Source organism: Epinephelus lanceolatus, chromosome 6, assembly GCF_041903045.1.
Source record: "Epinephelus lanceolatus isolate andai-2023 chromosome 6, ASM4190304v1, whole genome shotgun sequence".
In the NCBI taxonomy this organism is placed as follows: domain Eukaryota; kingdom Metazoa; phylum Chordata; class Actinopteri; order Perciformes; family Serranidae; genus Epinephelus; species Epinephelus lanceolatus.
The window spans coordinates 119666-225000 of record NC_135739.1 but is presented as its reverse complement, the minus strand read 5'-3'; the positions used below and the strand labels follow the sequence as shown (position 1 = coordinate 225000).

The window sequence follows — 105335 nt, the reverse complement described above, 5'->3', positions numbered from 1 at the left end:
AAAATTCTGCAGTTTGTGGATGATGCTCTTCCCTAAAAAGATTGATATTAAAATCACCTATGAGATAACAAACTTTGCCCTCTTTTGATATAAGTTCTAGAACATCTGAAAGCTGTTGATTAAAAAGATCAACATCTGTATTGGGTGGTCGATAGATACATGCAATGATTATGTTTTTTCCCCCAACTGAAGGGCATGAAGTAATTTCAATAAAAATAGATTCTGCAACATTAGTTTCAAAAGTCATAACATCATCTCTGCTGACAAACTGATAACTATTGTGGATGAAGAGAGATACACCTCCACCAGTTCTCATTCCTCTCATCCAATGAATGGCTTCGTACTCAGGCAGTTCATATAGTGAAACCACAGATTCATAAAGCCATGTTTCAGTTAAAGCTAAAATTGCAAATTTATGATCCAAAGATGAGAGATAATGAGTCAAATTGTCATAATTTTTAGATAAACTCCTAACATTGAGATGAAAAATAGAAAATGGATTGGATGTAGCAGAGTGTGTTAAGCTTTGGCATAACAGTTTGAACTCTTCTTCTTCATAGTATTTACATGTATCTGGTCTCTGCAAAAAGGTTAGAAAATTTGAATCAGGATCATGGTCATTATATCTACAACTTGTGCTATTTATTTTTAATGGACAAAAGATAGAAGCTTGTCATCAGCATTCAGTGATTTACCATTGATTACCGAAATTAAATCATTATTGTCGAGACCATGAAAAGGAAACTCTGATGTACATTTTTGGCAGGTCCAATTTACCCAGTCTAATACCTTTGAATAATTCAAGCGTGTACATTTGAAATGATAACCTCTTTTGCAGATACCACATTCATATACTGAGCTTTTTATACTCTTTTTGCATGTACTGCAGATCTCTTGGAAATATGTTATATTTGATGTGTCGTTTTGATTCATAATAATACAGAATGAATTCTGAGACAGTTACCAAGATGAGAATATGAGCAAGTTATCGAATCAAATCATTGAAGAAGAACGTGGTTGGTGAACAATCAGTTGGTCATACCGTAGACATGCAATCTGCCCCTTGTCATGTGCCTCTTTAAGTTTAGGCCGCAGTTCCATTCGTTTCAGTCTCACATTGTCTGTAATATCCTCATTGATGAAGATCTTGGTGCCTTTGAGTTTTTTTCCTCTTCTTAGAAGTTCCTCTTTATCCTTGAGTCTGAGCAGTTCCATCACAACAGGCCTCGGCCTGATTGCTTGCTCTTCAAATTTTCCCTTGCGATGTGCATACTCAACTTCAACTGTTTTGGGATCAAGTTCCAGTTTGTCAGCCAATAATTGTTTGACTTTAAATTCTGTGATTTGCCATGATTCACTCCTTTCTTCTGGGATTCCATCAATGATGATATTGTTCTTCTTCGATTGACTCTCCAGATATTCTGATTTTCCAGAATGTTTATCAAAAGAAGCTTGGACAGATGCAAACTCACTTGAAATGTTCTTGAGACCGATGGCATGGTCAGAAAGTCTTTTGTTAAGATCGTCTACATCCTTTTGTGAATACTGGAAACTGATCTTGATGTCCTGTACATCTTTCATGATCGTATCCATCCTTTGGTTGGTAGAATCCATAAATAATTGAACAAAGGTCTTAAAGTTTCTTTCCTGTTGCTCAATTAAGTCTTTAAAGAATGATTTTTGCTGATCAAGTAGCTCATGAATCACAGTCAATGAATAGGATTCCTCCTCCTGGTTGACTTTTTTGGGCCCCATGATGGACAAAAAAGAAGCAAAAAATAAAACAACAATAAGCAATATACAGTACTTGTTGCTGGATACTGGATGCTGGATGGATGGGTGGATGATGAGCCTGGGCCTGGAAGCCTGGCTGCTGGTGGAGGCTTGGGCCTGGGCTTAGGAGCCTGACTGCTGCTGGGAGCCCGGACCCGGGCCTTAGGCCTTTCCCTCAGGTTGTTGCTGCAGACTCGTCTTCAGCTGATGGCTAGCTGCTCCCTCAGCCAATGCTGGATCCAATGCAGCAGAGAGACTAGGCCGGGGTAGAGGGAATCTACCAAATATCCAGAATTGCGAACACCATCCACAGCTTTTTGTTGTTTAATGTACTACCTGACTTGTATTGCAAGAAAAACTGATAAATATATGGAACTTTCAAAACTTAAAAAGGATAAAATAACGTTAAAAAAGGTAATAGAGTCAGGAGCTCTGAGACCTTGCTACCTTCAGGAGGAAGTGACATCATGACAGGAGTCAACTTTCATTCAGTTAACATTATTTGACTCGTGAGTGGTGGCACTGGAGCGTACCTCCTGTTGGGAAGACATTTTCATTCTTTTGCCCAACCTATAACTTAAAATTGTTGGTTGGGCTTACTTTTTCCCTTGGACCTTCTTCATACCACCATGGATGCTTCATACTGCAACAAACTGGGCCACGTTACTGTTATTTGTGTTATAAATAAGAGAGATTTAGCCTAGATTCTGTACTGTTAAGTTGAAGTACTGATTTGTCCAAGTGTTAGTGAAATGTTAAGTGCTGGTTTTCCTGAGTGTCTGCGAACGCGTCTCGTGAGTGAGACGCTGCAGCAAGCAGGTAGGTGTGTGTTTCTCTCGGAAAAACAAGACGGCGGCACTCGTGTGGATAACGAACTTTTCTGTTGGCCTTTTTTTGTTTTTGGCGTGGCTACGGCCCACAGTAGCCTGTGTGACAACCAGAAATAAATCGCCAGCTAAACCGGCTGACGTCTCGGCGTGTGGTTATTGAGGGACTGCTAAACTGAGAAAATCTACCACATTGTCGTGTTTATAATACTTAAAGCTGCCCTGTGGAGTTTTGCCCATTTGCGCCATCTGCCGTGTTTTTCTGCCCTCTCTCTCTCTCTCTCTCTCTCTCTCTCTCTCTCTCTCTCTGTAACGGTAGTTTTCCTGACCAGGTAACTGGTGAAGTAGGGAGAAAAAAGGAAAAAAAAGATGGATTCATCAGATGAGGTAACTAATGGCAATGTTTTTTGTTTTTTTCGTTTATATAATGCTGCATGAATGTGTATTTTGACACTAGTTGATAAGCTGTTAGTGGATGTCCACAGACGTATAACCTTGCAGCCTCAGTCTTGTCCATCCCTCTTCAAAATGCTAACGTTAGCTTTTTGCTTTATATATCCAGAGGTCAGAGTTAAAGCTAAATGACACACCTATTTACCACCCAAAAATTTTCGTTGTTTTATTTTATATGAACAAATATACAGACAGCTCTTGCGCCATGATAGCACATACACAATGAATGGGTTCGTCGGCGGAGGGCTGCGCTTTGCACATTCTGTGTGAAACAGGCTTTACTCTGGTTTGATTTCTGCGTTTGTCACTCTCTCGTTTTGCCTTTTCTCCTTCTTCTGAACGTCGGGGAGGTTGGGGAGGATCAGCGGGACCAGCTCCAGAGGCTTCGGAAGCTTTCCTGGGCCGTTTGTTTGGGTTTTCAGACATCTTTCAGTAGCTCCTCTGCTAGCCTCGTCGTCTCCGACATTTCCAACTGCGCATGCGCTCTTTGAACTCTATGTCAAATGTGTCATTTCCTGTGCGACACCGCGGGAATGTCGCTCCTGAGAGGCAATAGCGCTTCTAAGCAAACCAGAGACTGTTGTTTAATGATCATCCTAATAACTCGTTTGGCAGTAGCTGTAATGTAACGGACATTGGTTTATATGTAAAAACTCCACAAGGCAGCTTTAACATTCATTATCAATAATTATGATATGATATTGGGGGGTTGTGGTGGGTGGTTTGGATTATTGGGTGGACTACAACCCACCCATCCACCCCATAAATTACGCCTATGTGGCTCCCCAAATTCTGGTTCTGTCAAGAGTACACGGTTTTATGCTTATTGTTTATCTGACTACTGTACTTTTATTATCTTAACATGAACCTGCCCCCAGGGACTAAAGATGGAAATTAGCCACTGGCTATAATCTTGCAGCTTTACATGTAAATGTTATCATCAATATGCACTGTCCCTGTTTTGTTTCTGTTTTGTCTTGTTTCTTCAATAAATAAATCTACCTGCAGGTCAGTATCAGTCAGAGAACAACACGAAGAAGAAAATGGAACTACAGTTTCAGGAAGAAAACAGGATTCATCTAAAATCCAGTTGGTGCACACTGTGTGACTCTGGTCTGTCCCAGACTGAAGACGACCAGCGGTAAAGAAACGTGTTGATATCTTTGGCGTGGCTCTAACACGGTGGTCCTATGTCACACAGTCAGAGAGGGTCAAGGATGGTCGTTGTCACGGTCTGTGATCAAAGACAGCCTGGGATCAAACTCTGACAGTGTGATGCTGTCACCACCTACGTCTACTAACCAACCAATAGAAATGCAGCATGAAATGAGCCAATCAAGCAGCTCGCCATGGAGGCAAAACTAAAGCACTAAAAGAAATGTGAGGAAAACCTTGTGAAGCCTTGTGATGTGTCCTCCAGCTCTGATCATGATCACGTAAATAGAGGCGGAGCTACAGCTGCCAGGTGAGACACCTGCAGCTCAGGAACTACACACACATTATTAACATGACAGGACTGCGAGGACGCAAGACATCAGTTGCTGTTGTTGAGCAGGTGTCTCATCCTGATGATCTGAAGATCAAACTAAACTCATTATTACAAGATAATAAATGCTAATTCTTCACAGATTAATTTTTAAACCAACATTTTTGTTTTTCATTTTAAATGTCACATTTACATCAATTTATCATATTTTTGATGTCATCAGCAGCATATTATCTCCACTGTCTGTCCACTTGAACCGTTGTCTCTGTGAGGACACGTCGGTCTTCAGATGACAGTCTAAAGGTTCAGGACCGCAGAACGTGTGTGTGACGGCAAGCTCCGACTCACAGGTTGTTTTTTAAGGTTTATCCACAGACACAGACACAGACACACATACACACAGACGCACCCTCACACTTCCTCCTACAACACAGTGACAGTATTTGACAGGATTTGGCCCTGCTCTCTGTCTGACAGGCTCATCTCCGTACGTAGACAGCAGGTTGTTGTTTTTCGTTGTTGTTGGTGTGTTAAATAAAGTTGTGGGATTGGGGTGGGTGGGTGGGGTAATCTGTGACTTTAATCCAGGTTGTAATATCTGTAATGTGTCTTTCCACTCAGATTATAATCTTAATCTCACAGCTGTGCTCTTTTCATGAACACCTGTCAGCGAGCGACTCCCTCAGCTCGACATGCTTCATTTCTTCAAGGTTAAAAATAACCGCTGCAGGAGATCAGTCCGTCACAGATGTAACAGGGGCGGGTCTACCATCTGATGGGTCTTTATGATGAATCACAGCCGAGCGTCACCGCAGCGTTTATATGTTGACAATGTCAGACTGATCAAGCCTCGCCAAAATGATGGTGACCGCCAGCGAATCTCTGCCCATGAGATATTGTCTGAAGACGCCAGTTTGATACGTGAACACAATTATTTAAATTGTGTTGTGGCAATTCTTCGCTGTTGTCACAGCCAGGGGCCTCATTTATAAAACTGTGTGCAGGAAAGTTGACAAAAGGTGAAGTATGAACAATGCACAGAATTATCCTGATTTACAACACAATGCGCACACATGTCCCACACATGTTTCCCTTTATAAATCACAATCAACTCAAAATGTGGTGCAGGTGAGCCCCGCCCACAGGTGCCTTTAAATGGGCAGTGAAACACACTGAATTAATATTCATGAACAAGAAACAGCAGGAAGCAGAGCACGGCTAATGTAGCAAGAAAGGGTAAAAAAACAAACTTCACACAATGTGAAGATGACACATTCTTGTTGGGGAGGTTGATAACAGAAAGACAATGTCTGGTGGACTCAGTGTGGACGTTACTGAGGCAGACTGTGTCACAAATCAAGAGGAAGAAGTGGTCTGATGTGAAGGTGTTAAGACTGTTTGATTTATTTAAACAGAAAACCAAGAGCTGTCAGACAGTTGGACTGTCAAGACAGTTTTAGTGACTATCTGAACTAAACACTCTAAATGAGGGACACAGTTGCCACAGCTGATTGACAAACAATATGATTTTCTTAAACCATACCCTCGATCTAGTTTTGATGTATGGAATTGAAATTGATAACCTAACAGTCTTTCCACACAATCCCTCGCTATCGGATCATTATCTGATTACTTTTGATTTCTTTTTACTCGATTACACGCCACTCAGCAACAGTTACTATACTAAATGTTTATCAGATAGTGCTGTCGCAAAATTTAAGGAAATGATTCCTGCGTCGTTAAATTCAATACCAAGTCCTTCAGTAACAGAAGTTTCCTGTACCGACTTTAACCTCTCCCGAATTGATCATTTTGTTGATAGCGCCGTAGGCTCGCTGTGAACAACACTTGACTCTGTAGCTCCTCTTAAAAAGAAGTTAACAAAACAAAGAAAGTTCGCTCCTTGGTATAAATCTCAAACCTGTAAGTTAAAACAAATATCGTGAAAATTTGAAAGGAATTGGCGATTAACCAAACTGGAAGAATCTCGTTTAATCTGGACAGACAGTCTCAAAACTTATAAGAGGGGCCTCCGCAATGCCAGAGCAAACTATTACTCAGCATTAATAGAAGAAAACAAAAATAACCCCAGGTTTCTTTTCAGCACTGTAGCCAGGCTGACTGAGAGCCAAAGCTCTATTGAGCCTTGTATTCCTTTAGCCCTTAGCAGTAATGATTTTATGAGCTTTTTTAATGACAAAATTCTAACTATTAGAGGCAAAATTCATGACCTGTCCTCAGATAGTAGCTATCTAACCTCAAACACAGCTGTAATAATGAATAATTCCTCATTGAAATTTGAATTAGTAAAAGTAAATATAAAACAAGTGGAAAAGCATTTACAAACTTTAAGCTCTGACAAACCGAGAGGATAACTTCGATGGTAAACTTCTGGCTGGACCTGTCTGCCACATTTTTAACTCCAGCATAGTAAATGGTGTCTTTCCCTTAGCATGGAAACAGGCAAAGGTGATTCCTCTACAGAAAGACGCAAAAGTGGGATTTAGTGGTAAAAACAATCAACCGTTCAGTCTGCTACCAATTCTAAGCAAGCTGCTAGAGAAGATAGGCTGTGAACAAGTACAACGTTTCTTTAAAGAAAACAATTTAATCACAGACTTTCAACATGCATATCATGAAGGGCATTGGACTGGAACTGCATTAACGCAGATGTCAGATGACTGTTTTAAATATACTGATAATAACAATGTAGTAGGAGCAGTACTGTTAGATTTTAGCTCAGCCTTTGACATACTGGACCATAAACTTGGATGTCACTAACTCGGCTTCTTCTCCGAGACTATGTATGACTATTGTCACACATGTATACTGCCAGATATTAATACATACTTTCAACATATTGTACCACAGTAGCCAGAACTATAACTATAATATTATTACTTTCAATAATGTTGTTGTAAGCTACTGTCATTACCTGCATCTCTCTCTGTCTCTCTCTCTCTGTCTCTCTCTGTCTCATTGTCTCATAAAGATTACTGTTAATTTATTATGCTGATCTGTTCTGTACGACATCTATTGCACGTCTGTCCGTCCTGGAAGAGGGATCCCTCCTCAGTTGCTCTTCCTGAGGTTTCTACCGTTTTTTTCCCTGTTAAAGGGTTTTTTGGGGAGTTTTTCCTGATCAGCTGTGAGGGTCCAAAGGACAGAGGGATGTCGTATGCTGTAAAGCCCTGTGAGGCAAATTGTGATTTGTGATATTGGGCTTTATAAATAAAATTGATTGATTGATTGAAACTGCTGTTGGATAAATTGAAATGTTACAAATTTGCATCTCATACAATAAGCTGGTTTGACAGTTATCAAACAGGAAACAATATGTATTTTATAATGGGAGTTTTTCAGATGTAAAAGAGCTACCATGTGGTGTACCACAGGGCAGCTGCTTGGGTCCATCATTATACTCTATCTTCACTAACGACCTTCCTTTTGTTCTACATCAAGCAAGAGCAGTTATGTATGCAGATGACATAACAATATACTTACCGGCAGCATCAATTGGAGAATTGTCAAGTTCTCTGAGTAGGGAACTACAATTAGTTGTGAGATGGGCACTGAGCAATAAGTTGGCTCTTAATCTAGCAAAAACAAAAAGTATAGTATTTGGATTAATTTCAGACTCAAAGATAAACCAAAGCTAAATTTGTCTATACAGGGAGTGCCCGTAGAACAGGTTGAGGAAACCAAACTTCTCGGAGTGACATTAGACTGTAGATTGAAGTGGTCAAAGCACATTGAAAGAACTGTTGCAGTTATGGAGAGAGGTCTTTCAGTCATCAAAAGGTGTGCTAAATTGATAACTAAGCAACATATTACTCACATTGTTCAGACACTATTGATAATAACAATATTGATAATAATAATAATAATAATTACGATGCTTTGATGCAGAGGGAGGAGTCATGGGTGGATCTGATGCCGATGATGGTGGCGATGATGATGAGTCACAGCTCAGGATGTGATTTCAGTGATGCAGTCGATGGGGGCGAAGCGATGGTGGAGACGTGGAGCTGAATGGAACTGAAGACGGACTGGAAGAGGCGGAGTCTGTGACAGAGCCGCGATGTCTCCAGGTCACTGTGCGTGTCCGACAGCAGTCGTGTCACTGCAGCGATTTCACAAACAAACAGTTCAATGGCGGTGCAACATGGCAACATCCGCAAGCAAGGACCTGCTTCCTGTAAACGTCTAATTCTGAGGTGCCGAGGACACGCCCACTCTGACTTTCACTAAATCCTCTGCCATCGTCTGCTCGCTTAACCGTATCATAAGTGATCATGACTCTGCCCACTGCTCCGTGGTTGTATGACTCCCTCCACCAGCCTGTCCCATGGTTGTGACTCTGCCAACCGTGGTTGTATGACTCCGTCCACCAGCCCACCGTGGTTGTATGACTCCTCCCACCAGCCCACCGTGGTTGTATGACTCCGTCCACCAGCCCACCCCGTGGTTGTATGACTCCGTCCACCAGTCCACCCTGTGGTTGTATGACTCCGTCCACCAGTCCACCCTGTGGTTGTATGACTCCACCCACCAGTCCACCCTGTGGTTGTATGACTCCACCCACCAGTCCACCCTGTGGTTGTATGACTCCGCCCACCAGTCCACCCTGTGGTTGTATGACTCCGCCCACCAGTCCACCCTGTGGTTGTATGACTCCACCCACCAGTCCACCCTGTGGCTGTATGACTCCGCCCACCAGTCCACCCTGTGGTTGTATGACTCCGCCCACCAGTCCAGTGTCTCTGACAGTCTCCATCCATGTCAGTGAAAACATGGATGCTTCACACACAGAAGATCTATACAATCAGCACAGTTTCAAGATTAGAGTCACCAATTCAGTATCTGACCAAATGTCTCCCCTTCTGTTCCTGAGATATGATGTTAAAACATGATGATGTCACAGTCAAGCTGACCTTTGACCTTTTGACCTTCATTATTTTATCCTGTTAGACATTTGTGTCAAGTTTAGTCAGAATTAGTGAATGAATTCTTCAGTTAAGGACAAAAACATGTTCTGTGAGGTCACACTGACCTTTGACCTCCAAAAATCTGATCAGTTTATTCTTCAGTGGACGTTTGTGTGAAATTTAAAAGAAACTCGCTCAAAGTGTTCGGACAGGCAGACAGAGGGACGGACGGACGGAAAGAGGGACAGGCAGACAACCAGAACACGTTATGCCTCCGGTGGCGGCGTCATAAACATGAGAGCGTGTGGAGCAGCAGGAAGGAAACGTGTGCGACACCTGAAACCACAGTGAGCTGAGGCAACACACACCAGACAGGAAGTACTACCAAAACAAAAGTCCTTTATTTTCTGACAACGTAAACCATCACAGAGTGTTCAAATATATGTGTACATCTGTGTGTGTGTGTGTGTGTGTGTTTATGTGGGTTTGGTGAGCAGCTGACTGGAGAAGTCATACAGATCTTTGTTGACCTTCTTCAGAGTCTGAACTTCCTCTTCAAGCTCAGCAACTCGAACCTTCGTGTTCTCGCCGTCACCAAACACGGACTGAAACACAACAAGCATAACATGTTACACTGGTTTCACTGGTCCCAGTCCGCCATGTTTCCGCACACTGAGTCATCAGGTGACCAAACACACGCACATGCACACACACATCTGACCTGAGTCACCTGACCTCATCTGACCTGAGTCACCTGACCTCATCTGACCTGAGTCACCTGACCAAGTCTGACCTGAGTCACCTGAGTCACACGTCCATCAGGTGACACCCGATGGACGTGTGAAGCCCCGTCCCCTCTCACCTTGTCGGTCACAGCATTCATCAGAGAGTTCAGCCTATCAGCTTTCTGCAGGTAAGTCTCCTCCTCCTCCTGAAAACACAGGAAGAACCTTTCAAAATAAGAATTCAGCCTTATTGGAGTTAGCATGTTAGCAGTTAGCCCAGTGCTTCCTGTCTGTTCAGGATGTCCTGCCCCCTCACACATATCCTGTGGCCTCCCAGGGGGCTCGACCCCAAGTTGAAAACCACTGAGCTAACTGATCGTTAACCAATCAGCTCCACAGTGGATGTATTGATTATTGATTTATTGATGGTTCTCTGAAGACAAGCGGTCTCTTCTACAGCTCAGCTTCCAGTTTACAAAATAAAGTGCCGATTGAACGTCATCATCACGCCTCCCGACGTCACCTCCTGATGACTCACCTGTGTGTAGCGTCCAAGTCGGACACACACCTCTCCGGATTCTCCGCCCTCAGAGGCATGCAGGTGTCGGCTGAAGCGTGGCAGAGGGACGGCGGGCCGACTGTCGGGCAGGAACATGTTAGCGGGAGCTGCCATGATGACGGCGTTCGTCACTGGACCTGAATACACAGAACGGAAGTGATGTCATTCAGGTAATAATTCAGTCTAGCACAGGAGTGCAGGTCAGACAAGAACATCAGCGTCGATCAATGAGCTGACCAAACTGTTTATTGATTGATTATTGAGACGTCGGAGATGAGTCATTTCCTGTTGGAGCAACTTGGTGACCTGATCAATCCAACAAAACCTTCGACAGACTAATCGGCTGTCAGCTGACCTGTGACATCAGCTGAGTGAGGATGAGGGCAGAGTCTGAAGGCAGCGAGGATCAACCAGACAACACCCCCCACAGGACAGCCCGCTGTCTAAGTTCGGTCCTCTGTCCTACAGCCCGCTGTCTAAGTTCGGTCCTCTGTCCTACAGCCCAGTGTCTCAGTACGGTCCTCTGTCCTACAGCCCAGTGTCTCAGTACAGTCCTCTGTCCTACAGCCCAGTGTCTCAGTACGGTCCTCTGTCCTACAGCCCAGTGTCTCAGTACGGTCCTCTGTCCTACAGCCCAGTGTCTCAGTACAGTCCTGTCCTACAGCCCAGTGTCTCAGTACGGTCCTCTGTCCTACAGCCCAGTGTCTCAGTACAGTCCTCTGTCCTACAGCCCAGTGTCTTAGTACGGTCCTGTCCTACAGCCCAGTGTCTCAGTACGGTCCTCTGTCCTACAGCCCAGTGTCTCAGTACGGTCCTCTGTCCTACAGCCCAGTGTCTCAGTACAGTCCTGTCCTACACACAGAAACAGAATTGTTATTGATAAGCGATCAGCTCTGATTAGTTTTAACGTTTGATCAGGTCTCTGTCAGGGTCTGAGACAAAGAGGTGGTGGGCGGGGCCTCGTCTCTGGATGGGTTAGGGTTCTGTATTGGACGGAGGGAAACAATCATCAGAGCTAGTTAAAATGAGCAAAGTGTCCCTTTAAAGACTCTGCATCTTCAGATTTGATTGAAAGGTTCTTCGTGCTGCAGCGAGATGTCGTTGGTATTCAGCCGACCGGTCCAACCCGACTGAATGGTCCGACCGACCGCAGAGTAAACAAATAAACAATAATAAGATCTTCACTCAGCGTCATCACAGCTGATCTTACCCAGGTCACCTGACGAGTCACGACGACACTCGACAGAGTTCAGACTAAAGCTGTGCAATTAATCGTCTGGTGATCGCGATTACGATTTTGAGGTCAAACAATTTCCAAATTCATGAAGTCAAGGGTAACGATGTTTGGTCGCTGACACCTGGAGATGTTATTTTGTCTTGTACGGAGGCCGAGCATGTGCAATACTATGTGACTACTTATACTCCTTATCTAATGGTTTTTAGGGTTTTTTTCCACTGGGACTCATAGTAAAATTTTAAATGATATAATTTATTAGATGACTCGTGATGTTAGCAGTGGAGCAGATGCTGCTAACAGGAACACGTTCAGCATGTTGATAACCTGACGTGTGTCATGGTTGGATGAGATGGTGGTGTCTGTCCTGCAGGAACTTTTCACGGTGTCAATCCGCTGTGACCAGTCTTTTAGCCACAGGTTGTTCTGGAAGAATTCGTGCTTTAAATGTCCACAGCTTGCCAACACAGGTTTTACAATTGAACGTATGTTGGAACATGAATGACCTGTGTGACATAAAGAAATGAACCTGCAGCTTCAGCAGCTCATCAGAAAGTCGCCAAAGACACAGACAGCTCGGAGCTCCGCCTTCAATTAGTAAGTCAGCAGCCAGCTGACGCGGTGACGAGCTCACACGGTGATACGGTGACGCTCTGCCAGACTCATTTCATGCCAACAATCACAGCAAGGGAACAACATGTGGGAGTCAATTTCTTGCCGCTCACACAGACACAACCTCCACAACACAGCTGATTTTAGTCTGTGGACTCTCCCGGCACCAGCCTCCGCCTGCTGCTGCGCCAGCCCCTGCCTGCTGCTGCGCCAGCCCCTGCCTGCTGCTGCGCCAGCCTCCGCCTGCTGCTGCGCCAGCCTCCGCCTGCTGCTGCGCCAGCCCCTGCCTGCTGCTGCGCCAGCCTCCGCCTGCAACGCCAGCCTCCACCGCCTGCTGCGCCAGCCTCCGCCTGCTGCTGCGCCAGCCCCTGCCTGCTGCTGCGCCAGCCTCCACCGCCTGCTGCGCCAGCCTCCGCCTGCTGCTGCGCCAGCCCCTGCCTGCTGCTGCGCCAGCCTCCACCGCCTGCTGCGCCAGCCTCCACCGCCTGCTGCTGCGCCAGCCTCCACCGCCTGCTGCGCCAGCCTCCGCCTGCTGCGCCAGCCCCTGCCTGCTGCTGCGCCAGCCTCCACCTGCAACGCCAGCCTCCACCGCCTGCTGCGCCAGCCTCCGCCTGCTGCTGCGCCAGCCCCCGCCTGCTGCGCCAGCCTCCACCTGCAACGCCAGCCTCCACCGCCTGCTGCGCCAGCCTCCGCCTGCTGCTGCGCCAGCCCCCGCCTGCTGCGCCAGCCTCCACCTGCAACGCCAGTCTCCGCCTGCTGTCACTCCAACTTCCTGTCTGGGGACTTTTCAAAGAAATTCCCTCACGGGACGTCGGTGGCTTAGTGGTAGAGCAGGCGCCCCATATACAAGATATACAAGGCTGCTGCTGCAGCGGCCCGGGTTCAGCTCCGACCTGTGGCCCTTTGCTGCATGTCTTTCCCTCTCTCTCTCTCCCCCCTTCACGCTCATCTGTTCTATCGATTAAAGGCTTAAAAATGCCCCAAAAAATATCTTTAGAAAAAAAAAAAAAAAAGAAAAAAAAATTCCCTCAGATTTCCTCCAGCGTGATGGTGAGCCGCAGAGGAACATGAAGATTGCAGTAATGACTGAAGGAACCCCCAAAAAAACTTCAACTTTATTTATTTGTAAAGATCAATATCACAGATCAATTTGTCTCAGAGGTGTAGGGTTTACAGAACACCACATCCCTCTGTCTCCTGTCTTCTGTCCCTCTGTGGTCTGATAAAATCTGTCAGCGCTGAGACAGAATCAAACACTGAGGTGTGACACGAGTGGTGACATCACAGATGGAACAAACAGTGAAACATCAGTAAAAACGCAGTGAATAAAAATTCGGACCAATCGGATGATAAATGGCTGGATGAATATTCAAAGTTCCTGAACACACCGCGGGCTGCTGACGTGTTTTATGATGGGGTTGTTTTCACATGTTTAAACATGAAAATGTAGCGTTCCACAGGGAGGCTGTTTGGGGCCGTCACTCTTCTCCACCTTCATCAGTGGTCTTCCTGTTCTTCGTCATCTGACTTATTTAATTTACTGTAGTGCTTTCGATTGTGTCAGATAAAAACAAAACTATAATTTCTAATTTATGGTTTGAAACGCCAAACTGTGAGGTGAAGCAGGAAGTTCACCTGCAGCTGTGACACAGTGAACACACCACGCCATGAGACGAGGACACAAACAGGCTGAGGACACACCCCCTCCATTAACATCAGAGCGGGTCATTGAAACCACGCTCGCCACGACTGCACACCATGATTAATTCACAGGGAGACAGAGACGAGCTGCTGAAGACTAAACTTCTCCATTCTTCTTTAAATATGAATTTATATGTTTCAGACTGCAGGCTGGACACTGAGGCATGTCCTCTGTCCTCTGATGTGTCCTCTCTCCTAAATGTTGTGTCAGGTCATTTCAGGTCGGGTTGATCACGTGGTTAAAAGGTTCTGTCTCGGACATGTCCAACATGTTGTAAATCAGGGAAATAAAACAGGTTCTGAGACAGATGGCGAAGGATTGGACCGCAGAGTCCGAGTCCACTTCCTGCTTGTTGTGGTTTTAGATACGGGCCAATTATCTCCCACTAAATTACAAATATTGATTGTCTGCTTGGCTGCAGCTGCTGGAATCACACTAATGGTCCCAACGTGGTCCAACATGGAGACATAACTCAGCCTGAGAGTGTCTGAGGCTCAAGAGCTGCCAGCACACTGCAGATACTCTGAGATCTGCAGTACTGTTTACACTGACGCACCTGAACGCACCGCCTGGATATATCTTCACACATCTGAACGCACCGCCTGGATATATCTTAACACACCTGAACACATCACCTGGCTATATCTCAACACACCTCAACACATTTTAAGACACCTGAACACATCACCTGGATATATCTTAAGACACCTGAACACATCACCTGGACATATCATAACACAGCTGAACACATCACCTGGACATATCATAACACACCTGAACACATCACCTGGACATATCTTAACACACCTGAACACATCACCTGGACATACCTGAACACATCACCTGGATATATCTTAACACACCTGAACACATCACCTGGATATATCTTAAAACACCTGAAAACATCACATGGATATATCTTAACACACTTGAACACATCACCTGGACATATCTTAACACACCTGAACACATCACCTGGATATATCTTAACACACCTGAACACATCACCTGGATATATCGTGAAACACCTGAACACATCACCTGGATATATCTTAACACATTGCCTGGATATATCTTAAAACACCTGAACACATCACCTGGACATATCTTAAAACACCTGAACACATCACCTGGATATATCTTAACACACATCACCTGGACATATTTTAACACACCTGAACACATCAGCTAGATATATCTGAACACATCAATCAGACCGAGAGTGTTTGAGGCTGAAGAGCTGCCAGCAAACTGCAGATACTTCGACAGAAAACACCCGTGTTGCCTTCAGGCGTCCTCAGTCAGGTTGTTTAAGGCAGTGTGTAGTGTTCAAGTGTTTTCAGTGCGATTCAGCTGTTGTCACAGCTGGTCGTAGAGTGAGGGGGCGGAGCTGTTATGCTGTTGACGGACGTTTCTAAGTAACAGCAGGAGGGATTTTGACACCTGAGTAGACAAAGACACCGCAGACATCAGAGCGCTGAACTGAACCACAGTCTGTTTCCACACACACGATTTTCACTTAGTTTAAATTCTAACTTTCAGACGAACACATTTTGTTCTGTAACATGTTAATTATTAATGTTTTAAAGAGACTTTAATGAACCTGAAACATTTTATTTTACTGATTGTCTCTGTGACATCACTGTGACGTTCTGTCTGTCTGAGGGTCGTTTACAGTCCTGAAGCTTTCAGTCATGTCACATGATCTTCATCAGCAGTGGTTCATCTGATGAGACGCGGTTGAGATGTCCAGAACAGAAGTCGGTAATGTTCCACTGTTTCAGTGATGTCACAGCTCTGTCTCTGTGGTGGTGTTCCATCCCCACACACTCAGAATGTGATTTAAAGGAACCGGTCGTGGTTCCTCTGGCGGTTTCCTGATGTGCAGACGAATGTGGAGCAGCTGAATCTGCTCAGCTGAGACGAATCGGTTTGAAGAGCTGCCGTCACGGAGGATGAAGTTTTTTCTTTTAACACTCAGTCTGGTTCTTTGTCCGGAAACGTGATGGAGGCGGGGGACAACCACGAGTCCATCCGTCCAGCCAGAGGAGGGATTATCATCTCGTGACAGTCCGTTTGAAGTGAGGATGCCGTCAGCTCAGAGAGGATTTGGTTAATTACAAAGTGCCAGTCATGATCACGGCAAGGCGTTTCTTCTTCATGTTCCTGTCGGCCGCAGCAGCATCAGTTATTATGAATGAGAAGGAAGTAAAAGCTCCTCAGAGACGGAGCTTCATTAATAAACCAGCTGCAGCAGAGACGAAAGATGACATCTTCACAGAGGTGACATCACCTGCTGATTGACATCAAGTCTGATTCAGCCTGATCTACACCTGATCAATACATCAATAATCATTCACTCATAGCTGAATGAATCAGTGATGATTTTGTTTTTGGAATCAGACTGGTTACTGTTGTACAAGGGTGAAAAATGAATCAGTGAATCACCATGGTAACTGAAGCTGATCAGCTGACCTGATAACAACCATTTTACATGGTATACATTAGCCTAGCGACGAGCAGAGATTTCCTCTGCTCATATGAAGCCAGGATAAATCTCTGTAGGATAAATCACACACGACTTAAAATGCTATTTTAGTGGAGGCTTTACTGTCTTCACAATTTATTGTTTCTTATCTGTGAAATACAAGTAAATACAAGCTTCGTTTCCACTGAGGGAAATGGTGTCAGCTTACAGAGACAGACAGGAGGTCTGCGTCACTGTGACACTGAGCGTGACGGTGGGCACGTCCAACTTTCTGTAAGCAACGGAGGTGTTTTGAAAACACTCCCATTTTCACAGGTAACTTAGCCTGTCCCCCCGCCGCAGGAAATAATTGATTAATCCTGGAAAGCTGTTGATGTAGCACTTTTCTCCTTATGAAAGTAACACGGCGATTATTCGACTAATGAGAATTTGGTCGGATGAGAGCGTAGCGACCAAATAATCGACTAGTCGACCAGGAGACTACAGCCCTACTGATCACATGATTCACACGCTGAACAAATGATTCCCATACTGAACACATGATTGCCACACTGAACACGATTCATATGATGATCACATGATTTACACACTGAACACATGATTCACACGCTGAACATGATTGGCATACTGAACACGATTCACAAGCTGAACACGATTTGCACACTTATCACGATTCATATGATGATCACATGATTCACACACTGAACACGATTCACACACTGAACACATGATTCACACGCTGATCACATGATTCACACGCTGATCACATGATTCAAAAGCTGAACATGATTCACAACAGTGAACACAATTCATATGATGATCACATGATTTACACACGATTCCCACACTGAACACATGATTCATACGCTGAACACGATTCACACGCTGATCACATGATTCACAAGCTGAACACATGATTCATATACTGAACACGATTCATGTGATGATCACATGATTTAAACAGTGAACACATGATTCACACGCTGAACATGATTGGCATACTGATCACGATTCACAAGCTGAACACATGATTCACACGCTTAACACGATTCATATGATGATCACATGATTTACACACTGAACACATGATTCCCACACTGAACACGATTCACAAGCTGAACCCATGATTCATATACTGAACACGATTCATGTGATGATCACATGATTTACACAGTGAACACATGATTCACACGCTGAACATGATTGGCATACTGATCACATGATTCACAAGCTGAACACATGATTCACACACTGAACATGATTCATATGAGGATCACATGATTTACACACTGAACACGATTCACACGCTGAACACATGATTAACACACTGAACACGATTCACACACTGAACACGAGATTCACACGCTGAACACATGATTCACACACTGAACACGATTCATATGATGAACACATGATTCACACGCTGAACACATGATTTACACACTGAACACGATTCACACACTGAACATGATTGGCATACTGAACACATGATTCACACACTGAACACGATTCATTTGATGAACACATGATTTAAACACTGAACACATGATTCACACGCTGAACATGATTGGCATACTGATCACATGATTCACAAGCTGAACACATGATTCACACACTGAACACGATTCATATGAGGATCACATGATTTACACACTGAACACATGATTCACACGCTGATCACGATTCACAAGCTGAACACATGATTCACACGCTGAACATTATTGGCATACTGATCACATGATTCACAAGCTGAACACATAATTCACACACTGATCACGATTCATATGATGATCACATGATTTATACACTGAACACATGATTCACACGCTGAACATGATTGGCATACTGAACACGATTCACACACTGAACACGATTCACACGCTGATCACGATTCACAAGCTGAACACATGATTAACACACTGAACATGATTGGCATACTGAATACATGATTCACAAACTAATCACATGATTTACACACTGAACACATGATTCACATGCTGATCACGAGTCACACACTGAACACGATTCATATGATGATCACATGATTTACACACTGAACACACGAGTCACACACTGAACACGATTCATATGATCACATGATTTACACACCGAACACATGATTCATACGCTGAACGCGATTCACACACTGAACACAATGATTTACACACGGATCACGATTCATATGATGATCACATGATTTACACACTGAACACATGATTCACATGCTGATCACATGATTCAGACACTGAACACGAGTCACACACTGATCACGATTCATGTGATGATCACATGATTTACACACTGAACACATGATTCACACGCTGATCACGAGTCACACACTGAACACGATTCATATGATGATCACATGATTTACACACTGAACACATGATTCACAAGCTGAACATATGATTCACACGCTGAACATGATTGGCATACTGAACATGATTCACACACTGAACACATGATTCACACGCTGATCACATGATTCACAAGCTGAACACATGATTCATACACTGAACACGATTCATATGATGATCACATGATTTACACACTGAACACATGATTCACATGCTGAACATGATTGGCATACTGAACATGATTCACACACTGAACACATGATTCACATGCTGAACACATGATTCACACACTGAACACGGTTCATATGATGATCACATGATTTACACACTGAACACATGATTCACAAACCGATCACATGATTCACATGCTGATCACATGATTCATACCCTCAACACGATTCGCACACTAATCTCATGATTCACACACTGAACACATGATTCAAACACTGAACACATGATTTACACGCTGAACACATGATTCACACGCTGTACACGATTCGCATGCTGATCACGAGTCACACACTATTCACATGATTCGCACGCTGATCACATGAGTCACACACTATTCACGAGTCACACACTGAAAACACAATTCACACACTGAACACAAGTCACACACTGCACACGTGATTCACACACTATTCACGAGTCACACGCTGAACACATGATTCACACACTATTCACGAGTCACACGCTGAACACATGATTCACGTTATTAAACACATGATTTAAACATGATGTAATAGTCTGTTTCAGTCAATCACCTGTGACCAGGAAACAGACATGAAACATTTCAGACAGACGTCGTCAGTTTTTAAGATAAGATACACCTTTATTGATCCCACAATTGAGAAATTCCAGTGGTACAGCAGTCAAGGGGAAAGAGTCAGATTAAAGATTTCAATATTTAAAAAACGTAAAAACAAACTAGGCATGCAAATAGAGTACAAAAATACAAGAAACAGCACTAAATAATAATAATAGTAATAATGAGCAGTGAATAAAAAGTGAGCAGTGGGTTAAAGTGAACATATTTAGTGCAAAGTGAATATTGAATGTGCAAATACACAACAACATGGGGGACAGTTATGCTTATTATGGTGTCCATAAAGTGTCCATGGTGCAGTTTACTGTAAGCAGTGCTGGTTATAGTAACATCACGTTACTATAAAGTCTTTATGTGACATATTCAGAGGAGCTTCATCATCATCATCATCATCATGTGTAATAATTGTCATCAGACCGACAGAGTGATGGGTCAGTGAGGACAGATGAGCTGACCTTTGATCAGTTCATTTAAATTCAGTCAAATTATTATTATTGATAATTACTGATCGATCTTTGATCCTCTGAGACACAAGTTAACAATTAGTGACCCGTTTACCTCTTCGTATGTCACTTACCTATATGCTGTTGTTTACCTGTTTATATTTTGTTCACCTGTATGTTTTTGTGTACCTGTTTATATTTCGTTCACCTGTATGTTGTTGTGTACCTGTTTATATTTCGTTCACCTGTATGTTGTTGTGTACCTGTTTATATTTCGTTCACCTGTATGTTGTTGTGTACCTGTTTATGTTGTTGTGTACCTGTTTGTTATCTATCATGTGTGCAGCTGTGGAACGACGTCTGTCATGATGAATAAAGTTTTATTTTATCTTGACGGTCTGAACACCGTCTGATTGGTTGTTTTGATTTTGTTATTGTTGATGTCATGACAAGGGGGCGTGGCTTACCTTTGTGGGCGAGGCACCGGATGCTCTGTTTGCTCTGAATGTCCCACAGTCGGACAGTTTCATCATGTGACCCGGAGAGGAGGAGCATCCCGTCTATCGACACCGAGAGACACGTCACCAAGTTCCTGAGACACATTCAGACTGACATTAGACCAGACCAGACCAGATCAGACCTGACCAGATTAGATCAGATCAGATCAGATCAGACCAGATCAGATCAGACCAGATTAGACCAAACCAGACCAGACCAGATCTCGCAGAGTTTTAAAGAATCCGAAGTTTGGTGTTTGTTCAGATTTTTGTCTGACGGGGGCGGAGTCTGTTCTCTATTCTCTGATTGGAGGAAATATGAAGTCTGAGCTGAATCAGTCAGAGTTTGGTTGGTTGTGAATGAATTAATGAATACAGATTCATCCTGTCACCACACTCACATTAAACCAGTTCACTGCTTCATCTTCACCTTAATGGAACAAAGTCGTTGATCAGGTCCACACCTGTCCTGGTCTCACCTGTGTCCTTTAAAGACCTGGTTCCCTTCGCTGTCGGACTGGAACGCTTTATCCTGACTGAGACTCTGCAGATGAAACACAAACACTTCAAACACCAAATGTTCATCGACACAAACAGCAGCTCCTCAGTTTCCTCTTCAAGGTCTTCTTCCTCTAAACATCCCATAATATCCACCTGAAGCTCCTCCTCAAGTCTCCGTGTACCCCAGTCGTCCCCAGACTGAGACCTGGACCTGTTCCTTTTTTAGTCCATGTTGATACATGATCTGATCTGAGAGTCAGAATCACTGTCAGAGCTCCAGTCACTGAGTCAGAGCACTGGGAGGACTGGGAGCACTGGGAGGACTGCAAGGACTGGGAGAACTGGGAGAACCGGGAGGACTGCGAGAACTGGGAGAACTGGGAGCACTGGGGGTACTGGTAACTCTGGGAGAGCTGTTACAACTGGGAGCACTGGTAGAACTGGGAGCACTGGGAGCACTGGCAGGTCCGAGAGGTCATGCTAGAACTAGATTTTGTGAGTTCAGGATCTGACAATGATGAAACACTGTTGTTACCCTGACAACAGCAGAGGACAGGTCAGGTGGACATGTCTCTACATGGACAACAGTCTGTGGGGACAACAAGGGGTTAAACTCTGCTGCCACTGACTACAACACCCACAATCCTCTGAGTGAGGTCAGCCAATCAGAGGCTCTTTAAATACCTCTAAACTACAGGACATATGTTCCTTCAGCTCAGGGTGTGATTGGTTGTTGAGGCCACAGCAGCACCGGGACCTCCTATTGGCTCTGTAAGGTGTCAATCCAAAGGTTAGGAGCCGGCCCGTGTTCGGGGCGCAGCCATGATGGATCATATGTGATGGTGTGACAGGAAGCGGTAGCAGCTGGTGGAGTCATGTGACTGAGAGACATCATCAGGAGCTGTGGTTCCGTGGAGAACAAATCACAACTGTTTGTTGTTTGTTGACTTAACGTGACTGCCACAACCAGACTGTAAACGAACTACACCACGGTCGCATGACTTAACGTGACTGCCACAACCAGACCATAAACGAACTACACCACGGTCGCATGACTTAACGTGACTGCCACAACCAGACCATAAACGAACTACACCACGGTCGCATGACTTAACGTCACCACCACAACCAGACCATAAACGAACTACACCACGATCGCATGACTTAACTTGGTACTTTTTGTACTTGGTACCAATTCACGTCGGTACTACCAAGTACCGATTCACTTAAAATGAATCGGTGCCAAATTTCGGTACCTGAGGTGGAGGCGGAGCGAGAGCGCATGACTTGCACCTCAGACTCAGCAACAATGGTGACAAAAAAAATGTGCAGACAAAAGTTAACGTGCAGCACTGTTCCTAAATGTTCTCAATAAAATGTTGAAAATGAGAAGTTTAGACTTTGGGCCCAAACGACGCATAGTACGTCCAAATTCACATCCGTTCTTCTCTGTGGATTTTCTCTGCGACCGTGCATCATAGCGAGAAGCCATGCATATCAGCGGAAACAGCAGAACTGTAGCTTTCCAACAAGACAGAGCACTTGCCAGTAATCCAATGTTTTCACAGCGAAAAAAAACTGATAAATTTACAATAAAATTATGTATAACAGAGCTTTCATACAGCTTTGCACACACATTACTCTTGGATGGATTACTCGCGAATGCAGCCTCGCACAGAAATGCCACGCATATCACATGAAAGCGCAGGAGCACACACATCATTGTGCTGTCATCCCATCACGCTATAAATCCAGATCAATTGCCTACAAAATAAAAACCTGACGAATTTCTTTACAACCCATGATACATACAGTACAGGCCAAAAGTTTGGACACACCTTCTCATTCAATGCGTTTTCTTTATTTTCATGACTATTTACATTGTAGATTCTTACTGAAGGCATCAAAACTATGACTGAACACATGTGGAGTTATGTACTTAACAAAAAAAGGTGAAATAACTGAAAACATGTTTTATATTCTAGTTTCTTCAAAATAGCCACCCTTTGCTCTGATTAGGATAAGTTCATCCGAGTCACCAGCCTCAGAAATCGCAAGTTAACAGCAGCTCAGATCAGAGACCAGATGAATGCCACACAGAGTTCTAGCAGCAGACCCATCTCTAGAACAACTGTTAAGAGGAGACTGCGCCAATCAGGCCTTCATGGTCAAATAGCTGCTAGGAAACCACTGCTAAGGAGAGGCAACAAGCAGAAGAGATTTGTTTGGGCCAAGAAACACAAGAAATGGACATTAGACCAGTGGAAATCTGTGCTTTGGTCTGATGAGTCCAAATTTGAGATCTCTGGTTCCAACCGCCGTGTCTTTGTGAGACGCAGAAAAGGTGAACGGATGGATTCCACATGCCTGGTTCCCACTGTGAAGCATGGAGGAGGAGGTGTGATGGTGTGGGGGTGTTTTGCTGGTGACACTGTTGGGGATTTATTCAAAATTGAAGGCACACTGAACCAGCATGGCTACCACAGCATCCTGCAGCGACATGCCATCCCATCCGGTTTGCGTTTAGTTGGACGATCATTTATTTTTCAACAGGACAATGACCCCAAACACACCTCCAGGCTGTGTAAGGGCTATTTGACCAAGAAGGAGAGTGATGGAGTGCTGCGGCAGATGACCTGGCCTCCACAGTCACCGGACCTGAACCCAATCGAGATGGTTTGGGGTGAGCTGGACCGCAGAGTGAAGGCAAAGGGGCCAACAAGTGCTAAACACCTCTGGGAACTCCTTCAAGACTGTTGGAAAACCATTTCAGGGGACTACCTCTTGAAGCTCATCGAGAGAATGCCAAGAGTGTGCAAAGCAGTAATCAGAGCAAAGGGTGGCTATTTTGAAGAAACTAGAATATAAAACATGTTTTCAGTTATTTCACCTTTTTTTTGTTAAGTACATAACTCCACATGTGTTCATTCATAGTTTTGATGCCTTCAGTGAGAATCTACAATGTAAATAGTCATGAAAATAAAGAAAACGCATTGAATGAGAAGGTGTGTCCAAACTTTTGGCCTGTACTGTATCTTGTTATCAGTCACTTCATATAGTGAGGAATATCGTATCTTACCACGTCTTAGGCTTGTGTGTGTTTCTCCCTGTCTATCCACATTTGTAGTCCAGGTTTCAAGATGCAAATATCTCCATATTGTCCAGTTGACACTCCATCAAACTTTGTATGACAAGACAAGCGCATTTCACCTTTGCACACCCAACTGCAGCTTAATTATGCATGCTGACAGGGCCATAGTCACCATATACATTGAGGGGGACACGTGCCCCCCCCCCACCAATGCCCAAAATGTCTCCCCAATATATAACTGAAACTGAAGAACAAATATTATCTTGGAGGACATCATTGCACTTGGTTGACTATTTTTCTATGATCTTAGATGTAAATACTGCATGTTTCTTTCAGATAAAACACATTTTTGACTTGTGAATGAGTCAATGGAATTTCTTGCAATAATGAAAAAATACTGGCAATCATGTCCGCCTGGCACAACCCACATGTTTTGGACAACTGTGAAGTGACAGAATGTCCCAGCATCATGGTTCTTATATTGCCAGATTCCAGAGTCTCCCCTCTTCATATATGGCACAATATGTCAACTTCCAACTTGCTATGGTGAGATACATGTAAAAATGTAAGAATTTAGGCACACAGATTTGTTATTTTCATTGATATAAAAATTAATATAAAATACAGGCACATAGAAGAACATGAAATGATGGCAAATCTGGTTAGCCCAGATTGTTCTGAAAAAAAAAACAAGATATAGCATGTGTATGTAGCCTTTAGAATGACTGTGATATGAGCTTAAAAGTAAAAGGCAGTAAAAATACCCCAAAAAGTCCTAGGGCCCAAAGGGTTAAAAAGTACTGAAATAATGTAGGGTTTGGTACCGGTACTGAATTCCAGATACCGGGACCGTATCGGTTCAATTATGAACGGTACCCAACCCTAGTCACCGCCACAACCAGGCCGTAAACAGACTACACCACAGTCACATGACTTAACGTCACCGCCACAACCAGGCTGTAGACAGACTACACACACAGACACCGTCTCCACATTTAAGACTAGACTTAAGACTTTCCTCTTTGATAAAGCTTATAGTTAGGGCTGGCTCAGGCTTGCCCTGTACCAGCCCCTAGTTAGGCTGACTTAGGCTTAGTCTGCCGGAGGACCCCCTATAATACACCGGGCACCTTCTCTCCTTCTCTCGTATTCTATTACTGCATCTTGCTAACTCGGCTGTACTGCATGTCACTAACTCGGCTTCTTCTCCGGAGCCTTTGTGCTCCACTGTCTCTCAGATTAACTCATATCACAGCGGTGCCTGGATAGCGTGACGTGTGTGGTTGTGCTGCTGCCGTGGTCCTGCCAGATGCCTCCTGCTGCTGCTGTTATCATTAGTCATACTTCTATTGTTATTCTACACATATGATTGACACATGTATACTGCCAGATATTATTAATATATACTTTCAACATATTGTACCACAGTAGCCAGAACTATAATTATAGTATTATTACTTTCATTAATGTTGTTGTAAGCTACTGTCATTACCGTCTGTCCTGCATCTCTCTCTCTCTCTCTGTCTCATTGTGTCATGCGGATTACTGTTAATTTATTATGTTGATCTGTTCTGTACGACATCTATTGCACATCTGTCCATCCTGGAAGAGGGATCCCTCCTCAGTTGCTCTTCCTGAGGTTTCTACAATTTTTTTCCCCGTTAAAGGGTTTTTTTTGGGGGAGTTTTTCCTGATCAGCTGTGAGGGTCATAAGGACAGAGGGAAGTCATATGCTGTAAAGCCCTGTGAGGCAAATTGTGATTTGTGATATTGGGCTTTATGAATAAAATCGATTGATTGATTAATATTTTGGGAGCAGACAGAGCGTCTCTGATTAACAAGCTCATTAACATCTAAAAAAAAACAAGGACAAACTGACTGATGAACTCTTGAGTCTCTGTGTAAGGCTGGACTAAATGAAGGACCTGAGACACAGGATGGGTTTAACTTGGTAAAATGCAGGATGGTGGGATGTAGGACACTAGTATGTAGGACAATAGGATATAGGATGTAGGACAGTAGGGTGTAGGACAGAAGAATGTAGAATATCAGACAGTAGGATGTAGGATGGTAGGACAGAAGGATGTATGTTGGGAGGACAGTGAGATGTAGGACAGTAAGATGGTAGGACAGAAGGATGTAGGACAGAAGTATGGTGGGACAGTAGGATGTAGGAGGGTAGGACAGTAGGGTGTAGGACAGTAGAATGTAGAATATCAGACAGTAGGATGTAGGATGGTAGAAGAGAAGGATGTATGTTGGGAGGACAGTAAGACGGTAGGACAGAAGGATGTAGGACAGAAGAATGGTGGGACAGTAGGTTGTAGGAGGGTAGGACAGTAGCATATAGGATGTAGGACAGTAGGATGGTGGGACAGTAGGATGTAGGATGGTGGGACAGTAGGATGTAGGAAGGAGAACAGTAGGATGGTGGGACAGTAGGATGTAGGATGGTAGGACAGTAAGATGGTGGGACAGTAGAATGGTGGGACAGTAGGATGTAGGGTGGTGGGACAGTAGGATGTAGGATGGTGGGACAGCAGGATGTAGGGGCAGTAGGATGTAGGGACAGTAGGATGTAGGATGGTGGGACAATAGGATGTAGGATGGTGGGACAGTAGGAGGTAGGATGGTGGGACAGTAGGATGGTGGGACAGTAGGATGTAGGGACAGTAGGATGTAGGGACAGTAGGATGTAGGATAGTGGGACAATAGGATGTAGGATGGTGGGACAGTAGGAGGTAGGATGGTGGGACAGTAGGATGGTGGGACAGTAGGATGTAGGATGGTGGGACATTAGGATGTTGGGACAGTAGGATGTTGGGACAGTAGGATGGTGGGACATTAGGATGTAGGATGGTGGGACATTAGGATGGTAGGACAGTAGGATGGTGGGACATTAGGATGTAGGATGGTGGGACAGTAGGATGGTGGGACATTAGGATGTAGGATGGTGGGACATTAGGATGGTGGGACAGTAGGATGGTGGGACATTAGGATGTAGGATGGTGGGACAGTAGGATGGTGGGACAGTAGGATGTAGGATGGTGGGACAGTAGGATGGTGGGACAGTAGGATGTAGGATGGTGGGACATTAGGATCAGATGTAGAAGGGTCACACAGAGGACGTACAGTGAGGAGTGAGACCCACCTGGCTGCACAGAGACACCTGGAAAATGTTTCCATCGCTGCCTCCACAGAACAGGAAGTACTCGCAGGGGTCAAAGGTCACAGACATGATCTCCACGTCAAACAGGACGGACAGGAGCAGCTCACCTGAGGACAGCTCCCATACCTGGAAGGACAGATGGACAAACACACAGTATTTAAGGTAACTGGACCTAAAACGTGTCATTGACCAAACGCGGGATGTCACAGACGCATCATGACCAACATTCTATCCGCACACGTCATCTACACAGTGACATCATCACATGCTCCTGGTTCAAACCAGCTGGGTGGCAGCAGCTGATGCTCACCTGACGCACAGGTACGCCAGTCAGTGTCTGTATGGTCAGGGGGCCTGTCTGATCCTCGTCAGCCTCAAAGTTCCTCTGTCTTATGAAACTGTTTTTTATTTACCCTGTGAACATGCAGACGTCAGCAGGAAGGGGAAGTGATGTCATCAATAATAAACATGTTGCTGTTTACAGACTCATACTGCTAGGACAATCAGATCAGTAGGCGGCAGTAGCTCAGTCCATAGGGACTTGGGTTGGGAACCGGAGGGTCGCCTGTTCGAGTCCCCGTCCAGACCAAATATGGAGCGTGGACTGGTGGCTGGAGAGGTGCCAGTTCACCTCCTTGAGCAAGGCACCGAACCCCCCAACCGCTCGGGGCGCCTCACCAAGGGCAGCCCCCTCACTCTGACATCTCTCCACTCTGTGCATGTATAGGTCCTGTTTGTGCATGTGTGTGTCTTTCGGACCTGTGTGTAATTGACAAGCAAGAGTGAAAACAGTGAATTTCCCCTAAGGGGGATTAATAAAGTAAATAAACTTAACTTAAACTTATCACAGATCAGTACATCAGACTGATGTGACCGAGAGGTGCACGTTAACAACACAAGCAAAATAAAAACAAACAGCCTCAGTTTGTCAGTCATCAGTCATCAGTTACTGATCTGTAATCAGTCATCAGTTACTGATCAGTAATCAGTTATTGATTAGTCATATTCACTTATTTTGTTGTCAGTCATGTTAGAAAAGGTTTGATCAAGCAATATTACTCTAACAAGAACAACTACTTAATCAGGTTAGTTAGAATGATCCACAACAGTTGGTATGAGAAACTGACCTGTTTGTTGTTAACAGGGTTAAATAAACAAACTTTAAACTTGAACATTAACATTAAATAAAAAATATAGCTGGTTTGCTTTGGCCCCTTAATAAATAGAAAATAAATCAACACAAGAAATCTTTAAAATGTCTAACACTGAAATTAAAATAGCAGCAAGACTCCACACACTTGTGCTTTGCTCCCCTAATGAATAAAAAAAAGATTAACACCACAAGACATTGTTGGCATTTAACAAACAATGCAGCCTTTCCTTTTCAGTTATTTTAGTAGTGTCAGTGCCAGCCTGGTGCACAGGCACAAAATATTGTACAACTGTTTAAACAAGCAATAGTCCATCCATGGCTCCAGTTTCACTAATTGTGCCCAAAACAATGCCATCAGTGCTCTTTACTTAAACAGTAAGAGTGTAAACCAAATGAAAATACCATTCTCAAAAAACCAGAGCAGAAAACAAATAGTCAGTTAGCTAAGTTGACCGCTACTCTTCCTACCCTACCCTCCGTGTGTGTCTGCCGTCTGCATGCTGGCCTGGTGGCTTGATAGTAAGAGCTGGAGCGGATCACTGGAATGGACTGCTTGAATCGCGGAGCGCTGGGCTGGCCGGAAAACCTGCAGCGGAGTTCTTGGATCAGCATTTTTCCATGCAATCTGATGCCGATGCCCATTTTTTGCTAATATCGGTGGCCGATTCCGATCCGAATATCAGATCAGGACATCCCTAGTAATCAGTTACTGATCAGTAATCAGTTATTGATTAGTCATCAGTTAGTGATCAGTCATCAGTTACTGATCAGTAATCAGTTATTGATTAGTCATCAGTTACTGATCAGTCAGCAGTCATTGATCAGTCAGTTATTGATCAGTAATCAGTTACTGATCAGTCATCAGTTATTGATTAGTCATCAGTTACTTATCAGTCAGCAGTCATTGATTAGTCATCAGTTATTGATCAGTCAGTTATTGATCAGTCATCAGTCATTGATCAGTCATCAGTTACTGATCAGTCATCAGTTATTGATCAGTCATCAGTCATTGATCAATCATCAGTTACTAGGGCTGTCAAAATTGCTCAAAAATGACATTTGAATATTCCTTCTAAAAATAACTCATAGGTTCGAACCATTCGAATTTTTTTTTCGCATTATGTCCACAAGAGGAAAACTAATACAAGGAAACATACTTGTATATGTATTAATACAAGGAAACAGAACTACTTGTAGGTATTTTTATTTCAACATAAACGTCTTTGAAAACATTTACATACCTACACATTAAAACACATAAAACAATTATCTATAACATTACGTTAGAAATGACCGCGGACCTCTCGCTCGCCCCCCCTCTCTGACCCGTCAGGCCACACTGCTCACGGAAATGCTGCAAAGAGCCCCGAAGCGCCGCACAGCTCCGTGGCCAGCTCTGGTCTATTTTCTGCACGAGCCGCGAGTGGATGTGTCAAGCCGGGTGACGGAGACAACAGCTGGGAGCAGAACCGCTTGTCCAGTGCTTTCAGTGCAGCAGCCCGGGCCAACGCCCACTCGCAAAGAGGACAACTGCGGTGGTGTTTTTTTCTCTCTCTACAATCGAATATCAATTTTAACATTCGAAGGTCCATTTTTTTTTTCAAATTCGAATTTAAATTTGAATTAGAATATTCGTTGACAGCCCTATCAGTTACTGATCAGTCATCAGTCATTGATCAGTCATCAGTTACTGATCAGTCATCAGTAATCAATATGTATCTGATCATGTGTTTTCTGCGTGGCAGCTTAAAGCATCATGGGACTGAGGTTCTTCCTGTCATTGATGACATCATGACGACTCTCCTGTTTAAATAATGTTGTGATCAGAGAGAGGCGTGTGGAGAGTTTCAGAGATGACAACAGGAAGTGATGCGTCTCTGCTGCCAGCTGACCTTTGACCCAGCCCCCCCTCCCCTCGCCGTGATGGAGCTGCTGGCGCTGCAGAGCGTGGACTCTGTTTTGGTTCCAGATTCCACTTAAGGATCAGATGATTTAAAGTATGAGCAGCGGCGACGCCTTGGCTCCTGTTCAACACCTCCTGACCATCTGTTATGATGTCATTACTGAGACTCCGCCTCCTGTGATTTATGTCAGAGGGGATTTTACCAGAATTAAAAAGGGATCTGAGACCAGAGGACATGAATCATTCTGATTGGAGGGGATCAGTGAGGTCACAGTCTGATTGGTCCAAGTTTCACTTTAAAACTCAACAGCGTGAAGTTACTGTGAAGTAACAGATTAGAGTTACACTACATACATATGACAGTATATTACAGTTTACTGTGACACATGTTCAACACATGTCAACTGTAACATGTTTCTCACATGTTAAAAATCTGTAACTTTATAAACTCAATGGGTTTAAAACTGAACTGAGATCATCACCTGAGACAGGCAAGACTGATTCAACAGGTGAAACTAATTACACAGGTGAGTCTGATTCAACAGGTGAAACTGATTACACAGGTGAGTCTGATTCAACAGGTGAAACTGATTACACAGGTGAGTCTGATTCAACAGGTGAAACTGATTACACAGGTGAGACTAATTACACAGGTGAGTCTGATTCAACAGGTGAGTCTGATTACACAGGTGAGACTAATTACACAGGTGAGTCTGATTCAACAGGTGAGACTGATTCAACAGGTGAGACTGATTCAACAGGTGACACTGATTCAACAGGCGAGTCTGATTACACAGGTGAGACTGATTCAACAGGCGAGTCTGATTACACAGGCGAGTCTGATTACACAGGTGAGACTGATTCAACAGGTGAGTCTGATTCAACAGGCGAGACTGATTACACAGGTGAGACTGATTCAACAGGTGAGTCTGATTCAACAGGCGAGACTGATGACACAGGTGAGACTGATTCAACAGGCGAGACTGATTACACAGGTGAAACTGATTCAACAGGTGAGACTGATTACACAGGTGAAACTGATTCAACAGGTGAGACTGATTACACAGGTGAGTCTGATTCAACAGGTGAGTCTGATTCAACAGGTGAAACTAATTACACAGGTGAGACTGATTCAACAGGTGAGTCTGATTCAACAGGCGAGACTGATTCAACAGGTGAGACTGATTCAACAGGCGAGTCTGATTACACAGGTGACACTGATTCAACAGGTGAGTCTGATTCAACAGGTGAGACTGATTCAACAGGTGACACTGATTCAACAGGTGAGTCTGATTCAACAGGTGAGACTGATTCAACAGGTGAGTCTGATTCAACAGGTGAGACTGATTACACAGGCGAGACTGATTACACAGGCGAGACTGATTCAACAGGTGAGTCTGACTAACAGGTGAGTCTGATTCAACAGGTGAGACTGATTACTAGGGATGCGCCGAATATTCGATAACTGAATCTATTCGGCCGAATATTGCAAAAAAACACACATTCGGTATTCGGTGGAATAAGTGAAAAGCAAGGCCGAATAATAGCGGTGTGTTTGATGACGCAATCAAACAGCGTGCGGTGACGGACGGAGTAAAATGTCGTCAAAGTGTTCAAGAGTGATAGAAGAAAAGTGGTTTGCAAAGAATATAATACTGAACTATCTAGAGTAGTGTTGCAGGGTATACTGGTACAACGGTAGACTGCGGTACTAAAACACCACCGTACATATGATACCATAATGTTTGAGTACCGTAGTACTACAGTACCTCAGGTACCACTACTGTGGGATAAGTTCAAAGTCCAATTGCAAGAGGGTGAGTGTCCATACGCCGTCCAATAATGGTGCGCGCTGGCCACCTGGCACTTGATATGCCGCTGTGGCCATAGTGCTCCGCGGCGCAAGATAACGGCTTACCGGCGACGGAGAAGGCTCCAGGTCTAATAATTTCCTCTTCTTGGTGTCATGACTGCCCAAAAGTACCTGAACAACCGAGCCGTGGCGGCACACAGGTATGTGATGTGTCAGAGGAGAAACGAGCTGTTCACATTTCTCTTTGTGGCAGGTAATGGTCCACAAACCTCACCGCACTTTAGGGACTGTTCTTTATTTATGAAGGGACTTGTCAGGGGAGGAGGGTGGCTGGTTGATTTTTATTTTATTTATTTATTTTATTTTGATCCCCCCTATGTTAATCACTTATTGATGCTGTTTTTGAAGTATGAATAAGTCAATAAGTAATTTATTCCACTGAAATATCATTGATGTATTATAGAAAAGTGATTTATCTTTTTATAAATGACAAAAGGCACATCTGCCTCATTTTCGCTGTGGTAGCGTGATACTACTCAGAACCATGATACTTTCACTGGTATGGTACCGTGGGTCCCAGTTTTGGTACCGTGACAACACTAATCTGGAGGGTTCATCTGCAAAAACTAATGAAAAACTAAACACCAGCATTCGGTATTCGGCCAAGCGTTTAATTTTATTCGGCTTCGGCCACAAATTTTCATTTCGGTGCATCCCTAGTTCTGAGCTGGATACCAAGCCACACAGGTGTTCAGATGGCAACATCCACTATGTTGGTGCTTGCTGGTTCCCTAACTTCCCGTCTGTCATGTGTCAACATCTACAGCATGTCCCTGCATCATCCATACCCCCAAACCCAAACTGGGTGTCACACCTCGTGGGCACTGGTTCCCTTAATATGTCCTTCTTTCTCACTGGGCGAGTGTCAACCGATTCAAATGAGAACCTGCACTCACAGCTGAGATGCAACAACAACATGCATCCTCAAGCTAAACAGTGTCGTGCATGTCTTAAGCTGATAACACTACCCTATTTTGAGAAGTGTGGCACTGATGATTGTGCTACTCTAACTGAGTACAGTGACCACATGAGAAAGAAAAAGGAAGGACTTAGGGAACCAGCGGAGATCCCCGAGGCTTGTTTAGCCAACCCAGTACCCCCACTGCCATTTATCACAGCCCAAACATTATACTATCTCACAGGTTGGGCCATATTTAAAGAACTGAGATGAGGCTCATGTGAGATCTGCAGTGACTTCTGTCTGTCAACTGTTCAGAGCTCTAGCTCCACAGACCACAGCTATGCCACAACACACAGTGATGACCCATCTTTGTTGACCATAATCCAAAGCAGAGGTGGTCTGAAACATCCCAGCAAGCGCATGCATGACTACCATCTTTCCCTGTATGAATTAATGCAGAAGTCTGTGTCAGCCTTGTTAAAACCTGATGACCCCATTGGTCAAGTGATGGTCACTCTCGACAGACAGATTGAATGGCTTCCTTTCTGCCACAGAATCTCCAGCAGAGTGGTTAAAAGGTTGGCAATGTTAAGGCTTCATATGCTGGTCAATCGGACATCAGCTGGGTCTGTGGAAGTACAGCATGACAACAAGTCGGCCAGAAGAGCCACATCAATTGGTTAATCGTGTACAATTGTGTTCCTGGGTCCACATTTGGCACATTTTTTATTTTATTTTTAAGTTGACTCATTTAGACAGTGGATACTCCAGTCAAGCAGCTGGTTGACTTGCCCTTAGGGAAACTGTAGGCATCAACAAAGTAGTGAAACTGAACTGAAAACTTGGTTGCACATCGGAGCTAATGTTTCAGTGTTTTGTCTTCTTTGTGTAAATGGTAATGTATCTTTATTTATGTAACATGAGGTTCAGTTAGCTTTGCACTCATTCCCTCATTAATGAACAGAAACAACTGGTTATAGAGAGTGAGCTGTAGAAATGTCCTAAAGCGGAAAAGTTTATTTTTTCACTTTTATACTTTGACTTTGTTTCAAGAGCTTGTACCGTATTTTTGACTTTCCATCCAGTGAGTACGGTCCAACAGATTAGCAGATTGGACTGCACTTGTGATTTCTCACAGTTGCACACTTTTCTATTTGTATTGTTAATGGCTTGTTGTGCTTGTCTTGTTTGTATTATGATAGCTTACTGTGAGGATATATTGTTTCTGCATATTCTGCTGTAAAGAAAATTCTTGTCATCCTGGTACTCCTTGTTTTGAATGCAATTCTGAGCCCCTTGAGCTTTTTTCCTTCCTGCACTATAACTGCATTTACTATTGAATATATATGCTGCTATCGTTGTGCAAATAACACACCTTTGCCTTTTAATATACTTTGTTCACCGTTGTCTTTGTTCTCTATAGACTTTGAGGCAGCCAGACTATAGCACAAATTTAACAGGAGCTTGTGCGCTTTGGCTGCACATCTGGAGCGCGTACTAAAACAGCAGTGGCTGTTTCTGTTGCGATGAGTTTCTGTGTTGTTGTTTTTTTGGCAAATATATGTTGACAGTAGTAACACTACTGAGCCTACAAGTGCACACTTGTACACTTGTTTTGTTGCGCACTGATATTCAAATTGAGCGACGTTTTGAAACCCAAGACCCAGCGGTGAATAACACCTTGCGACCCAGGACCGACTGCGGGCACCTCAGTGACATGAAACAAACATCTCCCTTATTCCGCGGTCTCATGCCATCTACTGAGCCTTTGAGGAAGTGCAGACCAGATTTTACTGCACATGTGCAATCCCCCATGTTTGACCCCATGTCTCAGCCTTCTCTTGAATAGCCTTGTTTCCCGTCAGTCAGCAAACTGTTTCCTGTCAGTTTCCCGTCAGTCAACAAACTGTTTCCCGTCAGTCAGCAAACTGTTTCCCGTCAGTCAGCAAACTGTTTCCCGTCAGTCAGCAAACTGTTTCCCGTCAGTCAGCAAACTGTTTCCTGTCAGTCAGCAAACTGTTTCCCGTCAGTCAACAAACTGTTTCCCGTCAGTCAGCAAACTGTTTCCCGTCAGTCAACAAACTGTTTCCCGTCAGTCAGCAAACTGTTTCCCGTCAGTCAGCAAACTGTTTCCCGTCAGTCAACAAACTGTTTCCCGTCAGTCAACAAACTGTTTCCCGTCAGTCAGCAAACTGTTTCCCGTCAGTCAACAAACTGTTTCCCGTCAGTCAGCAAACTGTTTCCCGTCAGTCAGCAAACTGTTTCCCGTCAGTCAACAAACTGTTTTCCGTCAGTCAACAAACTGTTTCCCGTCAGTCAGCAAACTGTTTCCCGTCAGTCAACAAACTGTTTCCCGTCAGTCAACAAACTGTCCCTGCGTTCCAAATCGCATACTTCTACTATATACTTTTAGTATGTACTGCAGCTGCCCTTAAAAAGTATGTAGTGTAGTATGCAGTATGCATGCAGTATGCATACTATTGGGACACACTACATTCGCCATCACATCGCTCCCTGAACTCCGACCCTCTTGCTCACTTCCGCCGCCGTCTGTAGCGCCACATTTGAATATTTTGTGTTGTTGTACTTTGGAGATGCAGCAAATCGCCTCTCGTCGAGCTCGCCAGAGTCGTGCATACCGTTGGAGGTGCCAGAGAGCTCTGTTGCTGTTATGTCGTAATGTATGTTGTTGTTTCTAATAAACAGTCCCAAGCCTATTATTAGTGACCTGTCTATTGAACTAGTCACCAGTAGGCTTATTAACCCCCTTCACACACAGCTCTCTGTTGCTGGCAGATGTTTGATGTTAAATATATTTACAGCTATGCAGCTGCTGGCACTATATTCTGTCTGCACATGAAGCAGCCTTACATTCACATTACTTTTATTTGTAGTGTAACATACCTGCACATTCTTACTACATTACTTAATATGTATTTGACTTTTACTATTTATATATTTACTAGTCTATACTGCTCATACCTGGCCCATAGTGTATTCATATTTAGCCATATTCATTTATTATTCATACCACACTTACACCACTGCCTGTACTGGCAGAATCTTCTATATTGTAATCATAGTTGAACCCTAACATTGATTATACTGTAATCACAATAAAGTTGAATGTTGTATCTGTGTTCTTGCAAAACTGTATGATATGTGACAGTATATAATCAGATCATTGCAGTCCTAATATGTAGTGTATTAGTATCTCAAATTAAATAAACCATGTATGAAAGGAAGTGTGGGCGTTGGTTGTACACGCAGCTCAGTAACTGTGATGTAACTTCCGCTGTGCAAAGGATTGTGGGTCAGAATGGCCAAAGAAGCATGCTGACATGCATACTGCAAAATATGGCCGGATGTAGTAGAACATCCTGGTACTTTTGGCATACTGCATCTGACATACTATGTATTGGGACACACTAATTCTTTTTCTGGCGTACTAAATAGTATGGTAGTATGGGTATTGGAACGCAGGGTGTTTTCTGTCAGTCAACAAACTGTTTCCCGTCAGTCAACAAACTGTTTCCCGTCAGTCAACAAACTGTTTCCTGTCAGTCAACAAACTGTTTCCCGTCAGTCAACAAACTGTTTCCTGTCAGTCAACAAACTGTTTCCCGTCAGTCAGCAAACTCTTTCCTGTCAGTCAACAAAGTGTTTCCTGTCAGTCAGCAAACTCTTTCCTGTCAGTCAACAAACTGTTTCCTGTCAGTCAGCAAACTGTTTCCTGTCAGTCAACAAACTGTTTCCTGTCAGTCAGCAAACTGTTTCCTGTCAGTCAGCAAACTGTTTCCTGTCAGTCAACAAAGTGTTTCCTGTCAGTCAACAAACTGTTTCCTGTCAGTCAGCAAACTGTTTCCTGTCAGTCAACAAACTGTTTCCTGTCAGTCAACAAACTGTTTCCTGTCAGTCAGCAAACTTTTAAACTTAAATGATAAACTTTATTTGATAAGATACTGAACAGGGTTTATCTGTGTTTGTTTGTTAGTACACAGTAAACATAAACAACTCTGCTGATGAATCAGACATACCGAATTTTAGAGGTCACTGAGATCAGACTCTGTGTGTATGTGTCTGCACCTGTGCAGGCGTTGTATAAACTCACCTTGACAGTCTGGTCTAAGGACGCCGTTGCAACTCGGGCTTGAGCTCCCATTAGGCCACAGTGCAGGTCTGTGATTGGCAGAGAGTGACGAGACAGGACATGACGCGGCTCAGGGGTGTGGCTTAAATCCACCTGGATCACACTGAAACACACAAACAGGAAACGAGTCAGCACACACACACACACGCACACACACACACACACACACACACACACACACACACACACACACACACACACACACAGAGCCTGATTTGAGATTCATGAACTGTATGTATCGATCACAGCTGAGAGGACGGATGTATCGATCACAGCTGAGAGGACGGATGTATCGATCACAGCTGAGAGGACGGATGTATCGATCACAGCTGAGAGGACGGATGCATCGATCACAGCTGAGGACAGATGTATCGATCACAGCTGAGGACGGATGTATCGATCACAGCTGAGAGGACGGATATATCGATCACAGCTGAGAGGACGGATGTATCGATCACAGCTGAGGACAGATGTATCGATCACAGCTGAAAGGACGGATGTATCGATCACAGCTGAGAGGACGGATGTATCGATCACAGCTGAGGACAGATGTATCGATCACAGCTGAAAGGACGGATATATCGATCACAGCTGAGAGGACGGATGTATCGATCACAGCTGAGGACAGATGTATCGATCACAGCTGAGAGGACGGATGTATCGATCACAGCTGAGAGGACGGATGTATCGATCACAGCTGAGAGGACGGATGTATCGATCACAGCTGAGGACAGATGTATCGATCACAGCTGAGAGGACGGATGTATCGATCACAGCTGAGAGGACGGATGTATCGATCACAGCTGAGAGGACGGATGTATCGATCACAGCTGAGGACAGATGTATCGATCACAGCTGAGGACAGATGAATCGATCACAGCTGAGAGGACAGATGTATCGATCACAGCTGAGGACAGATGTATCGATCACAGCTGAGAGGACGGATGTATTGATTCCCGCTGCTTATAGACAGCCTCAGGACACAGAAGCAGGACGAGACATGGTGTAGAAGTCACAGGTGTGTTAACGGAAATACACTGAACATGGTTACAATCAGTATGACATCACTCAGACGTGCCAATCACCAGGACCCTTCCATGATGTAATCTGTAATCACCTGGCGAGAGAGGACATCCTGCGTGGGGGTGTTTGTTTCAGTGGCTCGTTAGGTGACACTGTCAATGGTATATCATATTGATTGATTGGTTGTAAATGTAATAACATTTTGTGACTCTTTTCCTGCTAAACCTTGTTAAATTACTGTAACACCTTACCGCAAACACTGACTATCCTGGTGTGTGTGTGTGAGTGTGTGTGTGTACACCCGCACACTCACACACACACCAGTGTTTCCCATTAATTAACGAAACTATGGCGGCCCGCCATAGTTTCTAAATAAAAGATTTAGGCTGCCGAAAGTATTGACTTCTCATGATATAAATAATATCTCGAACGCCGTAGCATTTTGTGCCGATGTGCTCAGGCTGTCAGATCCAGTGCTCAAAAGTACGAGCGTTTCACTCGACTAAAAATACGTGTGTGCGAACAGTAAAAAATATTTAGGGGCACATGTGTGCATAAAAAAAAAATAATAATAAAAATATGATAATCTAACCGCAAATGTTGGAGGAACTCCAGCCGCCTTCCCTCTTCCCTCTTCCCCGTGTGACACGGTTATGGGCAGTTTTCCAAGCCACTGTCGGCACAATGAATATAAGTCCCACTGTCGGCTGGGTGGAAATAAGTCAAAGGGCTCTAGTTTCCTGGCGCAGCGCAGGGTGGCGAACCCCGTGCAGAGCTAGTTTCGAGCAGCGCAACCTGAGGCGCGCTCAGTTTGGTAGTTTGGCAGACCGAGGTGCGCTGAGATGGGTGTGGCGGCGCAGCAGGGGGAGGTGTCGACAGATCCAGCTTGGCGCAGTGACAGTTTCGTGCCAAAAGGCTTCGCCGAAGGTGCGCTAAAAGCTCGCCAGCTGAAACCAGGTCTACTGTCAGCGCAGGGGGAGCGCAGCCGGTGTAAGCCGAAGTTTGGTTGACCGGCAGACAGTGCGCACACGTCACCAAAACCTCACAGGCAGGTTTTCAGAATATCAGGCACATTAACGATGCAATAAATAGCCACAAAACACTATTCAATGCAACTATCTGCAATCAGCACATAAATGTATCTCTATATCGACTGTCCTGTCACATGTGATGTCAGATCAAAGGGGATTGGCACCGTTTGGCACGTTTGGCACGCGTAATGGAAACCCAACCTGATTTGATTAACACAGCTGCAAACTAATGAGTTCACATCCCTCTCAGCCAACCACAAACAGCCACAGCATCAGATAGGGAGTATATATTCAGCATCTGTCATCTTAGAAAAGTCAAAAGAAAAGAAACAGAGTGAGACTGTAAGAGAGAAAGAGAGAGCGCATGCACGAGAGAAACGCAACATTGATTTACAATTGTGGTGACCTCCTCCCAGGCTACCTTTGCATCATCAGCCCGTGGAGGTCTGCTCACAGTTCCGTATATTTGGACACTGCGAGCTTGGACCTCCCGGACCAAAACATCAGTTTCCTCCTGGGAGAAGTTTGGCCGTCTGACGCTGCTGCTCTCTTCTGCCATGGCGAGTTGAGTAAACTGTCATTACGTCTTCGCACAGCACATTTAAGGGCGAGGAGAGGGGCTCATTTGATTGGTGTGATGTGTGTAAAACCCACTCCACGCCTTCTCTCCTCCCTCTTTCCGACTTGCGCAGGTAGGAGGGACGGAGGTGGGACAGAGGACTAGCTGCGCCAGCGCGCATGGTGTGCCAAACTTGCAAAATCCACCTGGCCACACCCAGTTGGCGAAACGCAGGTGCGCTGCGCCTCCACCTTGCCCGGTCTGCGAAACTAGAGCCCAAAGTGTGGAGAAGAGGGACCGGGAAAAGCAGCGGACCTCCAGGGAAGCCTGCTCCGTTCTCCCCACAGTTAGGGACCGTTTGCCATGGTACTGCTGCTGGGCAGGGTGGAAATAAGTCCTACAGAGTTACAGAGGACCTGGAGAATGTTTTAGGATAGTAATAACATTATATAAGATAATCATATTACAAAGATAATATAAGATTTAATAACATTAAAGACAAAATTAAATTGCAAAACTTTTCAAAACTTGCTGATTTTACCTTTCTGCACATTTTGTATCCAAATTCATTTCACTTTACAATGTTCAGGAATGTCTCTCTGCTCTCTCTGGATGTATCTGTATGCCACCTTCTGGGCGTACGCCACATTTATGAATGAGGCCCCAGGTGAATGTCCAGGTGTGAGTTCAGGTGTGAGTTACCTGGACAGACTCCACACCAGAGCCAGGTTGTCTTTTCCTCCAGAAACAAAATGGCTGCTGTCGTCTGTGAACTTCAGACAGGTGACATCCTGATAGTGACGACTGAGGACAGACAGCAGCTTACCTGTGGACACCTGAACCAACCAGAGAAGAGACATTACACACCTGAACCAATCAGAGAAGAGGAGGTAGACACAGTGACATTTGTGAACAGAGCACCTGATTTCAGCTTGATTTGAAGGTGCAAAAGAAGATTCACAGTTGTATTGGGTCAGCTTGGATCAGAAGAACCCTAGACCTGGGTCCAGACCAGGACCATGACCAGAATCTGGACTGTACGATATCATGTAACTAGCCAACTCACCTCCCACAGGTAAACAGCCTCAGCGACTCCAGCAGCGAGGAAGAGTCCGTTAGGTGATGCGGTCAGACAAGTGACCACACCTGGACACACCACCTTCTGCTGCAGCTGGTCCTGGACATCACGTCACGTCACACACACACACACACACACACACACACACACACAGTCATGTAGTGTAACAAGTGTAGTTAATATATGGAGGTGTGTTGGAGGAGACTGTTTACATGATTCAAACATGATCCAAAATGTGTCTAACCGGCCTCCGTACACAACTACACATTTAAAGGGTTTTTTTGGGGAGTTTTTCCTTATCCACTGTGAGGGTCCTAAGGACAGAGGGATGTCGTATGCTGTAAAGCCCTGTGAGGCAAATTGTGATTTGTGATATTGGGCTTTATAAATAAAATTGATTGACTGATTGATTGATTAACACACCGACTGTTAAATAATCTAATTTCTAATTTAAAGTCAGTCACATAAAAGTCATGAGTTAAATCAGTTGGCACGTGTTGGTTCTTAGTCCTTTTTCAGCCCAAATCAAACAAAGCATGGCTGAGCAAAGTCTGTGACAACAGATCCCATTAAAACACAGGTAAATAAAGGTAGTTGATGATTCAGACGCCGAATTGACCAACAGACCCGGCTGGTTGGTGCTAAGTGTTTTTACAGGTTTAGGTGTGCTCGCAGGTGTGCCTCGCGCTTAAAATAACTGGTTTCTAAATGGACTTTGGTGATGCTTCTTTGTCTGCATCCACGTGTCTCCGGACGTTTCCCGCCACCTGTCCCCGCAGTGGACCCTATGTAAGTGAGGTGATGTGCAGCAGATGTGTTCGGCTGTGCTCACGTGTCTGCAGGTGTGTTCAGATACACGGTCAGTACCTTCCTCTGGATCTCCCACACGTTGATGAAGTTCTTCCCCAGCTGGGCGGACAGCAGGTACTCCCCGCCGAGGACGCTCAGTGTCCGGGCAGAGCTGTTCCCTCCCCGGTAGGACAGCAGGCTGGAGCCGCTGTGCAGGTCGAACACGGTGCTGTTCCACATCTGAGAGCCGGAGTCACTACTCACTATCACCTCCAGAGGAGCCGCCATGCTGGCTCCACCACAACACTCCGGCAGCGCGGGGTTCTGGCGCTGCGCTGGCTGCGTTGTTATGTCATTTCCTGGACCTGGTGCATTGTGGGAGATGTAGGAGTTAGATCGCCAACCAACTTTTTGTGTCTTTTTTTTGTAAAGTTAAAATTTCTTGTGATGTAAAATACAAATAAAATGTTTTACATAAATATTACGAACAAAAAGTACAAGAACAGGAAGTAGAAGAAACTTCAATAAACAGATCAACAGTTAAAACAGGAAGTGAACCTCTGAATCACATGTCACATCTCCATTAACAGTTTATTCTGTATTCTATCCTTGATTTATTTATTATTTGTTTATTTATTTTTTCCTTAACCATCTCTTTGTACTGATTTACTTTTTATTAAATATATATATAGATCTCCTAGATGTATATGCAGACGTGCAATAGATGTCGTACAGAACAGATCAACATGATACATTAACAGTAATCCGTATGACACAATGAGACAGAGAGAGAGAGACAGAGACGGAGAGAGAGAGACAGAGAGAGAGAGAGAGAGAGAGACAGAAACAGAGAGAGATGCAGGACAGACGGTAATGACAGTAGCTTACAACAACATTAAAGCTCCAGTAGGCAACATTGTTTTGGTATAACTGAGTAAAATATTTAATATCCTCTAAGCATAATGTAAATCACGTGGTCTGAGACAAACAATAGGTTTCTGCACCTCACCATGACTCTGTGTTCAGCCTGCTGCGTGGTGAGGGAGAGCCGAGGCTCCCATAGAGGGAGAAATAGAACCAAGTAGGATAAAATACTCGAGTGCTCGTCTGGTAGGAGGGGCTCAGGGCGGAGACGAACGAAACCTAACTCAGATGAGACTCAAAAATCAACCGTTTTCAGGCTTTCTACCTACTGCAGCTTTAATTAAAGTAATAATATTATAATAATAATTACGGCAATAGTGGTACAATATGTTGAAAGTATATATTAATATATGATATGATGTTAGTGACATGCAGTACAGGCCAGTTAGCAAGATGCAGTAACAGGACATGAGTGTTAGCAAAGGAGAGAGTGCCTCCCGGACCGTAACAGGAAGATGATTCCACAGGAGAGGAGCCTGATAGCTGAAGGCTCTGGCTCCTGATCTACTTTTGGAGACTTTAGGGACCACGAGTAACCCTGCGTTCTCAGAGCGCAGTGTTCTGCTGGGATAATATGGCACTATGAGCTCTCTAAGATATGATGGAGCTTGACCATTTAGAGCTTTATAAGTTAACAGTAGGATTTTAAATTCAATTCTGGATTTTACAGGGAGCCAGTGCAGAGAAGCTAAAACAGGAGAAATATGATGTCGTTTCTTAGTTCCTGTTAGTACACGTGCTGCTGCATTCTGAATTAGCTGGAGAGTTTTTAAGGACTTACTAGAGCTACCTGATAATAGAGAGTTACAGTAATCCAGCCTTGAGGTAACAAAAGCGTGGACCAATTTTTCTGCATCTTTTCGGGTCAGGATAGGCCTAATTTTCACAATATTACGCAGATGAAAAAAATGCAGTCCGTGAGGTTTGTTTTAAATGAGAATTAAAAGACAAATCTTGATCAAATATTACTCCGAGGTTTCTTACGGTAGTGCTGGAGGCCAGAGCAATGCCATCCAGAGAAATTATGCCATCCAGAGGCATTTCTAAGGGAAGTGCTTATTTCTGCCTCTGATTCTAGGGGTTATATATTGTTTTTTATACTGGATGGTCCTGATTTTAAATTTGTTCATTGCAGCAGTACCCCATTGTTCTGCCTGACGGTTTCCGGAGCCGTGCGATGCTGGATGTCAACCAATGGTTTCAACACATCACTGTCTGATTTTGACAAGCTCAGTCTTCGCATGATGAAGGGAAGTGCTTCTTTCCTGGCTGCTCTGTTTTAAGTTATCATTCTAGACCCAGACTGGTCCTCATCTTAGGTTTTAAATTAGCCTATTTCATTAGCAGCGCTGTTCTGCCGGTTCTGACTTCCTGGTTGTGAGTGAGTGACTGAGTGAGTGACATCACGCACGGGATTCCCTTCGGGCTGACGACGGCGGTCATCCCCAACTCACAAAGCTAGACTGTGCTACCGTGCTAGCTGCTATTTCGGACTTGTTGCTGGGAACTGAGAGACAATATTGCTCAAAGCCAGTTTTTTATTTGTCCTCCTCATGGGCTCTTTGGTCAGGACTCGTTACGGCTCAACCATAGTCCTGCATTCCCGGGTCTATTGGGATCACTCCTGTCATTATGACAGTGCAGCCCGCTGGGTTCTGCATTGTTACCCAGCCTTTAACTCTCACCACTGAAGCTATGGACTTAACGCGTCTGCTCAGCCTTATGGCTCTAAAAGACAATTTTACTGTTTCTTCAAGTTGCACTCGTGTCTTTGTATTAGGAATATATACCAAGAGAGATACTTTAATTAAACCACTCAGGTTTAATATAGCTAAACAGAAATGGTTGATTGTTTTATTACTATTTATGTCTGGTAACGTGCAGCCTAATTGTGGTCCTGAGCTGCAATGTATTTCGACCCCAGCTAATTTTAAACATCTGTCTGACTTAAGTATTATTCATCTTAATGTACGCAGCTTGTTATCAAAAATGGACATGGTTCGAATATGGGTTAATTCAACTGAGGCGGACATTGTTGTAATATCTGAAACTTGGTTAATGAAATCAGTTTCTGATTCAGATATTGACATTGATGGATACAATGTTTATCGCTCTGACAGACTTAAGAAAGGAGGCGGTGTTGCTATTTTTGTCTCCACACCAGGGTTGTTCTGTCTGAATATGTAAGCACTTGGAATTCCTGGCTTTAAATGTGGAAATTGCCAAAAACATCAACATAACTTGTTGTTGGTTGTTATAGGCCTCAGTCTGCCTCAAAAGATGCATTGCATTCTTTGCCACACCTTTTATCCAGACTAAAGTACAATGAACTTGTTTTAGCTGGTGATCTAAATTGGGATTGGCTTAAGCCAGTATCTGATGAGTTCAAATCCTTTTGTGATTCTGTCAATCTTACCCAGCTGATTAACTCACCCACTCATCCAAATCTTAAATGTATTGAGAAGTCCACCTTAATTGACTTGATTCTTATAAATGTTCCTCATAAATTTTCAGCTATCGGTGTGTTTTGCAATGACTTAAGCAGCCACCGTGTTGTTGCTGCTCTAAGGAACACTAAGGTGCCCAAATTAAAGCCACTTATTGTTCCTAAGAGGAATCTTAAGTTTCTCTTCTAGTTTCTCTAAATGAGTTTAAATCTAAACGTAGGGACTTAGAGGCAGCTTCTTTAAGCTGTCAGTGCTCTTAATTCTGTGCAATGAACTAGTTTAAGTAAAATTATTACTAATTTACTCTTTTTACTGTATGTACTCCTATGATGTTGTCCTTTTTATGTTATGTCTGTAACTTTTTTTTATTTTATGCTGCTGCTTGTCTTGGCCAGGTCTCCCTTGAAAAAGAGGTTTTTAATCTCAATGGGACCTCCTAGGTAAATAAAGGTTAAATAAAATAAATAAATAAACAGACAGTCCTACAGACAGGAAACAGAGCTGGTGATGATGCTAAAACACCTTGTTGAAGGAACCATTTAAATAATCAGATCCTGATGAATGACTGAAGTGTAAAATCTTTACTGAGAATAAAATGACATAACAACTAAAACCATCAACTCACTGAGGACTGGATCCAGAATCACAGTCAAACACTGAACTCACAGTGTGTGTGTGTGTGTGTACCTGCTCAGGTGTGTCTGCTGCTGTCAGCTTCAGGTCTTGTAAATTAACATCCAGGGAATAAAATGTTGTGTTCACGCATGAGTCTGTCTTAATGACAGTCAGAAGAGTGGAGGAGCAGAGAGGGGGCGACGAGGGCTGGAATCAAACCTGCGGTCTCTGCAGCATAAACATTACCTTTGTATATGGGGCTCCTGCTCTACCTGTGCTGACAGGTGACTGGTGGTCGTGCAGCACACCTGGGTCGAGCAGATCTGATTCATAATGTTTATTTCTGTTGTTATTTTTTTTGTCATGACAGAGATTTAAGAGGATGCTGCTGCATGAGGACCAATGACTCACATGATCAGTCTCACCTGAAGACCACACACACACACACACACACACACACACACAGTAACACACTGTCAGTGAGTGCTGATGTAAACAGTCTGTGGTCTCGTCAGGTTAATTACTTCTGACGAGCTGCTCAGTTTAATCCTCCTTCTTCTATCAAACCGACCAATCAGAGCTGCTGATGTCATCCTCTCCCCTCCCCCAACCGTTGTATGTGTGTGTGTATTCAGTCTCTTTGTGTCAGCTTGGTTGCCGCGGCAGCAGCATTGTGAGGACAGAGCTCGTATGAAGCGTCGCTGCGTTCCACTGAGAGCCGACCATGACCTGCTGACCCCCGACACAGACACTCTGTGAGTAACACACACACACACACACACACTAACACACACACACACGTACTGGTACAGGTGTTTTTTTTCTACATACCAGTTCAGACACAGGTATATGGGAACAGAACTGAAACGGTGGTCATGACATCAGGAAAAGTCTGTTCAAAGAGTGCGAAGATTCGAAAGGGCTGTAGGGACTCTAGGGACCGTGGGGACTGTAGGGACTGTGAGGACTGTAGTGACTGTAGTGACTGTGAGGACTGAAGGGACTGTGGGAACTGTAGGGACTGTGAGGACTGAAGGGACTGTAGGGACTGTAGTGACTGTGAGGACTGAAGGGACTGTAGGGACTCTAGGGACCGTGGGGACTGTGAGGACTGCGAGGACTGCAGGGACTGTGGGGACTGTAGGCACTGTGGGGACTGTAAGGACTGTGGGGACTGTAGGGACTGTGAGGACTGTAGTGACTGTGAGGACTGAAGGGACTGTGGGGACTGTAGGGACTGTGAGGACTGAAGGGACTGTAGGGACTGTAGTGACTGTGAGGACTGAAGGGACTGTGGGGACTGTGGGGACTGTAGGGACTGTGAGGACTGTAGAGACTGTACGGACTGTAGTGACTGTAATGACTGTGAGGACTGAAGGGACTGTAGGGACTGTGAGGACTGTAGGGACTGTAGGGACTGTGGGGACTGTAGGGACTGTAGTGACTGTAGTGACTGTGAGGACTGAAGGGACTGTAGGGACTGTGAGGACTGTAGGGACTGTAGGGACTGTGGGGACTGTAGGGACTGTAGGGACTGTGGGGACTGTAGGGACTGTAGGGACTATGAGGACTGTAGGGACTGTGGGGACTGTAGGGACTGTGAGGACTGAAGGGACTGTGGGGACTGTGGGGACTGTAGGGACTATGAGGACTGTAGGGACTGTGAGAACTGTAGGGACTGTGGGGACTGTAGGGACTATGAGGACTGTAGGGACTGTGAGGACTGAAGGGACTGTGGGGACTGTAGGGACTGTGAGGACTGTAGGGACTGTAGGGACTGTGGGGACTGTAGGAACTGAGGACTGTAGGGACTGTGGGGACTGTAGGGACTGTGGGGACTGTAGGGACTGTGAGAACTGTAGGTACTGTGAGGACTGTTTGTTTTCCAACATGGCAGTCGGTCACAAACCTCCTCCTCAAACAGTCACATATGTTCACAGTAATTGCTGCAGTCACAAATTGATCGATTGATTGATTGATTGAATAATTGATTGATTGATGTCTGATGTCATACGTTTGATCTGCAGCGCCTTATTTGACTGCGGTGGTGCTCGGAGAATCCTGGGATCTCATTGCTTGTTTTTATTCGGCCACAATAGAAAGAGGGACATGAATTATTCCCCAGACCGTCACCTCGCACGTCACTTTAAATAAGCTCCACCCCTCTCCATCACCTCTGTTACACTTAAATGTTTTAGCTTCATGATGTCACATCCTGTCAAGATGATGTAACCCATCACAGTAAACTGATCCCAGTCCTGTAACGGTGTTCTGTACACAGGTTGGGGGTCCGGCTGCATCCTGTCCACCAGGTGAGGTTGGAGGGCGTGACCTCTTTATCAGGACACCTGAGTGACTCATCCAGCAGCGAATCAGCTGTCAGGGTGTCGAAGCGATGCCCTGTGGCATCTCCAACTCGTCGTCTGCGTTTTGAGGATGAAACTGAGACAGAAGTGGAGTCCCGTTACCTGGAGCGACAGCAGCAGAGGAGACCAGGAGTGCAGCGAGGGACTGAGGTCCTGGTTTCTAAACCAGACTTGAACCGCTACATCAACAGCAGGGCAGGACCAGGGTCCGGGCCGCAGGGGGCGGGGCATGTTGTTGACAGATGGCAAAGAGGACGGAAGCCCTTGGACAGGGCGGGTCAGTGCAACTCCTGTCACTCTGGCCTGAACCTCTGTCTGTGCCCACCTGTACCTCAAGAGCGGGGGCGGAGTCTGTACAGGCCCTGCCTCAACCTGCACACCGAGCCAATCAGAGAGACCTACATCGGCTCTGTCACACCAACGGGGGGAGGGGACGGGACTGGCTGTGACGCTAACAACCAGGTGAGGAGGAGGACCAATCAGGTGGAACTTAATGGAAACCAGATGACCATCCCTCAGGTCACGCCCACTACAGATCTTCCAATCAACCCCTACGCCCCCGACCAGCTGACTGCACCCAGTTTCAAATGTCAACCCTCCCCATCTCCTCCACCTGTGACATCAGCAATGATGTCACAGGGCATCAGGCTCAACGGCACAATGTCAGAGCAGGAGATGCCTGCTGCTCCGCCCCCCAACACGGAGCTCCGACCAGGGCCTGAGCTGAAGGGGAGGAAGAGCTCCTCCTCAGAGACAACAGGTGAGAACCTTCATGTGTTATCACAGTGACATACATGACATACAGATGAGTAGAGAGCACACCTGTGACACCTGTCACATGATGTCACAGGTTTCATGATGTCACAGGTTTCATGATGTCACTGGTTGTCATGATGTCACAGGTTTCATGATGTCACTGGTTGTCATGATGTCACGGGTTTTATGATGTCACAGGTTTTATGATGTCACAGGTTTCATGATGTCACAGGTTTCATGATGTCACAGGTTTTATGATGTCACAGGTTTCATTTTGTCACAGGTTTCATGATGTCACAGGTTTCATGATGTCACAGGTTTTATGATGTCACAGGTTTCATGATGTCACAGGTTTTATGATGTCACAGGTTTTATGATGTCACAGGTTTCATGATGTCACAGGTTTTATGATGTCACAGGTTTCATTTTGTCACAGGTTTCATGATGTCACAGGTTTCATGATGTCACAGGTCTGTCTTCAGGGACGTCAGTCTGTCGTTCCTGAGCAAGAAGTGGAACCTATGATCAGAATGATGATGCTGGGTTCTGGTCTGTGTGAACAGTTTAAGTTTATTTACTTTATTAATCCCCTGAGGGGAAATTCTGTGTTTTCACTTTTGCTTGTCAATTACACACAGGTCCGAACACACACACATGCACAAACAGGACCTATACATGCACAAAGTGGAGAGATGTCAGAGTGAGGGGGCTGCCCTTGGTGAGGCCCCCTGAGCAGTTGGGGGGTTCGGGGCCTTGCTCAAGGGCACCTCGGCAGTGCCCAGGAGCTGAACTGGCACCTCTCCAGCCACCAGTCCACGCTCCATATTTTGGTCCGGACGGGGACTCGAACAGGCGACCCTCCGGTTCCCAACCCAAGCCCCTATGGACTGAGCTACTGCCGCCAAAACAGAACACTGGACCTGATGGACTCCGCTGAGGAGCCTCAAAGGGTCCCTGAATCTCTGGTTGAGAACCTGACCAGAAATTCTCCGTGATGTTCTTCATCATGTTGAGAACACGAAGCAGCAGAACGAGGTCTTACAGGTCCTCATCAGTGAAACAACGTGTCCTCATGACAGTTTATATGACGTACCAATAACGTCACACCCTAAACATGACGTTATGGAGGTCAGGTTGGTCACATGATCACAGCCCTCCTATATACGTGTGTTTTCCATGGATCACTCTCTCATGGTTCCACAGGAAGGAATGTTGGTTCTCAGGAAAAATGTAGCGACAGTTTATGACACCGGATGGACGACACAACCATCAAACGAATCCATGTTAGAAACATCGACCAGATGAGATGTCACAGGAGGAGCCTGAGGAATCTGAGGACTTTGAGACTCTGAGGACTCTGAAGACTCTGAGACACTGAGGACTCTGAAGACTCCGAAGACTCTGAGGACTCTGGGGACTCTGAGACTGTGAGACTCTGAGGACTCTGAAGACTCTGACACACTGAGGACTCTGAAGACTCTGAGGACTCTGAAGACTCCGAAGGACTCTGGGGACTCTGAGACTGTGAGACTCTGAGGACTCTGAATACTCTGAGACACTGAGGACTCTGAAGACTCTGAAGACTCTGAGGACTCTGGGGACTCTGAGACTGTGAGACTCTGAAGACTCTGAAGACTCTGAGACACTGAGGAATCTGAAGACTCTGAAGACTCTGAGGACTCTGGGGACTCTGAGACTGTGAGACTCTGAGGACTCTGAATACTCTGAGACACTGAGGACTCTGAAGACTCTGAAGACTCTGAGACACTGAGGAATCTGAAGACTCTGAAGACTCTGAGGACTCTGGGGACTCTGAGACTGTGAGACTCTGAGGACTCTGAAGACTCTGAGACACTGAGGACTCAGAAGACTCTGAGGACTCTGAGACTGTGAGACTCTGGGGACTCCAAAGACTCTGAAGACTCTGGCCGTAAAAAGCTTACCAATACAACTAAGTAAAGTAATACCTCTGTAATTTTCAGGATCGTCTACTGGTCCCTTGTTTTTGTATAATGGTTTTATCACTCCTAAACACCAGTCAGTGGGGACTATACCTGTTATCAGTACCAAATTAAAGAATTTTACTAAAATGTTCAGCATTTCCAAAGGGGAGTTCTTTATATATTCATTTATAACATCATCGATACCATTTGCTTTTTTATTTTTTAATTTTTTTACCATTTGCTGTATTTCTTCCAAAGTAAACAAATCATTTATGCATTCATTTGTAGGAGAGGTGACTTGTCTGAGGTGAAATTGCTGGTCTTCTGGTGTACAATTATAACTCGATTTTTGGCTGAGTTTCTTAAAATATTCAGCAAAGGTTTCTATAGATACATTTCCTAATCTTCCAGATGGTTTACCTGCATTTAGAATAGACCAATATTCATTACTATTATATTTCTTAAGTGTACGAAGTTTCCTATGTAAAGAATCATAGAACTGCCTTTAACATTTCCTTATGATGGATTTATACTTTCTAGCTGTACATTTTATTTCAACTTTATATTGAGCAGAGCGGTTAAATTTAAATATATTCATGGATTTAAAATATTTTCTACGGGCCTCAATGCATTCAGCATTAAACCATTTTTTTGACATTCTACCAAATTTGTACAGATCCTGACCATATGCCTTACATAAACCCAAACTTTTAGCAGGATCTACCATAATGTCACATATACCTTTACTAATATTATTTATTTCAACCAGATTTGTATTGGAAATATTAATCGCATCAATCATTGAATCATACATTTTTATAACTTCTAAATCAAAGGATTCTTGGTATGTGGCTTTTAGCTCAGATTTCCATTGGTGTTTAAACATTAAATGGGCCATGTGTCTATTCTCTTTTTCGGGATCATAATAAGCAGTATCTGTAAGAGTTTCACACTTATGAGTACCCAAGTTATTAGCTCTTATAGTTAAACTAATAGGGCAATGGACATCTGACAAACATTTGTCCAAGGGATCAACACAAAAATAGATAATCTGTGCTAACAAACAAGCTGACACTATGGTATAGTCAATAACGCTGTTACCATTATAGTTAAAACAGGTGTAACACCCAATGCCTTTATCAGACCCAAATCTTCCATTTACAATCTTCAACTCTGAACTTTGACATAAGTCAATTAGGCTGTGACCGTTATTATTAGTCATTAAATCTTTACTGACCCTCCGTAGATCCATCAAAGAAAAATCATTTATGTCGCTGTTTAAAAGCATTTCGCCATCAAAAGACAGCCCATTTCTAATATTCGTTCCTACGTCACCTACATTTAAAGAGTCACTCAGAGTACTAGTTCTTGAATTGAAATCACCCAACATCACTATTGGTAAACTGTATTTACTGTTCATAAATGAAATATCTTGGGAAACATTTCCAAAATAGTCCTTGTTGAAAAAAATAGATCCTTCATGTGGCACATAAACTGTTCCCAAGATGAATTCAAACCCAAGAGCTGCTTTGGCCACTTTAGTCCACAGGATGGCGTCAGAAGTAGTGTCTTTTATCTCCTGAACATAATTTGCAGACTCATTTTTAACTAATAGACATACCCCATGTATACCACCATGTTTATAACTTGATTTCTTCTTTTCTAGCATGAAAGGAATAAATCCATCACAGTCTGATTTACAGATATTATCTGTTTTGGTCTCTGTTAAACAAATAAAGTCATAGTCTTTAATGTATTCTGTAAGAATCCCAAGTTGAAATTTAGCACGTAATCCACACACATTTAGTCCAAGGAATTTGATATCTGTCTCCTGTTTAGTCTTAAATCGACCTGAAGAATTTTTACAGTTACATCCTTGATACAAGTTGCATGTAGTGAGGGGTCAGCGCTAGCCTAGGGGAAGTCTACATAAATCCTGACACTTTGGGCTTTTTCTGCAGACCATCCCAGTTTGGACATTAGCTCATCACCGGAGTAGATGGTTTTCTTCACCTCCTGATTGTTGTCCTTAATGATGCAACAGATGTTACCGTCCATTGTCCAGGCTCTTTTAATCTCTGGATCCATCCTCACTTGTCTCAGGATCTTTCCTCTCAAAGACGTAAGGTCTTCCTCAAAAAAAACTCTGTTTTTCCCATCAATAGTCCTTAGACGTTTTTTGTTTCTCATAATTTGAAGTTTGGTTTCATACCTGACAAACTTGACGAAAATGTTTCTGCTGCGGTGTTGATCTTCAGCCTCATGCACTCTTCCACGTTTCCCTGGCAAACGGTAGCTTACGCTGATGTCCTGCTCTTTCATCTCCACTCCCATCTCGGCTGCCAGATCAACTACTACTTTCTTTGTGTTCTCACCATTTGTTAACGGGATTCCTCTAATGATAATGTTTGTCTTGCGAGTTTGCTCAGCTTTGTCACACTTAAACTTCAATTTACTTATCTCCATCGCAGCTTTGGATGCTGCTTTCACAGCTGACTCTTGTCCTCTTCTGATCATGTCCATGTGTTTTACCCACTCTTGGAGCAAGAGTTTAGTAGATTCATTTACAGCCGCCGTCACTACGGAACTTATTAACGGAGTCAGCGCAGCTATAACTTTCGGGACGATTTCTTTAATTAAGTCGCCCACGCTCAGGTCCTTGCCAGCATCCTCCTTTGATGCTGACTGCCTTGTGTTGTGAGCGCCGCACGTAATCGGCTTCTTCTTACTCAATCCGTCAGCCAAAGCACTCGTTCTGTCAGCAACTGTCTTGGTAACTGCATCAGCTATCGATTCTTGAATACTTTCATTGATATCGTCCATATTTTTTTCGGTTTCTCCAAACTCTCTCAGAGCAGTGAACCTGCCGTCATTCGGTGCCGCCATCTTGTTTGTTCCTGTCATGATATTACTCTGAGACTGTGAGACTCTGAGGACTGAAGACTCCGAGGACTCTGGGGACTCTGAAGACTCTGAAGACTCTGGGGACTCTGAGACTGTGAGACTCTGAGGACTCTGAAGACTCAGAAGACTCTGTTTTTTTTTTAACTTGAAATTTTATTGTTTTTAACATATAGAAAAAGGACATTACATTACACATATTCTTCAAAATATATTTGATAAAAAGAAAAAAGAAAAGAAAAGGAAATAAATACAAAAAGAAACTACCAGAGGGGGGCGGCACGGTGGTATGGTGGTTAGCACTGTCGCCTCACAGCAAGAGGGTTGCCGGTTCGATCCCGGGTGTGGGAACCCTTCTGTGCAGAGTTTGCATGTTCTCCCCATGTCAGCGTGGGTTCTCTCTGGCCACTCCGGCTTCCTCCCACAGTCCAAAGACATGCAGGTTAATTGATAACTCTAAATTGTCCGTAGGTGTGAATGTGAGTGTGAATGGTTGTTTGTCTCTATGTGTCAGCCCTGGGCATGGGACATGTCAATTCATCGTTACCAGGATGTTAATTATGTGGCACAAGGGGCATGTCTCGTGAATCTAGGGAATGTAGGTATTTTACGAATAGTGTCCATTATGTCTTTCCACGCTTGTTGCTCTTCATTATACAGTTCAGAAAGATTGGATGCCGCTCCCTCCATGGAAATAGTCTCAAGAAAAGTATGAAGCCATTGTCCCTCTATCAGTTTGTCTGCATCCTTCCAGTTTGTTACGATCAGTCTTTTGGCTGTCACATATCCAGTTGTTAGGATCCGTCTGTCTTGTTTGGACCTGTTCCTTTCAGAGGTGTAATTCAAGAGACACTATGCAGGATCACAGTGAACAGTAGTGCCCATGATATTTCCCAGAGAATGAGTAACCTTGTCCCAGAATGTCTTTACTTTAGTACAGGCCTATACCATATGATAGAAGGTACCTTTATCTTGCTCACAGTGCCAACAGAGGTCAGACTCAGATACACCCATCTTATACAATCTAACTGGAGTAAAATATATCCTATGTACAAAATTATAATTAATCTTTACCGATTTGGAAACTCTGTGTACTGTTTTACAGATATGATCCAATTCTTCAGTTTCCCATGATATATCGAGGTCTGTTTCCCAGTTTCTTTGAACCGCTTTCCATTTGTCTCCTGATGTATTATTTATAAGTTTATACAAGTTTGATGCAATTTTGACCTTCTGTTTGATTGTTAATTCTAATTTGGACTCGGTTTCAGTCACTTTGGGTAGCTTCACCCAAATATTTGGTCAAATGTGACGTTATTTGCATGTATTTTAAATAATCTTCATTTTCAATACCAAATGTAACTTTAAGCTGCTCAAACGTTTTCAGTTTTTCTGTCATGTTGATTTATTATGTCTTCTAGAATTCTGACACCTTTGGAATCCCAGACCTCATTTCTAAGTGGCCGGCCATTCAGTGTGAACCTGTAGTTGTACCAAAGTGGAATCCAGGGAGAATTGCTACTTTTAAAATTGATTATGCTCTGGAATGTTTTAGCTATGGAGCACGGAAACTTGATCAAAGGGTTTTCAATGTTTTTACAAAAGGGGGTATACCACAGTCCTTGTAATGTGATCCTATCATTTAACCCATCTAAAATTTCCTGCTCTATGCTTTCCCATTTTGTGTCCCTCAAGTCAGAGCCATAGCCCCATTTAAGGGGGTATCTAGAGTTAAATGCCATATAATACTTGTACACATTTGGAAGGCCAAGGCCTCCCTTTTCCTAGACTGAGTGTCAGACTGAAGCTCCCAGAACCTTCAGTCTGACATCGCCTCCATTGAAGGCGATTTACAAGTGGGAGGGAATTTGATTTTTCCCTAACCAATCAGTAGAGATCAACAACTCACCCAGAATCTAACATCATTAGTATCCATGCCTCGGGGGTGCCGAAAACAAGCGAGCATTGCCCGTTTAAAATGTCTCCGTCGTCGTGCACGCCCAGCTGCATCGCCGTTAAATCCAGTTTAGCAGCTTCCTTAATTTGATCCTCCATTAACGCGAGTAGTGACAAAATACTTCCATAGCATCGTTAATGTGATCTGTAGGATCTGTAGCGGTCGCCATTGATGCTATCCTCACCAGTTACCCACCAAAGCACAGCTTGACATCAGCGTGGCACTGATTGGCTAATTACTAGACCCGCCCCCACCCCCGGCGTTCATTGGTCCGTCCATCATTTGGATGAGATAAATCGCAAATTCATTGCAGTATGCCAGACTAGAGATGCAAGCCTACTCAGTTGAGTGGGCGGGGTCTATGGTCTGGAACCAGGCTACCCTTTTCTCTGTCCACATAGAGGTTTTTATGGCTTATCCTAGGGGTTTTGTTGTTCCATATGAAGTCTCTGAGCATTGCATCTATCTTTTTAAAAAAACAGTTATCAAAGGGGAGGGGGATGGCAGCCACAAGAAAAGTGATCCTGGGAATGATATTCATTTTTATACTATCTATTTTGCCCCAAATGGTTAAAGGGAGAGATTTCCATCTCTCAATATCACCCTTGACTCAAATTAGGAGTTTTTTCAAATTAAAAGGGGCAATATCATTTACAGTACAGGCCAAAAGTTTGGACACACCTTCTCATTCAATGCGTTTTCTTTATTTTCATGACTATTTACATTGTAGATTCTCACTGAAGGCATCAAAACTATGAATGAACACATGTGGAGTTATGTACTTAACAAAAAAAGGTGAAATAACTGAAAACATGTTTTATATTCTAGTTTCTTCAAAATAGCCACCCTTTGCTCTGATTACTGCTTTGCACACTCTTGGCATTCTCTCCATGAGCTTCAAGAGGTAGTCACCTGAAATGGTTTCCACTTCACAGGTGTGCCTTATCAGGGTTAATTAGTGGAATTTCTTGCTTTATCAATGGGATTGGGACCATCAGTTGTGTTGTGCAAAAGTCAGGTTAATACACAGCCGACAGCCCTATTGGACAACTGTTAAAATTCATATTATGGCAAGAACCAATCAGCTAACTAAAGAAAACGAGTGGCCATCATTACTTTAAGAAATGAAGCTCAGTCAGTCCGGAAAATTGCAAAAACTTTAAATGTGTCCCCAAGTGGAGTCGCAAAAACCATCAAGCGCTACAACGGAACTGGCACACATGAGGACCGACCCAGGAAAGGAAGACCAAGAGTCACCTCTGCTTCTGAGGATAAGTTCATCCGAGTCACCAGCCTCAGAAATGGCAAGTTAACAGCAGCTCAGATCAGAGACCAGATGAATGCCACACAGAGTTCTAGCAGCAGACCCATCTCTAGAACAACTGTTAAGAGGAGACTGTGCCAATCAGGCCTTCATGGTCAAATAGCTGCTAGGAAACCACTGCTAAGGAGAGGCAACAAGCAGAAGAGATTTGTTTGGGCCAAGAAACACAAGGAATGGACATTAGACCAGTGGAAATCTGTGCTTTGGTCTGATGAGTCCAAATTTGAGATCTTTGGTTCCAACCGCCGTGTCTTTGTGAGACGCAGAAAAGGTGAACGGATGGATTCCACATGCCTGGTTCCCACTGTGAAGCATGGAGGAGGAGGTGTGATGGTGTGGGGGTGTTTTGCTGGTGACACTGTTGGGGATTTATTCAAAATTGAAGGCACACTGAACCAGCATGGCTACCACAGCATCCTGCAGCGACATGCCATCCCATCCGGTTTGTGTTTAGTTGGACGATCATTTGTTTTTCAACAGGACAATGACCCCAAACACACCTCCAGGCTGTGTAAGGGCTATTTGACCAAGAAGGAGAGTGATGGAGTGCTGCGGCAGATGACCTGGCCTCCACAGTCACCGGACCTGAACCCAATCCAGATGGTTTGGGGTGAGCTGGACCGCAGAGTGAAGGCAAAGGGGCCAACAAGTGCTAAACACCTCTGGGAACTCCTTCAAGACTGTTGGAAAACCATTTCAGGTGACTACCTCTTGAAGCTCATGGAGAGAATGCCAAGAGTGTGCAAAGCAGTAATCAGAGCAAAGGGTGGCTATTTTGAAGAAACTAGAATATAAAACATGTTTTCAGTTATTTCACCTTTTTTTGTTAAGTACATAACTCCACATGTGTTCATTCATAGTTTTGATGCCTTCAGTGAGAATCTACAATGTAAATAGTCATGAAAATAAAGAAAACACATTGAATGAGAAAGTGTGTCCAAACTTTTGGCCTGTACTGTATATTGGACTTCAGAGTTACCTCAAGATAGCGCATTCCATTGGGCGACCATTTAAGGGGAATATTAGCCTGAGTCTTATCCCAATTTATCTTATATCCCAAGATGGCTCCAAATTCTTTCACAGTCTCAAGAATATGTTTAAGAGATGTTGGAGGGTCTGACAGTGTTAATAAAATGTCATCGGCAAATAGACTTATTTTTATCTCTGTTACTGGGGCTAAAATTCCTTTAATGTTTTGATTTTCTCTAATTAGTGCGGCTAGAGGTTCTAAAGACAAAAAAAACAGCATAGGGCAAAACTGAGGCGTCCCTCATCTGAGTTCAAAATTTTCAGAGACAATGTTGTTTGTGATTATTAGTTTATTATTAGTTGGATTGATCTCTGAAGAATACATTGTTATATGGTATTCCCTAAATCTTGTATTGATGTCTTGTGGGGACTTTAATATTTCACTATTATCTGATTTAACTGCAGGAATTAGACGAGAAGTCCTCGCCTTTTGCAGCCTGTAGGCCAATAATCTTCCAGCCTTGTCTCCATTCTCAAAATATTTTATTTTTAAGCAGTATAAATCAAATTCTTATTTATTAAATTCTTTATTTCTAACCTGGTTTTCAGCATGTCAGTATATAGCTGATAATTCATTGGGTTTGCTTTGTGGGCTGTTTCTAGTGCAGACAGTTTATTAGTATATTCTGCTATTTTTTGTCTCTCTCTTTTTTCTGGTAAGTAGCAAAGCTAATAAGCCGCCCCCTACATGTAGCTTTATATGCTTCCCATACCGTAGCAAATGAATTAACTGATTCTGTTTGATTCAAAGAAGTGTTGAGTTTCAGTATTAATCATTTCTATCAATTTATCATTTAAGAGTAAGGAATTATTCAATTTCCACATGGAGGACTTGATATAATGAAGGGAAGGGGAAAATGTCAGTGTCATGGGACAGTGGTCACTGTATATCATGTTATGAATCTCTGTGTTCCAGACATTTGAGAGTATTTCTTGGGACACCCAGAATGCGTCTATTCTGGAGTAAGATTTGTGTGGGTTTGAATAGAAAGTATAATTTCTGTCCTCGGGATTTAGTAATCACTACACATCAAACACTCCAACATTTTTGCACAGATTAGTGAGAGCATCAGTAATTGATTGGTCTGAAAGAAGGGGTTTAGTACTTCTATCTAATTTGGGGTTAGGGACAGCATTGAAGTCACCAGCCATTATAATGGGTTTACCTGCATATTGTGGGAAAATAGTGTTAAGGTCATTAAAAAAGGAGGCAGTTTTTATGTTTGGACCATATACATTAACAGTAACTATTGGCTCATTGTAAAGTAAACCATCAATAATAATGTATCTACCTTCAGGGTCGGCAATGGAACCTTTAAGAACAAAAGGTGTTTTTTTATGTACCAATATTGCTACTCCCCTACTTCTGCTGTTGAATCCTGAGTGGTAAGCCTGCCCGACCATTTTCTGTTTCAATTTACCAACTTCTGCTTGTGTGAGGTGTGTTTCTTGCAAAAATGTTATTTCTGATTTAAGTTTTGCCAAGTGACACAGAATACACGTATGCTTCATGAGACTATTCAGACCATCTACATTCCAGCATGAGACAGTTACCTGTTTTGACTATTTATTTGATTTGACATTTTTAGGTAGTTAGGGAGTTATTGTACAAATGGCCATCATGGTTGTCCCATCTCTAGCCCCCATCCCATATTCACAACAACTCAGTTCACAGATATTAGTTATGAAATATAGACCCTCAGTAGTGAAGAAAAAAATTATAAAAAATAAAGATGATATAACAAAAGGCTATTTAGTAATTATAGCCCTGTACCAGCCCCTAGTTAGGCTGACTTAGGCTTAGTCTGCCGGAGGACCCCCTATAATACACCGGGCACCTTCTCTCTCTCTCTCTCTCTCTCTCTCTCTCTCGTATTCTATTACTGCATCTTGCTAACTCGGCCATTCTGGATGTCACTAACTCGGCTTCTTCTCCGGAGCCTTTGTGCTCCACTGTCTCTCAGAATAACTCATATCACAGCGGTGCCTGGATAGCATGACATGTATGGTTGTGCTGCTGCCATGGTCCTGCCAGATGCCTCCTGCTGCTGCTGCCATCATTAGTCATTAGTCATACTTCTACTGTTATTATACACATATGACTATTGTCACACATGTATACTGCCAGATATTAATACATTCTTTCAACATATTGTACCACAGTAGCCAGAACTATAATTATAATATTATTACTTTCAATAATGTTGTTGTACGCTACTGTCATTACCTGCATCTCTCTCTCTCTCTGTCTCTCTCTCTGTCTCTCTGTCTCTCTCTCTCTCTCTCTCTCTCTCTCTGTCTCATTGTGTCATACGGATTACTGTTAATTTATTATGCTGATCTGTTCTGTACGACATCTATTGCACGTCTGTCCGTCCTGGAAGAGGGATCCCTCCTCAGTTGCTCTTCCCGAGGTTTCTATTGTTTTTTTTCCCCCGTTAAAGGGTTTTTTGGGGGAGTTTTTCCTGATCAGCTGTGAGGGTCATAAGGACAGAGGGATGTCGTATGCTGTAAAGCCCTGTGAGGCAAATTGTGATTTGTGATATTGGGCTTTATAAATAAAATTGAATTGAATTGAATAGCTGCTGCACAGTGATGGGTCGGGTCCGGGCAATTTTAAGCAATAAGCTGGAGCACAAGAAGATGATCAAATTACAATATGGATTCTGCACCAGTTGAGGCTCGAATCTGCAACCTCTGGAACCTAAGACAGTCATCTACTGCTCTGAGCTAATTAGCAAGTAGCAACTCAAAAGCAGCTTCACAAAGTGAGTAAGCCATTCACTGTTGTGTAGGAAAGCAGCCATCCGTGCATGGAAAAGCAGATTTGAAACCACTGTAAAAAATTCAGTTATTAAGACAAAAATCTGAAAATACACATATTGCATCTAGACAGCATGGAGATGTTGGTAATTTGTTTGTAATAATGATTGATTTGCTTCATAAGTGAAAAACTGATGTTTAAAATTGCCATTTTTACATTGACTCCAATTGTTCACATTAGAGCAAAATTCAAAATGCTGTCAAAAATTCAGTATTTGAGATAAAATTCTGAAATTTGCCACACATCATCTACCATGACTCAAGAATTTTGTCTTTTTTTTCCATGAACACTGAAGATTTATTTAGCAAGAATTTGCATGTATATGTTATTGGCAGCTCTATGTTATTGGCAGCTCTATTCTGAGAAACGTTAAGTTAGCAACACCAGCGGCCATAGTCAAATGTATCCCTGGGGCCAGAGCGGGCGACATTGAATCAAATTTAAAACTGCTGGCTAAAGCTAAATGTAGATTCAGTAAAATTGTTATTCATATTGGCGGCAATGACACCCGGTTACGCCAATCGGAGGTCACTAAAATTAATATTGCCTCGGTGTGTGAATATGCAAAAACGATGTCGGACTCCGTAGTTTTCTCTGGACCCCTCCCAAATCTGACCAGTGATGACATGTTTAGCTGCATGTCATCACTTAATCGCTGGCTGTCCAGGTAGTGTCCAGCAAACGATGTGGGTTTCGTTAATAATTGGCAAACTTTCTGGGGAAAACCTGGTCTTATTAGGAGAGACGGCATTCGTCCCACTTTGGATGGAGCTGCTCTCATTTCTAGGAACCTGGCAAACTTTATTAGTAATTTAAATCCCTGACAACCCAGAGTTGAGACCAGGACTCGGAGACGCAGTCCTATACGCCTCTCTGAGCTTCTAGTTCAGTTACCCAGCCATAGTTTCCATAGTTTTATACAAATGGTGTCTGTCCCCCGACCACCTAAATTATTTAAATCTAAAATTAAACAAAGAGGAGTTGTGCATAACAACCTCATAAAAATTAAAACCTCTTCTGTGACAGAAAGACAAAACAGGAGAATTAAATGCGGACTGTTAAATATCAGGTCTCTATCGTCTAAAGCAGTGTTAGTAAACGATTTAATATCAGATAATCATATTGATTTACTCAGTCTCACAGAAACCTGGCTGTGTCAAGATGAATATGTCAGTCTCAATGAATCCACTCCTCCCAGTCATAATAATACCCACATTCCTAGAGGCAGCGGCCGAGGAGGGGGAGTTGCAGCCATTTTTAACTCTAGTCTGTTAATCAGCCCTAAACCTAAACTAGATTAAAATTCATTTGAAAGCCTCGTTCTTAGTCTTGTACATCCCACCTGGAAAACCTCGCAGCCACTTTTATTTGTTACAGTGTACCGTGCTCCTGGCCCGTATTCTGAATTTGTATCTGAATTCTCAGAGTTTTTATCCAGTCTAGTTCTTAAATCAGATAAAGTTATTATTGTAGGCGATTTTAACATTCATGTCGACATTGATAATGACTCCCTGGCTACCGCGTTTATCTCATTATTAGACTCCATTGGCTTCAGTCAGGGTGTACATGAACCCACTCATTGTTTTAACCATATCCTCGATCTAGTTCTGACGTATGGAATTGAAATTGATAACCTAAAAGTCTTTCCACAGAATCCCTCGCTATCGGATCATTATCTGATTACTTTTGATTTCTTTTTACTCGATTACACGCCACTCAGCAACAGTAAATCATCAACATGTTTCTTATACCCCATCCCAACTAGGCTACTTAAGGAGGTCTTTCCTTTAGTTAACACTCATATATTAGATATGATCAATATATCCTTATTAACAGGCTATGTACCACAGTCTTTTAAGGTAGCTGTAATTAAACCTCTACTAAAAAAGCCCACCCTGGATCCAGAGGTGTTAGCCAACTATAGACCAATATCTAATCTTCCCTTTATGTCAAAGATCCTTGAGAAAGTAGTCGCAGACCAGCTGTGTGATTTTCTCCATGATAATCATTTATTTGAGGAATTTCAGTCAGGATTTAGAGTGCATCATAGCACTGAGACAGCACTAGTTAAAATTACAAATGACCTTCTGATTGCTTCAGACAAAGGACTTGTCTCTATACTTGTTTTATTAGATCTTAGTGCGGCGTTTGACACAATTGACCATCAAATTCTACTGCAGAGACTGGATCACTTAATTGGCCTAAAAGGTTCTGCACTAAGCTGGTTTAAATCTTATTTATCTGATTGTTTTCAGTTTGTTGACGTTCATAATGAATCATCCTTACGTACCAAAGTTTGTTTTGGAGTTCCACAAGGTTCTGTGCTCGGACCAATTCTATTTACTCTATATATGCTTCCTTTAGGTAACATCATTAGAAATCACTCTATAAATTTCCATTGTTATGCGGATGATACACAGTTGTATTTATCGATGAAGCCAGAAGAAAGTAATCAATTAACTAAACTCCATAACTGCCTTAAAGACATAAAAACTTGGATGAGCACCAATTTCCTGATGTTAAATTCAGACAAAACTGAAGTTATTGTTCTTGGCCCCAAACAACTCAGAGACTCTTTATCTGATGACATAGTTTCTCTAGATGGCATTGCTCTGGCCTCTAACACTACCGTAAGAAACCTCGGAGTAATATTTGATCAAGATTTGTCATTTAATTCTCATTTAAAACAAACCTCACGGGCTGCATTTTTTCATCTGCGTAATACTGTGAAAATTAGGCCTATCCTGACCCGAAAAGATGCAGAAAAATTGGTCCATGCTTTTGTTACCTCTAGGCTGGATTACTGTAACTCTCTATTATCAGGTAGCTCTAGTAAGTCCTTAAAAACTCTCCAGCTAATTCAGAATGCAGCAGCACGTGTACTAACAGGAACTAAGAAACAAGATCATATTTCTCCTGTTTTAGCTTCTCTGCACTGGCTTCCTGTAAAATCCAGAATTGAATTTAAAATCCTACTGTTAACTTATAAAGCTCTAAATGGTCAAGCGCCGTCATATCTTAGAGAGCTCATAGTGCCATATTATCCCACCAGAACACTGCGCTCTGACAACGCAGGGTTACTCGTGGTCCCTAAAGTCTCCAAAAGTAGATCAGGAGCCAGAGCCTTCAGCTATCAGGCTCCTCTCCTGTGGAATCATCTTCCTGTTACGGTCCGGGAGGCAGACACCGTCTCCACATTTAAGACTAGACTTAAGACTTTCCTCTTTGATAAAGCTTATAGTTAGGGCTGGCTCAGGCTTGCCCGGTACCAGCCCCTAGTTAGGCTGACTTAGGCCTAGTCTGCCGGAGGACCCTCCTATAATACACCGGGCACCTTCTCTCCTTCTCTCTCTCTCTCTCTCTCGTATTCTATTACTGCATCTTGCTAACTTGGCCATTCTGGATGTCACTAACTCGGCTTCTTCTCCGGAGCCTTTGTGCTCCACTGTCTCTCAGATTAACTCATATCACAGCGGTGCCTGGACAGCGTGACGTGTGTGGTTGTGCTGCTGCCGTGGTCCTGCCAGATGCCTCCTGCTGCTGCTGCCATCATTAGTCATTAGTCATACTTCTACTGTTATTATACACATATGACTGTTGTCACACATGTATACTGCCAGATATTAATACATACTTTCAACATATTGTACCACAGTAGCCAGAACTATAACTACAATATTATTACTTTCAGTAACGTTGTTGTTGTAAGCTACTGTCATTACCTGCATCTCTCTCTCTGTCTCTCTCTCTGTCTCATTGTGTTATGCGGATTACTGTTAATTTATTATGCTGATCTGTTCTGTACGACATCTATTGCACGTCTGTCCGTCCTGGAAGAGGGATCCCTCCTCAGTTGCTCTTCCTGAGGTTTCTACCATTTTTTTTCCCCGTTAAAGGGTTTTTTTTGGGGAGTTTTTCCTTATCCGCTGTGAGGGTCATAAGGACAGTGGGATGTCGTATGCTGTAAAGCCCTGTGAGGCAAATTGTGATTTGTGATATTGGGCTTTATAAATAAAATTGATTGATCGATTGAGTACCGTTTACAGTCAAACATTTTGATGCACTGTAGGCTCAATTTTTGATAAATCAAAAATCTGAGAAACGTAGTTTTTGTAGGACAGTCTGAAGATTCTCTGTAGCAAGTTTGGTGTCAATTGAGCAAAAATTGTGGGAGGAGATAGGTTTAAGAAGTTTTACAGTTTTCTGAAAAAAAAAACAGAGTGATGAACTTCATAATTTTAATAGGTTTAAATGTACAAAAGTTTCTTCAGTATTGGATTATTACAGTATTACAGTTTGATGAAAGTTGTTAAGTTGTAGCACGTATGGTTGATTTGTTAGGAATTTTCAAAGTTTTGAAATTTAGACGCTTGCTGTAGCGCCACCATCAGGACTATTGGCTTGAGTTTACAGCTGAGGATATCTGGCATGAGACTGGACCTTTGTGCAAAGTTTGGTGAGTTTTCACCCATGGGAAGTATGATTTCCTCGGAAGAAGAAGAAGAAGAAGAATAACTAGGATTACAATAGTCTCCTGGCAGCTTAGCTGCCCGGACCCTAATAAACCAACTGGCTCCAAAATAAAACGTAAATTAAAACCCAGAGGCTATCCGCCAATGCCGCTGTGTGAACAGGTCAACCTGAGTGCAGCCCCAGTGGTATAGAGTAATTTTAAATGACCCTTTTGGTAGCTTTTCCAGACTACTTTATGCACATCTATTAATCTATAAAGCAGACATATAACAGGAGTACCATCATAATTTCTTAACTAAAACTGTAGTTTGTTAACAATGGAAAAGCTGAAAATTAAAACAAAGACACCCTCGGCTTTATGGCCAAGAAAGAAAACATTTGTGGGAGACACTTACCTCCCTTCAAGTCGGGAGCTTGTTAATCAAAAGAAATGTGTTATTATTATACATGTTCAGGGCTCCCGCTTGTTGTAAACAAACTCACGTGTGTCTTCGGTCCAATCTTGACTAGTCGGGCCGGGAACAGCATTCTGAAGGGAATATTCCGCTGGTGCAGCACAGCTTTGATGGTATTATATTCCATTCTCTTCCATGACACCTCCACTGAATAATCATGGAATATGAAGAACTTTTGTGACTTGAATACAAGTTCTTTGGTCTTACGTGAGGCTCTGAGGATCTTTTCTTTATCTTCGAACTGGAGCAGTTTCAGGAGGATGATGCGTGGCTTTTCGTTTTGCCCTTGCTCTGCACCCAGCCTATGCACACGCTCCAGCTCAGATGCCGGTTGGTCAGCTGGGATCTGAAGGACGGCTTTGAGCAGGTCAGCAGGAAGGTTTTAATGTTTGACCCTTCCATATTTTCTGGGATGTTGACGATACGCAAGTTGTTCCTCCATGAATAATTCTTCAAGTAATCCACTTTTTGCTTGTCGAAGCCTCGAGTGCCTTGTACTTAGCTGCAAGTGGTGATAGTTGATCTTCCATCTCCAATATGCGTTGTTCTGCTTGGGTGATACGAGCGGCTAGGCCAGACAGGTCCGATTCAATCCTGGTCGTTGTGGCTTGTATTGCCGGCAGATGTTCCTCTATTCTTTGCTGAACCAAGCCAAGCTCAAAGAAAATCTTCTGTGCCCAAGGAGGAGCAGATTCGGCCTGGTCGTTGTCGTTTTCTGCCTCCAAGTTTTCCGCAGCTAGCGTGGCTGAGCCATCTTCTTGGGCTAAATATTGTTTTAGTTGCTGCTGTTTTTGCCCCTTTCCTTTGGTCGTTTTTTTTTTTTTAACTTAGCGGTTTGCTCGCTTACTTAACAAGTTAGTTGTGTATCTTTGTACAATTTAAAGCAGGTTAAACTTTAAATTAAAGGATCAGACTGAGGAGCACTTTCGGGACATGTCTCACTCCGTTGAGGTCATCACCGGAAGTCGACTCCGAGGACTCTGGTGAATCTGAGACTGTGAGACTCTGGGGACTCTGGGGACTCTGACGACTCTGAGGCACTGAGGACTCTGGGGACTCTGAAGACTCTGGGGACTCTGGGGACTATGGGGACTCTGAAGACTCTGGGGACTCGGACTCTGAAGACTCTGAGGACTCTGAAGACTCTGAGGACTCTGAAGCCCTATTTGGACGGGATTAGTGTTACATAGGTACGTGGGGTAAAGTAATAATTACCAGAGATTTTAGTCCTGTCCGAATGTAAGAAATATCAGTAAAACTACCACCAAGTGGGAGGGGTAAATCCATTCACGCACCGCCGTCCCCTCCTGCCATCATGTGCGTATGATAGGACTGTCAAAAGCACCATGAAATTGAGTTCGAATATTTTCAAATTAATTTAGTAGAGTTTGAATAATATTATAATATATTAATCAATTTCAATCATCAATCAATTTTATTTATAAAGCCCAATATCACAAATCACAATTTGCCTCACAGGGCTTTACAGCATACGACATCCCTCTGTCCTTATGACCCTCGCAGCTGATCAGGAAAAACTCCCCCAAAAAAAACCCTTTAACGGGGGAAAAAAAAACGGTAGAAACCTCAGGAAGAGCAACTGAGGAGGGATCCCTCTTCCAGAACGGACAGACGTGCAATAGATGTCGTACAGAACAGATCAGCATAATAAATTAACAGTAATCCGTATGACACAATGAGACGGAGAGAGACAGAGAGAGAGATGCAGGTAATGACAGTAGCTTACAACAACATTATTGAAAGTAATAATATTATAGTTATAGTTCTGGCTACTGTGGTACAATATGTTGAAAGTATGTATTAATATCTGGCAGAAAGGCTCCGGAGAAGAAGCCGAGTTAGTGACATCCAGAATGGCCAAGTTAGCAAGATGCAGTAATAGAATACGAGAGAGAAGGAGAGAAGGAGAGAAGGTGCCCGGTGTATTATAGGGGGTCCTCCGGCAGACTAGGCCTAAGTCAGCCTAACTAGGGGCTGGTACAGGGCAAGCCTGAGCCAGCCCTAACTATAAGCTTTATCAAAGAGGAAAGTCTTAAGTCTAGTCTTAAATGTGGAGACGGTGTCTGCCTCCCGGACCGTAACAGGAAGATGATTCCACAGGAGAGGAGCCTGATAGCTGAAGGCTCTGGCTCCTGATCTACTTTTGGAGACTTTAGGGACCACGAGTAACCCTGCGTTCTCAGAGCGCAGTGTTCTGGTGGGATAATATGGCACTATGAGCTCTCTAAGATATGATGGAGCTTGACCATTTAGAGCTTTATAAGTTAACAGTAGGATTTTAAATTCAATTCTGGATTTTACAGGGAGCCAGTGCAGAGAAGCTAAAACAGGAGAAATATGATCTCGTTTCTTAGTTCCTGTTAGTACATGTGCTGCTGCATTCTGAATTAGCTGGAGAGTTTTTAAGGACTTACTAGAGCTACCTGATAATAGAGAGTTACAGTAATCCAGCCTAGAGGTAACATAAGCATGGACCAATTTTTCTGCATCTTTTCGGGTGAGGATAGGCCTAATTTTCACAGTATTACGCAGATGAAAAAATGCAGTCAGTGAGGTTTATTTTAAATGACAAAAGACAAATCTTGATCAAATATTACTCCGAGGTTTCTTACGGTAGTGCTAGAGGCCAGAGCAATGCCATCTAGAGAAACTATGTCATCAGATAAAGAGTCTCTGAGTTGTTTGGGGCCAAGAACAATAACTTCAGTTTTGTCTGAATTTAACATCAGGAAATTGGTGCTCATCCAGGTTTTTATGTCTTTAAGGCAATTATGAAGTTTAGTTAATTGATTACTTTCTTCTGGCTTCATCGATAAATACAACTGTGTATCATCCGCATAACAATGGAAATTTACAGAGTGATTTCTAATGATGTTACCTAAAGGAAGCATATATAGAATAAATAGAATTGGTCCGAGCACAGAACCTTGCGGGACTCCAAAACAAACTTTAGTATGTAAGGATAAACTCATTATGAATGTGAACAAACTGAAAACGATCAGATAAATAAGATTTAAACCAGCTTAGTGCAGAACCTTTTAGGCCAATTAAGTGTGTTCCAGTCTCTCTCTCTCCTGCAGTAGAATTTGATGGTCAGTAGTGTCAAACGCTGCACTAAGATCTAATTAAACAAGTACAGAGACAAGTCCTTTGTCCGAAGCAATCAGAAGGTCATTTGTAATTTTAACTAGTGCTGTCTCAGTGCTATGATGCACTCTAACCCCTGACTAAAATTCCTCAAATAAATTATTATCATGGAGAAAATCACACAGCTGGTCTGCGACTACTTTCTCAAGGATCTTTGACATAAAGAGAAGATTAGATATTGGTCTATAGTTGGCTAACACCTCTGGATCCAGGGTGGGCTTTTTTAGTAGAGGTTTAATTACAGCTACCTTAAAAGACTGTGGTACATAGCCTGTTAATAAGGATATATTGATCATATCTAATATATGAGTGTTAACTAAAGGAAAGACCTCCTTAAGTAGCCTAGTTGGGATGGGGATTGGATTTAGATGAAGATTTAGATGAAGAAAATCACTGCGGTCAGTTCTTGAAGAGAAATTGGGGAGAATCGTTTTTGCATATTCACACACCGAGGCAATATTAATTTTAGTGACCTCCGATTGGTGTAACCGGGTGTCATTGCCGCCAACGTGAATAACAATCTTTCTAAATCTACGTTTAGCTTTAGCCAGCAGTTTTAAATTTGATTCAATGTCGCCTGCTCTGGCCGCAGGGATACATTTGACTATGGCCACTGGTGTTGCTAACTTCACGTTCCTCAGAATAGAGCGGCCAATAACCAGAGTTTTATCCTCAGCGGGTGTGTCGCTGAGTGGGGAAAAGTGGTTGGAAACGTGAACAGGCTGGTGGTGAGCCGTGGGCTTCGGCTTGTACCTGTGCCTCTGGCGAACGGTTACCCAACCTCACGGCTGAACAGGTGTTACTGGAGGACTGCTAGCGGAGGCTATGCTATGTGGCTCCGCACCGGCTACAGGGGGCTCACTTACTACCGCAGCTACTGAGTGATTTTCCATGGTGCGGAGCCGCGCTTCTAATTCACTAAGCCTAGCCTCCAACGCAGCAAATAAGCTACACTTATTACAATTACCACTGTCGCTAAAGGAGGCAGAGGCATAGCTAAACCTTTGGCACACCGAGCAAGAAAGAGCAGGAGAAGGAGAAGCCATCGCTAACTGTTAAACTAATGTAGCTACCAAGGCTAGTAACGTGCAAACAACAGTTAAAAGATTAGCAGGGAAGTTGTAGAAAGGAGGAGAGCTATAAGTGCTTAAACAGAACCAGTGTGGGTTAAGAATTGAAGTAGATGTTAAAGCAACTGAAGTGAGAAAGCAGAAAGCAGGCTAGTAGAATTCACCAGAGCAGCACAGAGACGCTGTCACAGAAACACCGGAAATGACACAACACGCTTACCGCAATACGTCAGCACATCAGAGTCCTCCCTGTTCATGTCCCCCGTGTCTCCGATGTGTCTCTCTGATGCGTTTCTCTGACATATCTCTGACGTGTCTCTCTGACGTGTCTCTGACGTGTCTCTCTGACGTGTCTCTGACGTGTCTCTCTAATTTGTCTCTCTGATGTGTCTCTCTGACGTGTCTCTGACGTGTCTCTCTGATGTGTCTCTCTGACATGTCTCTGACGTGTCTCTCTAATTTGTCTCTCTGACGTATCTCTGATGTGTCTCTCTGATGTGTCCCTCTGATATGTCTCTAAGGTGTCTCTCTGTCATCTGTCTGACGTGTTTCCCCTGACGTGTCTCTGACGTGTCTCTTTGATGTGTCTCTGATGTGTTTCTGATGTGTCTCTGACGTGTCTCTGATGTGTCTCTCTGTCATCTGTCTGACGTGTTTCCCTGATGTGTCTCTGATGTGTCTCTGATGTGTCTCTCTGTCATCTGTCTGACGTGATTCCCTGACGTGTTTCTGATGTGTCTCTGACGTGTTTCCCTGATGTGTCTCTGATGTGTCTCTCTGTCATCTGTCTGACGTGATTCCCTGATGTGTCTCTGATGTGTCTCTCTGATGTGTCTCTGATGTGTCTCTCTGTCATCTCACTGACATGTTTCCCTGACATGTTTCTGATGTGTCTCTGATGTGTCTCTCTGTCATCTGTCTGACATGTTTCCCTGACGTGTTTCTGATGTGTCTCTGACGTGTTTCCCTGATGTGTCTCTGATGTGTCTCTCTGTCATCTGTCTGACGTGATTCCCTGACGTGTTTCCCTGATGTGTCTCTGATGTGTCTCTCTGTCATCTGTCTGACGTGATTCCCTGACGTGTTTCTGATGTGTCTCTGACGTGTTTCCCTGATGTGTCTCTGATGTGTCTCTCTGTCATCTGTCTGACGTGATTCCCTGACGTGTTTCCCTGATGTGTCTCTGATGTGTCTCTCTGTCATCTGTCTGACGTGATTCCCTGACGTGTTTCTGACGTGTCTCTGACGTTTTTCCCTGATGTGTCTCTGATGTGTCTCTCTGTCATCTGTCTGACGTGATTCCCTGACGTGTTTCTGACGTGTCTCTGACGTGTTTCCCTGATGTGTCTCTGATGTGTTTCTGATGTGTCTCTGGCGTGTTTCTGATGTGTCTCTGATGTGTCTCTGATGTGTCTCTCTGATGTGTCTCTGATGTGTCTCTGATGTGTCTCTGACGTGTCTCTCTGATGTGTCTCTGATGTGTCTCTCTGTCATCTGTTTAACGTGTTTACCTGACGTGTCTCTGATGTGTCTCTGATGTGTCTCTCTGATGTGTCTCTGATGTGTCTCTGATGTGTCTCTCTGTCATCTGTTTAACGTGTTTCCCTGACGTGTCTCTGACGTGTTTCTGATGTGTCTCTCTCACGTGTCTCTGATGTGTCTCTCTGATGTGTTTCTCTGAGGTGTCTCTCTGACGTGTCTCTCTCACGTGTCTCTGATGTGTCTCTCTGATGTGTCTCTGATGTGTCTCTTTGACATGTCTCTGATGTGTCTCTGACGTGTCTCTCTGATGTGTTTCTCTGAGGTGTCTCTCTGACGTGTCTCTCTCACGTGTCTCTGATGTGTCTCTCTGATGTGTCTCTGATGTGTCTCTTTGACATGTCTCTGATGTGTCTCTGACGTGTCTCTCTGATGTGTTTCTCTGAGGTGTCTCTCTGACGTGTCTCTGATGTGTCTCTCTGACGTGTCTCTCTGATGTGTCTCTCTGACGTGTCTCTGATGTGTCTCTCTGATGTGTATGTGATGTCTCTCTGATGTGTCTATGATGTGTCTCTCTGTCGTGTCACTGACGTCTCTCTGATGTATCTCTCTGACGTGTCTCTGATGTGTCTCTCTGATGTGTATGTGATGTCTCTCTGATGTGTCTATGATGTATCTCTCTGACGTGTCTCTGACGTGTCTTTGATGTGTGTCTCTGATATGTGTCTCTCTGACGTGTCTCTGATGTGTCTCTCTGATGTGTCTCTGACGTCTCTCTGATGTGTCTCTCTGACATGTCTCTGATGTGTCTTTCTGACGTCTCTCTGATGTTTCTCTCTGACATGTCTCTGATGTCTCTCTGATGTGTCTCTCTGACATGTCTATGACGTGTCTCTGATGTGTCTCTCTGACTTGTCTCTGATGTGTCTCTCTGACGTGTCTCTGATGTATCTCTCTGATGTGTCTCTCTGACGTGTCTCTGATGTGTCTCTGATGTGTCTCTCTGACGTTTCTCTGATGTGTCTCTCTGACGTGTCTCTAATGTGTCTTTCCGACGTCTCTCTGATGTGTCTCTCTGACGTGTCTCGGATGTGTCTCTCTGATGTGTCTCTCTGACGTCTCTCTGATGTGTCTTTCTGACGTGTTTCCCTGATGTGTCTTTCTGACATGTCTCTGATGTGTCTTTCTGACGTGTCTCTGACGTGTCTCTGATGTGTCTCTCTGACCTCACTCTGACGTGTCTCTCTGACATGTCTCCAGTCAGTGGGGACAGATGTCTCAGGTCCTCGATTCACTCTGGAGTCAAACGATCAGATTATTGATGATGTCATTTGTCCTCTGATTGACTTACAGCTGAGAGCCAAGCCCCACCCACCTCAGACAGCGCTGGTTATGGACAGGACAGACAGCCAATGAGAGCAGAGCTTCACAGAGACGATATGTCACTTCCTGAACGGTGAGTATGACCTCAGACTGAAGACCTTTCTCAATATCAAGTTCGGACTTGCGCACCTGGGAGTTCCGACTTGACAAGTTCGACCACCAGAAGTACAAACGAGACCGCCTTCATCTAAACCATATAGGATCCCGTCTTCTGCCTCAGAACATTGACCTCACACTGCTAGCTGTCCAGTCCACAGCTCTTACCGATTGACTGTTTACACCACACTCCCCCTCCCCAGCCTCTTCCTCAGTGGTCACTGAAACAGTTCCTCCTAACACTCCCTCTAGTCCCCCCTGCAGGCCCATGACACCAATACAACTTTTTCCAGCCAACTCTGGTGTGAGGCTGTCATGTCTCAGGCCTGTTTTCCCAGAGTCCCAATGTCAGTTGAGACTTGTCTTCCCTTTAGCAAGACGTAGTCGGGCAGGGGCGGACCCATGGCACCTGCAGCCACTAGCACCTGCACCCACTACCACCTCAGCACAATCCAAGTCCATTGAAGGATAACTTCGGTATTTTTCAACCCCATGTGTATGTGTGCGTATGATTCATAGGTACAACTCGTTCTAAAATTGGTTCAGTATTGAGGGAGGCGGATGCAGCCGGGAGCCGTGAAACGAGCTAAAATGGTAATGGGGGCAAATGCGTCCTGTATAGGTTTGCGCATTAAAAGTGCTTTTTTTCGCCACTGACCGGTTCAGATCGCCAGTGCTATCTCTGTAAATAGCATACTAGCCTTTCCCTTACCTCTGGGCTGTGTGATGTCACGAGCTTTGCTCCACTGTGTCTGTAGCTCTCTCTACTCGTGGGACAGCCGTTTTCTTGAGGAAGAGGTGTTTCGGGATTGAATGTCTTCTCTTCTTCGGCTGGCAGTAGTCATCTTGGGAGAAGTGAGCACTGCAGACCCGATGGTCTGCAAGGCGCAGTGTCTGGAGAGGAGTGTTATAATCCATTTGTAGCACAACTAGCCACAACTTCAGCATCTCGCCGTCCGACAAAGGCAGCCTATGAAAGTTGTACAGGGTGTTGCACGACATCCTGTTCTTGCGTTCGGGAAAAAGGCCCATTTATTTGAGCACTCCAAAAACTCCGGTAACACTCCAGGGGGTAGCACGTAAAAGACTCCGTCCTCTGACTCTTCTGGCGTAACACACACACTACACACATACACACATACTCACTTACAGTACCCAGCGGGGACGCCCTCCGCCTCTCTGCTCCAAAACTGACTGACAGCTGACTCCACTCATTCACACTCACCACTGCCCCAGGGTCGCTACAATATGCTATTTACAGAGATAGCCTCCTACCTCCTGGAGAGTGAGCTGTGGAACTTTTACCTCATTTGAACTCTTAGTGACTAAAGTTGGGCGTGCTAACCCATTTTATTGTGTTTTAATTTATCGCCCTCCTGGTGTTAATGGCTCTTTTTTATCCGAATTCAGTGACTTCTTAGCCTCCATAATTAAATTTGAGAAAATCCTCCTTCTTGGTGATTTTAAGGTGGCCGTAAATGACACCACAAACACCTTTGCAGTGAACTTTTTAAAAGTCACTGATTCTTTCAATTTTACCCAACATGTCAGCAGTCCAGCACACATTAAGGGCAACACTCTGGACTTGGTTTTCACGCATGGATTAAAATTAGACATTATCAGCTCTGAGGAGCTGCTTGTGACTGATCACGAATGCATTCTCTTTAATGTGTCTTTTAACACTGGTTATACACTCAGAAAGCGTGTTATGTGTTCACGTATGTTAAATGACCTGTCTGCCGAGAAATTCTCTTCTGTTTTTAACAACAGCATAGGCCAGCTTTTTGGTGAACAGAGTGATGCTAATTCTCTAGTTCACACTTTTAACTCACATTGCTCCGTTATTTTAGACGAGATTGCTCCTCTGAAATCCTGTACAGTCGCTACTGTTATTCTACCCCCTCGATTAATGATGACATTCATTGTTTTAAATGCAAATGTTGCCATATCGAGTGCCTGTGGAAGTCTACAAAGCTTCAGGTCCATCGTATTTATTTGAAAGAACTCTTAATGGAGTATAACTTAATGGTTAAAGCTGCTCGGGCCTCTTATTTTGCTGACCTCATTTCCTCTAATAAGTGAAATCCCAAAGTTATTTTTGACACTATAAATAATCTTGTTTGTTCCCAGCCCCCTGTGGTGCCCGTCTTCTCTGTTAGTGACTGTAACTATTTTCTGTCATTTTTTGTCAACAAAGTTGCTAGTGTTAGAGCAAGTATTACCCCCTCTTCTGCTCCTCTCCCTGCTCCTCCTTTACGGCAGCCAGTACTGGATCGTTTCTTGCCCGTCTCCCAACAAGATTTAACTAAGCTAGTGAGCAGTATGAAGATCTCCCCCAGCCCGTTAGACATCTTGCCCATGTCTGTGGGCCCACGTCTTGCCCATGTAATTGCTCACTGGTCTCTGGCTGCTTCCCCTCCTATTTTAAACAGGCGGTTGTCCAGCCGCTTCTTAAAAAGCCCAATCTGGACCCTTCATTATTTAGCAACTTTAGGCCAATTTCTAAATTGCTTTTTATTTCAAAGATTTTAGAAAAAGTCATTGCTAACCAACTAGTGCCTGCCCTAAATAAGCATTGTATTTATGACAAATTTCAGTCTGGTTACCGTCAGAAGCATTCCACTGAGACAGCACTTCTTAGAGTGTCTAATGACATCATGATGGCCTCTGACACTGGTAAATGTACCACCCTAGTGCTGCTTGACCTTAGCGCAGCCTTTGATACCGTGGATCACCACATCCTGTTAGACAGGCTCAGTAACTGTGTTGGCATTTCAGGCAGTGCCCTTGACTGGTTTGCCTCCTACCGCTCTGTTAGAAGTTTCTCTGTAGCATCTGGTCCTTTTATGTCCAAGTCCGTCCCCCTTTCTTGTGGGGTGCCTCAGGGCTCAGTGTTGGGTCCAATTTTTTTTGCTCTGTATATGCTTTCTCTTGGAAACATTATCAGCAGGTTTGAGGGTGTATCATGTCATATGTATGCAGATGATATTCAGCTGTATTTTTCTTTTAATCCTGACAGGACCAACCTGACCAATTAATGACTGGATGGTCAACAATTTCCTCCAGCTTAACGCTGCTAAGACCGAGGTCCTTATTGTCACTCCTGACTGTACTGCTTCTGAGGTGGCGAGCTGTATTGGGTCCCTGAATTCAAATATCCGCTCTAACCTGAGTTATTTTTGACCTTTGATAAACATATCCATGTGTTGACCGTGTGATGCGACAGGGTGCATGCTCGTGCAGCGACCGGCAGCAGGCTTAGGCTCAGTGTTAGTTGTTTGTCATAGTCTTGTGTGTTTTTCATTTATTGCCGTTCTTTTTCCCCTGTTTCCCTTGCTTTATTGTTCTTATCATCCTAGTGTTAGTCAGTCAGTCCACTATTTATGCATGAAAACTGGACGGTTGCTCAAGGACAGTCTAGCCGCGTTGACGCTCTCGGGGGCCTGGCTACGGCGAGGCTAGTTAGCATAGCTAACACAGCAGCTCCAGGGAGGCTAAACATCGCCTCTGCAAGCTCCAGGGCTAACCAGCGTCCCGGCTGCCTCGACCGGAGTGGGGACGCGCCGACGCCAGCTCCAGTGAGGCTTAACATCGCCTCTGCAAACTCCAGGGCTAACCAGTGTCCCGGCTGCCTCGACCGGAGTGGGGACGCGCCGACGCCAGCTCCAGTGAGGCTTAACATTGCATCTGCAAGCTCCAGGGCTAACCAGCATCCCAGCTGCCTCAGTCGGAGAGAGGACGTGCCGACGCCAAGCGGCTAGCAGCTCCAGGAAGGCTAAAAACATTGCATCTGCAAGCTCCAGGGCTAACTAGCCAGCGTCCCGGCTGCCTCGATCGGAGTGGGGATGCGCCGATGCCAAGCGGCTAGCAGCTCCAGTGAGGCTTAACATCGCCTTCGCTAGCTCCGGGGCTAACCAGCTAACCAGCGTCCAGGCTGCCTCGACCGGAGTGGGGACCGCGCCGACGCCAAGCGGCTAGCAGCTCCAGGGAGGCCAAACATCGCCTTCGCAAGCGCCAGGGCTAACCAGCGTCCCGGCTGCCTCGACCGGAGTGGGGACGCGCCGACGCCAAGCGGCTAGCAGCTCCAGGGAGGCTAAACATTGCCATCGCAAGCTCCGGGGCTAACTAGCTAACCAGCGTCCAGGCTGCCTCGACCGGAGTGGGGACGCGCCGATGCCAAGTGGCTAGCAGCTCCAGGTGAGGCTAAACATCGCCTTCGCAAGCGCCAGGGCATACCAGCGTCCCGGCTTCCTCGACCGGAGTGGGGACGCACCGACGTCAAGCGGCTAGCAGCTCCAGGAAGGCTAAAAATACATCGCATCAACCATGGATCTCTTCACCTTTCTCCTGACAGGGCTGCTATTCCACCTGGCCTGGTGTCTTGGTGGTTTACATACTATGGACTCCCATCCGCGGATTCAGTACAATAGGGAGCTACTTCTCCAATGGAGTACAGTCCATGTCCCCCCATCGGATCTTCGGGTGCCAAATTGGGATGAGGTGCAGTTAATAGGACGCAGTGAGCTGCCCGGGGGACCATCACACCGTAAAACAAGGATTACAAAACGGGGGAGCAGAGGGGGCGTACGCCTTAGGATGAAAAAACAGCCCCTCTCTCGCATTCCTTTGCCCTCCATCATCCTCTCAAATGCTCAGTCCCTCCGCAATAAAACCGACGAGTTGCAGGCCCAGGTCCGATATAATCACGAATTCAGAGATGCCTGCATCTTAGCCTTAACCGAGACCTGGCTGACTGATAGAGACACGGACAAGGACCTGGAAATGGACGGATTTGGCGTACCAATTCGGCTGGACAGAGATGCTGCAGCTGCGGGCAAGTCCTCGGGCGGGGGGGTATGCCTTTATGTTAATGAACGCTGGTGTAACACAAAATCTGTTTTAATCAGAGAAAAGTTTTGTTCTGCTGATCTGGAACTGTTCTCAGTCTCACTACGGCCTCCCTATCTGCCCCGGGAATTTCCTCAGGTATTTATTACCTTAGTGTATATTCATCCGAGAGCCAATGAGAGTAATGCATGTGATCTTATCCGTCAGAAAATACAGAGACTACAACTTTTGTCCCCTGACGCTCCAAACATCATATTGGGTGATTTGAACCACTGCTCTCTGTCAAAAGTTCTGAGGGACTTCCATCAGTGTGTCACCTGCCCCACCAGACTTAACAAGACCTTGGATTTGTGTTACTGCTCTGTTAAAGGCGCATATAAGTCTATTCCCCTCCCACCCCTGGGCTCGTCTGACCATAACTGTGTGCACCTCATCCCAGCATACCGCACAGAGCTTAAGAGAGGTAAAGTGGAGAAAATCCACGTGAAAGACTGGTCTGATGATGCCTGCCTAAATTTACAAGGTTGCATTGATAGCACTGATTGGAACATGTTTATAGAGTCATGCTCTGATATTGATGAACTGACTGAGGTTGTTAGCAGCTGGATAACATACTGTGAGAACACTGTTATACCAGAGAAAACTGTTAAAGTTTTTCCAAATAGTAAACCATGGGTGTCTAAAGTATTGACAAAATTACTGTACAAAAAGAGAAGAGCATTCAAAGATGGGAATATCTCTGAAATGCGTGAATTGACAAAGGAAATTAAACGTGAAATCAGGGCTGGTAAAAGGAAATACAAGGATAAAATTGAAACTCAGCTCAGGATGAATAATTTAGGCTCTGTATGGGAAAGTATGAAAACTATTACAGGTTTAGGAGAAAATAGTAGAAATAACTTGGAGCTTCAAGGCTACAGATCGGATTTTCAACTGGCACAGGATTTTAATGAGTTTTTTGTCAGATTCGACACATATGATTTTAGCGACAAACATTTTCAACTCAGGAACAGTTTACAGTCTACATCCTCTTTCTCTCCCTCCCTTGATGAGCGCAGTGTAATCAGATGCTTTAAAGCATGCAAACCTAGGAAAAGCTCAGGACCTGATCACATATGTAGTAAGATGCTGAGAGTTTGTGCAGAGCAACTTGGCCCTATTTTTAACTACATTTTTAACTTGTCTGTCACACAGCAGAAAGTGCCGGCATTATGGAAGCAGTCTACTGTGGTTCCTGTTGCCAAATGCAGTCTCCCCAAAGTTTTAAATGATTTCAGGCCTGTTGCTTTAACTTCTTTGGTCATGAAATCGTTTGAAAAATTGATTAAAGCAGAACTGCTGGACAAAACTGAGCACCTCCTGGACCCTCTCCAATTCGCTTATAGAAATGGGAGGGGTGTTCAAGACGCTACCATCACTTTAATGAACTTCTTATATAAACATCTAGAGGGAAACAGGAACCACGCTAGGCTGCTTTTTGTTGATTTCTCATCAGCCTTCAATACTATCCAGCCACATATGTTGGTTGAGAAACTGATTCACAATTTCAGTTTAGATCCAAGTATTGTCGGCTGGCTTCTTGATTTTCTCATCAACAGGACTCAGAGAGTAAAGGTGAACGGGAAATTGTCAAATGCCCGCATATCTTCTACCGGCTCCCCCCAAGGATGTGTTTTATCTCCATTATTATACATCCTATATACAAATGACTGTCACAGCTTCCACAAAAACAGATATATCATCAAATTTGCTGACGATTCAGTTATTGTCAGCCTCCTTGATGACAGTGAAACTAGCCACGGTCCTGTTGTTGATGATTTTATCTTGTGGTGTGAAAATGCATTCCTACAACTTAATGTCACAAAAACAAAAGATATGTGCATAGATTTTAGACGATCCCCCCCTGCTCCCCGGAACAGCGTTGTCAAGGGTGAGGCTGTGGAGATTGTATCTAACTACAAATATCTAGGCACTGTGATTGACAATAATCTGAAATTTAACTGTAATACCGAAGCGCTGTGCAAGAAAGGCCAGCAGCGTCTTTTCTGTTTAAGGAAACTCGCCAGATTTCAAATTGATAAATCCCTGATGTCGCTGTTTTATTCTGCTTTTATTGAATCTGTTCTATCCTTTTCTATTATTTGTTGGTACGGCAATCTGGGGACCAGAGAGAAAAATGCCCTTGACAGGATTCTTAAGGTGGCAAGTAAGATTGTAGGAGTGCAGTTCACCAGTCTGAATCATATTTTTACCAGGCAGGTTCTTAAAAAAGCTGTGTCCATTCAGTCCCATAGTGACCATCCTCTCAGCTCAGAATATAACCTGTTACCTTCTGGCCAACGGCTGCGAGTTCCAACTGCCACAAAAAACAGATATAAAAATTCCTTCATCCCAGTCTCCATCAGAGCCTTAAACGACTCCTGTAGGAGGTAACTGCAAAGGCGTGTCTGTGAATTTAATCAAACAAATTGGATTTGGATCGTGTGTATGATTGTATATATTGTATGTGCATTATTGTATATTTACTCTGTGGGGTGGGAGTGTTGGCTCTGACTGACAAAATGTGGAACTGACTTGATGCAGACTTTATTTACAAAGGACAATTATTGTCTAAATCTCTCATAGTTAATTACCTGTGTGGTAAATGGATTATCCATTCTGGTCTGAAAGAATGGGAAATTGATTGACAGATGTGATTTGATACTGATACTGATCACGCCTGATCTCGTTAGATCTCGGAGAGACCTAGCCTAATCTACAGGTTCCCTTTAACTGGTATGCAAATCGCACATAGCACTTTGAATTGCACTTTATGAACTCTGACCCCAATCCCCCCCTCCCCCATGAAAAAAAAAACAAAAAAAAAAACCTTGTCTGACTGACGTATGCTCCTAGGTTTCTTTCTATTTGGATTGACAGATGTAATTTGATACTGATACTGATCACGCCTGATCTCGTTAGATCTCGGAGAGACCTAGCCTGATCCATGGGTTCTCTCTAACTGGTATGCAAATCGCACATAGCACTTTGAATTGCACTTTATGAACTCTGTCCCCCACCCCTACCCCCATGCAAAAATACTTGTCTGACTGACGTATGCTCTTAGGTTTTTATTTTTATTTATCTGTGTGTTTTGTTTCTCATGCAAATGTACTTTTTGCAAATGTACTTTCTGCAATTTGTTTATAATGCCTGTGCCTGCGGCAACCCAATTTGCCCATATTGGGACATAATAAAGTTGAAGTGAAGTGAAGTGAAGTGACCGGTACATGCTTTTACCAGCTTAAAAACATTGCAAAACTGAGATCTGTTGTATCACATGCTGAACTGGAAATGATCATTCATGCCTTTGTGTCATCACTTCTGGATTACTGCAACTCTCTTTTCATGCGTCTCAGTAAAACTTCTGTAGATCGTCTTCAGCTGGTGCAGAATGCTGCTGCCAGGCTGTTCACCAAATCACCCAAAAACTGCCACATTACTCCTGTCCTGGCCTCCCTACACTGGCTTCCTGTCAGCTTTAGGATCCAGTTCAAAATCCTTGTTTTAACATAAAGAGCCCTTCATGGTCAGGCACCTGAGTATCTGTCTGACCTGCTGCATGTATACGCTCCTAGTAGGACACTTAGGTCTGCCAATCACGGCCTGTTGGCAGTTCCTCGCACTAGGCTCAGAATTAGAGGTGACCGGGCCTTTGAGTCCATTGCGCCCAGATTGTGGAACCCCCCCCCCCCCCACACACACAGAACTTGAGAGCCACAGCATCTTTCGAAATTGTTAAGAAGCACCTTAAAACCTACCTGTATAGGCAGGCATTCTTCAGCTTGTCTTAAATGATTTAGTTTTGCAACAGCTGCTGCTGTTTCATTCTGTGTCTCTGTATGTTTGGATGTATGTATTCTTGGTTGTGTTTTAATCCTGTGAAGCACTTTGTGAGTTCTCTCTGTGAGAATGCTATACAAATACATTTTACTTACTTACTTACAAACTCTCAAGGACTGCTGCCATTGCTGCTGGCCTGTGAGAAATGCATTCTGGGATACCTGGCTGTCAAAAGTCCACACAAGTCACCTCCCGATGCATCCCCAATGGAACGGGCAGAGCAAGTTCACATCTGGGCATTTGGCCTGTACTTGGCTGGATGTGGACTTGGAACAGTACTTTGGCTGCGACTGTTGATGTTTCACAAGTCTTCTCTGTCCTCACTGTGGGGACATGTCTCTGTGGAGAACATTAGACTCTGAACTCACCTGGAACAGCAACAAACACTTTCAGACACGCGGCGCCATTAATGACGTCACATGACTGTCAGCTGGTGACACGTCCAAAATACTGACATGAATATGTATGATGAAAACATGACGTCATACTGAGCATGTTCATGTGACGCTGCTGCTGCTGAAGACAGACAGGAGGAGAGACAGGCAGACAGACAGACAGGAGGACACAAAGACAGGAGACAGACAGAAGGACAGAGAGGAGGACAGACAGAGAGACAGTGTCTCCATTTTTCCCTGTTAAAGGGTTTTTTTGGGGAGTTTTTCCTGATCAGCTGTGAGGGTCCTAAGGGTCCTAGGGTCCTTGCCCTGTGAGGCAAATTGTGATTTGTGATATTGGGCTTTATAAATAAAATTGATTGATTGATTGAATTGATTGATACACAGACAGACAGACAGACACACAGACAAACAGAAAGAGAGCCGCAGACATCAACCTGTCCTACTGATGATGTCATTTCCTGTTAAAGTCATGTGATAAACTGAGTTTAATGTATGATGTCATGACATTATGTCACGGATCAGAGCTGTCAGCAGCCCATGTTAGAACAACGTTGGCTTAGCATCATTAGCTTAGCATCATTAGCCTCCTCTGTACAGTCACTGTTAGATCAGATTTATTTAAACTGACCTCAGATGATATCAGGTGACCTCAGGTGATCTCAGGTAATCTCAGATGATATCAGGTGACCTCAGGTGATATAAGGTGATATAAGGTGATCTGAAGTGACCGCAGGTGATCTCAGGTGACTTCAGATAACCTCAGGTGATCTCAGGTAACCCCAGGTGACCTCAGGTGATATCAGGTGACCTCAGGTGATATAAGGTGATATAATGTGACCTCAGGTGACCTCAGGTAAACTCAGTTGACCTCAGGTGATCTCAGGTGACCTCAGGTGACCTCAGGTGATCTCAGGTGACTTCAGGTAACCTCAGGTGATCTCAGGTAACCCCAGGTGACCTCAGGTGATCTCAGGTGACCTCAGGTAAACTCAGTTGACCCCTGGTGACCTCAGGTGATATAAGGTGATATAAGGTGACCTCAGTTGATCTCAGGTAACCGCAGGTGATCTCAGGTGATATCAGGTAAACTCACTTGACCTCAGGTTATCTCAGGTAAACTCAGTTGACCTCAGGTGATGTCAGGTAACCCCAGGTGACCTCAGGTGATCTCAGGTAACCTCAGGTGATCTCAGGTAACCTCAGGTAATCTCAGGTAACCTCAGGTGATATCAGGTGACCTCAGGTGATCTTAGGTGAACTCAGGTGACCTCAGGTGATATCAGGTAACCTCAGGTGATATCAGGTGACCTCAGGTGATCTCAGGTAACCCCAGGTGACCTCAGATGATCTCAGGTGATCTCAGGTAACCCCAGGTGATCTCAGGTAACCTCAGGTGATCTCAGGTGAACTCAGGTGATCTCAGGTGATATCAGGTGACCTCAGGTGATCTCAGTTGACCTCAGGTGACCTCAGGTGATCTCAGGTGACCTCAGATGATCTCAGGTGACCAGCAGGTTGTTCCCCAGCTGCTGTCTGTCTCTGTGTCTGTCCCATACAGTCTTTCTGTTCCTTTGGCAAATGCATGATGGGATATGTTGCTTGGTGAGTGACCATCACTTATTCACTACTTTTCCTGTTGCATTATGTTTATGTTTACGTTTATGTTTATTTTATTTAAGAAGGGACAGTGCACATTAATTAACATGATCACTTAAGTCACGTAAATGTGCCAGATTTAGCCATACAGGCTAATTTTCATCTGCAGTCCCTGGCAGATTGATGGAATATTATGGGAACCTGAGTCCATTACAGGGTGTAATAATCCCTCCTGTCCATGAGACAGAAACACAACACTGCATTCTCACCATCATCTTCCTGTCCTTCATCACGTGTCATCCACATGAAGGACAGACATTGACTGAATGTTGGACATCAGTCGGACGTCTGTCTCTGGTGTCTCTGGTGTCAGCCAATGTTGCATCGTCAGTCAGCATCTGTGTGTGTGTGTGTATGTGTGTGCGTGGAGGGGGTGGAGATGGGTCACTGGTATGTGAGGTCACCTGAGGTCATCAGCTGATGGATGGATCACCTGACTGATACCAGACATATTGATCGGATCAGAAATATTCTCTGTGTCCTTCAGTGTACTCAGCAGAGACCAGCCCTCCCGTCTGTCTCTACGTCGTCTTTTGTCCAACGTCTCACTGAGCAGGACTCGAACCGCCAGCCTGGACCGCCTCAACTCAAGGCCCCGCCCCTCTGTCTCTGACCCCGCACCCTTAGGTCCCAGGATGTCCTCCAGCCTTCTGAAGAAAACACCGTCTGTTCAGTCACTCAGTGTGGTGAGCTCCTCCTCCTCCTTCTTCATTCTCTCCTCCTTCTCTGTCCTCTTCTTCCTCTTCACCTTCTCCTCCTCCTCCTCCTCCTTCTCCTTCCTCTCTGACCTGTGTTTCTCCTGTCTGTCCACCAGGGGTCGCCCTTCCTTCAGTTCAGGAAGTCGTCATCAGTTCAGAATTTTGTTTCGGAGCAGAAGAAGAAGACGGATCGATCAGCTGACTATAGACCATCTGCTGAACAGTAACACATCATGATCTGTCCTCCTGTCTGTCCTCACTGTCTGTCCTCCTGTCTGTCCTGCCTGTTCTTCATTCTGTCCTCACTGTCTGTCCTCCTGTCTGTCCTGTCTGTTCTTCATTCTGTCCTCACTGTCTGTCCTCCTGTCACTTATTCATTCTGTCCTCACTGTCTTTCTCTCAGGTTCCTGCAGCGTTGTTTCAGTATAGAGGACGTTGGACGTCCCTCTTCTGTCCTCACTGTCTAGGGTTGGGATCCGGATCCGGTTCCATCACATTTGGAGTAACAGTTCCTGCAAACGGCTCCTAGATTGTAAAAAAAAAAAAAACGTCCCGAGCCCGACATTATTTAATGACTAAAGCACTGAGTTTGTGTCACACAATTGTCATGGTTACAGACTATTTAACAGGCCGGGCGTGCACCGTGGGTGCTCAGCAGAGAGGGAGACCTCCATGTTTGAGACGGGAGCGGGTGGCGGGAGGTCCGATGCTTCCAGTGAGGGGAGAGGGAGAAATATAACAAAATAAGATAAAATAGGAGACACCTGTCTCCCTCTTTTATTTAATTTTCAGCGTTTAATCAAGGCGGGAGCGGGCGGTGGGAGCGGGCGGCGGGAGCAGGCGGCTGGAGGTCCGACGCTTCCAGCGAGGCGAGCGGTAGAAACAAACAGCCAATGTGTGTGTGTGTGTGTTCTGTTCAGGTGTTGTCACGTAAATAACAGTGCCCAGTATTTTTTATTACATTGTTGTGGTTAATTTTAATAGTGTTACTGTAGAAATCAGAGAATCACTTTTTGTTGTTATATATTCTCAGGGAGATGATACAAGCTCTAAATCTGAAATACACACCACACACAAATGTGTATTTTCATCTAATTGTACTGTGCAACAGTTAGAATAAAGTTTTTGTATTTGTATGATTGCATTTGTGTTTATTATATACTTGTTTAAGTATAGCAAGTATAATGAATATAATGTAGGAATTGGTAAGAGGAATCGGTAAGTAATCGGGCCGTTAAGAAGGAATCGGTAAGGAATCAGAATCGTTAAAATCCTAACGAGTCCTAACCCTAACACTGTCTGTTCTTCATTCTGTCCTCCTGTCTGTCCTGTCTGTTCTTCATTCTGTCCTCACTGTCTGTCCTCCTGTCACATATTCATTCTGTCCTCACTGTCTGTCCTCCTGTCACATATTCATTCTGTCCTCACTGTCTGTCTTCCTGTCACTTATTCATTCTGTCCTCACTGTCTTTCTCTCAGGTTCCTGCAGCGTTGTCTCAGTATAGAGGACGTTGGACGTCCCTCTTCTGTCCGTTCTGTCGGACGAGTTCTTCAGGTTTATTCTGATGGAACGTTTCTGTTGGAAATCAGTCGACCGAAGAGCCGAACGTTCGGATTCATCATCAGCAGAGGAAGAGGACGTCCTGACTCTGGTACTAATACTACAGTACTACTGTAAATACCAATACTACCAATCATCAGAGGACGACTGCATTAACAGAGTATTAATGCTGCAATGTAGTACTGTGTTCAAAGTACTGTGTGTACTGCAGGTGTGTACGTGGACGACATGGTGGACAGCAGTACTGAGAAGTTGTACGCCGGCTTGCTGGCGGTGGGAGATGAGATCCTGGAGGTGAACGGAGAAAAGGTGGCCTGCCTCAATCTGGACCAGGTTACTCACCTGCTGACCCAGAACACCTCCACCACCGTACGGATGCTACGACACTGGCGGACGCCACCACAATGACCACAGCTCCGACTGAGTATAGCCACCTAACCTTAGATTCATAACCACACCTTCAGTCACCTGGTAACCTGATCACCTGACAAAGCACAGAAAGTGTTTACATACAAAAATATCCTGATTCATAACACAGTGCGCACACATGTCCCACACATGTCCCACACATGTTGCCCTTTATAAATCACAATCAACTCAAAATATGGCACAGGTGAGCGAGCGTCTGGCCCCGCCCACAGGTGCCTATAAATGGGCGTGACTGAGGCTCAAACTGCAGCTGGTGGCAGATGCTGTAAATGCTGCTGCCTCAGACTTTGTCACAAGTCAAGAAGAAGCAGTGGTCCGATATGAAGGTGGAGGCCAAAAAGCGCACCGCCTCACACAGGCAGAGTGTGTGCACCACCGATAGGGGAAAGGGGACACCAGAGTTCACACCCCTTGATGAGAAACTGGCCGGGATCATCGGTGAATCCCTCCTGAGCGGTCACAGAGGCGGAGGGGGACACAGATGTGGCTGAGTAAAGCACGTGCACTGAAGCTGTGTTAAAACACTCATGTACAAACACAATGTAGACGTGATCCAAAACAACTAACTTTATCCAAAATCCTTTTCTCTTGTAGTCCCTGGGTGTTCCAGTGAGGTTGGTGATGCAGCCCAGCAGAGTGCTCCCAGCGTCTCCCATGTACCTCGTGCGCCTCAGCCATCCAGCAGCAGCAGATGTGTCGTCACAGTCTCGGTCTTGCAGATCCACAGAGAAACCATACAGTCAGTTAACCAGGTTGTCAGGGAGTTACGGGAGATAAAGGCAGTATTGTCTGACATAAAGTGTACACTGAAACTGTTGGTCAATAAATTATGTTTGTTTAATTTTTCTCTGTGTTTCTTTATGGTTTTCATCTAAATGACTTCCTGCAGTAGCAAACTTTGCCCAGTAGATCAGTTTTCCTTATATTTGTATGATTCATTTCCTTTTCACACATTTATTTTTATCATTTACCAAATTCACTCAGACAAAACACCATGCACCCAAGGATTCATTATTCTTTAGTCCAAACAGTGGCAGAACGGGCACACGAGAAAGTGCAACTCCCATCTGCAGTGATGAATTTAGACAGAAAACTGAGCTACCTTTGGAGCTGACTGCTCATCAGACAGTTTCTCCATCTGAAATAAATCACTAAATGGACAATACCGTGTGGATCTTCACCTCCTTTTTACTTCCTGTGCCATAGCCCTGTTTGACAATCTGATTTTCTTAACATACTTCTTGTGTTAAGCGACGCATGACATCTAGATGCTGGCGCACAGCAGCAGCATTTGGCTTAAATGCCTGGGGATAGGGCTCGAGGACAGCTTCTCCTGGCCATGGCATGCCACTCTGTGGGTTGGGGAAAGGGTTTGAGAGGATACCCACTATGACCTGCAGTATTAGTAGATGGATTAGACCCTGCAGTAGAGAAACATGATAATGAAATTCTGAATAAATAACAGTCTAATTATCCCTGAGAAGCCAGACATCATGCACAGCTCCAGTGTCCAGTAGGCGCCCCACACTGCTGTGTCTCAGTATGAAGGAATCATGTGATGACACATCACGCATCACATAGTATCGGAACATTTAGAGAATGAAAATGTTTGCGAAATTCATTATCATAGGGCGCCCTGAAACATGAGTGCAGACAATAGCACCGATTACACTGCGCCTTTTTTTTTTTTTTTTTGCCTGTTCACCGTGTGAGGAAACTTTATGCACCGCTGTGACAAACCAGTGATACCTTCTAACACATCTGGCATAACACGGCTAAAGGTTGGCAGTGATACCCCTGACCTGTCAGCCAGTTCCCTCTGAAAGGTGGTGGTGGTCAGAAACCTTGTGTTGTCGTGTTGTCAGCACTTGAAGGGGGACCGGCACAGCTTGGTTCCTGTGAGTGCTTCTTTGTAACGCTGGGCCCAACACAGCGCAGAGATCCAGCAGCACCACACGCAGCAGTCGAAACCGGCTCATAAGCCACTCATCATCGCTGGCCAGTAGGTCTTGCTGGTTCCTGAATATCCGCTCTCTCCAGAGTCTCCCATCCACCACATCCTCTAACAGTGCCAAATAAGCCATCGTGCGTCTTGACATACCGTCATTGCTGCGTTTTATACCCACCCATCAACTGATTGATTGCACGTGAGAAGGAATTCCCTGATTGTAACTGAGAGCCAATGAACACAGGACAAAAATATTAATACACCTTATTTGTTGACACTTTAACAGTGACTCAGCGCTTTACAATGACATACACAGGGCCGCCCCTCCCTAAACGCAGAACACACGCTGTGCGTAGGCCTCATCTTCCATGGGGGGGCCACATTTTGTGCGAGGGGACGCATTTGCATATATGCACAATGGATGCGCATATGCACTACCGTGAGGCGCGCATAGAATCAGCTCGAGGAAGGAGAAAAGAGACCTGTAATCTGACCGTGCATGCGTCGCTGCAATGATTGACAGCACTCAACATCTGACCAATCAGAGGGGTGCACCGGCAGGCACTTGCAGAGCTGCAGTAGGTGAAGAGTTGTCGACATGTTGTCCAAAAGACATCACGAGTCAGGAGCGAGCAAGAGGAAAAAAAAGGCAAAACAAGAGGAAGCTCGTGCTTCACTTGAAGGTGGGTATGTTGTTGAAAGAAAACTTTGTGGCACAAACACCTAAGCTGCTACTCATTAGATAGGACTCTGTCTCTAGTCTCTGTCTAGACTGGAGAATTTTTTTTCCCCAGCGGCCCTGATTAACATTTATTGACTGTCTTGTTAACACCCTATGCATTCACCTCTGATGAAAAGCAGTGGTAAAATGACCAGTTGGTGGTCGTATATATTGATAGGCTATAAACTTTAGCCAATATATTGGCTAAAGTTTATAGCCTATCAATATATGTTGTTAATATAATAATATTATACTTCAAATATAATATTTGACTAGTTTTATGGAGGTAAATGGTGTCATCTGTTGGTGAATTTGGGGGGCTCCAAAAAAAATTTCGCTTAGGGCCCCAATTTGGTCAGGGGCAGCTGTGGACATACAACACATATAACACACAGTGATAAAAAGAATTAAAGCCATAAAACAAACACATTATAAAACACAGTACAGAGTACACTTGATTTGTCTGTTCACATCATTATTCATTTTTCACTTTTCATTTTCACCTGCATTTTTCATATATCATTTTCATCCACTGCTCATTATTATTATTATTGTTGTTATTATTTATTGCTGTTTCTTGTATCTTTTGTACTTTTTTCTGCATGCCTAGTTTTTTATGTTTTTAAATATTGAAATCTTTAATTTGACTCTTTCCCCTTGATTGCTGTAACATTGGAATTTCTCAATTGTGGGATCAATAAAGGTGTATCTTATCTTATCTTATCTTATCTTATCTTATCTTATCTTATCACATGATGTCATGATGTCAGAATTGAGTTCTGTTTGTATTTAGTTTCCTAACTCGTGTTCTTCATGTGTGCACACCAGTCAAAAACATGTTTGTTCCTGTGTTCACGTGCGCTCTTCATATATAAAACATGACAGGGTCATATCTGTCTTTATTTTACACATATCTAATTCACAACATTTCGGAATGTGCCTCTACATAAATGAAGGTTGGTGTATAGATGTCACAGTGTTGAAGAAGTCATGCAGCCCTCACTTAGAGACTCATCATTAACCGTTTTATTCCTCCTTTTTCCTCGTTTGTTCCGGGCGGTGTTTACATTCCACCTCAGGCATGTGTAACGGAGGTGTTACAACACCTGGCTGTCCAGGTGACAGACGTGGAGAAAAAACATCCAGACTCCCTGCCCATCATCCTAGGGGATTTTAACAAAGCAAACCTCTCTCACAAAACTTCCCAGATACAATAGCACATAAAATGCCCCACCAGGGACTCTAACACACTGGACCACTGCTACACAGTTTGAAAGGACGCTTATCGCTCTGTCCCCCATGCAGCTTTGGGGCTCTCTGATCACTGTCTGCTCCATCTCATCCCGATCTACAGGCAGAAATTAAAAACTTGTAAGCTGGTGGGAAGTTAAGGAAGTGGACTGAGGAGTCAAAGCTGGAGCTACAGGCCTGCTTTGACTGCACTGAGTTTTTTTTTTTAAGCTGCAGCCACAGACCTAAACAAACTGACTGACACTGTGACATCTTACATCAGTTTTTGTGAGGATATGTGTGTGCAGACCAAGACCTTCTGTATATACAACAACAAACCCTGGTTCACACCCAAACTCAGGCGGCTGCACCAGGCCAAGGAGGCCTACAGGAGTAAGGGCACTCTCTCCAGGCACTCCGGCTTCCTCCCACAGTCCAAAGACATGCAGATTGGGGACTAGGTTAATTGATAACTCTAAATTGTCCGTAGGTGTGAATGTGAGTGTGAATGGTTGTCTGTCTCTATGTGTCAACCCTGGGATAGTCTGGCGATCTGTCCAGGGTGAACCCTGCCTCTCGCCCGATGTCAGCTGGGATAGGCTCCAGCCCCTCCTGTGACCCTCAAGAGGATGAAGCGGTTAGAAGTTGAATGAATGAATGTTTAGAAAATTCAGTTATATTACAAAATAATATCTCTCAAAGACAGAAATTCAGATAGGCCCCAATAGGGGACACATACACACACTAGAGTGTGGCGATCCCAGCCCGACGGTACCCGGCGGGTCGGGCCGGGTTTGGTCAAAAATGTAGCTATAAATTGTATTCGGGCTCGGGTCGGATTCGGTCAGCTTTCAGTGAAAATATAGTGTAAAAATAAATAAAATCCTATTGTCTGTCCTGTTTATTGCTTGGGCACTGTTATTTACGTGACAACACCTGAACATAACACACACAGACACACATTGGCTGTTTGTTTCTGCCCTTGCTGGAAGTCTCGGACCTCCAGCAGCCCGCCTCCGTCTTGATTAAACGCTGACAATAAAAGAGGGAGACAGGTTTTTCCTATTTTATCTTATTTTGTTTGATTTCTCCCTCTCCTCTTGCTAGAAGCGTCGGACCTCCCACCTCCCGCTCCCGTCTCAAACACGGAGGTCTACCTCTCCGCAGCTGAGCACCCACGGCGCACGCCCGGCCTGTTAAATAGCCTGTAACCATGACAACTGTGTGACACAAACTCAGTGCTTTGGTCATTAAATAATGTCGGGCTCGGTTTGGGAAGGACAGAAATATAATGCCTGTGCCGCACTCTAACAAACACACACACAAACACACGGAAAACCGGACATTATCATCAGTTTATAAAAAACCCCCAGACGCCCCGGACGGGACATGAAAAGTGGACATGTCCGGGCAAAAGAGGACGTTTGGTCAGCCTACTACAATGAGAAGCTAAAAAAATAGCTTCTCAGTCAATGACCCAGTTTGGAGAGGTCTGCAGGACATTACCAACTACAGGAGACCACCCCCTTCACCCGGTGGAAAACCTCCAACGAGCAGACGACCTGAACTGCTTCTACTGCAGGTTTGAAAAGGCCGTTTTCACACCTCTCAACCACACAAAGGGATTACCTGTACCCCCAGCTCCACCCTCCCCCCTCTCCTCTAACCCCCCACCTGCACTAAAGGTCTGTGAAGAAGATGTGTGTCGGCTCTTCCAGAGACAGAAAACCAGGAAGGCTCCAGGATCTGATGGTGTGTCTAACTCCTGCCTGAGAGTCTGCGCTGACCAGCTGGGGTCTTCAACCGATCGCTGGAGCTGTGTGAAGTACCCTCCTACTTCAAACGCTCCACCATCATCCCAGTCCCCAAGAAGCCCTCCATCACAGGATTAAATGACTACAGGCCTGTCGCCCTGACATCATGAAATCCTTTGAAAGACGGCTGCTGCGCCACCTGAGGGACATCACAGGCCCGCTGCTGGACCCCCTGCAGTTTGCCTACCAAGCAAACAGGTCAGCGGATGATGCAGTCAACATGGGACTGCACTACATCCTGCACCACCTTGACTCCTTAGGGACTTACGCAAGGATCCTGTTTGTGGGCTTCAGCTCAGCTTTCAACACCACCATCCCTGAAATACTCCACAAGAAGCTTATCCGGCTCACAGTGCCTGCCTCCAGCTTTCAGTGGATTACCAGCTTCTTGACTGACATGAGGCAGTGTGTGAGGCTGGGGCTCAACACATCCAGCTCCTGGTCCATAAGCACTGGTGCCCCCCGGGGGTGTGTCCTCTTCCCACTGCTCTTCTCCCTGTACACCAATGACTGCACCTCAGGGGACCCTTCTGAGAAACTCCTGAAGTTTGCAGATGACACCACGGTTATCAGTCTAATCTGGGACTGTGATGAGTCTGCATACAGACAGGAGGTGGAGCAGCTGGTCCTCTGGTGCGGTCAGAACCACCTGGAGCTGAACCAGCTCAAGACTGTGGAGATGACAGTGGACTTCAGTAGAAGCCCCCCAACACTGCCCCTCCTCACCATCCTCAACAGCACAGTGTCTACTGTGGGCACCTTCAGGTTTCTCGGTACAGTTTCTCATACAGTTTCCGGTGCTGACACGCCGATGCTGATAAGAAAAGTTAAAATAAGGAGTTTAAAGGACTTTATTCGAAGTATATACTCCACTTACACTGAGAAATTGACTCAAGTGTGCTTTATCTCCTGGAATTGATCCTAGAGGGAAAAGAAGAAAAGTTGAAATTGTCTGAAACGTCTCAGCCATAGGCAAACAAATCAGCCACCAGCTGTGTCGAATGTTGGGAGGTTTACGGAAAAAGATCAATACAACTGGTAAAATGGCGAATGTGCAGCTATTGGCAGAATTAAAAAAAAGTAAACTGCAAAATTGATGACCTGAAGATAAGCTTAATAATAAAGTCGACAGTCTGGAGAAATCACTGGACAAGATGATGACTGAAAACCAGAAGCTGTTAATGTTGGAAATGGAGAGATGCTGGAAAGAAATGAAAGAGGGACTGGACTTGGACATTGGTCACCTGCAAGCGCGCATGGAGGCATTGGAGCAGAAGATACGAGGGGGAAAACACCCACCACGGTTTGATTCTGCAGTGTCTCTCAGAGTTTATGGCCTGCACCAAGAAATTAACGAGAACATACTAGAGAAAATTAATCTGATGTTCTCCGAGGGTCTTGGCAGTGACATCCTGGCAAAGGAGGCGGAGAGGATGAAAAAAAGAGGAGACGCATCAGCTGCTGTTAGGGTGGAATGTAAATCAGCAGAGGAAGAAGTCGCAATCCTGAGATTGAAGCAAAAATTGAGAGAGCAATCTCCCTATGAAAGGGTATATGTGAAATCTGCCAAATCCCACACTGAGCACTTGATTGAAATAAACTTTAAAAACATCCTGAAGGAACTACCGCAAGGAAAGGATTACTTCGTAATGGGGAACGGCAGGCTTGTAAAGAGAGATGATGACGCATCAGTGGGAAATAGGAGAGGGGGAGAGAGGAGATCCCCGAGTCAGAGGGGGGGCTATTGAAGATCCCTGGAGTTGGCGAGTACTAAACAGTTACGTGACACAATTTCACTTGCACACTGGAACCTAAATGGGTGGACAGTCAATAATCATGAACTTAGAGCAGCTATCCTACAGTCACTATACGCAGACATTATTTCTTTGAATGAAACCCACCTGCGAGGAGATGACATCATTGACATTGACAAATATGTATGGTTTGGAAATAATAGAATAACACATCTGAGAGTTCCCAGAGTGTCGGGTGGTGTGGGGATTTTTGTAAGATCATCATTATTTTCTGAATATAAAATTGAAATAATTGACAAATCTATGGATCGCATTATTGGGCTGTCTTTTGGACATAGGACATCTGAATACTGTTTTGCTATATTTTCATGTTACTTACCTCCAGAATTATCCCCTTAGGGTAGAGATGCATCCTTATTTTTTGTCATTTGTTAAGCCAAGTTTATTCATACACAGAAATGGATGCTATCTATGTTTGTCAAGACTTGAATGCTCAAATAGGAGGACTAAATGATTTCATTTCTGATATTGATAGCATTCCACCACGAATCGCTCTGGATGATTATGTGAATAAGCATGGTGAATCATTGCTTGAATTTTTAAGGGACTCTAAAATGTGTTTGATCAATGGTAGAATCTCCCCATTGGATGATAATTTCACATCAGTATCCACAAAGGGTAAGGCGATTGTTGATTATATAATTACCCCTTTTGACTGTTTGGAAAATTGTTTTGAGTTTAAAGTTTTATTGTCAACTGAAATGGCTCAAAATGCTGCATGTTTTGATTTAATAGGAGACTGTTGCCATTTGCCAGATCACTCTGTTGTTTATTAAGTTTTATGTTGACCTTGTAAAGCTAAACCCTGACAATAGCTCTTCACATATCCAACCTACTCAAAGAAGGATCTGGCGGACCTGTACAGGTCAAGGGTCAGGAAACATCAGTGCAGACTCCTCACACCCCAGACACAAACTGTTTAAACTCCTCCCGTCCGGTAGGCCCTACAGAGCACTGTTCGCCAAAACCACCTGTCAGAAAGACAGTCTCTTCCCCCAAGCTGTCGCTCTGATGAACTCCTAACAGTCACAGAGTGGCAGGTCAACAACACTGCATCCTTGTGTATTGTATATATTTTTATATTTTTTGTATATTGTATATTTCTGTATATTCCACCTCTTGACTAAATTTTGTGTACTTATGTCAGTTCTGGTACATTGAGAGCAAGTCTACCTGAGTCAAATTCCTTGTATGTACACACGCACTTGGCGAATAAAGCTGATTCTGATTCTGATCACTGGGTCACCTGGTAGAACCAGAGCATAAACTCCAGATGGTGCTGGTAACAAAGTGATATAAGGTGAGCCCTTCACCAGGAGAGGGTGGTCCTACACAGGAGTAATCCACAGCGAGATCAAATCAAATCAAATCAACTTTATTTATATGGCACATTTCATACAACAGTAACACAAAGTGCCTCACAGAGGTTAAAAACAACAAAGAACCAAAACAGAAAACAAAAAAGAAAAGAGAAAACCCAACCCTCCCACCCCACATATAGATACATAAATACACACACACACACACACTAGCTATCACTAAAGAGACATGGCCGAGCACCGAGACCCGAGGCAAGGAAAAAGCCACCTCAGGGGGCCGTCCACACTGAGAAGGCCCACGGTCCACGGCCACAGGGAGCGCCGCCGTAGAGACCACCCTGACCCGGGCAGACAGGAGGCTCCACACCGAAGTGCAGTGCCCTACAGCCACCCAGGTCAGAGCTGTCCACGAGATGGCACCCCCATCAGTAGACCAGGAACAACTCTCAGTGTGGTAGGCCCCCATGAGGAAACACTGGAGCTAAAAACTGAGGAGCTAAAACAGTATGATAGGATAAAAGGTATAAAATGAACCAAATAAACAAAAAGCTATTTAGCTCATGAAATTAAGTTAATAGCTAGGTAAGAATGATCTAAAACAGAGACATAAAATGCATCAAAACTAAAACCTATAACTAAAATAACAAAAGATAAAGATTAAATGAGATAAGAACATAAAAAGAGGAAGGGTAAGAACATTTTTTTAAAAAAACAAATAGATATATAAAGAGATCAGTTAAGAGCCTGATAAAAAAGGTGAGTCTTGAGCCTCTTTTTAAAAACATCAACAGTCTCTGCAGCTCTGAGGTTCTCCGGCAGGCTGTTCCACAATCGGGGGCCATAATAACTAAATGCCGCCTCCCTGTGTGTTTTACTAGGCTACTTAAGGAGGTCTTTCCTTTAGTTAACACTCATATATTAGATATGATCAATATATCCTTATTAACAGGCTATGTACCACAGTCTTTTAAGGTAGCTGTAATTAAACCTCTACTAAAAAAGCCCACCCTGGATCCAGAGGTGTTAGCCAACTATAGACCAATATCTAATCTTCCCTTTATGTCAAAGATCCTTGAGAAAGTAGTTGCAGACCAGCTGTGTGATTTTCTCCATGATAATAATTTATTTGAGGAATTTCAGTCAGGATTTAGAGTGCATCATAGCACTGAGACAGCACTAGTTAAAATTACAAATGACCTTCTGATTGCTTCAGACAAAGGACTTGTCTCTGTACTTGTTTTATTAGATCTTAGTGCGGCGTTTGACACAATTGACCATCAAATTCTACTGCAGAGACTGGATCACTTAATTGGCCTAAAAGGTTGTGCACTAAGCTGGTTTAAATCTTATTTATGTGATCGTTTTCAGTTTGTTGACGTTCATAATGAATCATCCTTACCTACCAAAGTTTGTTTTGGAGTTCCGCAAGGTTCTGTGCTCGGACCAATCCTATTTACTCTATATATGCTTCCTTTAGGTAACATCATTAGAAATCACTCTATAAATTTCCATTGTTATGCGGATGATACTCAGTTGTATTTATCGATGAAGCCAGAAGAAAGTAATCAATTAACTAAACTCCATAACTGCCTTAAAGACATAAAAACTTGGATGAGCACCAATTTCCTGATGTTAAATTCAGACAAAACTGAAGTTATTGTTCTTGGCCCCAAACAACTCAGAGACTCTTTATCTGATGACGTAGTTTCTCTAGATGGCATTGCTCTGGCCTCTAACACTACCGTAAGAAACCTCGGAGTAATATTTGATCAAGATTTGTCTTTTAATTCTCATTTAAAACAAACCTCACGGGCTGCATTTTTTCATCTGCGTAATATTGTGAAAACTAGGCCTATCCTGACCCGAAAAGATGCAGAAAAATTGGTCCATGCTTTTGTTACCTCTAGGCTGGATTACTGTAACTCTCTATTATCAGGTAGCTCTAGTAAGTCCTTAAAAACTCTCCAGCTAATTCAGAATGCAGCAGCACGTGTACTAACAGGAACTAAGAAACGAGATCATATTTCTCCTGTTTTAGCTTCTCTGCACTGGCTCCCTGTAAAATCCAGAATTTAATTTAAAATCCTTCTGTTAACTTATAAAGCTCTAAATGGTCAAGCTCCGTCATATCTTAGAGAGCTCATAGTGCCATATTATCCCACCAGAACACTGCGCTCTGAGAATGCAGGGTTACTCGTGGTCTCTAAAGTCTCCAAAAGTAGATCAGGAGCTAGAGCCTTCAGCTATCAGGCTCCTCTCCTGTGGAATCATCTTTCTGTTACGGTCCGGGAGGCAGACACCGTCTCCACATTTAAGACAAGACTTAAGACTTTCCTCTTTGATAAAGCTTATAGTTAGGGCTGGCTCAGGCTTGCCCTGTACCAGCCCCTAGTTAGGCTGACTTAGGCCTAGTCTGCCGGAGGACCCCCCTATAATACACCGGGCACCTTCTCTCTCTCTCTCTCACTCTCATTCTGGATGTCACTAACTCGGCTTCTTCTCCGGAGCCTTTGTGCTCCACTGTCTCTCAGATTAACTCATATCACAGCGGTGCCTGGACAGCGTGACGTGTGTGGTTGTGCTGCTGCCGTGGTCCTGCCAGATGCCTCCTGCTGCTGCTGCCATCATTAGTCATTAGTCATACTTCTACTGTTATTATACACATATGACTATTGTCACACATGTATACTGCCAGATATTAATACATACTTTCAACATATTGTACCACAGTAGCCAGAACTATAACTATATTATTACTTTCAATAATGTTGTTGTAAGCTACTGTCATTACCTGCATCTCTCTCTCTGTCTCTCTCTCTGTCTCATTGTGTCATATGGATTACTGTTAATTTATTATGTTGATCTGTTCTGTACGACATCTATTGCACGTCTGTCCGTCCTGGAAGAGGGATCCCTCCTCAGTTGCTCTTCCTGAGGTTTCTACCGTTCTTTTTTTCCCCATTAAAGGGTTTTTTTGGGGAGTTTTTCCTTATCCGCTGCGAGGGTCATAAGGACAGAGGGATGTCGTATGCTGTAAAGCCCTGTGAGGCAAATTGTGATTTGTGATATTGGGCTTTATAAATAAAATTGATTGATTGATTGATTGATTTAGTCCTAAGTTGTGGTATGGTTAAAAGGCCAGTGCCGGAGGACCTCAGGGTCCGCGAGGGTTGATATGGTAAAAGCACGTCAGATAAATAAGAAGGCCTGAGACCGTTAAGACATTAAAAAACTAATAAAAGAACCTTAAAATCGATCCTGAAGCGCACAGGGAGCCAATGCAGTGTTTTTAACACTGGTGTAATGTGCCACCCTCTGGTCCTCGTCAGCACTCGTGCAGCTGAATTCTGTAGTAATTGTAGTTTTGAGATACTCTTTTTGGGAAGACCAGAGAGCAGGGCATTACAATAATTTAACCTACAGGAGATAAAAGCATGCATCAGCACCTCCGTGCTGGCCTGAGAGAGAAACTGGCGGACTCTGGCTATATTCTTAAGGTGGTAGAAACCTGCCTTTGTTATGTTTTTAAAATGTGAAATAAAACAGAACTCAGTCAAAAATCACACCCATATTTTTTACAAATTGTGTTGGTATAAATCCTGTAGTTTTGGTTAAAGTTTCTCTCTCTTGCCTTCAGGACCAGTGACTAAAACGTCTGTTTTGTCCTGGTTGAGCTGCAGGAAATTCACTGCCATTCATGACTTTATGTCTAAAATACAATGAAAAAGGGCATCAATTGGCCCTGTGTCATTAGGAGACACGGCGATGTACAGTTGCGTATCATCAGCATAACTATGAAAGCTGATGCCGTGCCTTTTGATGACTGTTGTTTATTAAATAGCGATGATGTGAAGGTGATGAAGGAGACTCCGTTTATTACAAGAAGTACAGCATCAAATCAAGCATCTAGATTGCCTGAGAGAGTGTTCGAAGCCAATATGAACTGCTCTGAAAAACAGCTCCAAGTACTCTGCCTATATAGAGTTCGGTTGTTTTTGTGAACTTTGAGACAAAATGTAACAGGTGACAGAGAGACAATCTAGATGGAATCCAACCTTTCATCTTACTTATCTATCCTTGACCTGGGCCCCTAACTGATCATGAAAGACCCAGGCCATCACATAACATGAGGCACGTCAGATACTACATGACGTCCCCCAGAGGAAGCATGTAGAGATTAAAAAGAGTTGGACCTAAAATTGACCCCTGGGGGACCCCACACTTTATTTCATGGGTTCCTGAGGAACATGTATCCATACTTACAAAGAAGTGTCGATCAGTAAGGTAAGAAACGAACCAGTTAAAAACAGTATCAGAGAGGCCGACCAGGTGCCTCAGTCTATTTAATAAAATGTGATGGTCTACTGTATCAAGATACAATAAAACCAAGACTGTGAGTTTATGGTTATCTAAATTGCACCTGATGTCATTTAAAATCTTTAAAAGGGCTGTCTCGGTACTGTGGTTCATCCTAAAACCAGACTGATACTTCTCTAAAGTGTTATTTGTATTTAAAAGATCATTTACTTGGGTAAAAAACAGTTTTTCTAAAATTTTGCTTAAAAATGGTAAGTTGGATACAGACCGATAATTATTAAAAATGTTGGGGTCTAAATTGCTCTTCTTCAGAAGGAGCTTCACCACCGCCGTTTTCAAGGAGGTCGGGAAGACACCCGTCTGAAGAGAGCAATTCACCATGTACAGTAGCTGTTCCTCAAAGAATCCATAAAATGTTTTAAAAAACTGTGTGGGAATTGGGTCTAAAAGGCAGGTTGTGGGCTTTACTTGGGAGAAAACTCGACCAAGTGTCCTCGCATCAACCAGGGCAAAACTCTCCAGTGTTTCCTCAGGTAAAAGCAATGATCCAGGTGTGTCGACAGTTAAAATCTGTTGAGATAAAAGACTGGATCTGATATCACTGATTTTACTTCTGAAGTGGTCTGCAAAGTCCTCGCAAAGGGCATTGGTTGTTGTCTTGGGCAATGTGTTAAAATTACTGTTTGTTAAAATATCAATTGTGGAGAAGAGGAATTTGGCATTGTTTTTATTGGATTTCTCCACGGGGGTGTAGGTTTTGTTCTAATTGTTTGAGTCCTGTGTGAGTCCAGGGTTGACTTGAGTTTGTTGTTAAAATTGTCAATAATAAAATCACAGGGTGCTGGTAAAATCTCTGCAGGAGTGCTCTGTAAAATCTGGATAAAATTTGCAGCTACTTCAGAAGTTAGGTAGCGTTTCCTCACTGTTCTCACCGGGGCCTCCTGTGGGTTAAAAGTGGTGATGTTAAAAAACACACAAAAGTGGTCGGAAACAGCCAGGTCAACAACAGAGGACACACCCACGGACAGGCCATAGGTTATGACCAGGTCCAGGGTGTGCCCTCTGCTGTGGGTCGGCTGCATGATATGTTGTTTAAAATCCAAACAGTTTAAGAGGTTTAAAAATTCTCTGGATACTGGATCCGGGGTGTTGTCAATGTGTAGATTAAAATCACCTGTTATTGAAATCCTGTTGTAGGTGGAGTGAATGATTGATAATAGTTCAGAGAATTCTCTGATAAAAGAAGTGGAGTACTGGGGTGGTCTGTAAACCAGGATAGGAGGGCTGCTAAAAACAAAGGCATGATGCTCAAATGATATGTAGCTGCTAAAAGAAACTTCATTTGAGGACATTGTGTTTTTTGTTATTGATGCAGTTCTGCCTCCTCTTTTGCCTCCCCTAATAGAATATAAAAAGTTAAAATTTGGTGGGGAAGCCTCGGTGAGAACAACAGGTGTGTCGGTGCCAAGCCATGTCTCTGTAAGGAGAATACTGTCTAGGTTATTGTACTCATACTCGTAGTCGTACTCGTACTCATCGTTCTCCGCTTATCCGGGTCCGGGTCGCGGGGGCAGCAGCCTCAGCAAAGAAGCCCAGACAGTCCTCTCCCCAGCCACTTCTGTCAGCTCTTCCGCGGGAACCCCAAGGCATTCTCAGGCCAGCTGGGTGATGTAGTCCCTCCAGCGTGTTCTGGGGCGGCCCCGAGGTCTCCTCCCAGTTGGACATGCCTGAAACACCTCCCGAGGGAGGCGTCCAGAAAGCATCCTTACCAGATGCCCGAACCACCTCAACTGGCTCCTCTCGATGTGGAGGAGCAGCGGCTCTACTCCGAGTCCCTCCCGGATGTCTGAGCTCCTCACCCTATCCCTAAGGCTGAGCCCAGCCACCCTGCGGAGGAAAATCATTTCGGCCGCTTGTACTCGCGATCTCATTCTTTCGGTCACTACCCAGAGCTCGTGACCATAGGTGAGGGTTGGAACGTAGATCGACCGGTAAATTGAGAGCTTCGCTTTCTGGCTAAGTTCCCTCTTCACCACAACGGACCGGTTAAGCGCCTGCATCACTGCTGACGCCGCCCCAATCCGCCTGTCAATCTCCCGCTCCATCCTACCCTCACTCGTGAACAAGATCCCGAGAAACTTAAACTCCTCCACCTGAGGAAGGACCTCCCCCCTGACCTGGAGTGGGCAATCCACCCTTTTCCGGCTGAGGACCATGGCCTCAGACTTGGAGGTCCTGATTCTCATCTCAACTGCTTCACACTCAGCTGCGAACCGCCCCAGCGAGAGCTGGAGGTCACTGTTCGATGGAGCTAGGAGGACCACGTCATCCGCAAAAAGCAGGGACGAGATCCTCCTGTCACCGAACCTGACACCCTCCACCACTTGGCTGCATCTAGAAATTCTGTCCATAAAAGTTATGAACAGAACCGATGACAAAGGGCAGCCCTGGCGGAGTCCAACCCTCACTGGGAACAGGTCTGACTTACTGCCAGCCACGCGAACCAGACTCATGCTCCTTCGGGACAGGGACTGGATGGCCCTTAGCAAGGGGCCACCAACCCCATACTCCCGGAGCACCCCCCACAGGATGCCCCTGGGGACACGGTCATAAGCCTTCTCCAAATCCACAAAACACATGTGAACTGGTTGGGCAAACTCCCATGCCCCCTCCAGCACCCTGACAAGGGTAAAGAGCTGGTCCACGGTTCCGCGTCCGGGATGAAAACCACATTGCTCCTCCTCAATCTGAGGTTCAACTATCGACCGGACCCTCTTCTCCAGCACCCTGGAGTAGACCTTACCGGGTAGGCTGAGGAGTGTGATCCCCCTGTAGTTGGAACATACTCTCTGGTCCCCTTTCTTGAAAATGGGGACCACCACCCCAGTCTGCCACTCCAGAGGCACTGCCCCCGATGTCCATGCAATGTTGCAGAGGCGTGTCAGCCAGGACAGCCCTACAACATCCAGAGCCTTGAAATATCCAGGACGAATCTCATCCACTCCTGGGGCTCTGCCGCCTCAGAGTTGTTTCACTACCTCAGCAACTTCTGCCCCAGAAATTGGACAACCCGCCCCCGAGACCCCCGTCTCTGTTTCCTCACTGGAATACGTGTTGGTGGGATTGAGGAGCTCCTCAAAGTATTCCTTCCACTGCCCGATAATGTCCCCAGTTGACATCAGCAGCTCCCCGCCCCCACTGTAAACAGTGTGAGCAAGTTGCCGCCTTCCCCCCCTGAGGCGCCAGACGGTTTGCCAGAACCTCTTTGGAGCCGATCGATAGTCTTCCTCCATGGCCTCACCGAACTCCTCCCACGCCCGAGTTTTTGCCTCCACGACTGCCGCTGCTGCGCTCCGCTTGGCCTGCCGGTACCCGTCAGCTGCTTCCGGAGACCCACAGACCAACCATGCCCTGTAGGCCTCCTTCTTCAGCCTGACGGCTCTCCTCACCTCTGGTGTCCACCAGCGGGTTTGGGGATTACCGCCGTGACAGCCCCCAGCGGCCTTGCGGCCACAGCTCGCAACCGCCGTCTCGACAATGGCAGAGCGGAACAAGGCCCATTCGGACTCAATGTCCCCCTCTGCCCTCGGGACGCGGTCGAAGCTCTCCCGGAGGTGGGAGTTGAAGATCATCTGGACAGGTTCTTCCGCCAGGCGTTCCCAGCAGACCCTCACTGTTCGTTTGGGCCTGCCAGGTCTGCGCGGCGTCTTCCCCCACCATCTGATCAGTTGACAGCTCTGCTCCTCTCTTCACCCAAGTGTCTAGAACATATGGCCGCAGGTCAAATGATACGACTACAAAGTTGATCATTGATCTGCGACCTAGGCTGTCCTGGTGTCACGTGCACCGATGGATATCCTTATGTTTGAACATGGTGTTAGTTATGACCAAACTGCGACCCGCACAGAAGTCCAATAACTGAACACCACTCGGGTTCAGATCGGGCAGGCCGTTCCTCACAATCACGCCCCTCCAGGTCCCGCTGTCATTGCCCACGTGAGCGTTGAAGTCCCCCAGCAGAACAATGGCTAGATATAGTCGGCCTCACCTCGACACATAGTTCCGGCTTTGGAACCCTAGTCCTTGAGAGGGGTTGGACTTTAGGTTATTGTCTAAAATTAAATCATATATGATAAAACGTGCGCTCATCATAACGTTTCAAAGGGATGTTAAAAACACAGTTAGGTCTAAAAACATTCCTGGGTTTCAACTTTCTGTGTGTAATGATGGTCTTTATGGTGTGAATGTCCTGTGTTTCCGGCTCCCTCTACTGAGGGAAAAGTGTGTGTGGTGCAACGTGTAGTGGAGGAGGGTGGAGGTGGGTGGAGGTGGGTGAGGGGTGGAGGGTCTGCGCGTGTGAACAGTGAGTCAGGAGGTGGCTGTGGCGCAGGATCAGACGGTCAGGTCAATGTTAACTGATAAAAGCTGTGATCCCTCCTGGTTTGGGTGGAGGCCGTCCCGTTTAAAAAGGTAGGGTCTATTTAAAAAACTATAAAATTGTCCACTAAAGGAATACTTTTGGCCAAACAGTATCTCTTCAGCCACAGTTGCAGCTGGCGAAGGCGGCTGGTGATGACGTCACCATAACGAGGTTGGGGGAGCGGGCCGGAAATAATTAGCCGCTTCAACGTGTCCAGCAGGGTGATGAAGTCCTGCTTGAGGACCTCTGACTGCTGGTTCCTGAGGTCGTTGATACCGGCCTCCAGGACCAGCGTGGAGGCCGAGCTGTGCCGTGCAGTCAGCTAGAGGGCGGAGGATGCAAACTCACTGACACGGGCACCAGGGTGGCAGAAGGTGTGGCCGTTATGCACTTCCACGTGCCTGACCATGGAGGTTCCCATAACCAGCACAGAGGGGGTGCACTGCTCCCGAGTGCGCGCCTCCAACTGCCTGGAGGTACGGTGATCACGGGATGGAGCCTGAGGTTTGTGGTGCCAGGCCGCAGTTTCTCCTGACTGGGATGGAGGGGAGGGATCAGGCTGGACGAGCGGACGCCAACTCCTGGACTGGTGAGAGCCATGGCCAGCTGGATGTACAGGTTCCGCAGGCCAGCTGTGGGAGGGAAGTCCTGCAGGCTTAGGATGTCATACCTGTTATCCAGTGGCAGCTCCGGAGGCAGAGCAGATGGACGAGCCCTAGAGCCCCTGGCCACCACTGACCAGGGCTCAAGGTCACCAGCGCCGGATGCTGTCAGGTGAGCAATATGTTTCGCCTGGGTAGTGGCGACGGTGGTGCTAGTCGCCATGGACATGGAAACTGTTTGCGATAAAGTACTGCACAGTCTGCAGGGTGGTAAGTCCACGACATACAGCAGAAGAACCCTAAATCCTCCACAAGACCTAATTGGTCAATGGGCGGT

The 105335-nt window shown here is 44.5% G+C and overlaps 2 protein-coding genes across 6 annotated transcripts; one reads left to right on the top strand and one right to left on the bottom strand.

Annotated features, from left to right (window-relative positions):
• Positions 1-9846: 9846 nt before the first annotated feature.
• wdr18 (WD repeat domain 18) lies at positions 9847-42473 on the bottom strand. The gene is made up of 10 exons (XM_078168400.1): positions 42210-42473; positions 41331-41441; positions 40967-41100; positions 37613-37754; positions 27654-27797; positions 21390-21454; positions 20881-21005; positions 10731-10888; positions 10330-10398; positions 9847-10072 (listed from the first exon to the last, which is right to left on the bottom strand). Exons 1-10 carry the CDS (start codon positions 42417-42419, stop codon positions 9944-9946), a joined length of 1287 nt encoding a protein of 428 aa, XP_078024526.1. The 5' UTR covers positions 42420-42473; the 3' UTR covers positions 9847-9943.
• Positions 42474-46770: 4297 nt separating this feature from the next.
• Positions 46771-87654, top strand: kiaa1614 (KIAA1614 ortholog). Of its 5 annotated transcripts, none has more exons than XR_004501446.2 (8): positions 46771-46872; positions 48399-49243; positions 73216-73318; positions 84613-84811; positions 84940-85046; positions 86303-86475; positions 86596-87304; positions 87408-87654. XR_004501446.2 is itself a non-coding variant. In XM_033621878.2 (8 exons), exons 1-7 carry the CDS (start codon positions 46808-46810, stop codon positions 86790-86792), a joined length of 1689 nt encoding a protein of 562 aa, XP_033477769.1. In that variant the 5' UTR covers positions 46771-46807; the 3' UTR covers positions 86793-86808; positions 87408-87654. The 5 variants fall into 5 exon arrangements, 3 of the variants coding, with proteins under 3 accessions (XP_033477769.1, XP_033477767.1, XP_033477770.1); XR_013491686.1 differs by having other exon boundaries at positions 86596-87309; XM_033621878.2 differs by having other exon boundaries at positions 86596-86808.
• Positions 87655-105335: the final 17681 nt, after the last annotated feature.

Excerpts from the sequence above, each read along its gene's own strand:
- kiaa1614 (XM_033621878.2), top strand. The coding sequence starts at position 46,808 with ATGAAGCGTCGCTGCGTTCCACTGAGAGCCGACCATGACCTGCTGACC. Across the intron at positions 73,319-84,612 it reads GATATGTCACTTCCTGAACG|TGTACTCAGCAGAGACCAGC; the intron begins GTGAGTATGACC and ends TGTGTCCTTCAG. Across the intron at positions 84,812-84,939 it reads CTGTTCAGTCACTCAGTGTG|GGGTCGCCCTTCCTTCAGTT; the intron begins GTGAGCTCCTCC and ends TCTGTCCACCAG.
- wdr18 (XM_078168400.1), bottom strand. The coding sequence starts at position 42,419 with ATGGCGGCTCCTCTGGAGGTGATAGTGAGTAGTGACTCCGGCTCTCAG. Across the intron at positions 41,442-42,209 it reads TGTGGGAGATCCAGAGGAAG|GACCAGCTGCAGCAGAAGGT; the intron begins GTACTGACCGTG and ends CGTGATGTCCAG. Across the intron at positions 21,006-21,389 it reads CAGGTCTTTAAAGGACACAG|GAACTTGGTGACGTGTCTCT; the intron begins GTGAGACCAGGA and ends AATGTGTCTCAG.